This window comes from Cricetulus griseus, chromosome 10 (genome assembly GCF_003668045.3).
Source record: "Cricetulus griseus strain 17A/GY chromosome 10, alternate assembly CriGri-PICRH-1.0, whole genome shotgun sequence".
Lineage (NCBI taxonomy): Eukaryota > Metazoa > Chordata > Mammalia > Rodentia > Cricetidae > Cricetulus > Cricetulus griseus.
Window position 1 is genome coordinate 874872 of NC_048603.1, and position 144179 is coordinate 1019050.

The window sequence follows — 144179 nt, forward strand, 5'->3', positions numbered from 1 at the left end:
TAAGAGCCTAAAATGCTCAGACAATAATATGAGAAAATGTGATAACTCAGTGTAGAGGGAAATTAATAATTAAAATTCAGACATCAAAATTTTGAAAGTATAGATACCTATGATCAGTGAGAAACTGTAAGTTCTCATTTCTTCTCTACTTCATAATTCATAATAACTACTTTAACTGTCAAAAATATTTTTCTTCGCTGTATATTCTTTATGAAATTATAAAATTAAGTGCATAAAAATTCTTCCAAATATTTAACCTTGTTTAAGAGTTGAATCACTAATGAGGCTAGAGTAAGCTAGACACTTAAGAGTTTATTCTCTACAACTTTAAGTAAAATTCCCACTCACTTTTACTCAGACCTGGAGCTTCCATTTAAACTGCCACCCATTAGTAATAAGACTCTCTTGAAACTACAACTTTTAAGGTATTAAGAAAATAATTGCTTGTTAGATAGTGGATTATCATTTTAAGCTTCATATACTTTGTCATCTATAGTCACCAATTCCTTGAAAGTTCATTAGTACAAAATACATAATTTCAAAGCCATTCTGTGCAGAGAAGTGTCCATGTACCATTGCAGTCCTCTTTCAGTGTGCAATGTCTTTTATTAATTTGTAACACTTTTTCCATCTTCTTCTCTGAGTGACAACGGAGAGCATCTCTTCGTGTTGATGGCACTGCTGTTAAAATCCTGGAACTCAAAGCACAGGACTTCATATTTCCTTAAAACCATCTATAGTCTCCTTAACAGTTTACTCAGGAGATCTTAACTATTTTCCTTCCTGGAGGCCTCCATGTGTGTCCCTTTTAGGGTATCACTTTTTACCTAGCTTCTCTGGTGTTGTGGATTGGAGCCTGGTGATCCTTTGCTTTACATCTGATATCCACTTATGAGTGATTACATACCACGTTTGTGTTTATGTGTCTGGATTACCTTACTCGGGATTTTTTTTCTAGTTCCATTCATTTGCCTTCAAATTTCAAGATGCCATTTTTTTCCCCTGAGTAATACTCCATTGTATAAATGTACCACATTTTCTTTATCCAAACTTTGGTGTGTGTGGGGTATCTAAGTTGTTTGCAAAATCTGGCTACTACAAATAATGCTGCTATGAACATAATTGAATCAATGTCCTTGTGGTGTGAGTGTGCATCCTTTGGGTATATGCCAAAGGGTGATATTGTTGGGTCTTGAGGTAGACTGAGGAGGGAAAGAAGGGAGGAGATGGGGGATGGGAACATGAGGGATCAAGAAGATGAGTTGGGGGAGGGGCAGACAGGGAAAACAATGAAAGAGATATCTTGATAGAAGGAGCCATTATGGAGTTGGGGAGAAACCTGGTGCTAGAGAAATTCTCAGAAATCCACAAGGATGACCACAGCTAAGACTCCTAACAATACTGGAGAAAGTGTCTGAATGGGCTTTCCCCTTTATTCTGATTAGTGATTCCCCAAATTGTCATCATAGAACCTAAATCCGGTAACTGATGGAAGCAGATACAGTGACCCACAGCCAAGGCCTGGGCTGAGCTCGTTTGGAGTTCAGTTGAAGAGAGGGAGGAGGGGTCATATGACCAGTGTGGTCAAGATCAGGATGGGGAAAAGCACAGAGACAGCTGATCCAAGCTGGTGAGAGCTCACCGACTATGGACTGACAGCTGGGGAATGTGAATGAAATCAAACTAGGGCTTCTGAATGTGGGTAACAGTTATGTGACTTGTGGGGGCCCCTGGCAGGGGCATCAGGATCTATCCCAGGTACATGAACTGGCTTTTTGGAATAATCCCCTATGGTGGGATGCCTTGCTCAGCCTTGATATGGGGGAGTGGTCCTGCCTCAACTTGGTATGCCAGACTTTGTTGACTCCCCAAGGAAGGTTTCACCCCCTCTGAGGTGAATGGGGGGTTGGGGTAGGAGGAGAAGGGAGCTGGGGAGGAAGGGGGAACTGGGGTTGGTATGTGATATGGGAGGTCCTTCTGTATGCTGTAAATATGTGTTGTTTTTATTGGTTGATGGATAAAGCTGTTTTGGCTAATGGACAGGCAGTATGTAGCCAGGTAGGAAGTATGGGTGGGGCTATTAGACTAGGAGAATTCTGGGAAGAGTCTTGGAGAGTGAGTCATGAAGAGAGATGCCATGCAGCTGCCAAGGAAGAAAGAGACTCCATGCATCACCAGTAAGCCCACCACATGGAGATACATAGATTAATAGAAATAGGTTAATAATTAAGGGAGAACCAGCCAACATGAAGCTTGAGCGATTGGCCAAACAGTTTATAACAAATATGAGCCTCTGTGTATTTATTTGGGACTAAACTGCTGTGGGACTGGGAGGGACAGAAAATTCCATCTTCAGATATGTAAAATGAAAAATACATTTTTTGAGAGTCCGTTAACCAGTTTATTACAGGGCAGGAGAGGGATAGCGAGAGAAGGAGAGACAGAGAGGGTAAGAGTGAAGAGCAGAGAAGAAAAAGGAATTGGAAGAGGAAGATGAAGAGGAAGAGGAAGGGTATTATTTTTAATAAGAAAAAAATCTATGGTCTCTTTGATCTATTTTAATTTTTTTCTAACAAACATCAACTTGGTCAAAGATGAGTTTTCAATCTACATGTCTTTGCTTTTCACTTACAGTTTTATTTTCTTCCAACTTAAAATTAGTTTTCTCTGCTGCCATTCATGTTCACCACCCTCCTCCACTTACGTCAGCTTTCCTCCTCTATGAGATTCGCTGAAATTTCTCTGCTAGGAGGTGTTGAAAGCCAAAGGGCTAAAGTTAAATTAACTTAATAAACCTTAGGGACAGACAGACATCCAGAAGAGAAATTCAGTTGTGGTGAAGGCTTCTCTCATGTGTTAAACTTGACTATCTTTATGAGTTATTCTCACTAGCTCCTACTACAAACACCTCCAATTTTGTCAGGATAGGGCATAGTCACTGCTCCACCATCTTATTTATAAGTAATGCCAGAGGAAGAAAGATATATGGTCTCTTCCATTTGGGCAATCTGTATATTTTAACTCATGAAAATAAGGAGATTCACCTTGTATTTGGGTCATGTGACCTTTTGGAAAACCAATCACAGTGGTTGGGGAAAGTACTTGATTTTATGGTAAGACTGGAACATTAACTTGGACATAGAAGAAGAGTCAAATAATTACCAAACACCTTAAGACCACAGGGAAGCAGATATATTAAGTAACAGTATTTGTTATAGTGTACCATAGGCCATTATTTTCATATCTGCCTTGCTTATTTGTTTGTTTGTTTATTCATTAAACATCTATTTACTAGTCAAATGCTTCACCATGGATTGACAACCTGAGCCCTCTAGTTTTGTTGTAATACATAATTCTACTTTGAAAGTGCTTAATTGTGTCTAAAGCCCATTGTGTAGGCAAGAATCTTTGTACTAAGTCACTTTGTTTTCTAAATTGAGTATGACAAATTGCCACCCTGAATATAGAATTACTTTTGAAAAAAATATAAATATATATTAGTCTATTGATAGTGCCAAACAGTGACAAATAAAGACACATAAACAAGGAACATGCAAGCCAAGAGTGCCTAAGAGTGTAACCATGTTAAGAGTAGTGAAATCTATTTTAAATGCATTAGAAAGGCTTCAGTAGGTAATGGCAATGGGTTTTACAGCACCCAGGTCAGGAACACCAAACAAGCTGCTACTTCACTACACAGGATCCATTAATCACTGTGCATTAATCATCCTGCCTGCAGAACTGGTCTTTGGAAATGGACCACATCTATGATGGGGAAGGTGCTGATCAGTGGGACAAGAGTCCACACAGATGCTAACCACCAGTGACAGCTTCCATAAAATACTGAAGATTGTGATACCACCAGGAAGAAAAGATTAAGAAAAATGACCAAAAATATTTTAGCTCGACGAATGATTCTTCATTTTTGGCACCCAGCAAAAATAGTCCCATGCTCAGCATAAAACTCAATGACACACTTGCTCTCTTCCCTGCCCTCCAAATCTGATTGGCTGGTTTCACTGATGAGCTTTTTCAACTGCTGCATCACAGTGACCTGACCCTTTCCAGTGGCCTCAGAATTCTCCCTGAGGTAGGCATCTGTGTTCCACCTGGATGCTTCAGCTAGTATCCACTGATGTGTGTGTTGACTCAAATGTGTTTTGTTCTAGTGCCGTTTATGCCAGTTATCTTGTTACTGTAATAAAATAACTAAATTTAATAAATGCATCTAATACTTACCTAAAAAGATAGTGGTTTCTGAGAAACCTGAATCTATTGTAAAAATCCAGTTTCAAAAATTTGTCAACTCAGAGTTGGTCCTCTCCATTTTACCCCAAAGATTTTCTGTTGATGTTTTCCCAAGTTAACTCATCTGGTCTCATCCTCTTATGGAATCCAGGAAGCTGAACTAGGAAGACTAATTAACTCCTTAACAGCCTCCCTTCCTTTCTGTGGCTTCCACATGTTTTGACCAGGAGAAGCCTAGGAACGAATCAAGGGAGGTTTTGAGTGTTTATTATTCTTTCTGCACCTTTCTTATTAGTCACACTAGGTTATACCCACTGGGTCACCTAAAGCTCTCTCTCTGGTGACCACACCCACCCATTTCCTTGCAGGCACACAGATGCCAACAGCACTCCCTTTTTAATTTCTGTGTTTCCCCTGCTTTGCCTGTGTTTCGTCGTCCATCCCTTACTCATTTGAATGTGCCTGCTGTTTCATCCCAACACACTGACAGACACAGGACCAAGAGGGAGGGGAAAAAATCAGTCCTGAGTACAGACTGAACCAGGCCTCTGTATGTGGGAGATAACTGTGAAGCTTGGACTATCTGAGGGGCCCCTGGCAGTAAGACCATGATACAAACCTGGAACATGGGCTAGCTTGTTGGAGCCCATTCCCTATGATGGGATGCCATGCTCAGCCTTAATGCACCAGGTAGGGGCTTGGTCCTGCCCCAACTTAAAATGCTATACTTACCTGTTGGGAGGAGTGGGGGGTGGACTCGGGAGTGGAATCAAGAGGGAATGACAAGGAGGGATGAGAGGAAGAATTTTGGTTGGAACATAAAATGAAATAAAAATAAACTTAATAAAAATAAAGTCCCTAACAGTCAACCCTGGTGGCAAATTTGGCTTCACATTACCTGTGTTGATGGAAGAAAGCACAACAGGAAAGGAACTTTTCAAACTCCAGTTTCATATTCATAAGAATATGGTTAATGAGCTCTTCACAGGCACATGTTCTGTTCCTACAGCCACAAGGGGAAATACATTATTTATAACTTTGTTTCATTCAGTGTCTGACACCAAATTTAATAAGTACTCATTACTGCTACTTTTAAAAATGTGGTGAAACAATAGCTTAATTTCTGAGTACAGGCAATATTTTTCTCAGATGTATGACCTGATAAAGTCACCAGCCACTGATCAGATAACTACTCCATGAGACTTAGGAAGAATATTTGTTAGACACAACCAGATTAGGCCATATAGAAAAGTTTTGTTCACGTTTCTTCACATCAACAGAATTGAAATAGAGGAAAGCATATAAATATATATGTGTTTAAAATGACCATGAGTCCTTGAAAATGCAAGTTATTTTGGTAGTAGAGCCACATGGGCCATGTTTACATATATACATGTATGTATCTATATCTGACTTTGGTTTTGTTTTGTTTTGCAAGACAGAGTTTCTCTGTAGCATTGGAGCCTGTCCTGGAACTTGCTCTGTAGGCGAGGCTGGATTTGAACTCATAGAGATTTGCCTGTCTCTATCTCCTGAGTTCTGGGATTAAAGGCATACGCCACCACTCAACAATATATCTGACTTTGTAATCTACTACAAAACTCTGTATGTACTAATTATCTGATGCACCATGTACTGATTTTTTGACCTTTTTTATGCAACACTTAAAAATATCTTTGTGTGTATGCACATACTTGTGTCTGACTCAGGAGTCAGTCCTCACCTCCCACCTCCTTGGAGGCAGGGTCTCTTATTGCTCACCCCTGTGTGCCAGGATAGTTGGCCTGCAAGCTGCAAGGGCTCTGGGGTTCTCTTTCCTCCGAATCTCATTTTACCACAAAAGCCTTGGGATTTCACTCACCCACATATGCAGCTCCCTGAGATCTGAATTAGATACACTTACGTGGCAAGCATTTCACCCACTGAACCTACTCCTCAGATCTGAAAGGAAGTGACATTTTAAAAACCACATTAGCACTTACTTCATACCATACTTACTTTTCTCTTTATATGTATAAGACCTATGACCATCTATTGTGGCAAATTGTGATATTTTGTTTATGATCTAATAAAGCTTGCCTGAAGATCAGAGTGCGAAGCTAGCCACAGCCATACATGCCAGGCAGTGGTGTCACACACCTTTAATCACAGCACTTAGGAGATAGACACAGATGTTTCCCCGTGAGTCCAAGGCCACCGTGGGCTATATGAGAGTGAATCAGTCTAAAAGAGAAAGAGAGCTCACACCTTTAATCCCAGCACTAGAGAGGCGGAGACAGGGGTGATTTGGCTGGGCTGAGAGAGAAATATAAGGCGGGAGGAAACAGGAACTCATTGCAGTCTAGGCAATCTGACAAGCAGTGCAGTTTGGAGATGCAATCCGAGGACAGGTTTGAGCATTGGTAGAGGTGAGAATAGTGGCTCATTTGCTTTGCTTCTCTGATCTTCAGCTTTAACCCCAATATCTGTCTCTCAGTTTTTATTGATCATGCTACAGCAAATCCTTCAGTGTTTGCATTTTAAGGGAAGAAACCAGAAGCACAGAAGTTGAGTGATTTATCTATACCCATAGCCTAGAGCTTTCAGCACCATTACTTTGACATGCTTCCTGGGCCCACATAAAGGCTGCCTTTCCTATGTCATCCTACTCTGAGAACATTTACTTTTTCTCATTTAAAGCTCACATGATTAATTTTATCTTATTTAGCTATTTAGAGACAGAGACTTATTGCATAACCTTGGATGTCCCAGAAATCACTTGGGTGGCCTCAAACTCATACAGATCCAACTGCCACTATCTTCCTAGTCCTGGGATTAAAGGTGAGTGCAACTACATCTGGCCTCATGATTCATTTTAGGTTCAATTCTCTTCAGTGGGAAAAACATTAATAAAATTTCTTCCAGTTTCTAGGTATAATGGGCCATTTCAACAACAATATTTCATCTCAAAGTCTCATTAGAATGTGTGTGTGTGTGTGTGTGTGTGAGAGAGAGAGAGAGAGAGAGAGAGAGAGAGGAGAGAGAGAACAAAGAAAAAGAGGTCATGAATCTGAGAGAAATCAAGGATGGGAGGATACCTGGGAAGGCTTAGAGAAAGGAAATGGAAGAGAGAGAATAATGTAATTAGATTTTAATAAAAAATAATTGTTGCCTTGATAATCCATAGGGGCTGGATATGATTTTTACTATATATATATATATATATATATATATATATATTGTTTGAGAACTCTTCCTGTCAAAGAACTTGGTGCTTACACACAGGGCCAAAAAGCAAGCAGGCAAGAAACCTCCTAACTTCTAAAGGGTTTACACTGCTCAGGAAACCACAATCCTGGCCTTTAAAAAGAAAGGGAAACACTTCTGCACTGCTGGTGGGAGTGCCAACTTGTACAGCCACTTTGGAAATCAGTATGGCGACTCCTCAAAAAAATGGGAATCAGTCTACCACAAGATCCAGCAATTCCACTCTTAGGCATATACCCAAAAGAAGCACACTCATACAACAAGAACATATGTTCAACGATGTTCATAGCAGTACTATTTGTAATAGCCAGAAACTGGAAGCAGCCTAGATGCCCCTCAACTGAAGAATGGATAGAGAAAATGTACATTTACACAATGGAGTACTACTCATCGGAAAAAACAATGGAGTCTTGAAATTTGCAGGAAAATGGATGGATCTAGAAGAAACCATTCTGAGTGAGGTAAACCAATCGCAAAAAGACAAACATGGTATGAACTCACTCATATGCAGATTTTAGACGTAAAGTAAGGATTAGCAGCCTACAATCCACACTTCCAAAGAAGCTAATAAACAAGGAGGTCCCTAAGAGAGATATACATGGTCCCCTGGAGAAGGGGAGAGGTTCAAGATCCAATAAGCAAATTGGGAGCACGGGAAAAGGGGGGAGGGAACTAGAAGAATGAGAAGGGGAGAAGAGGAGGGTTGCCAAGGACATGAGGGAGCAGAAAGTACAAGTCAGGGGAAGAATACACAATAACAAGAATGCAGATATCATAATAGAGGGAGACATTTTTGGTTTGCAGAGAAATTAGGCACTAGGGAAATGTCTGGAGAACTACAAAGATGACACCAGCTAACTAACTCAGCAACAGAGGAAAGGCTACCCTAAATGTCCTCCCCTGATTATGAGATTGATGACTGACTTATATGCTTTCATCCAGTAGCTGGTAGAAGTAGAAGCAGACACCAATAACTAATCACCAAACTGAACTGGAACCCAGATGCAGAGAAGGCCCAGTGAAGAGCACAGAGGTCCAGTCCAGGCCGGTGAAACCCACAGAAACAGCTGATCTGAACATCCGGGAACTCTTGCTCCCCAGTCTGATAGCTGGAATACTAGCATGGGACTGATCCAGACCCCAGGAATGTGGGTTTCTGTGAGGAAACCTCAGAAATCTATGGGGCCTCCTGTAGAAGCCCAGTATTTATCCCTAACATAGGTGTGGACTTTGGGAGCCCAGTCCATATAGAGAAATACTCCCTGAGACAAGACACACGGAGGTGGGCCTAGGCCCTATCCCAAAGGATATGAGAGACTCTGATGACACCCTATGGAAGGCCTCACCATCCAGGGGGAGCAGAAAAGATATGTGACAGATAAGGTTTTAGTTGGGGGGTAGGGGAGGATGGGTGGGAGAAGGGAACTGGGATTGTCATATAAAACAATCCTGTTTCTAATTCAAATAAAAAAAGTTGGAAAAAAAAAGCCTTTGATTGTCGGAGACCTCAAAGTGCCCCCAAACTGGTGAAGAAAAAGAGTCAAACTTCAAAGAGAGTCACAGCCCAAGTATAAAGTATCATCTCCAGCACGATCTTTACATGTGCCTGGAGAGAACGATGGGCAAGGAGGATGCCCTGCCACAGAAAAATGACTAGCAGCAGAACACCATGCTGGAGGGCATTCTTTCCTCCTGGTGATGGGCTTAGCAAAGTGAAAAATGCATATGTGCACTTATTCTAGAGTTCTCAAATTACAGTATTGTCCAGTTTCCAGATACGATGGGTCATCTTAACAGCAAGATTGTTGCTTTAAGTAACAGAAACAAACACCATTTCATCTCTGAAATGTCAGCTTGAAATAAGGGCTAAACAGGCAATAAGATGATGGGCATTGTAAGAATTTAAGAACCTCACAGATTTTGCATGCTTGTTCTGTGGAAACTTGGAATTGCTAGCTCCCCACTTGGGAGACTTCCAGGAACTGTTAAAACACCCAGGGAAACTAAAATTTCAGTGAGTCTGAAAGTGATCATTGCATTATACGATTCATTTCTGGCCAGCAGCTACATCCTTATGGTCTTATTCATGTTTGAGTTCTGTGGACACAGTAAGCATATTCTTGCAGGCTGAATTGAGCTTCAAACTAGTGTGCCAAGGAAGGGCAGAGCAAAGGGAAATGTTGCCCATATTTCTTTACTACCAGCTTTATTTTAAGGCTGAGTGGACTCATTATTTTACACTAAAATAAATGCCCTGCTCTGTGGAATAATAGATCAAATCTTTCAGAAGGCGTCTTGTGATGAGACACATAACTGCAAATGAATTCATGCTTCCAGCAGTGGTATCTGACAGCCTTCCTGAGCTGAATCAGTTGGCAGGAACAAGTCAACTGAGAACTGGGAGGGGGGGTGAGAGGGAACAGAAGGAAAGAGGGAGTGTAGGAGGCACTCTACAATTTATCAAGATAGCTAGCAGTGCCTTGTGATAGTTATATATAAAGTCCCACTGGTCTTAGGACACTGAGTAGAAGAAATAGATGGTGACAGGACTTTTAAGATGGAAAGCGCTGAGTAGCTACAATGGCGAAATTGTAGTATACATATGCCCGTTAACTGGAATTCATATATTTACCTCCCTACTATTCAGCTCTTCAGTTAAATTTAAGTCAATACAGTTCAAATACTAGTACTTCATATGAGGACTAATGAATCTATTGAGAGAGAGAGAGAGAAAGAGAGAGAGAGAGAGAGAGAGAGAGAGAGAGAGAGATAGAAAGACACAGAAATACATCAACTCAACAAGCTAATAAAACCTCCATCCTATCCTTACCACCCTTACACTTGTCGGGATAATGTACTGGAATACAGTCCAAGAATGGAGTCACGTGAGGAGAATTCTGAGTGCTTGTGAGAAAACTCCAAATCAAGACGAGAGTCTTGTGACCTCGGTATCTTCAAAAACACAGAATTGTTCCTGGGATGTGTTTTCATGTAGCGGGATAGGAATGAATTTACTTCTGATCATCCATTGCAACTGGCTATTGTTATTTGTTTATGTTGGTAAAGTGAAACAGGTTTTTGCCATGGGGGCTTGTCCTCCGTGTGCAGTTTGTCTTTGTGACTGCACACTGGATCTTCTTAACCCTCAGAGTATAGATTCTGATGTTCTGAACAAAGTTGGCTATTGCATGGGACTTCAGTCTGCCTCATTACATTCTTCTAGGTACCACTGCCTCTACTGTGGTGACAATGACGGACCTAACTAAGATCCAAACCCAACATTTGGGGACAAACACAGGCCATTCTGTAATCTTGTAGCATGCACTGGATTTAACCTGAATTGATAAAGAGGAAGAAGGGCAGTCTGAATTCACAGATATAATTTCTCCTCTGACAGGATTGGAAACTGAAAAAAAGAGACAGACAGGGGAATCCAGAAGGGATGCATGAACCTCCCTGGGGAGGCAAAATATAATTAATATACAGGTGGATGGGATGCAGTCAGGGACAGGCGTGGGAAGGATCAGGTGAGTGAGGGCAGGCGAGATGGAGGAAGAGAACGAGGAGAGGGACAGTTGGAATTGAGGAGCATTGAGGGAGGGTGGAAACCTCATGCAGTGGAAATTTCCTGCATTCTATGAGGGTGGCCCTACTGAGACCCCTAGTGGAGGATGTGGAGCCTGAACTGGCCGTGTTTTGTAGCCAGGCAAGAATTTCAGGGTTACATAAAAAGAAGAAGAAAAAAAGAAAGAACAATTTTTATTTAAGCCCATGGAATAAAAATAATCTAGATGCAGCTGTGTCATAATCCAGTCATGACACTGCCTCCTGTTTCTTTCCCTGCTTCAGGCAGTTTGTATGGGTTGGGTTTCTGTCTCTTGTCACTGAAACTCTTCCATTTCAATTTGGATTCATATATTTTCTGTCACCCATTTTAGGACTGCCCATAATAATCTTAGTTGTCCACTGCTTGCTGCTCTTTGGATTTGCAAGCTCTCCCAACTTTCTGATTCTTCTAGGAATATGCTTCCTAAGCAAAGATCAACCTCTTCTGGCTGAAGAAGCAAGTTGGGAGTTTACTGTTTGGGACATTTTATTTGTCTAATTTTGTCTGCCTGGCTCTACCTTGTGTAGATAGACGCTCCAGAAGCTGGATTTTATACAAGTGGCTGAGGCATTACCCCCTGGCTTCTGGTTTGTGTTGATCAATGTGAAGCAACACTAGGGGACAGAACAGGAGCTTCAGGAGAACTGGTGAGATTTTGGCTTCCCTCCCTGACTAGATTCAGGATATTTCCTTACCTCACAGGCAGTTCCTGTCAGGTAATTCTTGTGTTAATCTCTCTCACTGTCTGTAAGTTGTCCCCACCAGTGGCTGCCCAGGTTGTGACTTCTGTATGTATTCATTATCCAGTGAAAATTCTCCTGAAGACCTTTGTAAACAAATAACCTCACTGAACTGCTTTGTGTACATGGACCACATTTCTCTAAGTTTCTGCAATAGCATTTTGCACGAAGTAGGACCCAGAGGTACCAATGATTTTATATTCTATTCCCAGCTTTACCATGTATAAAGCAGTGATTTGGCAAACATGATTACTTGTTATATCCTGGACACTTCGCTTTGACTTTTTTGTTACAAAGATGAATGAGGCACCATAAGAAGTCATCCATCTAAGAGCTCAGAATTGAATTCTCAACAGACACAAATCTGTAGCGCCTTGAATTTGGACTTCACAGACTCTAGAACTATGAGAAATTATCTGTTGTTTATGAGCCACATGATTTTTTTCTGAGACAGGGTTTCTCTGATCTGGAATTTGCTCTGTAGATCAGGCTGGCCTCAAACTCAGAGATCTACTTGCTTCTGTGCCCCAAAGGCTGGGATTAAAGTCATGTGTTATTATGTCTGACTGTAAGCGACATAACTTACAGCATTTCATTATAGCAACCTTAGCAAACTAAGAGAATAGACAATAGGCAATAGACACAACAAGTTAATAAGTATAAACCAGGGAGGTGAATATACTGTGGAAACTAAGTTTAAAAATGTGTACATAGCAAGGGAGATGGCAAATGGTGGAGGTGAAATTATAGACTGAAATTATATAACTTAATAGATGTTATTAAGAATCTATATTTATTTAGCCATTCATTCATTCATCAAAATGTAAGCTTTGCAGATATTAAGAGTTCCTAGCTTTACTTTTTAGGGCTATGCAACAGTGAGAAGATGATTGTTGTCATGGTTAAATTAAATGCTACTTCATGTATTAGAACAAATACAGCCTGGTACACACTTCACAATAGTAAGAGAGAAAGATTGCTATCATTTTAGACTGGCAAGGGGCATTTTGAACTCTAGGATACTATTTCTACAGTAAAGGACTTACATGCTTTTAGAATCCCAAACAAAGGATTGCTCTTCAGCCTTTCAGTAAGATCAAGTGTAGAATCCCAAAGAAAGGACCTAATGTCCTTACCACTGTGTACCCATAAGTCTGTGCTTCTCTCCAGTAGCACTCACAATGCCCTTTTAGAGGGCCCTTGTTCTCCATCTTTCTGTCATACTCTACTCCAGTATCCCATTGTTGTAGCCCAAGGGACCCCAATACATCATCTTCCCTCTTCTGTCTGAGCAGCCACCTCTCAAGTTCTTTTTTGGAAACTTTATCATGTCTGACTTTAACTGTTTTCAACCAAGTCCCCTCAGAACACTCTATCTCTATTAAAATCAATTCCTTTATGTGAGGCTGTATTTTTACTTGCCTTTTGAGGGACAGGGAAAAGAATAATCTTCAGAATTCTTGAAATATCTATTTGTTCCTTTTGAGGAATAGAAGAAATGTTCTGAAGTTTTCAAGCCTACCTGTGACTGATGGAAATGTTGTAAAGTAGCAATGTTTTTCTGCAGCTTTTCTTCCCCACATATCCATGAATATATGTGCTATCCATGTAAATGACAGGCTTAGAAAGAACTAGAGAAATCTCAGACAGTATGAGTTTCACAGTCATATTATAAATAAACAACTTCCCAAATGACAGTATCGTGTGAGACAGAATAGTGCAATGTTTTACTAATACTGCATGGATAAACTGGCACACTGAAATTGTAACAAGGTGACCTTAGGGTATTACTTAGTCTCTGTGACTTAATTTTTTCAATATAAAATGGAAAATAATAGTAATGAAAATTGCATATAAAATGCTTAGAATCATGCTCATGTTGTAGAAATCACTGCCGTAACCCATCCTTATTTGCTGGTTCACTTTCTATTATTTCAAATACTTGGGCTTAATATGACTCCCAAAATTTGGAGGGAAAATTCCAGAAATATGTAATTAATAATTTAAATCTGCTTACTGTTCTGAGTAGGGTGATGAAATCTTATGTGTTCTCTCCAACCCAGGACATAAATAATCTCTTTGTAAAGTGTATCCACACTATACATTGTCCATTTGTCACTTGGAATCCTTCTTGGTTATGGGACTGTCACTGCTTGCATTCAAGTAACTCCTATTGTTACCTAAGTCATTGTCTTTTATATAAAAAGGTGAAAATTATTTACCTAATAAGAAAAGAAAAACAGTGTATGCTTAGGAAGCTCGGGTAAGCATCCTTCTTCTTTCTATGAAATTATAATGCTAATACTGGGTTAGTTGTTGCACCTTAAGTAAGTGTTACAGTTAGTACAGGATAAATGCATGGTTAAGTGATGGGGGAATGCCCTTCTGTGTGCTGGGAATATATGTTTCTCTTAATGGTTAATGAATAAAACTGTTTTGGTCAATGGACAGGCAGGATGTAGCCAGGCAGGAAGTATAGGTGGGGCTACCAGACTAGGAGAATACTGGGGAGAGGAATACAGAGAGCCTCCAGACAGATGGCATGTAGCTGCCAGGAAGATAGGCCCCCTGGGCATTCTCTGGCATTCTCCATGGAGATACATATTTTAATAGAAATGGGTTAATAATTAAGACATAACTAGCCAATAAGAAGCTGAGGCATCAACCAAACAGTTTATAATTAATATAAGCATCTGTGTGTTTATTTGGGACTAAATGGCTACAGGATGGGACAGGACAGAAACTTCATCAACAGCTAAGACATTGCATTTGTGGATGTGTGTGGTCGGGGATGCATGTGGAAGGGGAAGTGTGGTGGGGCATGTGTGTGCTATAATTTCGGTTAGGTGTTATCTTTGGGTTGAAGCATCTCTTGATATCTTGGAATGTAACCTTTGGGACAGAAAGGAGACTACTGCACTGTTTTTTGACTGCCATGTTCAGGTACCATTCTTGACTTTGTTACTTCCTCTCCTCTCTCCAAGCAGGTTTGTGGAGAATATTACCCATACATTCTCCCTTGACTTCTTACCGCTCATTTCCCCTTCAGTCTTACTCTATTTAGTCTTCCACTCCATTGTGATACTGACAAAGCCAATAGCTGCTTTTAAGCATTTTAATACTTAAATTTCCAGAGACATTCAATGTGATTGACTGCTTTCTCTTTGAACATTTTTGAATCTTTTAATACATTTCTGGATGTTTTAAAGTGTCTTCCCGAGGAAATACTCCTCCTTTTTTCCTTTTTAACTTTCTTATACACCTGACAGAGGATCAATTCATCTTTCAAATCCCACCCAAGAAGCTTCTCTTTGCAGTAGGTGGTGGTTAACACAGTGACCCACAACTGGACAAGGTCAGTAGATGGTGGTTAACACAGTGACGCTGACTGGACAAGTTACATCAAATAACAGACTGCAGAATGCCCAGCCCTAAAGGGAACATGCATTCTGTATCCCTCCAGAGATACTGTCTTATGGACACAGCAGGGCAGCTGCATATATGAACTCAGAGCAGTCTTGACAGCACACACTAAACTTATGAAAGTCAGATCGAATCTCAGCCTGGGAAGGGAATTTAGACACACAGCCCCACCCTTAGTCACAGAGCTATTGCAATAGTTAGCTGCTAGGAAGGGGAGAGAAATTCTCTAAGAGTGTAGCCCCCGGGAAGTTAAACAAAGGATATCTAGATAGCACAAATTTGTCTTGAATGATTAAAAGGAAGATACAGAGTTGGGTGAGCAAGGAAGAGGGTGACTCTGGGAAGAGTTAGGGAGACAGGTGAATATGATAAAAATCCACTTTGTGCAATTCTCAAAGGTATAGTAAATGTAGTAAAATAAATTGGATCACAACCTATTTTTAAAATTCAGCATCTCTTCTTTAAGCAATCCCACTGCACCATGAAGTCCTAATCTATGTGCATGGTTTGGACAGTACTCAATAGCCAAACTTGCCCATGGAAAGTACCAGAAAGAAGGTAAGTGGAAACCATGGAGGTTTTATGACACCAGCTCAGCTAACACCAGATTGCAAAGTTGAGACTAAAAACATGTGAAGTTTTAGAATTTGGTCTTTAGTTATATGTGACATGGCTGCTGAGGAGCAAAATCAAAGTCTTATATAGTAACATAAGTTGTTTCTGACAAAGCCTTTTGAAGAAGAAATTGGTTGCCCAGGGCTTTTCCACCATAGTGTGCTGCTTGTCTTATGTGAGTTTCTGAGCACCGTTGACATGAGTGACTCCTAATGAGTAATAGATAGGAAACTTGCTTAGATGTATAATTTGGTAGATATCACTCTTGATTAATTAATCAGATGTGCATGAGTTTTATTTCTCCAGCACTTTAAGTCATCCCTTACATACTTCTTTGATCTGGCTCTAAGACATTCTTAGCACATGAGCTGGATGGTAAAAGTAATCCAATAGCTGATTGGAGATTAAAGCAGACAAGGATAACATACCCTCTGTGTCAGAGTGGCATGATGGAGAAGAGTCAAAGACCTACTGGGCACATTCCATTAATGAATAAAAAGAGACTCTGTCTTGATGTTCTGGAGAGGTGGATCAAAACTTACTGCTCTTATCTGCTATGGAATAATTGAAAGGAAGAATTTGAACCCAGAGTTAAGGCTTTCAGATTGTGAGAACAGAGGCTTGTTTACTTCAAGTCCATCAGCATTGTAAAGAACTGTTCTCTGAGCCAAATTGCCAACACCTCCATCAGGTCAACTGTGCCCTTCAGTCACCAAAACCCACCTGAAAAATCCAGGTTTTGTGGTATACCCTAATAACCTTGGCACTGGGGATGCAGAAACAGGGAGATCTCTTGGGATCACTAGCCATCCTGCTTAGCCTACTGGCCAGCTCAAAGCCATTTAGAAGACTCTTCTCAAAACTCAATGTATTTGTTCCCTGGTTTCCACATGCATACTCCCCACTCACCCCAACAGAGAAGTTTCTGAATGAGTTTGAAAATATTTCTAAATTTGCTAACTCTAAACATCCCTATATGGTGGGAATTTTTAGAAATTCAAGTTGTTAACGTACATGTATTTGTCTCTCTCTTTGAAAATACAAGCAAAAAAAGTAGTTTAGAGCCCCTCTTCCTTGAAACGACCAATGTCATTGGCCATGGGTGTGCGTTATGCCTAGGGATCTTCAAAAGGGATTTCCTTATATTTTAGGAAATTCAATACTTTCATTTGGCTGGGCAGTGATGGCACATGCCTTTAATCCCATTACTTGGGAGGCAGAGACAGGCAGTGAGTTTGAGGCCAGCCTGGTCTACAGAGTGAGTTCCAGGACAGCCAGAGATATGCAAGAAAATCCTGTCTTAAAACAACAACAACAACAACAACAACAACAAAAACCCTAAAAAGCAAACCACCACCTACCCAAAACAAACAACAACAAAATAAAGGGGAAAAAAAGAATTAGAGTTGTACTAATGCTTGGACTTTACCAATTTCTGTACCACAAATCAGCAAGATAATATTTGTACGGTGATATTCACAAAGCAGGGACTGAGTTGTCTATAAACAAGCCCTCAGTTCTGAGTGCACAGAAATCACTATGTATCTGGTTCCTGCTATTTGAAACCTCTGGGAGTCTTTGCTGTCAAATTCTTTGCATTCCGAAGTATTTTGTGAGCTTGGGGTTCTGAAGCATTCTTGCTTTGATCACAACTTTTCTGTGCCATTGATTCTTTGATACGCTCAGCCACACTGTTTAGAGTGTAATGAGCATGAGCCTATTGGGATGAAACATTTTTAGTTAGTTCCTTTACTCTTGACATAACTTCTTTTCCTTTTTACCAATTGCTAAAAAGAATACAGGGCACCTACCAAGACCAGTGGAAGTTCCTCCCCTCCCCTGATTAAGTGTATTGGACTCAATGGTTCCATATGTTAAGGGATCTTAGTATAAGCTTTAGAACTAATGAATTTCCCTCACTGCAAATTCAATAGAGTCTGCCTCAGTTCACCCCACCTGGAGAGCTGGAGTGCCTTAACAACTATATGTGTTTGGGGAGTTTGTCTGGGAAGACATCAAATCTCTCTTCCTTCTCAGACAACTTTGTCAAACTCCTGGAAGAGCACGGCTGAAGCTACCAGTTGTGAAGAAGGGTGGCAAGGAGACTTCTCCATACACTGGAAGATGAAAGATGCCCTAGGGCACCCATGGGGCATTAGAAGACTTGGAAAGATTTTGTCAAATATGATAATTTTCTGTATCATATTCCATTTGTTCTTGGAAATTTCTTCAGAAACTTCATGTTTGGCCAATTAGGCCTTCATTAAAAATATCTAGGAGGTCCATGATCCCACCACCTAGGTGAATAGAAATTTGACTTGCAGATTGGTACAAGAATTTTTAGTTCTTGGTTGTGGTAGGGGGCTGGGAAACCTCTTACCTCCTCCAGCTAATGTCCCAGACAAAACCAAAGTTCAGTTCTGTAAAGTTCAGCCTGGAGAACTAAAGTCTATCAGTGCCACTTACCGAGTCTGAGTGAGGGCTATGGGCAGAAGCTTGGGTGACCCTAAAGCAGATATACTGGAAAGTGTGTGCCTACAAGGATCCTGTTCTTTCTGCATTCCTTCCTGGCCTGATGTAAATGAAAGCAACCACTGCACACTCCTGCTAGTGAGCTGTGTAATGGACTGTATGAGCTCAAACTGTGAGCCAAACCCCGTTTTCCCTCTCATGTATTTAATTGTGAGTAAGCTGTGCATGAGCAAAGTAACGTACTTTGTTGTGTTGTGTGATACTTTGTGTTCTTACAAAGCTTTCTTGGAGTCAGAGGGTGGGGCTAGCCACTATTTAACCACAGAGATCTGGAGGACTACTCTGGAGGACTGTACAGACAGGGAGACAGGAAGTGGTAAGGCAGGTGTAGAGAGGGTCTGGGCCCCTTTTGGACTGAGGAAGGAGACAACTGGTGGCTGCTCCAGGTTCTCTGATCTTCCAAGTTTTTACCTCAATATCTGGCTCCTGGTTTTTATTGATTAAGCTTAACTAGATTAACACTTCACCCCTGTGTTTATTGACTCTTTTTTATTTTTATTTTATCGTTTTAAAGATTTATTTGCTTAAGTATACAGTGATCTGCCTGCATGTGTGCCTGCAGAAGAGAGCACCAGATCTCGTTACAGATGGGTGAAGCCACCATGCAGTTGCTGGGAATTGAACTCAGGACCTCTGGAAGAACAGCCAGTGCTCTTAACCACTGAGCCATCTCTCCAGCCCCCCATTGACTCTTTTTTTTTTTTTTTTTTTTTTTTGTGTGTGTGTGTGTGTTCTAAGCTTCTAAGGGCAATCACAGTACCTTTGTTATATGAAATGGAGAGCTATGGAGTACACAAGTGCCAGTAGAATAATCCCCCAACACCTAAGAATGTGCATCCCTGACAGGCATAGAAGAGTCAAAGGTATCCTCTCAGAAGAAATTTGAGGAAAAGGTTTCTAAACATTAACATTTTCCAGAAAGTGTGCGCTTGTAAAAGACATCCCTTCTGCCATCTTTCTCTAGGGTTCCATTATGGGAGTTGGTTCAGTAAATAACTATGCAAAATCGTGGACAGCCTGGGAAAGAGCCTTTCATCATTCCACCCAGACCATGTTTCTCAGTTTAGTATTTGCAATCACCTTATTGGGTTGAAAGTGAATATTACTTTATTTTCTCAAGATTTGGCTATGCTTCTGTGACTTCTTGGATAGTATACACAACCTGATTGAAGTTATGAGTACTTTTTCCAGGACTAGGATTCTCTCAGTAGATCGAAGGGTTGATGCTAACCAGTCCCCATCTTCAACCCAGCTCCTGGAGGCAGACTGACCAGACATGCACAAAAGCAGCAATTAACTATTGACAAATTAAGCTAAGATTCATAATGAGAACAACACACGTGCCAAAATATATATATTTGTTTATTTAAATTGTACTGGTGAGCAGGAATCTTCTTTATTCCCCACATTGAATTACTGATAATAGGTTAGATAAGTTATAATCACAATTTAGTCAATTATAAAATGAGGGTATCACTTTACCCCCCATTCATATTTCACTATAGAACAAACTGTATGGGGCAAATCATAGTTTTACTGAATGTGTGGTATAGGTCATGAAAGGAATGGCATTGGCCCAGGACCCCAAGACCAAGTTCTCAGCACAGAGGTGATGGATTTTCCAAGGAGGGAGAGAGGGCGGGGATAAGGGACAAAGTCAGGAAATAAAGGAAGATGGAGAAGGGGAGAGAACAAAGGGGGGCGAAAAGGGGCTAGGGAGAAGGGTAAGGTATATTTGTCGCAGGGGGACAAAGGACTACCTCTGGAGGGGAGACTGAAGTGGCTCATAGAAAAAATGTGATTTTTAAAGAAACAAGGGGTTTAATTGGGCATGTTAATTAGGTGAGCCAAGGGAGGATTTTTGCTGGACTTCAATACTTTGATAGCTGGACCTTGATAGTCAGCCTCAGTAGGAGGAAGTGGCCAAATAAGGGAATAGCCCTTGGTGGCTAGCTTTAGGAATGTAATTAATCATTTTTTTAAGCAAGGCAGAAGGACTCAGAGAGAAGGAAAAGGCCTGCCAGAGCCATGTTTGCCAGGCCCAGGCCAACTAGAGTCCCTTCAGGTCAGCAGAATGAACATTTGGCACCTGTCAGTGTTCATTCATGTACAACCAGAAGGATATTCTATCTTGTAAGGAACTAACGTGGGTGGATGTACACATTGACATGGGAACTTCATGTTCACATAGAAATGAGTGAGCCAAAATAGATGAATTAATATATTTGAGCAGATGTGTCAATGTTACTCTTTGAGAAATGGTGATGTAAATCCTCCTACAAAAATTCTTGAGCCAATTTATTTTAGCGTACTGTAGAAAAGATATTATGTTATAACAACACAGATGTAAAAGCAGCATGCCTTTATATAATCTTGGCAATGCCTTCAGTCTTGAACCTTATTATCATAGGCTTGATGTACAAAGAATCTGAAGTAAGTTTTGCTCATGAGACTGGAAATCCGAGCTGTCTTCTCCATGGTTTCTCTCCCCGCCCGTTACTGGGGAGAAACACTCACTGAGTTGGGAGACTTGTCAAAACAGGATCTTGTTTTATTTCAGCAAGCAGCAACTTATATAGGGTTGAGGTAGGGGACAGTAATCTTAGGTTTTCGTAAGGTGACAATAATATTCCACCAAGCTAGCAGTTAGTAGGCGGGGGTGGGGGTAGTTGGGTAGTGGGGCAGTCTTATATCAGGTCTTGCTGAGTCACTCTCATGTGGAGTTTATAGGCAAAGACAGGTCACCAAACTCTAGTCAGGCTCAGGAGGTTACACTGGGCCTCATGTCCGAGCCTTTTTAGGCCTAACACTCATGGAATCTTAATGTTTTCCAGCACATGGATTCTGAGTTTGATTTCCTCATCCCACTTCTACCAGATTCCTGTCCTTAACCCTTTCTATGGGCTTTACAAACCATCTATTTATAGAGTCTTCTCTAAGATGCTAGACTCCATGGAACATACTCACTCCAGCCTAATGAATGAATTACCTATGATTGAGATGTCCTAGTTGATTAGAACCCATACTTTTCATCTCTTCATCTAGTGACGCACGAGCACAATTCGAATTAATTGGTCATCTGCACACTATTTAGGATTTGAGAATGTTGTGGTTCTGGACATCACTTTGATGATGTTTGGAGTGTCAAGGACAGTTCTTTTGTTTGCATTTCCTTAGCTAAATAGCTTGCTGTTGATTCCCCAGCTGATCTCAGGGCTTGGCTTCTCAATTATAAGCATCAAAAGGCATGACAAGGACAACGGGTGCAAATTAGATGAAATGTACTTTAATTTGCCATAAGAGCTTATTAAATTACCCAAACATTCAAATACAGGCAAGATGAGCATCTGTTAGAGTCACAGTGAAACATAGCCTTATATGAAGGTTTATGTATTCAGGACCAATGGAAAATGGTTGTTCTTCTATCTCCATTTGAAATGATATAACAGACGTCTCCCCTCCTATATGAAATGATTCAGCTGTAGTAGGAAGGCAAAATAATCTAAAGGCAAACAGTTAACAGTTTTACTTTTAAGAAAGGCTTACTTTACTTTTAGAGGTATATCTATGTATGTGTATCTGTGTGTGGGACTATGTACATGTGAGAGTAGATACCAGTGGAGTTCAGAAAAAGGTGTCAAATTCCTTGGAGTTGGAGTTACAGTCTGTTGTTAGCCACATATTGTGGGTACTGGGAACTTTGCTAGTGTCCCCTGAAAGAGCAGCTCTTAGCCCCAGTGACTTTACTTTTATGTTTTAAAACTCATATTTTATGTAATTAAATATAGGTTCTCTCTATATAATATATTGTCATATATTAAGATATATATCAAAATTCACGTTGTTTCTCTCATGCATCTCATAGCATGCATAGCTAGTAGCAATGTCTAAGTGTGTGGCACACATAGAGTCTATCTAACTGGTACTCTTCCAGATATCTCAGTATAGTTGTCATGGTTCTCTATGAAGAGAAAATGACAAGGACACAAGAGATAAAGAACATTTAAATTATTCCTATAAAGTGGCCAGGAAGGGCCACAGTCAGCAAGGATTTTTAGGCAATCATGATGCCAGATATAGAGTTTGAACTTTAGAGCACAAGTCTGTCATGCTAAATGAATCCACACTACCACTGCCTCATCAGTGGCAACACCTGCAAAACCTCAGCCTCTCTGTAGCCAATGCTGTGAGTAGTGCTGCTCACTTAACTTCTCCCTGCCCCATACACATCTTGCTACTTTCCAAGCATGCACTCTAGGGATCTGTCAGCTTGGACCAGCAGGATAGTAGCTTTCTTTTGTCTCAAATATAGTGATTTTGCTACAATCTTTGCTTCCTTGAGCTGCACTGTTTACATTGGAAAAATGGCAATAAAAATTCCTGCCTGTTACACTTCTCATATTTTATTTTATTCTATCTATCTATCTATCTATCTATCTATCTATCTATCTATCTATCTATCTTCTCATATTTTAAGAATCAAATGAGGAAGGAGGTGCAAAGACTTTAACAAAATACAGAACACAATGTAACAGTACGTTTCAGTTGGGCATGGTGATGGACATCTGTCATCCAGCACCCAGGAATCGGAGGCAGGAAGACTGAGAGTTCAAGGACAGCCTGGGTTATATGCTGATGCTCTGCCTTGAAAGAAAAATAGAAAAAAGTATGTATATTCATGTAATTCTAATTAAATATGCAATGTCTTAAGAGGTTCTTCCAGGGAAGGCTACAGGATAGATCCTATTCTTTGAAGTGGCCATCTACTCTTAAAAGTGTCCTCCAAACTAAGATGAGTTATTGAGAAAACTGTTGGCATTATAACATTTATAATAGAAATGATAGCATTTGCCATATGTTCAAAATATTCAGACTTCAGGGACTCAGAGCAATTGTGCACATGGATCCAACAGGAGCCGCCCTAGGCTGTGTTTGCTTTTGACTGCCTCTCTCTCCTCTAAGACCTTTCTATTCTTTTTCTGGGTATTCTGGGTATTTCTGGTTGGCATTTGGCATGGTGCCTTGATTTGTAATTTTATTAAACTGATCAGCCTTCAAAATACCCTATGCGACAATCTCAAAAGAGACTCTGTAACTAGTTTAATCACCTGACAAATGTCAAAGATTTAACCAATTTCTTCAGTCAAGCTGAACTGAATAAGGCATTCATGGGAGAGCTGACACTGATGTCATCATTTCCTAATGACATCTGGCACAATTAGAACTTTCCCCAGAGATGTAAATGGAAAGTTCACAATTTGGCTAGCGGACGTTTGTAGGTCTTAAAAATCTAGGTTACATATTGATTAATTGTCAACACTTAAGAATATGGAGTTACAAAGGTGCAGCTGTCTGACTTCTGTTCAAATGTTAGGACACTGGCTTGTAGCGAGGCTGTGTCCTGCGTGGCAGCAACAGCAGTAGCTAAGGAGTAGCTGGTTCCTTCAAAGAGCAGGCTGTGCTTAGTGGATAGGGGGCCTTGCTCCTTCCAGGTCATCTATTTATACCATCTCTCTGGGCTCTGTGGGACATGGGTTCATGAGTCTTGGTGAATTCACAGAAGTAATGTCAATAAACACCATCTCTCAACCAGTTAGTCACGGGCAAGTTATGAACAGATGGCTTAAGGGGAACATATGCTGTTGATCTGTTTCTCCTAGTTCATTAACTGATTTGCCAGCATTTTAAACAATCTAATCATGTGTCACAACCTGTAAGTGGAGCATCAGTTTAGAAGGAGATGAGCTGGAGATTTGTTCAACTGTTTATTTTCAAATGCCAAATGAAAGCTGCTTTGAGGTTTGCTCAGCAACTCAAGGTAGCACTCTGCCAACCCAGTAAATGAGGATTCTGTACACATTACACATTCCAAATGCTGTGCCTGACATAGCCCTGTGATGTCAAAATAATAGAAGGGCGTCTCTGGCAACATTAATTCACAGACAGTGAAAGGCCGCCCATGAAATTTCTTCCACATATGATGGAAGGGGGAGGGGCCTTGGAGAGAGTTGCACCTTAATGTTTTTAGGGTTTTCTGAAGACTTCACCCCACCCAGCCCTATTAACTATGCTGAAGGTGAGGAATGTCTACATGAATACATTGATGAAAAAGATGGAGCCATTAATAGCAAGGAACCATTTAACAAAACGACTATATCATGAGTTGTTTAGAATCAACCCTTTCCCTTCATACTTCTATGGTCTTCCTTCCATTAACTCAGGGGGTTAAATAGAAAAATGAGAGAAAGAAGCCCAAGCAGATATTATCTACAAAATTGTCACAGTTGACGCAGACAAGAAGATAGTGGATACAGGACCCTTATGCCATTTTAGCAAGGCAGAGTAATTAGGAAGCAAAGATGGATAAAACTGCTGGGACGCCTAGGAAAAGAGTGACCTTGCAACATGAATGAAATTATCTTTTCTTCTTGACAAACTCACAGACAAAATACATGGTAAGATGACACTCCGTGTCATTCCACCTGCCCGAGCTCAGCATCTCCACACAGTCCTCATGGCCGTAGGGGTCACTAGGCTCCCCTTCCTTCCAGTTGCTGTAGTTCTGCAATGGACTGTTGTCTGTGAACACATACTGGCCCTCCCTCTCAAGGTCATTCACCCCAATGAACACTCGGAAGAAGCCACTCTTGGCGACGTAGTCAGCAATAAGAGTGTTCACGACCTCATCCTTAGGCATGGCTAGCATTCCTCCCCGAATCCTGCAGTGGGTCAGGGATTCCCTGTAGTTCTTCTCCTCCTGCACAATGTAGTAGAATTTCTCTTCAGTTTCCCGGATCCCTGCTATGACTGAAGGGAAAAGAGGGAAAATATTATAATGTGTCTCAGGAAATGTGGAGAAATGCGATGTGCCACGCCAGAAGATGGCACCGGTTTCCGCCTTCCACTATACCGAGGGTGAGCGCTCTCTGGAATAAACAACTCCTTATTTGGCTTGGTCTAAGATTCAAACTTGCATCAGCAAATGCGAGCCTATCCGCCTTAGCCACGTGGCATTCTGGGGTTGGCTGGCAAGAGTGCTTTTAAGCTGTGGGGGGTCTTTCCCTGGAGTCAGAAGATTGTTTCAGTTTCCTGAGTAAACTACTTAAGGAAGAGTCTCAGCGTTGTGTCTTCCTTGCTGGTTGAGGCGGTGGCGACAAGTGGTGGCCCGTACAGGGAATTCCTCCTCTGAAGAGACTCAGAACCTTCTGCAGCCAGGGCAGTGCACTGGTAAGTCCCAGGTAAGAGGGATAAAATTAAGGGCCCGTGAAGAGGGTGGAAAATCTACAGATCTCAACTAGAGCAGTGATAAAGTTTTCCTTTCTCTGTAGGTAAAGAGAAAGGGAGGGAAAAAGAGCAATTGGGGGGCCGGAGAGGTGGCTCAGAGGTTAAGAGCACTGACTGCTCTTCCAGAGGTCCTGAGTTCAATTCCCAGTAACCCCATGGTGGCTCACAACCATCTGTAATGAGATCTGGTGCCCTCTTCTGGCCTGTAGGCATACATGCAGGCAGAATACTGTATACCTAATAAATAAATAAAAATCTTTAAAAAAAAATCTACGGACCGCAACTAGAGTGGTGATAAAGTTTTCCTTTCTCCGTAGATAAAGAGAAAAGGGGGGAAAAATTTTGTGCTGTGCTAAATATGGGCGTGTCGATCTCGCACCCAATTTTTGTGGCCCTAAATGAGTCGCTTCGCTCGAAGGGCTTAAAACTAAAACGAAGCACCCTAGATAATTTTTTAGAGCAGGTGGACATAATAGCACCCTGGTTTACAAACACTGGACAGCTTACAGTCCCTTCATGGGAAAAATTGGGGAGGCTATTGGACCACTGAGAAAGGAATTTCCTACTTTAGGATGTCTTCATTATATGGATGACATATTATTGGCTGCTAAGGAAGAAAAAATGTTAGAGAAGGCCTATGTAAAATTAGTAAAGTTGCTTGAAAGAAAAAGGTTATTTATTGACCCTGAAAAGGTTCAGAAAGAAAAAAATTGTAAACTATTTAGGAACAAAGATTAGTGAGAACCGTTTTATTCCACAAAAGGTAGAATTGAGGAAGGACAATTTGAAGACCCTAAATGATTTTCAAAAATTATTAGGAGATATAAATTGGATTAGGTGTTATTTGAAGCTACTGAATTATGAGTTGAAACCTTTGTATAATGTGTTGAATGGGGAGTCGGCTCTAGATTCCCCTAGACAATTGACTTCCGAAGCAAGAAATGCCCTACAGAAGGTAGAGGAAAGATTACTACAAAGTGCCTTTCTACAGAGGTGTAAAGAAGGACAAGCCATCACTATGTGTATTCTTCCTACATATTATCAACCTACAGGCTTGCTTTGGCAAGAGGGGCCACTGCTATGGATATACCCTAAATATCTCCTGCTAAATCCATTGAGTATTATCCCACTGCAGTGGCAAAATTGGCCTTAAACAGGATCCAGCAATGCTTACAATATTTTGGCATAGCCCCCAATATGATTGTGGTGCCTTATTCCAGTCATCAAGTTAATATTCTTTGTGCCACAATTGATGATTGGGCCATCCTGCAGTGTGGATTTGATGGAGATATAGACAATTATTATCTTAAACATCCATTATTGGGGGTTTTTAGGGAACATCCGGTGATATTTCCAAGGATAACCTCATCTCAACCAATTGTGGAAGCCCCGAATGTGTTTACTGATGGTTCAAAGACAGGTTGTGGAGCCTATATGATTAAGGGGCATAAGCCTGTGTTACACCAATTTCAACCTGGCTCCCCTCAGATTGTGGAATTAAAAATAGTATTAGAAGTTTTTAAGGCCTGTCCTTTTGCCTTTAATTTACTCTCAGATTCAGCTTATGTTGTTAATGCTGTTAAGACATTGGAAGTGGCTGGGCCTATAAAAAGTGCCAGTCCAGTTTGCCTTTTATTTCAACAACTTGTTTCTTTGTGCAACATATAAGAGCTCATACAGGTCTGCCAGGACCATTAAGTGAAGGTAATGATAAGGTCGATCAGTGGACCAGAATGGAATGTATATTTTTGAGCTCCACCTTGGAAAAGGCAAGAGATTTTCATAGAACCTTTCATGTGAACGCTAGGTCACTACAACAGAAATTTCATCTCTCTCGAGCTGATGCTCGGCAAGTGGTTCTAGATTGCCCTCAATGTGTAATTTTTCAACATCCACCCAATGTAGGAGTGAATCCAAGAGGTCTACTCCCTTTGAGAGTGTGGCAAATGGATATGACACATATATCTGAATTTGGAAGTCAAAAATATGTACATGTGTCTGTGGACACCTGTTCAGGCGTCATGCACGCCACGCCTCTAACAGGAGAAAAGGCATGCAATGTTGTCACTCATTGCCTGGAAGCTTGGGCTGCTTGGGGTAAACCCCAACAGTTAAAAACTGACAATGGGCCAGCTTATACGGCTCAGACTTTTGCTTCATTCTGTCAGCGCATGGAGGTGCAACTTCTCCATGGATTGCCGTACAATCCTCAAGGCCAAGGCATTGTTGAACGTGCCCATCGAACATTAAAGGAATGTCTGCAAAAACAAAAAGGAGGAATAGGCCACGGCCGTAGCCTTAGGAGAGGCTATCTCTCACCCTATTTACTATTAATTTCTTAAATTTGGATGCTCAAGGTTGTTCTGCGGCTGATAGACATCAGGATCCACATGGCCCTGCTAAAGGGATGGTTAAATGGAAGGATATTCTGACAGGCCTCTGGCGAGGGCCTGATCCCGTGCTGACAAGGGCACGAGGTTCTGTTTGTGTTTTTCCACAGGACCAACAGGATCCAGTGTGGGTGCCAGAATGATTGATCAGGAAAATCCAACATGAGGAACACCATGATGAGTCAACTGGGAATGGCAGAGCAGACATGGGGGATATTGTCAGTGTTCCCAAGACCTATGCCGGTGATGTATAACACAGGGGTTTTCCCACGCCTTTTTACCACCAATCGAAGTTTAAAAGATTATCTCAGTTTCTATTACAGAATTGGTCATCCGACTTTGAGGACACCATGAGAGAACGCAGGATGGCTATCGTGCATGTGAATTCCACCCAAATAGACCTATCCCTTGCGAGCGGCCTGACTTCCTGTTTGAACTCCGCCATGGATCATTTGAAAGAGTGGGCGGGCATGGGAGCATTAGCAGGCCTCTTGCTTATGGTCACCCTGGTCTGCCTGTGGTGTATATGCAGGATTAGGGCTACGCAAAAGCACGATGCAGCTATGATTATTCAAGCCTTTACTGCCATAGAGGCAGGGCAGTCCCCCCAGGCCTGGTTGGCCACTATTAAGAACTAAAATGCTCTTTTAAGCGGGGTGCGAGGCTAAGCACTGCACGAGGGTTTGCTTGTATGCGGCTAGGCTGCCCTTGGAAGACAAGCCAGATTGCATGAAGGTTGTACCCAAGATCCTTCCCCTGGGAAAATAGGTACGGGATGGGTTTGGGTCACCTCAGGCGTAGAGTTTGTGGGTGTCGTCAATACATTATCCCATGTTTGCACACCGGGGATCGGGCCTCTATCTTCACCCACTCTGTTTTTTAATAAAGAAGGGGGAACTGTGGAGAGCTGCGATGTGCCACGCCAGAAGATGGCGCTGGTTTCCGCCTTCCACCATCCCGAGGGTGAGCGCTCTCTGGAATAAACAACTCCTTATTTGGCTTGGTCTAAGATTCAAACTTGCATCAGCAAATGCGAGCCTATCCGCCTTAGCCACGTGGCGTTCTGGGGCTGGCTGGCAAGAGTGCTTTTAAGCTGTGGGGGGTCTTTCCCTAGAGTCAGAAGATTGTATCAGTTTCCTGAGTAAACTGCTTAAGGATGAGTCTCAGCGTTGTGTCTTCCTTGCTGGTCGAGGCGGTCGTGACAAGGAAAAGAAGAAGCAAATACCTACATAATATTGTCAGATCTTAATGTACTTACTCATCATTCAAGAACTGTTTTGCAAGGTCATAATGAAGTAGTCAATCCTTTCATTTCTTCTGTGCCTTTCTGTTCATCAAATGCAAGTAAAAGTCTACCATTTGTCCTCCCTCCGTCGCCTTCCTCCTTAGCTTTCCATGCATCAGTCTAAAAACAGCCTTGGAAACAAAGCCCAATTAACATGAGCTGCTACCTGGAGCATCTCACATTTTCTCAATCTAGCTTATGTTTTGGGTATATACTTGTCCCCCTTTCTTCTACATCCATACTTTTTATGCCTAGGAAGACCCTGCTGGTCTTTTAGATCTCAGAGAAAATGAGTTATCCTGTATAAAGTTTTTCCAATGCTCTTTGCTGGACTTGGAATCTTCTACGTTCTCACTGTCCCTTCCCATCTCACCCCTTTTATACCACTCAACACTCTCTACTCTGCTTGCTTGTGTATGTTTTCCCTTGAACTTCGAATGTCTTGAGGTCAGTGCTCATGTCTGACACCCTTCAATCCAGTGCCTAGAACAGCTGAAGAAATGCCAAATGCTTATTTAAAGCAAATTCAATGGACAATCTAGGAATAACAAACAAGTTTGTCCACTTCAGGTCAAGTTTCTAGAATATGGACATGCAGAATGATTGAGATTATCCACACAGATGTAAGTGAAGCTGAGCTACTGACTGGGTTTCAAGATACAACTAGGCATTGATAATTCATCTTCAACTCATAATATGGTCTTTGTCCTCTTGGCTTCATTTTGGGGTCTTTAGATTTACCAAGAAATCCATGAGCACTGGAATGTTTTAACTTTTTGGTTCTGATGTGTTCATGACAATCTGAATCATTGAAGATATAGAATTTTATTTTTAAATTTGAATATATGTATGTAAGCATGCATGCATGCATGGCTCTCTCTGTGTAGGCTGTGCTATGTGAGCATGCCCATGGAAATGAGGAAATGGTGTCAGATTCTCTGAAAGAGGAATTACAGGCAGCTGTGAGCTGCTTGACATGAGGGCTAAGACTTAAACTGGGATCCTCTGAAAGAGCAGAACGAGCTCTTAACTGCTGAGCCATCTCTCCAGTCCCATGTATGTAGGACTTAAAACTAGAACTTCAAACCAATTTACTATTTCCTAAGCCTCTATCATTACTCTATCATTACAGAGTCATTATATGTTGACTCTGAACACAAGATGGCATTTGTGTGCTTCCGCTAATATGCAACATATGCATCTAGATTACACTAAGTAAAAGTCCAGCCAACTCAGATCAGCCATAACATCACTGCATCAGTTCCTTCAATAAAACTGTCTCAGCCAAGCCCTTTCCAAGTTGAGGACTTTACTGCTTTTTAGTGTGGGAAAATGGACTAGCGGCAAGAAAAATAACCAAGTTGAAAAATTTATAGAGACACATAAGGTCTGTACTGAATGTATTATTGGAAAAGGAGACAGAAAACCCTACTTGGCTATGTGTATCCATGGACATGGCATTCTCCAAGCTTCGGGTGATTCACAGCACTTGCAACATAATAATGAAAAACACTAAATGCTATACTGTCAGTAGTTATGTCCTCAAGGAAGTAGCCATTGCTGCTGTTCATATTTTCTGGGATGCTGTTTCTATTTGACTCTTGGCTCCCTTTATTCTTTTGGCACAGCTTGTCCAACTCTGTTCTTTTCTCCTTCCCCTTGGTGGAACAGTCTGACTTCATTTTAAGATTACAAGCCATCTTGTTACAGGGTCAAAATAAGTTTATTCCTGTTTTCTGTAAAACTTGGATTTGACCAGGTCTTGACCCATTTTCTGGAATTTGACATGTTTCATACCCTGTACCCTACCTCCACCCTGATAAGATAAAGTGTTCTGCCACATTTCTAGGTAAACAAAAACCCTACATAAGCTACATAAGCCCTAATTTTCCTGCGTTCAATACCATTTTTTCAAACCCTACTTTAGGGAGATAGCCCTGTCCAGCAGAAAATAAAACTTGCTTAATTTGACCAAAGGATTTAGCAATGGTCTTTATTCTTGTTCAGTGAGACTAATACCCTCTTTTATCAAAGATCTTTTTTCCTGCCAACATAACACACACATGATTGGTTTTGTGCAGTGAAATAAAAATATTGAATTCTGAGAGGGTAGTCAATATTTTAGGAGGCTTTTGAACTGTGATATTTTGCTTGACTCAGGGTATTTTCCCCTAAGGAATGTAGTGTTGAAAGACGAGATTAATAAGTGTGAAACAGAGCAAAGAGGTGAGCATGTTTACCATTCTTGATGAACTTCATAGATGTCTTAAGACGAGCAACACTAATATCCAGTTGTCCAACCACTTTCCGGTATCTCCCACAGTCGCAGATGGTGCCTTGAAAATGACAAAAGTACGAATTCACATTGAAGTACATGATGACCCACTGGAGAGAGCGGCTTCTCTCTTTGTATTTGCTGTGTTTTCTACCACTTTCTGGTTGGTTACATCTCTCTATGAACCTCCAAGTATTTCAGTTTTCATTCAAAACAAGGTTTCTGTTTTATTGCATCTTTAAGAATTCAAAAAGCCTCCTTTAGCAAATGTTTGGGATGAGTTACATAAAAAACAACTCTAAAGAAAGAATGAGACAAACCACTGTGCACACATGTTGGGCCATTCGGCATTTTTGTTTGGTACCGAAATGGTCTGCTCAATTTCAGAAGAAACTTTTCACAGCTTCCTTAAAACATATTTTCAGCCAGGCCTCTCTCTTGTTACTGCATTATTCACGAGCTCACACAGCACTCCCAAGATAGAAGAAACTTTTCATGATTCAATCACATGTTAGCTCTGATTATCCATGTAAAGGAAAGCTGTCAAGTTTCAAAGACTACATTTAAATACCATGAATAGATGCCGTTGAAATGGTAAAAGGCAGCTGTCCAGTTTATGGGTTAACGATTATTTTAATTTGCTGTGCAGCTTCTTTTTCTCACCCTGCTTTCTAACTGCCTTGGTTATAGTGGGGAGACGCAGAATCAAAGAAAATGGTGGTAAATTCAAAGGACTCTTTTATTTCTGTTTAAATGGCTGCTGGGTATAGTTTCCCAATTTTTTTTATTACTTTTCAGCATGAGAAGTTAAACTAATCTTATTAGCCAAATGGAGAAATACCCCGTTCTTTAATTGATCCATGTATGCAGATAATTGCAAGCAACATATACAAGGCAGTTCTTTGAATGTGTCTTCGCTAGACCACTGGGAATAGAAAACAACTGGGATTTTTCCCCAAAGAAACTGCTATATTTCCTCATATCAAACATCAAAAGCTGAATTCTCTGAGGCCCCTCCCAGCTCATGGAGGGCAGGCTCTGTAGCCATGTAGTCTTAAAGGGTCAGGTCAGGAGGCCAACGTTTGACTCAGATGCTCGGGACACAAGGCATGGCTGCTGATGCAGCTTCCGGTGTGGACTTTCCTCTGGGTTCCAGACACTGAGCTCTACTCCCTGATATGCTGGGCTTGCTTCTCACCACAAGCATGACAGGGATGGAATGTGCCCTCATTTCTTTCCCTGGGGCTTGGAAAGTCACCAGTGGGAAGGCAGGAAAGTTCTCTTCTGCCATGGCCTCTATCTCGTGGAAATAAGGTTGAATGCATGGAAAGAGGCTCTGTTTTCTCAAAAAACAATGTAGCTTTGTGAGAGACACATTTCGAGTGGCGTTGGAAATCTACAAAAAGCAAAGTGAACATGTCATTCCTACCTGCCTTGCCTTTTTCTCCAGGAATCCCGACCAGACCTTTTTCCCCTTTATCACCTAAGTAAAAACAGCAAAACAGAGAGCACAATAATAAATAGTGAGTAGTTTCAAGCTGACAAAATATTCCGTATCTCTAAAACCAGAGGAGACAGCCTGCAAAGTTTTATTTTCGTCATCTCCAACTGATATCCCTTGACTTTTTATAGCTGATTTGGGTTGTTCACCGGCACCGATAATTGGGTGAGCCAGAACGTAGATTATTCGCTGAAACACCTGCAGGATATGTAAAGAGCATTTGAATTCGATGCACTTGTCTCACAATGCTGTACCCAAATTCTGAATCCCCAAATCACCAAGAGGCCCATTTCCATGCAAAAGCAATGAGTCTTTTATTGCAGTTGTTTAACAAGCTAACCCCATGTTAGCTCCTGCCTTTCATCCATCCACCATGGCTGATGAGGGGCGGGGAAGACTCCCGAGAAACCAGGAGGCAAAGATCTTATAGAGCAGCATAAGGGGAGTGTCCAGGGGTACACAGGCTCAGGATTGGTGTGCCTCTGGGCTTGGAGGGCTTTCCCTGTGTTGATTGGTAAACTGGTTGTTTTGGCCCATAGGCCCTCCCAGGGTGATTGCTATGCTCTGCGAGTCATTGCTGTGAACTTGTCCATAAAGCACACCCAGAGCAGTAAATCATAGCACCACCAGCTAACTTCTGATTGGTTCTTGCCACAAGGCAGGCGTCTGACCTCCTAGTTACCAAGGAAAGGTCAGGCAAGCACGTGCTAGGCTGTTATGGCTGCCAAAATGGGGGAGCTGGTCCCTTCAATAATATGGCATTTTCCTTAGCAACAAGGCTAATATAATGTGCAGCATAGTTTTAATTTTAAAAATACAATTGCTTTGTAAATCTGGATCCACTGGTTACCATGTTGAGCTACCTGTAGTTACTATTTTCCAAGTCATTCTGTGTGACTTTGACCTTGAAAAAGCACAGAATTTTTTTCAGATGAACTCAACAAATATTTGCTGTTTACTTTGTGCAAGACCTGTGGCTAGATACTTGGAGAAAATTTCTAGAAGGACCAGATCAAACCTCGGACTTCAAAGCACTTACAGTTTTTAATCAAGAAGTGACACATGAAAATATCTACTCTGCAAAGTCTTATCACATTAGACTGAATGTCAACCTTGGTAATTTTTCTTTCTGTTCTTTTTTCCATGGGACCATTATCTTATTCGTTCAGAGGCTTCCAAAAAATGATTCTTAAATAAGCAGGCTTTTTGAAACAGAGAAAAAGAAACAAAAATAATGCTTAAAAAACAAAAACTTCAAAATAACTTCTGAAGCCCACATCAGACACAATAATCGAAAGGAAATGCTTTTGATTGTAAGAGAAAATGTTTGACTGAGGTTCTTGGGGATCAAAAGAGAAGACATTGAGAGGGGTGAAATAAAGTTTCATGCTTCAGTGGTGATCTGGCAGTATAAAAAATTATGAAGGATAAATACAGACTGAAGGTCACCCAGGCTGGAGGAGTAGGAGACCTACCTGGATAAGCAGTAAAGGAAAGCAGAGAGCTGGCTGTATGATCCCATAGGACAAAGTAAAGGACAATGAGATTCTGCTTGATGGCATCCTTCACAAGGCTTATAGAGACCTATGTCATATGGTCTGAAGTATCATTCATTATTCTCACCACTGTCTACCAGATGCTTCTCACTAAGAGCTTCTTGGATGTTGAAGGAAGAATGTTCACTGGGATCCTATGGATGTCCCTAGCCTTTCTAAACTGATCTGTGCAGACACTTACTTTACAGTGATGCCCGGCTCTTAGGTGTGTGCCTAATAGAAGGAAAGAGGCTCTTGACCTCCAGAGTGCTGTTTCAGTGTGGAAATAGAAGTCTGAGACCTTGTGTTTGGACAATGCTGATCTCTACGATCACATGACATGCTTAAGTCTAGGAGAGACATCTCAAACAAAGATAATCTCCTTAAGAGGGACCCAGATAGGAGAGCAGTAGGATGGCTGGAGTCCTGTGCATGTAAGCCTGGCTCCCCAAAAGCTTCATCAACAATAGGTGAAAGAGTATGGATGGCAGAGTAGGCAAGAAAAAAAGCATGAGAACATGCCAACTGCCTTGTTGAGGAAGATTGCTCAAGTCTTAGTTCATGTATGTTAGAGAAGAAAAAACAAGATTGTGAGAATACGTTAGTTAGCAGAAGAAAAGGGACATGTATTTTTTAAATACAAATAAGATGCCAACCATTCTGCATACTTCATGCACATTATCATATTAAATCCCATGAGGTGGGCCAACTGATGGCCTTTATTTTACAACGGAAGGAACTGGAGATCTCGGAGGCAAACAATATGCTCAATGGTTTGAATGGCAGTGTTGATATTCAAATCCAATCATTTCTGAGTCCCCAGCTCACAATGCCTCACAGATAAGTTGGCCCATGAATTAGTGGAGAAAACTAAAGGGAAAATGTTATCAAAAGCAAAATAAGCCAGGTACAGAAAGACCCCATGATCTTACATAGATATGGAATGGAAAAAGTCAGGCTTGCAGATGTACACAGTGGGAAAATGATTAGCAGATGCTGGAAAGGGTAGTATCAAGGAGAAGTTTGGGAAGGTTGGTCCAGCAGAATAAAGTTAGAATTAGTAGAAGCAAGCGCTGGTGTTCTTGGCTGATTATTGTTGATAGTAATGTACTATCTACTTCCAAATGGCTAGAGGAGATCTTGACTATTTCACCACAAAGAAACATTAAGTGTTTGAAGGGATAGATATGCTAATTCCATTGGATTATTTCACGTTGTACGTATGTATCAATGTTTCCTATCACACCCCTTAAGTCTGTATAATGTTAGGTAAAAATAAAAGAGGAAAATTTCTGAAAGAAATAGCAGTCTTTTCCATAAAATTTCACTTAAAAGATCACGAATATGTGTTTAAGAGATCCAAAGGCATATTCTATGAGTGTGGGTTTAATATTTTAATTTCTCATAATTAATATTTTGTTTACACTTAAATCTCTTTCAGACTGATATGGATTGAACATGGATGCTAACTCTTTTGTGGGACCTCTTCTGGAGTCTCAGAACAGACATAAAATAAATATAGAGAACATAATCCTCTTCCTGGTTATTTTGACTTCCATAGTTGCAACTCCCTGTGATCAGCCATAGTCTAAAATGATTAAATGGAAAGATCCAGAAATAATTGACGAGTTTTAAAATAAATACTATTCTGAGCAACATAAAAATCTCCTTTCATTTTCCTAGAATATGGGTCTTCCACTTGCATTCTATCCACTGTATATACTACATTAGTCATTACTCAGTTATCAGATGGACTACCATATTAAAATAGTTTTAAATAAGCCTTATGTAGCATCATGACCCTTTGTTGCAATGTCTGTGTATTTGCCTCTCTTAGCTCATGTTTGGCATCATCACCTCTCGTTCCCACAGGAAGGGTGTAAAACAGACGATGATGTGATGACCCTTTGAGAGGAAGGAAAAGAGACTACATTCATACAAACTGTCTCAGAACACATCGCTATAATGCCTCTCATTTTAATTAGTGTTGTTAAAATCCCTTATTTTATATGATTTATGAATTAAATTTCATCATAAGAATGTATGAATAGGGAACAAATTCATAGTAAATTAAGGCTCTTGGGTGACTATCTGCAGCCTCAGCATCCATTGCACATTTTGGATGTGCCTGCCAGGAATAAGAAAGGTCCGTATTTGCTTTGGAAGAATGATGGGCTTTTAAGGAAATAAAAACACAGCAGAGAACCAGAAGATTGACACCATGATGTACTAACACTTCAAAATAAGCCAAAAGCCTGGTAGGTGGTCAGAAGAGGAAAAGACCCCTGTGAATCACAGCAGGAAGGGTTGCAGTGTGGCCTGATTTTGAGGAAAGTGGCATTTTGAATCCGTGTGTGGCTTTTCTTTTAAGGAGCTATAAGCACTGTGGCTGCTTTTCAGTGTTCTGAAAAGTCCTTTTCTTTGGGGACAAATTGGAAGACAAATTAAAGTCCAAGGGTTCGAATTCTGAACCTATTGCTTGGTGTGCAGGCTGCTGAATGTCCTAAAGTCTGTATTTCTTCATCTCCTAAATGGTAATAATGGTACCTAAAATGATGAAGTCATTAGGGGAACAGATGAAGGAATCCTAACTTGCAATGGAATCCACACTGGCCTCCAGTCAGTGGATGCTCAGCCACCTAAGCTAAGTCAGCAAAACTCAGCAAGCTGTGCCCCTAGCTCACTTACAGAGGGTTTGGGCTTAGTATATCTATCTTTCCAAAGCTAATTATGATTTCAAGTCACCCACAAAACTTTATTTGGGCCTGCAAGTGGGAATATGTCTATAACAGTGTCTTAAGTAAAGAATTAGAGGTCACATTCGGAGGAACAAAAGAAATCAGAATGTTTTCAGTGTGAAAGGATTATTGGCCTTAAGTAAAAACATTTATTTTGCCATGAGATTGGATTTCCCTATACTAAATCATTCTTATTTCGTATTCCTAAAATGAAATATTGACATCTGGAAAGCTACCTTAACCATGTAGGTGACAGCATTAAGGTCAGCCTAGCGAGAAAGTTGAGATTAATCCAAGTTGATGAAAAACTTAGGAGGGCCATGGCCAAATGAGGACAATAAATTTTCAAGAGCTGATTAAAAATGAAATTAGCCCAGGTGAGCCAAAACACTGCATCTCCATTTTTCTTAAGCCTTGCTCATAAATTCTGATGATACATTTCTATAGGGGGAGGAAATCTTGGCAGCCAGTAGTGGAACTGGTAGAAAAGCGGTACTTAAAGAAATAAAAAGTAGAAAATAAGGCTACCTTGTAGAAATTGTATGTTTCATCTTAAAGTTTTTACCTATACCTGTGTCTACCTATGTATGGGTAAACATGTGTGTGTTTCAGGGAATGAAACCCAGAGCTTGTGCACTGAGCCGTGCACACACACACACACACACACACACACACACACACACACACACACACACATCCTTATTAGAAAGTTTTTATTGTGTCGTATGCATAAAGGTAAAACTATATAGTTCTTAGCTGGTTTATAGATGTGTATGCACACACACACAAGCACATACACACTCACACACACACACACACACACACACACACACACACACACACTTTGTGACTGTGTGTGTATTTATCGTCTATGCATGTCTATATATGTGTATGCTTGAAGAAGCCAGAGGAGAACGTTGAATGTCCTGTTCTGTCATTCTTCGCCTTATTCCGTTCAGACAGGGTCTTTTACTAGACAGGAAACCTTACTTGTGACGAGCAAGCCTCCTCTCCCAGTGATCTTCCTGTCTCTTCTTCCCCTTCTCCTTACCACACAGTGCTGTGATTACAGATGCCAATGGCCACACCATCTTTAAAGTTGGTCTTCAGGATTTGAACCCATGTCCTTGGCTTCTTCAGCCAAAGTTATCTTTCTTTCACCTTGTTTATATGTTTAAGTCAACAGACCCAGGAAATATTTCATTCATGTCTTACCCCCAGAAAGCAATAGTTCTACAGGGGCAAATAAGAAACCCAGGCATGACAGTGAGCACTTAGAGGTGAATTCTGAGTGCTGCATACTCAGTGGTGAAGGGGATACTGGACTGAAGGAACAAACATATCATTTCCAAACTTAGTTATTCGACATTTCTGGAAGTTGGGGCTTAGTCACACTAAAGATGGGTCACTCTTCCTTGTCTCTGTCATTCACAACCAAGTAAGTTAGTGTAGGTGTCATGAAAAACTTGGCAAGAGTAAAAGGTTTCTGAAAATGCCAAGAGCAAAAGCCAATTGAAAATGAGTCATATCAAGAATCTGAGGTTTTTGTGGCAGTGAGCAACCATGTTGTATTCCATGACTTCACTGCACCCCTGATTCTGGGCTTACAGCTTGTACACTTGGTATAGTGTATGTTGTCGTATTATACAACATAGCTGAACACTGAAATACTTTGGTTCATACTCAAGATCCCTGTATGTTACGGGTTTTCATGTTTGTATCGTATATACAAAGTTATATAAATACAATGTGTCAGGTATGGAAAGCAGAGATCACATTTTCCTATTGTCATTCCTTAGCAGGAAAAGAGCAACTTTGTATAGCTTTTGATCATTAGTGTTATAAGGTTTGATACTTAAAATTGCTGTTTGGATTGTTGACTTGAGTTTCACAAAATATCATTAAGTGAATTTTGGTTTGGGACTTGGACAGAATTCTCAACAATTTCTGAAATGACCCTAGATATACTGCCACTTGTACTGTATATTCATGCAAAACAGCAAGCACCTTTGCACACTGAGCTAACCCAGTGGCTCAATTATTATTTTTAGAGCATACATATCCAACTAAGCCAGTAGTATTTAGTGATAGGCTACCGATTTTCCAATGGAAATTGGTAACAACCTTCCATAAATTATTTGGATGATTTGGATTCTATTCATTTACATTGGTTTGTTTATTTCAATATTATCTCAACACTATAATTTTATAGTAAGTACTTTAATTTAGTAATTTGTATCTTCCAACACTTTTTTAATTGTAAGACTTTCTTGAATGTTGTTATTAGTACTTTTCACTTACATATACATTTTGCATTGGCTTATTGATTTTCTAAAGAATATTTCTGAGACTTTGATCAAAAAGATATTGAATACAAAGACCATGTCTGGAGGCACTGATATATAAATAATACAGTTTCATGATCTGTATGACTTTGCTTCCATTTCCTTAAGTACCTTTTAATTTCATTACCATTGTGTTGCATTTGCTGTGGAGAGCTTATGTAAGTTTTACTAGATTTACTCATAGGTACATGATAACTTTGATACTATGATAAATAGTGTTATTTCAATTTCATCCTTTTTATGTAAAATTCAAATTGATTCTTTGTTTATTTAGCATCCTAAAAATCTTATCTGTACAAATAGCTTATCTGCAGCTTATTAGAATTGTCTGGTTATAAACAATCTACATATAGTGAATGTCTATGTTCTACTCTTGTAAGCCCTAGCTCTTTATCTTGTATTTTTGCTCTGGCTAGAAGCTCATGAGAAATGTTGGTTAGAGTTGGGGCTAGAGGCCTATTCTAATCTTGTTTCCAATCTCAAGAGTGACATTTTCAGTGTTTTTATCATTGAATGTTTTTAAATAATTTTTTGTTGTTTATATTCTCTTTTTGATTAAGTATTTTCCTTAGTTTTCTATGTTAAAAACAAATTGGTATATGTTTCGTTAAAATATTGTCAGGTTTTCTGGAGTTAACACTAAAAATAAGGCACACTTTCTCAGGCCTCTGTTCTTTGGCAATTCTTCCGATTCAACTGAGTCTGATCAACTTGAATTCACATCTCCATCTCTGACTCTTAAAGCTTACTCCCCCTATACACAGGGGACTGTACATGAGCTGGTGAATATCCTAGGAAGAAAGTCATCAGAACGCACAACTTAAATTTCGTGTGAATTAGAAATTCTGTTCTAGAGCATAGCTGTCACACTCCCATTAATTTGGGCAGCCCTCTCAAACCTTCAAATGCAATTTTCATACTGATTAACCTGATACAGGCTGCAGCCTCTTGCCCAGGATTTGTTTCATTATTAGCCATATTAATGTGCTTCCATCATTGCAACTTGTTATTGATAAGATACACATGTTCAGATTATCAGCAAGTTTGAGAACACAGTCTGGTAAATCCATTGTCATGTATACTTGGGAAGTCTGATTTGGAGAACTCCTGACTGTCTCTGGCCCTATGTTTGTCAAACATTTTTTCCTTGTCTGTGTCTCCACATTTCTTGTGTTGGATGCTTCTGGGCACAGTCAGTACTTTTGTTTCATGACTTGCATTGGCCTGCTCAGTAGGTGGTGGGGTATTCTTGGAGGTCATTCCCACATTGTACTTGTTAGGAATAATGTAACTGATTATGGAGGTAACTTCAGACTACATAAACATACCACCCTAATTCCAGACCCAATGTTTTTCTTCACTTAAGCCTGTCTTAGCTCACTCTCTGAATACTTGTGTCCATTCCCAAACTATCCAATACAAGAATGAAAGTAGGTAGAGGGCAATTAGAGCTGGAGACAGTGGTCTTAATCCACACTTTGTCAGTGGCATTATTCTGTCAGGAGTGCAAATAGCTTAGGGGTTGAAAAGAAACATATAGTAATATATAAATATTATATATAGCTGTATGTTTGTATGTATATGTGTGCATGTTATGCTTATTGGGAGAGACAATCATTTTAAAAATAGAGTATCGCCGGGGGTTGATGGTGCATGCCTATATTCCCAGCACTTGGGAGGCAGAGGCAGGACGACCTCTGTGAGTTCAAGGCCAGCCTTGTCTCCAGAGCGAGTGCCAGGATAGGCTCCAAAGCTATCGAGAAACCCTGTCTCGAAAAACCAAAAAACAAAACAACAAAAAATAGAATATCACTATTTCAGCTGACAGAGATAAATTGTCTCAATTCACACATTTTACCAAGACATATGGTCATATAAGCCTTTGTTAGGCCTCTTCTCAGGGTCCTGGGAAGGTTGTACAAATGAAGAGTTATGAAGCCAATGCTTCTCAGCTTTTTAATAGAACCACCAACTCAGGCTACAGTAAACTGTCAAGACTGTGAAGAGCTAGTGTAGCTTTCTCCAGCTGTGAGGACTTCAACCAGAGGTGAACATACAAGAGAGATACCCATCCGTGTCTTTAATGCAGCTGATGGAAACTCCTTAAGGGATAAAGTGGCTGAGAGGGACAAGAAGAAGTACAGAGCCACCAGGTGAGACGAGAGGCTCAGCTCAGACTCCACTCCGGCAACCTGCCTTTAAGAATCCAGTGCTGAGAGCCATGAGGCTCTTGATCAATTATGCAAAGGCCTGAGCGTTTATGCATGATGGAGAGTCCATACAGGATGCATTATTATGACATTCATGGTGCTCAGCTTCTTCCAATCTGAACCTTTGTAGAACTATTTCTTCCAAATGTCTTCTCCGGGTGCATATAAACATGCTGCTATTCCTTAAGAGTTATTTCAGTTACTCCCAGTATCAATCCTGTTTTCCTTTCTAATTTGGTGCCTCTAAAACTCATGTTGCTCAGGATTATATTTCTTCTTGAGAAAATTGCGTCTTTCTGAATGATCTCCGACTTGCTGGGAATGCATGTTGATTCTCCTTCAGCTTTGTATTTTGAACCACATGAAACAATGGCTATACGTATGAATTACTGACTATGATAACATTTGGGATTTGTTACCACTGGGAGGATTTATGAGAAGGGGGTAAGGAAGACGAGATTAGGTAATAAGAAGCAACTATTTGTTTTCTAATATTGCAGCTGCACTTAAAGCAGAATATGTCTGGAAAGGTGGTCATTTTTTGATATGTATTTCAGTTTCCTAACCTGCTAATAGGTTATGGAGACAGTATTATTAATTTCTCTACTTTATGCTTGTCTACATGTGTTTTATGAGTAATCACCACAGTATATGAGTTATGGTATCACTGGATCTTAGCAAGTCTTAATAGCTATCAATAGATCTAGGGGATGAGTTCAATATAGAACCTACTAGAACTTTATGCTTCATTTGTTTTGAAACCTTGCTTAATTTTTCTTTTTTCTTTTTTTTTTTTTTTTTTTTTTTTTTTTTTTGGTTTTTCAAGACAGGGTTTCTCTGTGTAGCTTTGGAGCCTATCCTGGCACTCACTCTGGAGACCAGACTGGCCTTGAACTCACAGAGATCTGCCTGCCTCTGCCCTCGAGTGCTGGGATTACAGGTGTCTGCCACCAACGCCCGGCCTAAAGCTTGCTTAATTTTTCTCCATTTTTTTCTGGTTCTGAACTATCAGAGCTTACTTGTATAAGACTCAAGTTACAGAGACAGAACAAACACCATTTAAAAGAAAGAAAAATACATCATTTTTCATGTCATAAAATGCTTAAAATGTGCCCACCGTGTGTTCCCTTGCTTTAATTGCACTGGAAAATAACATGGCCAACTTACCCTTCTTGCCAATGGGACCAGACTTGCCAATATTGCCCTGGGCTCCCATATCTCCCAGCTCTCCTTTAACTCCTGAAAAAAACAAAGCAAGTCATTGTTATAGCTCAAGACCTTTTCTTGCCTTTAAGGATGTGACTAACAAAATCTTTAATTCAAGGAAATATATATATCCCCAGATATCTAATTGTGATGGTTCATTCACTGTGGTTGGCAACATTCTCTGGGTTTGGGTGTTAGACTATAAACGCACGTATACAAGAGAATAAGGTGCTGGGAACACACACACACACTTGCGTTCCTTGCTTTCTGTCTCTGATTATGGTTGCAATGTGTATGATCCCCAAGCTTGAGCTGCTGTGACTTCCTGCCTCTGGTAACACAGAAACAACAGCACTTTCCCTTTTAAGTTTCTGACTTCAGAGAATTTTATCACAGTACCAGGAAATGAAAGCAAGGGACTAAAATGCTATGTATGCTATGTATACTATGTTTAAACAAGGTTAGATGAAATCTACTAATTGAAATGTGAGAGATTCTGACAATTCTGAGTACGTTGGTATTAAAACATTTACTCTAGTGACAGACTTTGATGATCCCTCATGGGGGGCGTCACCCTCCCTGAGGAGTGGATGGAGGTGGGATGGGAAGACGGTGAGGGAAACGGAAGAACAGGAGGGAGGGGAAAGTGGGATTGGTATGTAAAATAAGATTGTTTTAATTTCAATAAAAATTAATTAAAATATTTCCTCCAGCAATATTCACAAATGCCCATAGCAGATAGTTTGTGAAATAAAGGGTAGATAAATGGCAGTGTGGGATGCTTGTACTTTGTTTTAGATGTGTTCACCTCTAGATACATTTCTGCCTTTGCTTTAGGATTGATTTCTCTCTCTGTTTTCAAACAAGATTTGACAGTTTTAGCTAGTTCAAAACAGGGAAGAGAACATGTAGCCATAAAATCTGGTGATGAAAGAGACACCAGAAATTGTCTTGCTGAGTTCTGTTGCTTGTTTTTGTCTTTGAGACAGCATCTCACACTGTTGTCAAGACTGGCTTGGAGTTATCTATGTATGCCAGGTTGACCTCAAATATAGCAGTTTTGCCTCAACCTCCAAGATGCTGGAATTGTAGATGGGATCTGCCACAGCTCACTTTATAGCTGAGCTTGTAATCCTGAATCTTATCATCATGGACCCCTACAATATTCTAAAGTCATTGCTTGCTTTAAAAAAAAATGAGAATAATGATAAAAATTGGGTATGGTGGCACCTTTAATTCTAGAACTCAGAAGTTAGAGGCAGACAGATCTCTGTGAGTTAGAGGATAGCCTGCTCTACAGACCAAAATTTCAAACCAGATAAGGCTACATAAAGATACCTTCTCATGGAAAATAAACAAAAAGCAAAACCCACACAACCCAATAAGTAACATAAAGGTGACAATATAAAAACATTTACTACTTACAAATTGTTTTGTGAGAATAGCTTAGCAACTGACATAGGAACTTTCACAATGAGGTTAAGTCAGTCTTTCTCAGATTGGGGATGTAAGGGTTTAGGGGTCTTTCCAACTCTTTAAATCATTCAAAAATTTACAATGAGTGATCCGTGGGAACCATTTGGTAAGTGGTAGAACAACTCAGGTGTTTAGAAGATACATGGTAGTCTACCGCCATACCACCCAGAATGTGCCTGATCTCGTCTGATCTTGGAAGCTAAGCAGGGACAGCCCTGGTTAGTACTTGGATCGAAGCTACATGGTAGCAAATCAGAAGCTTTTTCCTTGTTTAGTTTTAGTAAGGTTTACTCTTAAGTTTATTTGTGAAAACTTCCAAATAGTGTATTCTTTACTCCTGTCTGCTTTGCCTCTACTCCCTGCAGGGCCCGCCATTGCCATGTTATATCATTTTGTATTATCAAGAAAGAAGAGTTAAGAAATACAGAGATGGGGAAAGAACCAGGCAGCTCTTTCGATGAACACAGCTATGTTGCTTATAACTCACCATGGTATATTTTCTTAGAGATTGCTACTGCCTGAGCCATAGAGTGTGAGCTGCTATGACCAGCCTTAATGATACAGCTTGAGAAATTTGACAAAGTCGAGCCATCAGACAAGCTCATAGGTGCCTTGGCTGGACAGGTAGCTCGTATCTGAAGCATATTATATGTGTCTCTGGGCCAAAGAGATGTGAAATTGTGAATTCCCAAGACAAGGGACAGAAGGGAGAGAATGAACATTTGCACATTAGAGTGGCAATTTCAGATAGGTTAGCCTACCTTTTGGTCCCCTCCGTCCCACTTTGCCATCCTTGCCTCCTTCTCCTGTGTCTCCCTTCTCACCATCTTCTCCTTTTAAAACAAAGCAAGAGAGAATAGATCATCTCAAATAAGGAGGAAGCATGTTCTCCCCAAAGGAAGGAAACCAGGCTCTAAATGCCATTGCGACTTGGGTATGAGAATATTCCTAGGCACAAGGATAGCACCGCTGGAAAGAAAGAACTTCAGCTGCAATCATCACAGCAGCTGCAGTTACCTGCCCTGAGCCCTCACAATACTGACTGTCAATAATCTGCCATGGATGGGATAGGGATTCGTGGCTCCCTGTTCCTTGACTGAACTCTTGGCTATCAGTAGACTCGGAATGGGGCATGGTTCAATGTTTTCGCTATTGAATCCACCATTGAGTCCACAAGACTGATAGCTCCAAACTCATGCCCCAAAGAGTCTGTTGTTGGTTAGACTCAGTGACTCAAAACACAAGAAATAGGCATGAATGTAAGAAACAGATTTTGTGTGTGTGCAAGAAGAGGGGTCAAAAGGGTTGGAGGGAGTCAAGTGATGGTAGGGCATTAGAGCAATCATCATGTAATCTATGTATGAAATTGTTAAATAACAAATTATTACATTAAGAAAAGAGAAGAAACATGCAGTATATGTTATCCACCTACTTTCCCACTATCAGCATTAGAGGAACCACAGCATTTGAGGCATGGACTGGAACTCTAAGAATAGGAGATGAGGAGTAGCAGACAGCTGACAAGCAGTTGTATGTGGCAGTGACCATCTTAGCAACAGATGAGTGTAGTATCAGCACCTTGAACAATTCGAGTTGGCTGAATGAAAGGGTTAATGAAAGGTGTCTTGGACTATGAGTTAGAAAGTGCAGATTTTAATATGGTGTTAGTGACTAGTACTTTGAGTAATTCTTTGATAAGCTAGTGATGGAGTTTACTGATATTGGGGCAAGATGGGTCCAGAGAGTCCCAGCCCCTCCCCTCCATATCTGGAGGAATGTGAACTTAAGACCTTCTTTTCAGAGTCTCACTTTTCCTTCCTGAAAATTAAATAAAAGCATCTACTTGAATGGGTTTTAAGAAGTTTACACAGACCAATATACACAGAAGAATGGGGCACAACTGGTGTGTAATGATAGTGGCTAAAGTTATTCTCTCCTGAGCTCTGAGTTTCCTTATCCTTCTTGTGGGATAATACCAGCCCTCCCTGGCTTGCCCAGTTGTTTTAGAATCAACAAGGTAAGAATGTGAATGTGCTTTGGAAATAAAGAGCATGACACATTCCATGTTGTGACTAGATACCCACATTATCACCATGGAAATCTCAGGGCAGTGAGAACATGAAGAATGATGGGAAAATTAGATTTCAAGCTGTGAGATTATCTAAGCATCTGGCTATTTTACAAGAGAATCTACAGGATAATTCTGGAACTGGCTTTTATGAAGATACTTAAATGATTTCTGTTAAGTTTGGACTACATGGTGTTTTCCAATGCCAGAGGATGTTTATCTAGAAAGGTTAATATGTGCTGTGCACTCCAGCTAAGGATTTTGACATGGAATTGTGGCAATTTCAGGAGGTAGAAACTATTTTTGCTCTATTTCATAAATAAAAACAAAAACAAGACAAAAAACTCACCAAGATCCTGTGTAGTTAAAGTACTTGTGAATTGTCATAAAATTTAGTATTCCAACAAGAATTCTCCTGTGTCTATTTCTGCCCTCTTAACACAAACTTGGCACTTCCATCTGTGTCATCTGTGACTCCTGGAAGATGGTGGATTTTAGGAAACTTGACACTTTGTCAGAGTTTTCAGATAGAAAAGGGAAGTTATAAGGAAAATAATTTAACAATTAGTGTTACCTTCTAAACAAGAAATATAATAGGAATTATCTTAGTATTCCAATAACTTAATTCAGAATGTATCCTTAGGTAGATTTGTTGAGACCTGGGTTTACCACTCACTAACTGAGGGATTCTGCATCCTGGGAACTCTATCTATCCAAATATTGGTTAACTAAGTGATAGAATGGGCAAAATAGTGTGTGTGTGTGTGTGTGTGTGTGTGTGTGTGTGTGTGTGTGTGTGTGTGTTTTCCAGTAGTTTTTTTCATCCCTCCATCTCTTCCTTCCTTTCTTCCCTCATTCCCGATATATAGTGACACTATATAGAAAACAGTTTTATTCTTTATCATTACGAGACTGAGCTAAATTTTTATGATTACCGTTGTTGCTTCAAATACCTCTTTATACTCAATGTATCAGATCATTTCTGCTTAGAACTTACATCAGTTGTCTGTGAGTTAAGGGACAGGTTGACATTCTAAACAGTTTTTGCTTCTATAGAGAGAATTTAGTCCTGTCTGGTACTTGAAATGCAATGAAATGTGCTATACTTTGTATGAACTATATGACACTTTCCAAATACTATGATAGTGTTATTGAATGTTATGATAGTGTTATTGAATGTTATGATAGTGTTATTGAATATTATGATATTGTTATTGAATATTATGATAGTGTTATTGAATATTATGATAGTGTTATTGAATAATATGATAGTATTATTGAATACTATGATAGTGTTATTGAATACTATAATAGTGTTATTGAATACTATGATAGTGTTATTATTATAGGTGTTATTGAATACTATGGTAGTGTTGTTGAATACTATGATAGTGTTATTGAATACTATGGTAGTGTTATTGAATACTATGATAGTGTTATTGAATGTTATGATAGTGTTATTGAATACTATGATAGTGTTATTGAATACTATGTTAATATTATTGAATGCTATGATAGTGATATTGAACGTTATGAACCAAAGCGACCATACTGCTTGACATGCACTCTATCATTTGATCCCCATGACAACCTTTCAGAAAGATGCGATTCTCAACTCTGTTTTGAAGATGAGGAAATGAGGGCAAGTAGAGATAATTTAGCATCTACACGGCTGAAGCATGTGTATACGGTCAAATTGGGATTCAAATGTTGGGCATCTTTCTTCAAAGCCTGTGTTCTGCGTAAGTGGAATGATTTTGAATTAATTTTTCTTCTCACATTCTTGGTACCCAGATTGCTAATCTTTGCAAAGAGACTAGAGAGACAGGTTCTGGTCAGTAAAGGGCAAGATCACAAAGCCACATAGATGCCAATGTTGTCACCATTCCCTTCCATGCAAGCCTCTTACTGGAGAGAAAAGGTGAGCGGCTTAGTCATCTGCTGCTCCCTGGTGGCTCCTGATGGGAGATCCTGGAGGAGAGAAACTGATGAGTGTTGTGACCTGTATGGCGGTACCCAGCCTGCCTGATAGAGTTGCAGCAAACAACTTGTGTCTTTGTCTTCCACCTGGGTCCTGATTGTTTAATCACTGAGAATTACTTTAATGAAAACAGAAGGGAGACATAAAAACAAACACCAGAAAGGATCCCCGTGTTTCACTGTCATCTTTTAGACTCTTGGAAATATTTCATTGGATTATTGGGCATATTTAGACTGTTTTTTTTTTTCATTAAAAATAGCCACTTGCATTTAGAAAACCAAGGGAAAGTGAATCTACAATAAACTGATTTCATGTTTCTAAAAATCATTTGCTTGCCCTTCTAGGTGGTCAGCATACTGTAGTAATCTTTCCAGCAGAATTCCGCTAGAGCATACAGTTGGCCACATATCCTTAGGTAGGATTTATTTGAAATTAAATAGTTGGAACTCAAGTCTGTACCATGAATTCAAATGGAGTAAGTATGTAAAATCTTACATTCATTTTGGAAATGCTAAATAAAACTCACTGAAAATTGTGTCCTCTCTATGGTTAAAGTAGTCTTAGAGGCAGGAGTGAAGTTGTCAGCAATAGGATTGCCCTTAGAATTTAGGGGAACACGGCCATTAGCCCCCCTGTAATGGTGCATTCAGTCCTAAAACAATCCCCTCACTCTTCCTTGCATTCTCTTTACAAATTTGCCGATTCTGTCTCTCGTTTTGAAGCTTTCTGATTATTCCCAAGATGCCTCTTGTGCCTCTGGGAATAATGCTGTCATAACAGACCTGCTCCTTTCTTTCTCCAGCCATTTTGCTGAAATGTGTGCACCTTCTTGGGACCCACAGTTGCTTGCCTTTCTCAACTTCATCTGTTTATCATCCCCTCCGTGCCTTCATTTGCCTCCCTGTCTGCCATTGTTTCAATTCCGTCCCTTCTACACAGCTCTCCCTAAGGCAGAGGGACTGCATAGAATTGTTGAAAATTCTCATTTCACCTTTCCGAGTCTTCATTTTCTTATTTGTAAAATGGGAAAAATCCAGCCTACCCAGTACAATGGTTTCAAATTAGAGGTATCTCATTCAATTGGTAAAGAGTACTCAGCTACTCATTTGGTGTGCTACTCTGGTGGAGTTTTAATAAGAGGTTAAAATGTGGTCATCCCTGTGCATTTGCTACCACAGTCACTACCCTGTAAACTTTAGTACATTTCATTTGACTACATGGTCTTTTTCTTTTCACGATGAAACTTTTCACACACTCAAAGTTAAAAGACAGATACACTAGCACTAAGACATAGCCACTAGCTTAATGCTAATATTTTTGTTGATTAAAAATATTCAACTACAGACATGACTGTATATTATCCCCAAACACAACACATGTCTACATAAACACACTATTTTTACAACAATATTCCTTTTTTTAATTCAAGTACCTGCTAAGATCAGCTTCAAAGAATTCTATGGTTTCACTTCTCCTAAGCCTATATTATTATGCTATATTGCAGTCTAATCTAGTAAGAAGGCGAAATGAAGATTTAGAAAGAGAAGCCAAAATTCACAGGAGTGAACCTGAGTTCTTTGAAAACAAATAATGAACAATAATACCATTTTTTTCTGCTGAAAGAAATTCTAATAGACCAAAGGAGGCTTGGGAGAAGATGAATTCTCACTGGTCATTTACAGAAAGCAACAGTCCTTAGAAGGTTGGGTATAAAACTGATGTAGTCCACAGGCTCTATTCTTACACAGCACAAACTCAGTCAATTATCAGCTGCTATAATTTGTATGGAGAGTAGTCTCCGGCAGTCCATATCTTACAGACTTGGAAGGTGGTGAATCCTTCAGCAGGTGAGGCCTAGTATGAAATTATTTGGCCATTGAGGATATTCCCTTGTATGAAATTTAGAAGTCTATCCCCCTCTCCCATTCTTCTTCTTTTGCTTCTTGTCCATGGATTGAGCACTTTGCTCTTCCATGGACTTATCCATTGCCACGCATGCCACCACTCATGGCCTAAAAGTAATGGATCTGATCTAAAGCTAAACATTAAAGCAAACCTTATCTTTATGTTAGTTATCTCAAGTACTCTGTTACAGTCATGGAAAGTTGACTAATATTCATACCTTTTCAACGTATGTATACTATTTAACTTTCCAAAGTCTTTGGCTTTTTCCCATTGGCAGATACTAGAGTATCTATTCATGTTTAACTTTCTGAGGGCAATTTCTTCCATCCACAACATATAACTCTTTGAATAACTTTGAGTAACTTTGGGATGAAAATTGGCAGCAAAGGAAGAAACCAGTCAGTTTCTATTTATTGCCAAATGCAGTGGGGAGTAAAGGCTATCCTTATTGGATTGATACCACTGATTGCCACAAGGAGGGATCTTTAACTTTCTAAATAGTCATGTATTTTAGCAATAGTACCAGTCACTCAGTTAATGGGAATCAACAGGATAAAGCAACGTGTAATGTAAAGTAGACCTTAAAACCAGAAAACTGGATTTGTTGGGCTCCCAAGGGGGCAGTGGATGCACTCTGTGGGGATTATGGGGCCATGGTGTTGTTTTAATACAGTTCTCTCCATCCTGACACATGGCGCACAGGAGGCAGGTAGTTGTCCTCACATTTGTCTTCAGAAAATCATAAAAAGAAAGCAACAAGATCAGAAAAGGAAGGAAGCTTTGCAGGAGTTATAGGTCTGCTCTCAGTATCTCTATATGGTGGCTTATGTGCAAATACAGGCTTATGTGCAAGCCAAGCCTTGGCTACTTAACAATAAACAATAATGTGTTGCCCAGAAACAGAACCAGACTTTACCTGGCAGTGGGGCAGGAGCCTTCTGGGAATTTCTCCAAGATTCTCATCTAACTTTGAGTTACATCATCATGATGAGTGTACATGAATACATAGTTCTACTCGTGTGGAACCATTCTTGATGAGTTTTCCTAACACAGATAAAGTGTTCCAAAAATAATGGTTCTTCCAGGCCAGTACAAAAGAACAAGTTGCATCTTAATTAAATGGGACTTCTGTCCCTAAGTAGAAAATCTGTTCCAGGGAGAATTTTATAAGATGGATAGCAACACCTTTAAAAGATGTGAGTTTGTACTATCAATTCATGAAAAGAAATGGCCTCAGCATGGACAATAATGAATTCAAAATATTGATGAGCTCTGAAAGTTGCCAATTTATTGACTTAGGTATCAGGGAAGGTTGGAACCATGCTAACTCCACACGCTTGAACAATTTATTCTGGAATCAGTCTTCTTGCCTAGGCTTTCTTCTCTATAATTGGATTCAAGATCCATTGATGAGGCTTGGTGTTCTGTAGAATTGCATATTGAATCAATTTTGATTTTCTATGTACAAAATAAATGAGCATATTCATCTAAAATGATATAATTTGCTAAGGGCTGCAGCTTTGGGAATCCCATGTTTATTAAGTGCTTGTTTACTCATCCAAATATATACATATTAATGTACATTTATGTATACTTCGGATATACACATACTATATGTACATATACAGATAGACTCAAATCTTGAATTTCCCAAGTAATGGTAGTTAATCATATTCTAAATAATGCATACTTCCACTTCATTAAATCATTGTAGTTAATAAATAATTGAATTATAATAATGTTAATAAATAACTTGCCAAATTATTTAATCAATTATTTAAATTTAAATTAAATCTATACTAAACAGTTGACTTCCCCTCTTCATAGTTTTTTATCGAGAAGGATGATAATGCCTTTCTTATGGAACTACTTGACGATTGTATGAGATTATAGATAAAACTCACAGTGCAGTCCTTGAATCAAAAGTGTTCCCTTTACAAATATTGTGTACATAGTGAATGGACATCCATTGATTTTTACTTTCTTGTATGTTTTTCCTGGGATTCTGATAACAGCTTCATAATGTTCTATAGGAATCCACACTCATTCTGACATGGTTTGAACAGTAAGTTGGGATGTGACCCACTAAGAAACAAAGAGTCTCAACTTAAGGATTTGTAATTAGAACTTCCAAAAACTAGAGGAGAATCGATCTGTCTTTAGGGTTTGCAGAGAAGATTCTGAATATAACCTCATAGTATGAGAAAGAGCAGTCTTTACAATGACATAATTAAAGGGAAGAATAACACCAAGGCATGAAGATGGAGCTTGGAGCAAGTTGCTCAAGTGTGTGGTTCTAGCCTGGCCCCATTCTTTCCTGATACTGAAGTCCATAAATTGATGTTCTCCCCTATTTGCTGTTTTGGCTTGTGTGAGAGTGTTTCACTTGCTAATACAAGTTGCCCAATAATATAATTACTAGACAACGATTAAGACAGCAACGCCCTTCTCCGTGGCAAGGGCAGAGTGTCAGGAAGCTAATAATTACTGTAACAAATGCTAAAAGAATCGGTTATAGGAGCCAAAAAGGAGGATGCGTGCCTCCATCTGCCCACATCCCCAGCTCTTCCTTGTCTTTGTCAGGAAAAAGGAGCATTTCTGAGAGAGCTTCAACAACAGATTTACATCTAGGACAAAAATGAGCTAGCATACAAATTTGTCAGTATATTAACAAGGCAGCCATGTGCTAAAATGTTCTCACCAATAAAAACTCATGCAAATTTTTATTTCTTCTGAGTGCTATGTCCCTGACAGGCCTAGGTCAAGAGTTGTCTATGTACAGGCATGCCTAGATCAAGTGTATTCCACTTTAGCAGAGAGAATTAATGGTGTTCCCTGAAGGGTATTGCCCTAGCACTTCATAGATTCCTACCATAAGGTGTCACCCAAGATTGCATAGATCTGAAACAACATACTGTCTTCCTTGCATTCCTAGCACTTGGCACCAAGTCTGAGCTGCAATAGGTGCCTGCTCAATAAATGATCTTGAAATAAAAGGAGTAACATCCCCAAAGACAAGATGGATAAATGTGAACTTAATGACAGTACAGTCAAATGAATTTGTGATTGATTGAAATGTCATTCTCAATACTCGCTGATTAATGAATTGGCCTCAGTCTGTAGTAACAGCCTATAAAGCAATACTGCAGCCGAGGAAAACACACAAAACACCGTTCTTGCTACTGCGTGTAGTGTTTTGTTTCTTCCTCAAATGTATTTTCTCTTCCAGTATTTCTGTCATGCTCAAATTTCCCAGGCTCGACAGTCAAGCCAGTTTTTATAACTTATTGTATCTCTGTTCCATCTGGATTACTTTTTTCCTCATTATCTACTTTTCTTTTTTCTCTTGTTCTTGTTACCTCTATCTTACCTATTCCTTCTTCATGCTCCAATTCTTGTCCTTTATAGGCCATTCCTAAATGGTCTTCATGGGGCCTAACTAATTGATACATCACACACAAATAGAATAATTTCTGTTCAAAAACAGTTTATACTGGTTTATGTGAATCTGAATTTTGCTTTATCAAACCATCTTGCAAATGAACCTTAAAAATCATATTTTTCACTGTTACTGCCTCATCCAAAAGGTTTTAGCAGTTAACTGTTTGTAGGCTAAGGCCACACTTACTAGGCTTGCAGATGACATTTCATGCTGATATCAAAGGAACTTTCCCATGTTATTTACTGGTCTTGACATACTTGTGATTTGTTCCCTGGTCATCAAATGGTCTTCCATTCTTACTATCACTAAATGACACATATGCTTTCTTTCTTTTTTAAAAATTTAAATTAGAAACAAGCTTCTATTACATGTCAATCTCAGTTCCCTCTCTCTCCCCTCCTCCCCTGCCTCCCACTGACCCCCTATCCCAACCTCTTTCTGCTCCTCAGGGAGGGTGAGGCCTTCCATGGGGGATCTTCAAAGTCTGTCACATCATTTGGAGCAGGACCTAGACTCTCCCCAGTGTGTCTAGGCTGAGAGAATATCCCTCTATGTGGAGAGGGTTCCCAAATTCCATTTGTGTACTAGGGGTAAATACTGATCCACTACCAGAGGCCCCATAGATCGTCCAGACCTCCAAACTGACCTCCTTCAGGGGGTCTGGAACAGTCTTATTTTTGTTTCCCTGCTATCAGTCTGGGGTCCATGAGCAACCCCTTGTTCAGGTCAGCTGTTTCTGTAGGTTTCTCCAGCCAGGTCTTGACCCCTTTGCTCATCTCTCCTCCCTCTCTGCAACTGGATTCCAGAGTACAGCTCAGTGTTTAGCTGTGGGTGTCTGCCTCTGCTTCCATCAGCCACTGGATGAAGGCTCTAGGACAGCACATAAGATAGTCATAAATCTCATTATAGGGGAAGGGCTTTTAAGGTAGCCTCTCCACTATTGCTTAGATTCTTAGTTAGGGTCAACCTTGTAGATCTCTGGACCTTTCCCTAGTGCCAGAATTCTCTTTAAACCTATGACTCCCTCTATTATGGAATCTCTTTTCTTACTCTCCTCTATTCTTCCCCTGACTAGATATTCCCGCTCCCTCATGTCCCCCTCTCCCCTCCTCTTCTCCCTTTCTCTTTCTTCTAACTCCCTCTCTCTCCCCTCCCCCATGCTCCCAATTTGCTTAGGAAATTTCTCCACATTAAGAAGAAACCAAAAGTCATAAAAGATAGGCCAGACATGATGACCTGATGAAAGTTTAAGTAAATAGACATAAATCTACAAGGTTTATAAGCAAGTAAATGGCAAAAGGAAAAGTGAATACTAGATATAAGAAACAAATAATTGTCATAATATAAAAAGAACTTAGGAAAATTCCTTTGCAGAAAGGCAATGAATGATTTTTAAAAGATCACTCAGGGGTTTAAATAACAAATAACTGATGGGAAATGCACAGAATATCTACACTATAAATATATATACATAGTCACTATATTTAATATATAAATAAATATCTACATTATATTTCACATCAGATCCAAATATGACATGGATAAAGACAACTGAAGTCTCTCCTCCATGGCTCTGGACAATGGGAATGCAATTGGACAACATTCTGAAAGTAAGATTACAGTGCAATAAATACACAAGCCTGTAACTCTGGCTGCTCTGGAGGCCAATAGAGAAAGATTGCAAGTTTTAAACCTTCCTAGACTACACAGGGAGTTATAGATCAGCCTGAACAACTCAGTGAGACCCTGTATAAAAAACCTGCCTGTAAGATGGCTCACTGAGTGAAGGCTCCTGCTGCCCTGCTTGAGTTCCAGTCCCAGAACCCACAATGTGAAAGGAGAGAGCCAACTGCCTCCTGAAAATGTACTTTGGCCTCCACACATGGCATGCACACATATATAAATAAGCAAATAAATGTAAACTAATAATAATCCTCTAAAGTAAAACAGACAGCTGGGGGTATAGTTAAAGAGCAGAGTATTTACCTGGTATGAATGATGTACTTAGGTTCCTTCCCTATCATTGAAAGGAAAAAAATTAAAATAGAAAAATGTAATACCCTAGGTTATCTTCAGGAACTTCTTCTATAGACATAATTGAGTACACACACAAGAATGTTTAGAGTTAAAAAAAATAGAAACTGTAAACACCCAAAAATGGGTCATTATGAGATTAGTTGAAACAATGATTAACATTATATCCCAAAGATTAGAATAGTATTAATATACAACACAATTTTATGCTGATAGTAATAATGATGGATTAGAGAGAGTTACCTGCATTTCAGCCTGTGTATCATGTCTGTTAGGCAGGATAGTATGCCACTATTTAGAATAAGGAAAATAAATAGAATAAATGTATAGAAAAGCCTCAGTGAGAGAAAAGGTCCCAGAAATAGAAGATATCTGTAAAACAAACAAAAAACATTAGATTTTCTTTATACATTATCACTTTGAAATGCTGTCACATTTTGAAAAATATGCCAAAAAATAATGTGAAAAACCTACATTCTTTCTCTTCCTTTGTAAATCCTACCTATAAATTCTGTCCCAAGTTCCTACATTATCTGAGTTTGTTGATAGCGTTGTTTCCTTGGTAATTCACCATCTGGTTCCTTTTTACTACTTTCTAATTGCTGCCTTGACATTTTATTTAAGTAATACACTTGTATTTAACTTCATCTTATTGTTAACTACTTCATTTGACTAGACATTTTGTGACACACTTGGATATCAAGTGTCATCAAGGCCTCAATTTCACTTACTTATTTATTGAACAAATATCTGGTGCAATTCTGCTTAGTTGACTATGAAGCTCTGTGTTAGGCCCTAAGACATTGAATATTGCCTTAAACAAAATCTGGTCTGTGCCTAAGACCTTGGTGAAGGACCTCTGAGCAATGACTTGCAATGCTAACAAGTGAACCTTTGCAAAGATCAATTACCCTGGAGGTAGGAAGCTTCCTTTTCTCATCATAGGTGAGTTTAGTGTAGTTGGTCTCCTTTCCAAATAACATCCCCACCTTACACTCATATTTCATGTTATACTCCTAGAATATAAACAAGAGGAGATTGGAGAATATGCAATGATAGAATGAATTTGGAATGACTAAGTCCCAATTAATAAAGACATGTAGACAGATGTAGAAATGCAGGGAATGTTGGACATTAGTTGTGCATGTACGCATGTGCTTAGAATTAAAATATTAGATGATCAGAAAAAATGAGTATTAGGAAATTACATGATAGTGCAGTAGGCAAAATAATATCTGAATGGTATTTCCTCACTTGATAATGACAAGGTAAGAAAAATACCATAAAAATTATCATACTGTAAGTTCATCTTTTTTTTCCATTTTACTTTTATTGAAAAAATGATTTAGTTTATACAATGTATTCTGACTATAATTTCTCCACTTCTAACTCCTCCTGGACCCTTCTCACCTTCCTATCCATCTGAACACACAGCCTGTCTGTCTCTCCTTAGAAAACAAACTGGCCTCAATAGCCAGGGAAGCAGATATTCACCTATCCCTCCTCTCCTTCAAATCCAGTCATCAGTCTCATCTTTAGCTCTGTAGAAGACCACCTGCTGAGAGCTGCACTTCCTGTCTGCACACTTTTTCAGTGAATCACACAGATCTTTCCCCCCAAACTTTCTTCACTCCACTCATTGCTTGGAACCTTCAGGACACCAGGGTCTGCAAAGCAAGTAAGCTAACCACATGTCTTCTCCTTTCTCTCTATTCCTTCAAGTTCAAACCCACAGTCTCATTCTTAGCTCTATAGCAGAACACCAGTTGTAGATTCTCCTCTCTGTTCCCATTTCCAGGGCACTAAACAGATCCAGACAGAACGCAATGCTTTCCTCCCTTCTGTGGGCCCCCTTAGTTACTCAGAGTCCATTCCCATTCCTTAATGTCATCTCCCAATACCTAGAAACATATTTTACCTGGAAACGTCAATGTCCACACTTGCCAGTATCCCAGAAGAATTCCCTATCAGGCAACACACAGCTACCACACTCCTAAGACACAGATAAGGCAACAGAAACAAAGGAACAAAATATCAACCAAACAGGGACAAGAACAAACATCAGCTCCTGGAATTAAAATCTTCCCAAACCCAGATGCCTACATGTAAGCATAAAAATGCAATGAAAAACAACCAGGATATTATGTCTCAATTGGAGATCAGCAACCCTGCCACAGTGGTCCCTGAGCATTGCAACATATCTGAAGCAGCCTTTGAGAATATGATACAGGTCCTTAAGGACAAAATGAATAAACTTTTAAAGAAATCTGTGAAAACGCAAGCAAAATATGATAGAGGTCCTTAAAGAATAAATAAAAAAAAGTAGTTCAAGACTTGAAAGAGAAAGTTGAATCAACAAAGAAAACCCCAAATGCAGGAAATCTGGAAATGAGGAATTTAGGAACTTGAATAGGAACCTCAGAGGCATACCTCACCAACAGAACACAAGAAATGGAATAGACAATCTCAGGAATTGAGGTCACAATAGAAGAAATGCACACCTCTGTCAAAGAAAATGTTAAATTAAGAAAAAATGTAGGACATCTCAGACACTATGAAAAGACCAAATCTAAGAATAATAGGTATAGAGGAAGGAGAAGAAACCAGGTTAAAGGGACAGAAAATATTTTCAACAAAATCAGGAAAGAAAATTTCCCTAACCTAAAGAAGTTGGTGTCTATCAACCGGTAGCTTACCAAACATCAAGTAGACTGAGACAAAAAAGAAATCCATTTGACACATAATAAGAGCAATAAATGTACAGAACAAAGAAAGACTATTAAAAGCTGCAGGGAAAAAGCCCAAGTAAAATATAAAAGCAGACTTAGAATAACATCAGACTTCTCAATATAGACTCTAAAAGCCAGAGGGCCTAGAAAGATGTTCTACATACTGTAAGAAATCACAGAATCCAGCCCAGACTACCATACACAGAAAATCTTTCAATCATAATAGATGGATAAAATAAGATACTACACAATAAAACCAAATTTAAACAATATGTCTATTAAAATCCAGCCCTGCAGAAAGGAAGAGAAGAAAACACCAGCCTAAACAGGTTAACCACATTCAAGAAACACAGGCAATAAATAATCCCAGACCAGCAAATCAAAAGAGGGGAATTGCAGGCATGCATACACACACACACACACACACACACACACACACACACACACACACACACACACACAAACAAAATATACACTGCTCGATGATAGCTCTCAACATTAGTAGACTCAATTCCCCAATAAAAGGACACAGAATAACAGAATGGATACAAAATCATAATCTATTTTGCTGCTGCATCCAAGAAGCACACCTTAAAATCAAGGATAGATACCACCTCAGAGTAAAATGTTGGAAAAAGTTGCTCCAAACAAATGGACTTAAGAAGCAAGGGGGTATGATCATTTTAATGTATGACAAAATAGACTTCAAAGCAAAACTAATCAGAGACAGGATATGATACTATCAGAGAAAAAAGCCCACCAATAAGATATCTACTTTGCAGACGACACGATAGTCTGCATTAGTGACCCGAAAAACTCTACCAGGGAACTCCTACGGCTGGTAAACACCTTCAGCAAGGAAGCAGGATACAAAATTGACTCAAAAAAATCAGTAGCCCTACTATATAGAGATGATAAATCCAATGAGAAAGAAATCAGGGAAACATCACCTTTCACAATATCCACAAGCAACATAAAATATCTTGGGGTAACACTAACCAAAAAAGTGAAAGACCATGCAATAAGAACTTTGAGACTAAAGAAAGAAATTAAAGAAGATACCAGAAAATGGAAAGATCTCCCATGCTCTTGGATAGGTAGAATTAACATAGTAAAAATGGCAATCCTGCCAAAAGCAATCTACAGATTCAATGCAATCCCCATCAAAATCCCAGCACAGTTTTTCACAGATATTGAAAGAACAATACGCAACTTTATATGGAAAAATAAAAAACCCAGGATAGCCAAAACAACTCTTTACAATAAAGGATCTTCTGGAGGCATCACCATCCCTGACTTCAAGCTCTATTATAGAGCCATAGTTCTGAAAACAGCTTGGTATTGGCACAAAAATAGACAGATAGACCAATGGAATCGAATTGGAAACCCTGATATTGACCCACGCACCTACGAATACCTTATTTTTGACAAAGGTGCTAAATCTATACAATGGAAAAAAGACAGCATCTTCAACAAATGGTGCTGGTACAATTGGATTCAGACATGCAGAAAATTGCAGATAGATCGATACCTGTCACCATGCACAAAACTTAAGGGCAATTGGATCAAAGATCTTAGCATAAATCCAGCCACAATGAATCTTCTAGAAGAGAAAGTGGGAATTACCCTTGAACAAATTGGCACAGGAGACCACTTCCTGAACATTACGCCAGTATCACAGACATTGAGGTCTGCAATTAATAAATGGGACCTCCTGAAACTGAGAAGCTTCTGCAAGGCAAAGGAAACAGTCAGTAGGACAAAATGACCACCCACAGAATGGGAAAAGATCTTCACCGATCCCACATCTGACAGAGGACTGATTTCCAAAATATATAAGGAGCTCAAGAAGCTAGCCACCAAAACACCAAACAATGAAATTAAAAAGTGGGGTGCCGAACTAAATAGAGAATTCTCAACAGAAATGGCTGAAAGACACTTAAGAAAGTGCTCAAAATCATTGGCCATCAGAGAAATGCAACTCAAAACAACTCTGAGATACCACCTCACACCTGTCAGAATGGCTAAAATCAAAATTAACAATGACAATCTATGCTGGAGAGGATGTGGAGAAAAAGGAACACTCCTCCATTGCTGGTGGGAGTGTGAACTTGTATGACCACTCTGGAAATCAGTATGGCAGTTGCTCAGAAAAATGGGAATCAGTCTACCTCAAGATCCAGCCATTCCTCTCTTGGGTATATACCCAAATAGTGCATGTTCATACAACAAGGACATATGTTCAACCTGGAAGGATCCTAGATGCCCCTCAACTGAAGAATGGATTGAGAAAATGTGGTACATTTACACAATGGAGTACTACTCAGAAGAAAAAAGCAATGGAATCTTGAAATTCACAGTCAAATGGATGGAACTAGAAGAAACCATCCTGAGTAAGGTAACCCAGTCACAAAAAGACAAACATGGTATGTAATCACTCATATATGAATTTTAGACATAGAGCAAAGGATTACCAGCCTATAATCCTCTTCACTAAAGAAACTAGGAAACATGAAGGACTCTAGGGGATAAATGGTCCACAGGAATGGAAGTGGCATGAACTCCTGAACTAATTGGGAGCATGAGGGTAGAGGGAGGGAGCTGCTACAATAAGAGCAAGAGGAGAGGAGGAGAGGAGAGGAAATGGAGGGGCAGAAATATTGAGTTGGGGGAAGAATAGAGGAGAGAGAGCAGGATGAGAGATACTATATCAGAGGGAGCCGCTATAGGTCCGAGAAGAGATCTGGAACCAGGGAGATCTCCAGAGATTAGTATTTTTCTCTGGTGCAAGAAGGGACTTTGGGAGCCCATCCCACATGAAGGGGCACACTCTGGCCCTGGACACATGGGGAAGGGCCCAGGACCAGCACAGGAAGATTTGGTGGACTTTGCAGAGCCCCCGTTGAGGGCCCTACCCTGCCTGGGGAGTGGTGGGTGGATGGGGTGGGGGGTAGGCTGGGGGTGGGGGAGGAGGGATGGGGGTGAGGGGAGGGAGAGGGAGAAGGGACTTACATGTGAAACAAGCTTGTTCCCTAACTAGAACTAATAAATAAATAAAAAATAAGACATCTAAATTCTTAATACCTATATCTGAAAAACAATGAACCCAAGTTTATTAAAAAAAAAAAAACACCCCTAGAGCTTAATACATTGACCCACACACTGTTAGTGGGAGACTTCAATACCCCTATCTAGCCAATAGACAGGACAATCAGACAAAAACTAAACAGAGAAATTTTGGAGCTGACTTTATGAAGCAAATGGAACTAGTAAATATTTAATAGAACATTTCACCCAAATACAACCCAATTTACCTTCTCAGCATCTCATGGAACTTTTTCTAAAACTGACCATATACCCAAAGCAAGTTTTATTTTTCCCATTTTTATTTAAATTAGAAACAAGATTGTTTTATATGTCCATCCCAGTTCCCTCTCCCTTCCCTCCTCCCCTGCCCCCCACTAGCACCCTACCTATCCCATACTCTTTCTGCTCCTCAGGGAGGTTTGAGGCCTCCCATGGGGTCTTCAGAGTCTGTCATATCCTGTGGGATAGGGCCTAGGCCCTCCCCTGTGTGTCTAAGCTGAAAAAGTATCCCTCTATGTGGAATGGGCTCCCCAAGTCTATTCTTATGCTACGGATAAGTACTGATCTACTACCAGAGGCCCCATAGATTTCTGAGGCCTCCTCACTGACACCCACATTCAGGGGATCTGGATCACTCCTTTGCTGGTTTCCCAGCTATCAGTCTGGGGTTCATGAGCTTCCCCTTGTTCAAGTCAGCTGTTTTTGTGGGTTTCACCAGCCTGGTGTTGACCCCTTTGCTCATCACTCCTCCCTCTCTGCAACTGGACTCAAATTCAGCTCAGTGTTTAGCTGTGGGTGTCTGCCTCTGCTTCCATCAGCTGCTGGATGAAGGCTCTAGGGTGGCATATAAGTTAGTTATCAATCTCATTATCAGGGGAAGGAATTTAAGGTAGATTCCTCATTATTGCTTAGATTGTTAGTTGGTATCATCCTTGTAGATCTCTGGACATTTCCCTAGTGTCTGACTTCTCTTTAAACCTATAATGGCTCCCTCTATTATGGGATCTCTTATCTTGCTCTCTTCTGTTCTTCCCCCAACTCAACCTTCCTGCTCCCTCATGTCCTCCTCTCCTCTCCTCTTCTCCCCTTCTCATTCTCTTAGCTCCTCTCCCCCATGCTCCCAATTTGCTCAGGAGATTTGTCCCTTTCCCCTTCTCTGGGGACCATGTATGTCTCTCTTAGGGTCCTCCTTGTTTCCTAGCTTCTCTTGTGGTGTGGATTGTAGGCTGGTAATCCTTTGCAAAGCAAGATTTAACAGATATAAAAAAAATGAAATAACTCCCTGAATCCTATCAGACCAGCACAGATTAAAGCTGGATATCAACACCAACAGAAAGCTTACAAACTCATACAAACTGAACAACTCTCTGATCAATGAAAAATGGGCCAAGACAGAAATTAAGAATGAAATTAGAAAATGCTTAGAATTGAATGAAAATGAATATATACACAACATACCCAAATTTATGGGACAAAATGAAGACAGTTCTAAGAGGCTCTAAGACTTCATAAACTAAGAGCCCCCATAAAAATACTGGAGAGATCTCATAGTAGTAACTTAACAGCTATGGAAAAAATGGAAGTACGCCCAAAAGGAGTAGATGACAAGAAAAAAAAAGCCAACTTCAAACTGAACAATAAAAGAACTACTGTAGGTCTTACCCATTCCTGAGTTTTAAGCTGTGCTACAGCGTTATATTATAAAATAAAAATAGCATGGTACTGATACAAGAAGAGGCATGTTGATCAATGGAATAGAATTTAAGACCCATACATGAATCCACATACCTGTGGACATCCGATTTTTGATAAGGAGGCCAGAAATACACACAAAAAAGAATATCTTCAACAAACGAAGTTGGTCAAACTAGATGGCTGTGTGAAGAATAATCCAAATAGACCCATATTCATTACCTTACACAAAACTCAAATCCAAATAGATCAAAGACATTAACATAAATCCAGACACTTTGAACTTGATAGTCGAGAAAGTGGGAATAGCCTTGAGATCATTGGCACAAGACAAGACTTTCTGAACAGAACACCTTTACTACAGAGACTAATTTTAGTAATTAATAAAAGTGACATCATGAAACTGAAAAGCTTCTATAAGAAAAAGGACACCATCATTCAGACAAGGTAGCAGCCAAGAGAACGGTAGAAGAATTTTTACCAACTCCACATCTGATAGAAGGCAAATATCCAAAATACATAATGAACCCCAAAACTGGACACCAAGAAAAAAATAATCCAATTAAAAACAGGGAAAAGATCTTAACTGAGAATCCTCAAAAGAGGAAATTCAAAAGGCTAAGAAACACCTAAATGTTCAGCAACCTTAGTTACCAGAGAAATGCAAATCAAAACAACTTTGAGAAATTAACCTTATAGCAGCCAGAATGACCAAGATAAATAAAATAAATGACAAATCATGCTGATGAGAATGCAGAATGAGGGGAACATTCATCCATTACTGGTGGGAGTGCAAACTTGTAGAATCACTATGGAAATCAGCATGGCAATTCCTCAGAAAGATGTGAGCTGATATACCTCAAGACCCAGGCAGTCATAGCACTTTTGTGCATAAACTCAAAGGATGCTTCATCTTACTGCAGAGACACTTACTCAACAATGTTGATTGCTGCTCTTTCCATAATAACCAGAAATTGAAAATAACCTAGATGTCTTTTAACAGAACAATAGATAAAGGAATATATGGTATATTTACACAATGGAATGTTTCTTCAATGATAAAAAATTAAATCATGAAATTTGTAGGTAAATGGATGAAACTAGAAAAAAATCATCCTGAGTGAGGTAACCTAGACCCAGAACAACAAATATAATACGTGTTTGCTTATGCATGTTTGTTAGCAGTTCAGTCTTCAATAAGTAAGCTACAATGCAAGGTCATCTTCATTTGGAAAAGAAAATGTTATCTTGGGTACACTAAGAAATAGAAAAATAGATCATGCTCCCTGCATTGTGACTTTGCTAGCTTCCTGCCAGTGAGTTGGTCTGTGTGTTCTGCACTGGCTTTGCAGCACAATTCCTGCAAGTCTGTCTTGCTCCTTTTACTAAGGAATGAACTTAGTAAAAAACTAGCTCTGATGAATTAATAGTGCCAGAAGTCTCTTTGCTGAGGGGACTTTCAGTTTGGCCTCTCACATACTGCTGTGTCCACCTCAGTCCATCTCTTAACTTTCCACAGATTTAGGAGTCTCCTACCTTTCATTGCCTTGCCTTTTGGTGACCCAGCACAAGGTTCAAGGAAATAGAGATGGCATTGCTTCAGTTTTTGTCTCTGCATGGCTTTGTTTTCCTTAGATACAGGACAATCAAAAGACCACTATTGAAAATAATGTTTTACTTCATCAAATACTACTTCTTACTATGTTAGCACTGTTAGTATTCAGTATCTGTATGGGTCTGTCCTTGGGTTTCTGATAGGTTACGCCCTCAGCTGCAGCCTCTAACAGTACCATCTGTGCACATTCACTATTCACTTTTAAAAGGGCCCTGCTTACCTCCTATCCTTCTCGTTCTCTCTCTCCCTCTCTCTGTTCCCCTCTCTCCCCTCTTTCTCCTCTCTCCCCTTCTTTTCCTTCTCCTCTCTTCTGCTGCTCCTGTCTCTGAAAGCTGGTCTCCCCCCTCCTCTTTTCCCCTTTTTATGATACCTTTCCCAAAAAAAAGAAAAAAAAAAAAAAACTCCTTGAACCAAGTCGATCACTGCTTTTCTTAAATTACAGCAAGCACCATGACTTACAAAAAATGAATGAATCTGGATTTTGAGTGCAAGGCACAGTAGGAGGAACCTCTTCAAAGAAGTTGCAATCAGTGTCCATTTCCTCTTTCTTAGGAAAGCAGGGCTAGTTCTGATGTGACATGATTCAGTTAATAGATCCATGGTTTAAGTTATCAGTGATGGTTACACGAGCAAAATGGGTCACTACGTTAAGGAGAGAGAAGAAGCTGGATTTTATTTCTCTTCAGAACCCTTACCCATAGAAGTTCAGTGGAACCATAAGCAGGAGCAGTGTGCCTAAATTTTCTTCTCTTTAATACAGGGGAAGAAATCCCCATACATGTCAGCAGAGCTGACAGTGAAATAATGGATGAGCCTTTTTGTACACTCTAGAGTGATGTACATATAATTTGCTAAAAAGATACAAGTATTGTCAAGTGGCCACAAGAGACATAAAATGATGCTTACAGGGTTCTCGAATCAAGCACAATCTCAGTAAATAACACGCAAACATTAAATTATTTAGATGCCATTTCCCTTGAATACCTGGAGTCCAGAATCTTACTGCATATATTTGCAATCCATCCCTAAAAGAGCAAAGATAACTATAAAATATAATTTAAAAGACTTTTGTGCAATAGAAGGAGACTACAGATCAAATAATTGATGCATAAAAGCAGGCAGACTCATTAGGGATGAAATGGCATGAGCTGTGAGGATTGATGAGGGGTTTTAACAGAGTTACCAGGTTCTACAAGTGAGGCTTCATTGGCTAAATTGAAAAAAGTAAGAGATGGATAAGTTGTTGTTTGACCTACACCTCCCAACAATGACCAGAGACCAATAGAATGTGTTGCCTACGATAGGCAAGAGCTAATGGTATGTTTCTTAAAGAAGAAGCAAAGGGAAAAATCTATAAGAACCACCAGGCTCATTGTCCTTTAACTTTTGCTAAACTTTTTATTTGGTCACATTTAAAGTCCCTGAGGTCAAACATTATACTAAGTCTTCCATGTAACTCAAATCATTCTTCCTCACCATGTCATAGTTAGAAAATTCTCTTCCCCGTGTTACAGATGAGAAAAGCCAGGCTTTAATCAGATGTGTCCTGAGTTTCATTTAGCACTCATTACAAGCCCAGCCATGTTTATGCTGCTATTATTCCCACTTTAGTAATCAAGGAATGGCAAGTTTAGATGGAAAACCACAGGAAGAGGAGAATACAGGAGGCTGGAAAGTGGGGTTTTGTGCTTGGAAGACTGAAAGTGACTCTGAGGTAGAACCAAAAGCTAACTTGAAGTCTCACAAAAGGCCAAAGAGGTGGTCTTTTCCAAGGGGAGTTACAGGTGAAAGCCAACTTGATGGGGCAATGAATGGTTTTTTTGCTTGTTTTTTAATGAAAGTGAAGAGAAAACTAACTTATGATGACTAATAAGAACAACAGGAGACAGAAGAAATAGTTATAGCTAGACTACATGCTAGACTTGCTTTAGTTTTAAAATAAGCATTTAAGGTTTTGTGGTATCCTTGTCTCCTTTTAAATTTGAAGGCACCAAAGGCTTTACAGCAGTATAGCTAAATAAGGTGAAGAGACCAAATTTAAATTCATATCTATATTTTCCAAAGCCCAAAGGTTTTTTGGAAATCTTTATTTTATAAATTAATTTATTTCAATCCCAATCACAGCCTCCCCTCCCTCCTCTCCTCCTCCTTCCCTCCCATCTCCTCTGCCTCCCCCCAACCACCCCTCCTCCATATTCACTCAGAATGGGGCAGGCATCCCATGGGCATCAGCAAAGCATAGCATATAAAGGTGCCATAAGACCAAACACCTCTCCCTGTATTCAGGTTGGACAAGGCAATCCATCATGAGGAATAGAATCCCTAAAGCCAGTCAAAGCACCAAGGATAGCCCCTGCTCCCATTACCGGAAGACCCACAAATAGAGCAAGCTATACAACTGTCCCCAAAACACAGAGGGCCTAGGTTGGTCCCATGCAGGCTCCCTGATTGTTGGTTAAGACACCGTAAGTTCCTATGAGCCAGGCTAGCAGTTTCTGTGGGTTTCCCTATGATGGTCCCTGACCCCCCTGTAGCTCCTATAATCCCTCCTCCCTCTCTTCAGTAGGACTCCCCGAGCTGGGCCCAGTGCTTGGTTATGGGTCTCTGAACGCGTCTGCAGGAGTCACTGGATGAAGGCTTTCCCATGACAACTGGGGTAGTTGCCAATCTGATCACAGGGGATGACCAGTTCAGGCTATGCAGCCACTTCTGCCATCCTTGTAGACTCATGGAAGTTTCCCTTGAATCAGGGAGCCCCCCTTTCCAGTAATTTCTCAGTACTCCCCCTCTCCATACACCCCCTACCCCATCCCTCATGTTCCCATGCCGACCAGCCCCCAGTCCAACCAGGATATCTCTCTTTTCCCTCCCTGAGAGATCCATGTGTCCTTCCTTGGGCCTTCCTTGTTACCTAGCCTTTCTGGGTCTGTGGAGTATAGGTTGGTTGTCCATTACAGTTAATACCCACTTATGAGTGTGTGCATACCATGTTTGTCTTTCTGGGTCTGGATTACCTTACTCAGGATGATTTTTTTTCTAATTCCATCCACTTGCCTTTAAATTTCATGATGTCATTGTTTATAACAGCTGAGTAATACTCCATTGCATAATTGAATCACATTTTTTTTTTATCCATTCTTCAGTTGAGGGGCATCTAGGTTGTTTCCAGGTTTTGATTATTACACATAAAATTCTTATGAACATAGTTGAGCAAGGGTCCTTGTGTGATGACTAAACATTCTTTGCAAAGCCCACAAGTTTTATCAATATGCAAGAACCTGTTGTTATGGTCCCAAGCAGAGATTTTCACACAGCCAAAGAGTTACATAAGGGAATTGGGGAGAAGAAAAGAATAAGGGTTATGCTGTTATTAAAATGATAATTAATTTTTTAAAATCACTACCATTCACTACCTCCAATTCATCTCTACATTTAGATGGATTAGGGTTTTTTACACTTCCCCTCCAAACCTAGCTTTGAAATATTTTCTTGGCATCTACTCAAAGGAAAATGAGAAAAAAAAAAGGTTCCAAATGCCCACACAATGGAATATAAAAATTAAAGAAGCCAGGCTGTTTGCTTAACTTCTCTGTGAAAGTCATTTGCAAAGAACTGGCAGCTTAATACATAGAGGTGACCCAATCAATGTGACTATGCCATACTATCCACTGATCTCATAGATCTGTTTTTCTAATGCTAACTTGTCAAACCAAACAATCAATTCACATACAGTAAGGACAAGGATAATGAAACAGGATGGAATGAAGAAGAGAGCCTAGGATCTCAGTTCTCCTTGTAACTTGGCCACCAATGCTCATAAGACTGGCATGACATTGTGCCTCATTAGACCTCAAATTCACAGACCAAAGATCACTGAGAGTTACTTGGAAAGGGATAAACACTTAAATTGGAATGTGAGGAAGTCACAAGAAGCCTCCTTTTCAGCGGACTTTGAGAAATACTTGGAGAAATAACCAAAATTGCATCAGTTCTGCAATATCAAGCAGTGCCAAGTAATAAAGAAGACAAGCAGATATATGTCCCTTTTTCTATGGCTAATGGATTTTTCTGGGCATGAGCTTATTCCTCCCAGCAGGGGTGATCTCCACCAGTCTTCCCTCACAGCAGGAAGTCTCTTACTAAAAAGGATCAGCGGTGGCACACATCCCTGCCCCTTTGTTCTCTGATGTGTGCCCTCATCTCTCTATCAATGGGTTCTCCAGGATCAACGGAGGTTTTGAGTAAAACCCAAAGCAGCTAATTTCCTGCCCTATTCAATACTATGTCACCCTCACCAGGGCTTTGAGGGCCCTTCTGGCTAGCTAAAGCATTCAACAAGCTGACTGGAGCAGAGAATAGAAATGGAACTGCATTGAACACAAGTCCAACCTTCCCTTTCCAGTTCAGTGGCACTGGACTTCCAATTCTTCATATGGCCAATGGGAATTACATATCTTTTGCAAAGTTTATTGAGATAATAAAGTACATCATGGTGGCAAAGTACTTACATAGCTACATAAAACATGTGTTAGCCTAGAGTTAAATAGTGCTTACTTCCAAATAAATGTTAATTATTAGGAGGACATATGCATCACTTTAGCATACTTTAGTGTCCAATACAACCAATGGGCTGAGATGCCAAAAGTTCAATGTCCTGAGATAATGAACAACCAGTTATTATCACCAGAAGGCACCTGTGGCTGTATTTGTAAGTATACTATATGCCTAATGCAAACTAGTGTATGTCTTAGAATAACTGGACCTGGACACGAGGGTAAGAGGCCAATTTCAAGACTAAGTGCAGCTCCAATTGAGCTTGAGAACTTCACTTGACCTATCTAAGGTTATTTTCTCGTGCGTATGCTTTTGATATTAATAATAGATATGGATGCTGTGAAAAGTAAACAAGATGATCCATTCAAAAATTTCTTGCAGTTTGCCAAGCATCCTTCAAATACATCTGACAGATATTAAGTCTTTAATTTTTTCTCATCCGTGTTATTTTCAGCAAAAACCACCAGAGGTCAGAATTTCACATGAATTGCTGAAAGAAGCCACCATGGTAGGGCTAAAAATCAAAAAGGAACCTTTCCTGCTAAACAGTCTAAAACAAACACGTCAAGGACAGAAAGAAATATAATGGGGACTTCCAGCAAAGATCTCTTTAGTAACTAGAACGTATAACTTCAGAATTGTTACTTAGTGCAGTTGATAAGCAGGCAAAAGAAAGAGAAGCAAAATTTGTTAAACATGCATTAATGAGACCTGTACACGATTAGTTTATAGTGATCATTTCATAAAATTTCATTTAAAAATAAGAAATATTAATAAAGAATGGGATGTCTATTTTTCAAATAAAGAAGCTGAAGCACAAATAGATCAAATAGAACCTAGAGGTCTTCCTCCTTTAGGACGTGCTTTGGAAATGATGTTGAAAAGCATGTCTGTCTATTTAACAGCATATTCTATAACTGGATAGTGTTATTGGCATTTCATCTGCAAGTCTGAATAATTTATTTAGTTCCTGTCCCCCAAATGAATTTAGAGTTGAGTTCCTTCAGTTATCTGTTTCTCAGAGTATCTGGAAATTTCTGAGCAGCATAGTGCTGTTCTGGTAAACACAGAAATGAGATGATTTAACCATAAAGAGAAGTATCTGCTGGTTTGATTGTAGGAGAAAACATACTGCAGAAACAAAACTATAATTTCCCTCTGTAAAATGTCTGTTTGACCATCAACATTTTTTCCTTGTGAGGAGCCCAGTATCTGGGCCTTCCCTCGTTGGCTTTGGGGAGGGGCTGTTGCAATTCTCACAAGGAATGAGATATAGTTTATTCGAAAGAAGGACCCGTGTATTTCTTGTGCATCCACCTCTAATTATCTGCCCAGAACAGAGGAAAGGCAGCAGCAAACATGCTCACATTGCTGCACTGTGAAGGCAGTTCACAGAGATTCAGGTCAACTAGGAGCTAAGCCCCAGAGCTTGAATCCCAAGTTTGCTACTTAGAGACAATCCTAAGATGGGTTCGTTACATTAGCTTCAAACACAAGTTATTAGACGTGGTTTCTGGACTTAGGAAATATTCGGTCCCTTACAGAGTCATAGAATCTCTTTGCTGAGGAGGGAACTTAGAATGCCTTTGGTGCAAAGACTACATGCTTCAGAAGAGGAAAACCATATCTGTATCTTAAGATGAGAAGTTCTGAACCACAGTGTTCCAAAGCACCTCTCTCAGTTGCTCCTTCAAAGTGCACTGGCACCTCTATCCCTCCATATTAGCTTATGATCTGCTTACAGTTCTCCCTGGGCTCTGGAAGAGAGATAAGTTTCAATGGATTGAAACAGTACCTGGATTTCTAGTGAGAAGACTCAAGGTTCCGCACTAGGTGAAGAAATGTTGAAAAATGACGAGAAAAGACTAATGCACACTATGTATAGACTGAAGTGATAAAATGAAATAAAGTGGCCTAATTTAGTGTCTTGTTTTTCCTTATAAAGACTTGCACTTTTTTAAAAAAAGGTTAATTCAGTGTCCACGGGTAGCTGAGGGTGACCCCGATTTTGCAATTCTGCTTCAACCTCCTGAATGCTGTGGCACCTGTCTGACTCTGCAAAGATGGAATATTTGATGACATATTGCATGCAGCCTTTGCAAATCAAGAGTTGACCAATGCTTTTCTCAAGCTCCTCCTGCAGTCTTGCTCTCGTCTGTACAAACGACGTCTTCATCTGCTCTCCAGAATCAGGCCTGAGCCTCAACTCAATACCTTCTCAGAAAACCTATGCAAAACAATTTATCTCTATTGCTCATAACACTCATACATTATTTAGTGTACTGCTGTGCCTAAAACAGGGCCTGATGACAAAAAAAAGCAATGTCCATTAGTTGAGTTGCAAGAGACAAATAGTTGTTGGATGGAATATGTTATGCTTAGGGTATTAAATAAATAGTTTCTTGTGCATCTTATTCCATTGTAAAAGCTGTAGCTGTTTCTTCAAAGAAAAAAAAATAACAGTGTTATTCTCAACTACATTGTGCCAGCTGCACAATTGAGGAAGTCTTCAATATTCGGTCTTCATGATACCACAGGGAAAACACAGTCTCCTTGTACTCTGTGAATAATCCAGTAATGGATTTAAGAGATACTTCATTTCTAACCAAAACTTTCTTTTCTGTACGTTTGCCCTTACGTTATTCATTTATTCACCCAAGAAATTCTTTGGAAGCCCCAAGGTCTCGGTGTAACTCCCTGTGTTTATTTTACGGTATCAAAGGTTAGAAGTTGGATTGCAATCTTGGAGAAAATTAATTCACTGATTAAGAAAAATGCACTTTAAGCAATACAAATTTAAATATCTGACAAGAATTGAGCCATGTTTCTTTTCTTTCTTTTTTTTAATCTTTTTTTTTTGTGCTTAAGATTTTAAGTAGCTATCATTCTTCCACACAGTAGCCTGAGGGGGCATAGCATGAATTACTAATAGGAGAGAGTCGATCTGCACTTTCAGAACAAGAGGGTAGCAGCTGACACCAGGAAACAGACTTATTAAAAACAAAACAACAACAGCAAAACCCAAGCAGTGCTAGAAGCATATTCGGACCTTAAACCTTGATTCTACTTAGGAAACCGAGCAATATTCTACCATTCTCCAATTGAAGGCAGTTGACCTCAGAGATTCCACTTTCAAATAAAGAAATCCTCTTTTATGTACTACTTTTGGTCCTTAATGAAAATGCTATCTTCCTCGCTGGATCTCAGGAGCCCAATAATTACAAAAGACAGACTTCAGAGTAAGTTTTTTTTCAAATCAGTGTGGTGAGGAAAGGGAGGAAGGAGCCCTAGAATAAAGGAAGGTGGGTCAAATCAAAGTTGTTTGAATCCTCATCTCCCTCAAGGTACAATGTGGAGTTTCCCACAGTGCTCAGCGATTGCCATGATTCACATCCCAGGATTCCACCTTTCCCTACCTTCTCTTACCTACCACCAAGGGAAGCCTATAGTCAGTAATTAATAGCCCAGTGATTTCCAAAATAGGAAGACAGAGAGAAACTAGGGAGAGAAGTCACGCAGCAGCTAGGGTGGATTTGGGGGGGGAGAGAGATCATATATATTAGGTGAAATTTGAGGTGTCTTCCTCACCTTTAGGTCCTGGTGAAATTGTGTGTGTGGCACAGACTTCTGCAGCAGGTCGGCTGTCAATATCCAGTCCCAGACTCTGAAACTGCAGGAGAAGTAGCAGCAGCAGGATGAATTGGTTGCTTTGAAGCAGGACCCTGAAGCCACTCATGACTGTGGTTCTTCAGAAGAGGGTCTCCAAGACATGCTAAATGAATAGAGTTATTGTCAAGTCAAACCTGCTACAGAGAAGAAAGGAAGTCACTGCAAAGTGCATTCCAGAAATGGCTGCAAGGATGAGCAGCAGGCATGCCCCTGGTTGTTTATTTTCTCAGGATCCCAAAGGGCCATACATTGTCCAGACTGTTTCTTTTTAAGTGACAAGAGTTTATTGAAAATTATCTCTGAACTAAACAGTGGAATATGCAGGTCACTGGAACCCTCCCCATGAGCAGCGAGAATAGAGATGATTGCTGCTCAGACCTCCAGCTGGCTACTTAGTTTGCACTGAGCTTAAACGCTGCATTCCAGGGCTGTGGAGGAGGTTGTGACCTGAGATTTCTGCACAGTTTGCAAACACCCTGCATGCCTTTGAGCTTCTCACAGTGTGATGCTCCTTACTGAATGTGGCAGTTGACCACAGATGCTCTCAATATTCTCTACGACATAGCTCTTTCCCTTGAGACCAAAAATTACCTTGAGAGTAAGCCCCAAATGAATAAATAACCCGATTTTCTGAAATCGATCTGGTAATAAGTACGAAGGCTATTAAAAATGTCTGTAACTTTGGGCTTGGTAATTGCTCTTCGAGCACGCCCTCTCAAGGAAATAATGTGAAATGAAGACAGCTTTATTTGGAAAATGCGACAAAATGGGAAAGGAGATAATTTGTCTACCCACGTATTAATGGTGGACAAATTTTGGTGAAATAGAAATGTGTGAGAATGATGTTTGTTATAAGTTCTTTACTTAATTGGAGTCTCTGTATTTCTCTAGTATCCCTATTCTCATGCATCTGTCTATTTCACTATGAACAGTCAGGAATTGACTATACACTTATTAGAAAATTAGAATCAGTTATTTACATTAGACTCCTAATATTCTTTTTTTTAAAAAAAATTCCCTGTCTCTGTACCTTCTTTCTCTCTCTCTCTCTCTCTCTCTCTCTCTCTCTCTCTCTCTCTCTGTGTGTGTGTGTGTGTGTGTGTGTGTGTGTCTGTCTGTGTCTGTCTGTGTGTCTGTGTACATGTATGCTGGTATGAACACATGCAAGCATGTGTATGTGTGGAGGTCAAGGGTCAACACAGGTGTCAATTGCTCTCCACCTTATTTTTGAGATGATGTCTCTCACTATACCTGGAACTTGCCAATTTGACTAGGGCAGCTGACCAATAAGCTCGTCAGATCCTCTTATGCCACTGCCTGAGCACTGGAATTACAGGTGTATGCCTCTGTGCCTGGCTTCTTTATATGGATGTTGGGTATGAAAGATAGGTTCCCATGCTTGTATGGCAAGCATTTTATCAACTGACTTATCTCCCTAGACCTGTGCATTCTTTCTTATTGAATTATTATATTGGCAGATATGTTCTCTAGACTTGGATGAAGCTATTTCCAATCCATTGTTCTTCAGTTTGGGAAGTCCTTACAGGAATGAATAAGAGTTAGTTCTTCAGAGACATCATTACAAGTAATGGGCAAACTAAAAAAAAAAAAAAATGTATGTATGCTAATTTCTCAGTAGTGGCATAACAAAGGACCTAAAATTGAGTGCTTAAACACTTAAATCTGTACTGAAATACTTTCTGGGTGAAAGGGAAATAATTACTCTTAGTAACAACAGGTTTATAGAGTGTGTAAACTGTTCAGAAAATATAGAGAAGAGGAAGGAAGGAAACTGATATTGATGGAAGCATCATTATATACAGGGAAGATTGATCTCAATATTACCTCATCGTAGCCTCAGGTCTGCCCTGTGGAACAGATGCTAAGCCATCCATTGCACAGATCAAGCAGTTCAGGCTTAGAAAGGCTAAGCAGTTTGTCTAAAGGCAAGCATTGAAGAAGCCAAATACAGAAGATCAAATGCAAATTATTTCCCCCAATCCTTGCTTTTAAAACACAATTTGCTTTCCACAAAGGTGGATGCTCTCAAGTTTTGAGGATGCGTTGATTTTTCAGTCACTTAGGGTATCCAGGGTGGATGGGGTTATCAGGTTGACAGTGACAGGAAGCTAGTGAGGACAACCACAGTGATGCTAGAAGCCTCAAATTCCACATCTGTCAATCGTAGATACACAGCGGTGAAAAATGACTCAATTTGAGTTGCCATGCAGCACGTAAAGTGAGCTTTGACTTTAAATCTAGTGCTCTTTAGAAATTGATGCCCTTTAAATTATTTAGCCTAATCTGAATCTATTTCACTTCTTTTGTTTCTTTTCAAGGATTTCCAGGAACACAGTGAAAGTAGACTTGTTAAATTTATAGGTAGGGATGCACTGGTTAGCAATCTGAAGGAAAGTATAGTGTCCTTAGTATCTTTGCTTGACATAGTTTATTTCTTATAAATTCAGTGGATACCCTTTATTAAACAGTGTATAAAGTACCTTTCTATATCTATCAATAGAATATTACATCAAAATTTAAGTTGTGCATTATTCACAAATTTCACATATAAAATTATATCTAACAAATATGGTATTGGGGGCACTTTATGTCTTGTTGATGTTATCAACATGAATAACACTGTAATGGGCATCCTTTTCATCTTTGGAGCTAGTCTGTGTCCATTCTTCTTGACCCTTAAGGGAGGCAAATGCATGTAGCTTGTGAATTCATTTAATGTTACAAACTGTAGATAAAAAGAAACATGTAACTTCAGATGTATTATATCATACTCCTCTCTCTCTCTCTCTCTCTCTCTCTCTCTCTCTCTCTCTCTCTCTCTCTCTCATGCCATTTATTTTCAGGGCATTTTTTGGCTTGGAAACCATAGTTTTCTTTCTTTATCACTGATAAAGTGATAGCTTATAACTGTGGTATTCAAAGAGTATTTCCACATACCAGGGAGTACCAAAGATACATATTGCATGTTTCATATGTCCCATCCTTTAGCTGAAAAGGCTGCCCTCAAAATCACCCATGGCTTTAATTTGGAAGACTTGGAAATATATTATTCCTACTAAGTGAATCTGGTAAGGAATTATGTTTGAAGGAAAAACACTTAGGCCTTTTGGGATAAGGAAATACCAGAATGGAGATTATAAGAAGGAAGTTTAGAAAGCAGGTCTTAAATATGGGTGAAATTCAAGAGCTGGTATTTCTTTTGAGGAAACACATGTATAGAGATTGTAGGTCAAAGTAGAACATTGAAGGAGAAGTTCTAGAATATAAATTTTAAGAGAGTCACCACGCAGGGACTAGCATATACACAGAGAAGTAACAACCTGTAATGGAAACCAAAAATCAAGAAAGTTTAGACACATACCACCCATGCCAACCAAATCATAGTAGCATGAGATGATAGCTAAGTACAAACTATGGGATTTAGGATTCAGTAATTTACAAAAATAATTTATGAACGTAATAGACAACTAAGAGGAATGACTGAAACAAAAGGAATGACAGAGTAACACCCTGGGCCCAAAAAATACATTATTCAACACTGATGATATAACAAAACTATTAACAAGAATATTTATCATTATTGAATTTTTGTGATGTGCCTGGCAATGTGATAGCTTAATGAGCCAATGATTTCATGTTTAACATTAATTTTTAAGAAATGTGGTTCAGAACGCAATATGAACAAAGGTGGATGTTTTTGAATGGTTCCCAAGTCTCATGACCTTAAATACGTACCCTCACCACCTGGAAACCAAGGATTATTTCTTCTTAGGATTCTAAGCTGTGTTTAAATAAGAGCACAGTTAAACCTAAAGAGCATGACAAACAAGTCAATGGAATCGTCACTGATTTCTTAACAAGTTTGTTGATGAATAAAAAAATAATACTAGAAAGTATTGACAGATGTTCTCTTGTGACTCATTTAATGCAGCAGGTACACACATGAAAATTACGTGCATGGTACCAACATTATGCAAAAGGCTTATCCAAGCTCCTGGTTTGCCAATAAAAATAGGATGACAGAGCTTTTAAAATAGGAGAATTTTGAAATTGTCAAATTATGTTAAATGTGTTTCCTTTAGCATGCTAAAAATACCTCCTGCTACCCTGGGAGACTTGAACTGGCATTTATAAAACTTCACTTTCAGTTACTCTCCAAACTGAAGCAACTAAGAAATACAAGTCAACACTGGTTTTACTTCAGAACACTGTGTTGAAAAGAGACAATAAGCCCAACAAGTTTATAGCGACAATTTGATTGGAAGATTGTTTAAAGCCAGATCCCCAAAGAGAGGAATCCATGGCTGGCTTTCAAATCTGTCTTCAGAATTCTCTATCTTTTTTTCTTCTATTCCCCAGGACAATACATTTCAGCCTTGGCAGTGCCCAAATATGACATGCCACTAAAATGAATAGCACATGACTTTTCTTTCTTTTATTCTCCTACACAGTTTTAATGGGTTGAGTGTGAGTTGCAGTTTCCTACACATACACCCATATCCTGACCCTGAATCTGTGAATTGGACCTTATCAGGCAGAAGTGTTTTACAGACATAATTTAAGCAAGGCATTTTAAAATGAGATCATGGATTATCTGGATTGGCCTTAAATCCAATGGCAGGAGTTCCTTTAGGAGACACCCAAAGGGAGAGACAAAGACAAGAGTAGAAACACATGTGGAGACAGAGAAACCCTGTCTCGAAAAGCCAAAAGAAAGGAAAGAAAGAAAGAGAGAGAGAGAGAAGGAGAGAGAGAGAAAGAAAGAAAGAAAGAAAGAAAGAGAGAGAGAGAGAGAGAAGAAAGAGAGAGAAGAAAGAGAGAGAAGAAAGAAAGAAAAGAAACACAGGTGAAGACAGAAGCAGGGACCGGAATTAGGCAACCATAAGCTAAGTGATAGCCTTGCATACTCTAGAAGATGTAAAAGGCTGGGTAAGAGTCTTCCCGTGAGCTCAGAGTGATCTCAACCTTGCTGACACCTTGAGCTTAGATCATTGGCTTTAGGAAACATGAGGTAATAAGTTCCTGTTGGTTTAGCCCACCAAGTTTGCACTAATTTGCTACAGCAGTCCTAGGAATCTGAAATGCCATTCTTGTGATTTTCGTACACAGTTACTGGAAGTAACGACACAAAAAAACATTTGCTCAGTGCCTGACAGAGACCTAGAAACATCTGCTCTTGTGCATTTTAATTACCATGCATCCAGCTTAGATGGTATCTGGTGGGAAAACTAAATCCAAGGTATGAAATGAGCTTATCCTAAGGCACAGTGTTTTACCAGCAAAGACAAGAAGGGACAACCACCTCATCTCCACAAGGGGCTTCCTGACAAGATGATAGAATTTGACATTGGAGCTTTGGACTTTTGGCTTTGTTCGTTCTTGTAAACACCTCATTGGATTTGAGTTTTCCCTTGTGGGTTGACTAAATTTGACGCAGTTTGGAAGCAATGGAATTCAGTAGAATGGCTTTTATGGTGCATATTTAGATGACAGTGTGAAACTATACCCATCATTATTTTACTTTTCACATTGCAAATTAAATATGAAGTCATAATTTAGAAACTCAAATGGTGTTAGCAGACTCATAAAGTAAAAACAGAAGCTTATTGCTCCTTGCTTTCCATTCCTGATTATTGTTCTCACAAGGAAGCTGCTATAACAATGTTAGTGCTCACCCATTTATCCCCTCTGTATTTTAAATAACAAATAGATAATTATGATATTTTTAAAATGTAGATACTTATTGGCTTCTTAATATGGAATATAGAAAATTCTTTTTCTCTCTTACTCTCCATCTGCCCTGTACATATTTCTGCTGATTTTATCTTTGTAACTTAATAACAGTATAAATTTGAAACAATATTCAATGTCTATGTTATGATAGCACCACAAAAATTACTCACAGTCAAGTCACAAAATGCATTATAATTGCATTTTGTTTCTTGTACTATTTTTTCTGGAGTTTAATGATTGTGTTATTTTCTTTTGCATGGATTTCTATGTACCAGTTCTAATATACAAACAAATTCTTTGAGATTTATCACTTCCACAGAAATGTAAAATGTTCAATTAGTTTTTACTGTTCTTCTTAGATATATCTCTTCTGGTATCCTTCAGCTTATTGCTTTATTTAGGCTGGTATGCTTGTTACAGAGCAGTTATGCTGAAATTTCTCTTTGTCATTACCTAGGAATTTGTATTATAGTCTTTTTCTGATATCCTCATATTTTCTCTAGGTTTCCTATCTAATTTTTATGCAGTATGCTCTATAACAGTTTGCTGGGACAAAGTGAACTGTAGATTAGATTTGGAGACAATATATTTCTGAAAATATAATAATTCTACCATTATGTCATGTGACAGTTTTGCTGGACATAGAATCCCAGGGTGAAAATAACTTTCCCACTGATGGGTAAAGACATTGCTCTGGTTTTGCAATTCAGAAGTTTAATGTCATTCATGTTCTGGACATTTTGTGGAGAGTTTTCTTTCCTCTTTGAAGATTTTTGAGAGTTTCTTTTTATATTGGATATTCTGTAAAGTTAGCAATATGACCTTGATGTTGGCCTTTGTATTTCCTTCATAAGGTTATCTGCAGTCCATTGAGTCTTGAAATGACTGTTCATCCATGTTACAAATTTTCTTGTGTAATCTTTTGTTTTGTAATTTTCTAGCCTTCTTGTCAGTCATCTCCATATTTATTTTATCTTTATCTCTATATTTTCATAAATATATGGAGCAATTTCAACTGACTCTCTTAACATTTTCAACCTCTGCTTTTTAATTCTTCTGTTGGCAATATCTCTTATATATAATATTGAAACCCTATGAACTAATTGAACATGCACTTCCGATGGCATTTAAAGGATTTAATTCATTTAGTAAATATTTATTGAGTACATGAGCACTTATTACATGTCAGGTATGCTATTTTACTTTTATGTTCTCAATACAGCCTGCTTTTTTTTCCTGTATAAGTGACTGTACACTAAGTTTTATGAGTGCCAGGCAAGCACTCTTTCATTGAACTATACCCTCAGACTTTTTTCTGCCATTTCTTTTTGAGAAATAGTGCTGTTCAGTTTCTTAGGGTAGTCTTGAGCTTATTCTGTAGCTCACACAGACCTTGGATTTGTGATCCTCCTGTTTCAGTATCCTAAACTAATAGGAATGCAAGCTTGTGCCACTCGTGTTGGCTGTTAAGCCTTTGTTTCAGTAATTTGTCACCTTGGCTTTCTATCAACTATAGTCTTCAGAGAAACATTTTTTTTCCTAGATTGGGCCTATTTAGTACACATTTCCTAATTTCTGTTTGTTTTAATTTATGTATTTCTTTCTCCGTTAAAATATCTGATCACTCTACACCACTCCATTCACAGTCTAGAGCAATGACATGACATGAAGAAGCTCTATGTCTACGAATAGACTTAGTTGACTGGATTGTGATGATTAGTCTTAACTGTCGATGCAATCACCTGAGAACAAAGTCGTAGTGAGGGATTTTCTAGCTTAGATTGGCCTGTGGGTATGAATGTAGGGGAATGACTTCATTATGTTTATAAATGCATGGAAAACTAGTCCAACTGTGGCTGGCACCATGCCCTGGGTTTGTGTTGTGTAGAATAGTGAAAAAAAATGAACCGAGTAGTAAGCATGCATGCATTCATTCATTCTGCTTTTGACTGTGGATATGATGTGACTATCTGTTTGAAATTGTTCCTGCTTTAACTTCCATGTTATGATGAACTGTAAACTAGAAGTGTGAGCTAACCCTTTAAGACCCAAGTTTCTATTTAGCAAGCTATTGTATAAACCGACAGAATTGAAACTGGGCATTAACAGACTGAAACTACAGTATTGTAGGGTAATATGATAGTGATGCCCTAACTTATGAGCAAACCATCTATTCTCACCAGTTTTAGATCGCTTAGTATACTCTATTCGTCTCCCCAGTGTGATATACAAATCTCCATAAGTTTATTTGATTATGGGTAGGATTTAGGTCTCTCTAGGTTCATTTTAACTTTCTCTTGGTCTTCTGTGGCTCACCATGACTTCAGTTATCCCCAATGTCCCCTAACCAAACTCTGTCTAGTTCAGTCTCTCTGTATGACAGAACCTCAAGCTCAAGCATACTAAGACTATCTTTCTAGACATCAAGAATGGCCTGGGAAGCCCAGAGCAAAAATTACTTTTAGAGACTTGACTTATTTTCAAATTTAACCCCATTTTGCCAGAAAACTAAATAGCATCTTGTGACTTCAGTACCTGAGCCTTCTGGATTTCTGGTGTGTTGCTAATTTAGATCTTTCTGTTACTCTTGGTGACAGGTAATTTTCATATCTCCTTGGTCTGTTTAGACTTTATTTTCAAAATAACAGTGTCACTTCTCAGTTTCTCTCTCTCCTTTTTGCTTTCTGTCATTGAGGGATGTTTTATTCTATGATGCTATTTTGGGGACATTCTGTAGGGAGCAGGGAATAAACATGTAGATTCAATCTGCCATATGGACACAGATGTTCCAAAATTACTTGGTGATACAATTTGACAGAACTCCTGTGGGAAAGTGTTCTGAAATGAGGTTAAACAACATATTTTCCCCCATAAAAATCAGAACCAGGAAGAACATTCCAACAATGGCTATGTAAAGTGTTCAGAATATTCTTACCACAAACATCCATAACACTACATGACGTTATAAAAACAATCATTCCAGGGCCGTACACATTGGCCAGAGTAGGCACGCTTGTATATATTTATTCTTCCAAAGCTGCCACAGATTTGTGTAAAAACAGTGCTGTTTAAAGTCTTTTTTATAAAGGCAGTCTACTACTGTGAGTATCTCAGTTGGTGAGAACAGCCATCAATGAGCAGAGATGGCCAGAATATACAGCAATTTTGTTGCTGCAGAATAAACCCCATATAAAGTATGGTTTGAAAACACAACAATGGCAGAAATTGTAAAGCAAATTGTAAGGGCAGAAATAAACACACTCACGTTAAAGATCAATTGGTTGTTAATGAAATTCCTCCTGTGATTTGAATGGGAAGTGACCCTAGTCTCATGTTTTTGAGTATCTGGTCCCCAGTTGGTGATGCTATTTTGGGAGATTATGGGTTTGGTCGGATGGGAGGCATTGCTAGAGAATGGGCAACACTGGGGATAGGTCTATGAAGGTTATAGACCGAGTTTACCTCAGCCCAGGCATTTTGCTCCTTCTCTGCCAATGTCAAATGATAGGTCCCATTACCAGTGGCCAAGCTGCTCTAGCCATGACATTGCCCATCATGACAAAGTGAATCCAAAGCAAACACTCTTTCCCTGCAGGTAGTTGTGTAAGATATTTGGTCATCGTAACTTAAACGTAACTAAAGTAATAACAAATAAATTCAATCGAGTAAATAACAGTCTTGTTAACAATTGGTACTGGAAATTATCCACAGTTAAATAAATAAGTTGTTACAGTTAAATAAACTTAGAACTATATCTTACATATGCAGAAAATATACTCAAAATTATAGAATAAAACACAAGAACATCTTTATGATCTTTACTTAGGTAGAAACTTCTACTACACAAAATCCCAATTCATGAAAATCTACAAATTATACTGCATCAAAACTAGAAGCATTAGGGACTGGAGAGATGTACTTGCTGTTCTAGCAGAAGACCTGAGTTTGGTTCTAAGAACCTATACTGGGTAGTCTGAACTGCCTATAACTCCAGTTTCTGGAGATCCAATGCCCTCTTCTGGCCCCTGCACGCATCTGCATGCATGTGGTCCATATATATACATACATTAAGCAAACATACATACACATAAGATGAATATTTAGAAATCAGAAACATTATTATATAAAAATACTACTTAAACATGAACAGACAAGACACAGATTGAAAGAAAATACTTGCAAATCATATAACTATTAGAGAACTTGTATCCAACTACATAAAGAAACTATTTACAAATTATATAGTCAATAAAGGACTTGTACCCAACTAAATAGTAATTCATATGACCAACTCAAAATCAGCAAAATATCTGTACAGACATATCAACAAAAATAAATAGCCAACATATACATAAACGTGTATAACATATCCATTCATTAAATTCCAAAGAAGCATTATTATAAATAGACCAAAGTTTACAACATCAAAATTAATCTGATCTTATTCAGTGTTGGGCAGTACAGTAAGGTGACCTGAAGTAATCATTGATTGACTGTTGTATGGTGATAGAGTTCCTTTGTAAATTAATTTGTTACCTTACTGGGGAAGTTAAATATAAACTTTACACACTGATCCAAGCAATCCAACTCCTAATAATCTAATTAAGAGAAAGAAATTCTTGTAGATGAAGGTTACTGATAACATTGTTAATAATAATAGTAATAAACTTTCGAGGATTCATCAAACAGTGAGTAGATTAGAAAAAAAAACATGTAATTTCTTTCTGGTAGAATGTGAATTAACAGTTATGTAAGCCGGTTAGTAATGAATACAAACATAGATGATATCTCTCCAAACTGTGCTAAGTAAAAAATAATACCACAAGTACACATTATATAATTACTTTAAAGATGAAATTTATTTTAAAAGAAAGCATGTATGATTGCTTAGAACCTAAAAAGGGAGCAGGAGCTGACTGACTAACACAACTTTTATAAAACTGGATTACAGCAATGCATACATGACAACATAAATGTGCTAAAATCAAATTTCAGGGAGAAAATCAGTTAATTGTAAAATATATAATTCATACCACCATAAAATGTAAAATAACTGCCAAGAAAAATTGCATTTAATGCTCTTAGAATGATTATGAGCTTCAAGTAGTATTTATTAGCCCAGGATCAGTCAATTAGACAAATCTCTACTTTTATGAAATGTCCTTATAAAGTCACTAAGTCAGAAAACTTGAATTTGTTTTCAGGTCTCTAAGACCTGATTTAGTATACCCAAAACTTTTCTATAAGGAATTTTTCAGCCAAGTTAATTGATATAAAATAGATAAAAGACAAACATTAACATGGACACACATTACAAAGTTTGTGATTTATATATAATTATGACATTAATTACAAATTAATTATATTAATGATCACAAGAATCTAAACCAGATTTATTTACAAAGGGATCAATATCTTCTTCTGATGCTGATGGAGTCAGAGGTAAGTCATTGATTTTCATTATTATTGTACAGTGATTAATTACATAGCAGTATTTTGATGTATATTGGTTAAATTAGCATAGCATTATATGGACACATAATGAGAGTTTGATCTTGAATTATAGTTATTTGTAATGATAATGCCTTCATTCATCCACATAATATTATTTATTAGATACCATGATAAGTTATGTGGATTTTATTTACAACAGTGAATGAAGGAGTCTTTTCTGTTAGAGATTTATCTTCATCTTATTGAGGGCCCAGAGAAAGATGAAAGCAATTGCCATTTGTATGAAGCTTACTCTATGCCAAAATAGTATAATATACAATCTCCTGTAATGCTGAAAATAAATATTAGGCCTGAAGTTGTCATGGAGACCTAGATAGGAGGTACCTTACTTAGGTTTTGTGGCCAGGACACATTTCCTATGGGTTTGTGGAAGTCCAGTTGGAGTTTGCTGGTATGATGGAGGGAATAAAGGGAAGCTATTCCACAGAGATGAAAAGAACATGTGGTGTTTTAGTTGAGGAATAGGAAGAGATGGTGGGGGAACTGGAGATAGTCCATCAAAGCTAGAGTTGAGAATTTGATAGGGTCAATGGGGTCCAAGATCCAGGGAAGTTTACATGGAGGCCCCTGAACATGACGATAATGACTCTGAATATCTTAAGAGAAATGGGAACCTGTGCAAGGTTTTAAGAAAAGGATATCATTCAGGGAAATGCAAATCAAAACAACTCCAAGATACCATCTAAAACCAATCTGAATGGTGTCGATCAAAAACACCGATGACAGCTTATGCTGGAGAGGATGTGGAGATAGAGAAACACTCCTCCACTGCTGGTGGGAGTGCAAACTTGTGGAACAGACTCTGTGGAAATTAGTAGGGCAATATCTCAGAAGATTAGAAATCGATCTACCTCAAGAAACCGCAATACCATTTGGGGGCATATACTCAAAGGAGGCACACACACACACCACAAGGACATTTGCTCAACTATGTTCATAGCAGTGTTATTTATAATTGCCAGAACTTGGAAACAACCTAGATGCCATGCAACCGAAAAATGGATAAAGAAAATTTGGTACATTTTCACAATGGAGTACTATTGAGTGGCAAGAAACAATGACATCTTTAAATTTGCAAGCAAATGGACAGAACTAGAAAAAAAATCCTGAGTGAGGTAACCTAGATTCAGAAAGACAAATACAGTATGTACTCACTCATAAGTGGATACCAGACATAAAGCAAGAGATACACAGCCTACAATACACAACACCAGAGAAGCTAGAACCCTCTTCCAGAAACAGATGGAAGCAGATCTATAACTAACCATTGGGCTGATCTCCCATAGTACAACCAACGTGAAGAATGAATATTAATATGAACAAAGGAGTCAAGACCATGATGGGGAAACTCACAGAATCAGCTGACACAAGTTAGTGAGAGATCACTGACCCACACTGTCAACTGGGGAACAGGCATAGGACTGAACTAGGACCCCTCAACACAGGTACAGTGGTGTAGCTGGGGAAGTATATGAAGCCACTGTCAGTGAGACCCAGATCTAACTGTAATGCATAAACTGTCTTTGTGGAACCTATTCTCTATGGAGAAATACCTTTCTCAGCCTAGACATGGTGTGGGATGCACCTTGGTCCTGCCACAATGAGGTGATTGGACAGACTTAGTTGACATCCTAGGGAAGGCTTTACCCTCTCTGAGGAGCAGATGGGACAGGGAGAGGAGAAGGAGGGGAAAGTGGGAGGAGAGGAGAGAGGAGGAACTGGAATTAGAATGTAAAAAAGAAAAGAAAAGGATGCCACCATTCTCAGTGAGACAAAGACTGAAAGACGAATCAGAAAAACTTCACTGTCTTCCTGAAAAGAAACCAGAAAGAGGTGTGGAGTTGTAGCTTGTTGTAGAGCAATTGTTTCCTATATCCAAAGCCACCAGTTTTGGTCTCTAGCAACATGAAGAAAGAAAGAAAAGAAACTCACCAACTATACCTAGGCGGATTAATGGAATTAGAGATGTTTTATTTGCTTATGTTTTGGTATTGTTCACCTTTACCCCCATTTTTATTAGTTCTATGAGAATTCTGGGTAATGCATTTTGATAATACTCACCTCCAATGACAGTTCCTTCTAAATCTATCCCCATTTCTCTATCCACTCAATGTTGTGTCCTCTTTCCTTTTGTTGTTCCAAGTAGACGTGTGGTATGTGATTCCCGTATACTATGGGGTATGTGGCCTTCCACTGGAGCACAGTCAAATTACTAGGCGCCATGCCCTGAAGAAAACCAGCTCGCCCCTTTCTAGCAGCTCCCAACAGCCCCTTGCTAGGGGTGGAACTGGGACTTTATGACCACCTCACCTCTCCATTATGTCTACTTAAGCTTGTGCAGGTCACAAGAACATGCTGTCTGTCACAAATGCTTTGAATTTGCTTGTGCAGTTGCCCTACTGTGTTTGGGAAGTTTGGTTTGCTTGTCACGCTTGGCTCTTCAAATCTTTCCACCGCTTTTTACGGTTGATCGCTGAGTCTCAAGAGGAGAGGGTATGAGATAGGTGTCCCATTTAGGGTGACACATCCCACAGTCCACCATTCTCTGCACTTTTAGCAGCTGTGGGTCTGTGTATGGATCATCGTCTCCTGCAAAAGGAAGATTCTCTGATGATGGATGAGATAAGCACTGACTTATGAATTATGAATATTATGATTTATGATTTATGAATATTAGGATAGGACATTAGAAGTTGGTTTGATACCATGCCATTTATCAGAGTAATAGTAGCAGCTTCTTCCCTGGTGCCTTTGACCTCTTTAACTCCAGGTTCCTGGCATGGATAATGTGTTATGTATGGGTCCCAGCTTGTGGGATGGGGCTCAGATCCAATCAGAAAGTGGTTGATGACACCCATACTACCATTGCCCCAGCGTCCTTGTCTTGCCAGGTGGATTATTACCGGAGCTCACGGAGCTCACAGAGCTCACAGCGGAGCGAGACTCATGATGACTTTCATCCTTTTGTAGCACACATAACATGTTCTAGCATAGGAAATCAAGGAATAAAGTCCATATTTCATAACTGGGAAATTCCTTGATGCTTTGGGCAGTATGAAAAGGAAATTGATGCTTTAAAACACGTTTCCACATTTTCAAGGCATTTTTAGTCATTGTACATGGAAACTTCTAAATTGCTTTTTTTCTCTCCAGGACAAAAAGATGATTACATTGAATATGTTGAATAGAAATTATGTTTAACAGCAGATGTGAGACATTATAGGAGCCTGGGCCTAGTTTTCAATTCTGTCACAAAGTTTGCTTTCTTGAATGGTTACTTACTTGTTCAACACATTAGGTTTCCATTTTGCTTGCAAATAGAAAGGTTGAGGCCCATGTTCTCCCTACAGAGAGTAACAACAAAGGTTCATTGTGTTAGACTCAGGACCAATGGGCAAACAAAGGCTAACCGCTAATGAGAATATTTGCCTTTTTGCTAGCTGTACATGGGATCCAGGATGAGTGTCCTCCCAGACAGTAGCTGTTATGCTCTCTTACCCATTGTTTCTGCAAAGCAACAGACAGTGGGACTTCCACACATTCCAGACAGTGTGAGACTGACACACTCTGCTTGATATTCAACACAGTGGAGTAAAGAGGCCATCAGGCAGTTTGTTGAGCTGATAAACTGCAGAGTATAACTGATTCCTGGGAAAATATTTTCTGCCTTAAGGAGATAAATATTTATCTCATCACTTCTTGGAAGCATGCACTTAATAAATGATGTTTCTTTTTCTAATGGTCTGTTTATTTTTTAGAGACTCCACATCACAAATTAGAGTAAGTTCCATTACATATCACTCTCAAAATGTATTTTTATGAAATATTTTCAAGAAGATTGGAATTTACTTATCAAGAAAACATTCTTCAGTTTCTAAGTTCCCACAAATGGCTCAAATTTTGACTTCATAACATGCCAATACACCAGTAGCTTTTGCTCATGTAATTACTTTTTATTTCAAAGAACCCAAAAACTTTCAAGGACATGTTGCAATTTATTTAATACCAAGGAACATATTTTATTTTAAAAAAAATGAGCATTTTGTTACACAAGCCTTTTTTGCTTTCTTTCCAGTTTTGAAGATGGAACCCATAACAGGCAAGTGAGCCCCTCCCTTTTTACTATTTTTTTTTTAACTTTTTTGAAGATAGAATCTTGATTAGCTTCCCCAAACTTGACATAAATTCACTACTCAAGGAGGATTTATACTGGCAATCATCCTGCTTCGGCCCCCTTAGTCAGTGGGATGAGGGTTGACTCGCCAGACCTGGCTACAAAAGTATTTTTAACACATTTTATACATGCCAGTTTCCAAAGCAACAATGTATCCTAAAAAATTGATAGCTAGTGCCTACCAACTCTAACCAAAGACCCTGAGAGGTGCTAGGCAGACCTATATTTTAGGATTATAACACTGAGCTGAGTTCAGTTTGGGTGTTGTGGTCCATTCTTCAAAGGAATCAGATCCATGTTGTCTTGCTAAGCAACAACACACCCGTTGCACAAACATCTTCAGTACTCATCCTTCAAAATCTAAGCATCCCTGCCTGGCCTGTGTGTGAGATCTGTTGAGATGGAGTAGCTTCTCTGGTGACTAATTACATCCACAAGCTGCATCCATGAAATAAATCCTTTCATCTAGATTAATTAGATCTAGACAGAAAGCAAGACTAGATGTCATTTTCTAAGTTCTGCTGGGCACAAGCAATCATACTAGGGGCCTTTGTTTCCATTTTTATTGCCTGCAATTCGGAGAGGCAGGTGTTATCTGCATTTTATATGTGGGGAACTGACTTTACAAGGTGTAGTAACTTCCTGACAGAGACGGGGGAAGGGAAACCCCTGGATGTAGCACTGACGTATATGTTGCATAACACCTGTTCAGAACAATTGCCCACCACCTTCGATGAGGCTCTTCATGCTACAGAGGGTTAATGCATAGGGTGGTCTTGTGTCTTAAGATATCTTTATTGTCCGACCACCAAGCTTGCACATGCCTAAATAAAGCTGTTTTGAACCTTCCCGGTGTAAACATGACTAGTTCAGTGTCCCCTGTCCTGAGGATTGTCAGTCTGGCTGTCAGCCCAGTTGCTTGCTGCTGTCCCTTGCTTCAAACCACTAGCCCAGTGTTTCTCAACCTCCCTAATGCTTTGACCCTTTAATACAGTTCCTCAAGGTTTCGGTGACACCCAACTGTAAAATTATTTTTGTTGCTACTTCATAGCTGTAATTTTGCTACTGTTATGAATTGTAATATAAATATCTGATATGCAGATATTGTTAGGCTACCCCTGTGAAAGGATTGCAACCCTCTGGTTGAGACTTCTGCTCTACTCTCTGTCTTCCTGCTGTTCTTTTTGAATCTCCCAGCAGTTCTCAGGAAGAGCTCACTCTTTGTCTACAGTTTCTCTGGAACATCACCACTGCTAGGAACATTAATGGGACTTGTTTTCATCTTTCACCAAGATGCTGGGGACAGCAGAAAGGGAGATCTCAGAACACATCTAAGTACAAAATACTTAGGTTTTTGACCTTCTCGACTGGCAAGTTCCCAAGCCAGGTGCTCATCATCTCACAAGTTTTCTCTCCCCAGTTTGACTTCAGAATTTTGTCTCTCCTTCACTCCTCTTGATTCTCAGGTGTTTATCTCTTGTGACAAGTCAAAGCAGCTCTGACACGTTCTTTCACGTCACGAAGCTTCAAACTTCCTTCCTTTTGACTTTTATGAAATTTGACTAATAACTACAGATATGAAAACCTCTTACCTTAAGACATAGATTTCACGTTGAATATATCTTCATATTAAAATGTGATGATACCCATATTTTCTCTCCTAAAAGATAGCATGACATACACTCACCATCCAAACCTAAGTGCAGGAGGTGGCACTGTCCGGCTTTGCTGTGTATGGTTGTGCCACTGAGATCTGAGAATTCCATTTGCTCTCCAAAGCACTAGAGACTGGAGCACAATACAGGACATAACAAATTTGAATAACTAATAAAGTCCATAACCAGGGATTGAATTTGGATCATAAGAATTAGGTCAGTAAGAAGAGCTCTGACAGCTTTAAAAAATAGGTGAGTGAAAACTTGGGGTAATCAAAGAGGCTGCCATAATTTTTAATCTTAAAATACTTGTCCTACAGACTGAACTTGCAATTAACTGTTACCCAGTGACACTGTCACTAGCATTAATTGGGTCCTTGTGAGAGGTCAGTAAATACAGACATGTGGCCTGGTTACTATTCTTTAAAATGTAGGCAACATTTGTCGCCCTATAGAAGATATAAATATATAAATATTTGGCAAACAAATATATATATATATATATGTATACATATACACACACATACATGGCACATAAATAATTGGCACAGGGATGTTACAGGCCCACATTAGCTAGTGGTTTCACAATCACCACCCCAGAAAGGTTGTTTATTTTCTGGAGATACTCAGTTGTATCTTTTGATGCTTATTGAACCATATATGAAATCAAATAGTCATATATCCTTCCCACAAGTAAACTGAGGCTCAGAGTGCTTAGGTAACTTGTCGGTATCAGTCAGGGCCCAAAGTACAGATGTGCAATTCAAGTATCAGTATCAGTATCAGTATCAGTATCAGTATCAGTATCAGTCTCTACTAAGATACACTCGGAGCCTCCATTACCGTGTCCTGCCAGTAGCTTCAGAGGATTTATTTATCATTTTCCATGTTGTTCCAACGTCTAAAACAACATGAAAGCTATATAGTAAAGAAGACAGTATGTTAATATTTCCTTATTCAGTTACCCAACAGATGTTCCACACACAACACACACACACACACACACACACACACACACACACACACACACATATATATATATATATTATATATATATATATATATATATTGACATAAAGGAGCTAAGTAACAAAAATACTTTTTTTATTTAGAGAATACTTTATTAGTTTTTAAAATTAAAACCATGTAGATAAGACCTTACATATTTAATACAGTGTGTTACCCCTGTACAAATGGGAAAAAATTAAGTTCAACATTTCTAGACCAATATGGCTCTTAATTTCTGTACAATGGCAACTCAACATGGTAAACTGTGATGCTTTTTTCCAAAGTTGACAACACAGCTAAAGTTTCCAAAAATTCAAATTATATATATATATATATATATATTATATATATATATATATATAAAAGACCAATGATAGCAGTATGTTATGCATCAATAGCAGCAACAGCTTTTCCAGGTTCTGCAGTCATTTAAACAAAATTGTAGAGACATCCAGCACACTCCATTAAAAAAAAAACAAAAAACAAAAAACAAAAAGTAAAAAAACAAAATCCCAGAAAACAGCACAGTTCTGTTACTCTTGTGGTACCTGGTACCATTTTTTTTAAATTAGCTTCTCAATGCTATTATGCTTTTAAATGCTTCTCCATTTACCTGCAAATTTCAAGATTCCATTTTTTTTCTGCTGAGTAGTACTCCATTGTGTAAATGTACCACATTTTCTCTATCCATTCTTCAATTGAGGGGCATCTAGGCTGCTTCCAGTTTCTGGTTACCGCCATTCTGACAGGAGTAAGATGGTATCTCAGAGTTGTTTTGATTTGCATTTCCTTGATGGCTAAGGATGTTGAACACTTTCTTATGTGTCTTTCAGCCATTTTAGATTCCTCTATTGAGAATTGTCCATTTAGTTCTGTACCCCATTTTTTAATTGGATTGTTTGGTGTTTTGGAGAATAGCTTCTTGAGTTCTTTGTATATTTTGGAGATCAGCCCTCTGTCAGATGTGGTGTTGGTGAATATCTTTTCCCAGTCTGTGGGCTGTTGTTTTGTCTTGCTGACTGTGTCCTTTGCCTTACAGAAGCTTCTCAGTTTCAGGAGGTCCCATTTATTAATTGTTGGTCTCAGTGTTTGTGCTAGTGTTGTAATGTTCAGGAAGCTGTCTCCTGTACTGATTAATTCAAGGGTATTTCCCACTTTATCTTCTAGTAGGTTCAGTGTGGCTGGGTTTATGTTGTGGTCTTTGATCCATTTTGACTGTAGTTTTGTGCAAGGTGAAAGGCTTGGGTGTATCTGTAGTCTTCTACATGTTTGCATCCAGTTATGCCAGCACCATTTGTTGAAGATGTTCTCACAAAAAAATACTTTTTAAGTATTTGATTTATTGCCTGTCTTAGCCAGGTGTCTCTGATCTGCCTTTTGCCTTCTATTTTGAGCCTGGTCAGTTTTGTAGCTGAGTTTCTGGTTTAAAGCCATGTTGGCCCTTCTTGCAGTGGGTAATTCAGCAATAGAAATGCTGTATTTCTTGAAAAGGCAGGAAAATTGAGCTTCTAGATAGCTGAAGTCTTTCATCATGACAGAGACAGCCTGTAGTGAGAGAGGCAATAGCTCACGTATCATCAGTGCTGGGAGGACATATATTTTCTTCAGAAACAATCATCCAATCTCTCACAAATAGTGGAAGGTTTATCAAGGATTATCAGTACTTTGTTAGTCATGTTGCTTTAGGCCTACGGCAAGGTAGAAATATGATACAGAGGAAGGCAGCTTTCAGCCAGGACACAGAAACAACAAAACAGGATGGGTCCAGGGACAAGATCCTCTCTTCTAGAGCTTGTTCTCCTCCATGGCCTATTTCTTCCACTTAGGCCTCACCTTCTGAATTTCACCAGCTGACAACAAGGCCATCAAATGATGACTCCATCAACTGATTAAAACAAAGGCCCAAGGATGCAGTCGCTTTCTCGGAGCCCCACTTCTGAGCATGCACTGGGGACAAAGACTTCAACATTTATGCTTGATCCAACTTTTATCAAGTACCTCTAAGTTTTGTGAGTTTGCATAAAACTCAGAAACTGTAGGTTGGGATGTAATCTTTGAACTCTCCTGATTAAAACCCATTTAAAAAGAAATAAAACATTTAAAAATTATACTATTATTCAATTAGTAATTATTCAATTACTATGTTAAAAATAATTTCTTTCTTTGATGATTGAGCACCTAATTTTTGTGGGCAATCATGCAGAATGATGGCTCTTTTTGATGGTCGTTCACAAGGCTATGTAGAGAAAGCTGGATTACATTTGTTCAACTAGACTTTGCCTTAAAAATGAACTTTCATAATATCCATGAGAAAAGCTTATTTTATTGGTCTCTCTAAACAAAAGAAGGCAGCTCAAACTTCATTTATTTTTATTATTGCTGAGAGCTGTGGTTTTATTAATTAGGTTTTTTTTACAGTAATTGCTATGATACCCTTGCCAATAACACTCAAAAACATTTGTTTCATCCTATTACTTTTTAATTCTTTTATTACAGTAAGAAGCAGAAAACTGGGAAGCTTTGTAATAGGAAACAAACAATACTTCTGAGCTAGTGCGTAGAAGAGAATATCTCATATTTGCACATAAACATTTTCCAGAGAGAATACACATTATTTCCAGTGATGCAAAAAGCAGTTTTCGAAAACGTTACACACACACACACACACACACACACACACACACACACACACACACACAAACTCCCACACGCACACGCACACACTTTAGTTGTAAATGATCACAAAATTGAGTCGTCTACTATGAAAAGCATAAAAGTGAGACACTGAGTTGATCTTATGTCTCTCTCTGTTTCTTCTTTGTAACTACTACAATCTACCTCGAGCTCATTCTCTGGTACATCAAGAGTCCTTGGAATTGTTCTGTAAGGAGAATAGGTGGATATAGCATAGTATGAGTTGTAACTTACTATTGTTTACTGAACACATATAGAGGCTTCAGACATGGACATGGCTATGCTCTCTGCTTGGATCTTAATCTCTACAGATGAAGGGAGTATATGATTTTCTGATGTCTGATAAATTACCTCTGTGGCAAGAGGGAGAATGTAATTAACCCATTTCTACATTGGCTTCCTTACACCAAGTTTCTTCTCTTACAAATGGATACAAACATACTTTTGTGTGAAAGTGTCTCTTCCCTGCTGAATGGAGCATTATAGTTCAAAGACTGTGCCTTATATCACTTTGTCTATATTTCAACAACATTGATAATAACTTTTGACTAATGTTGAAGGTAAGAATGCTGAATTACTTAGGAGAGCTAGACCAGCATGCAAGGGCTTTCCAAAGACCTGCACTTCCCAAGGTTTCATAACCTTCTAAGCTGAGTTATCTGCATGAATATTCATTTCAGATGAATATTCAAAAACACTGATTCCTAAATAATATGCTGGTATCCATTGTTTTTGCCTTCAGTTAACAAAAGCAATACAATATTTTAAAAGAATCATAATACAGTTATTTGGATATGCAAGTCATCTTTTTTTAAACATTTCTTTGTTTATTATGTACAGTGTTCTGCCTGCATGCCTGCATGCCAGAAGAGGGCACCCAATCTCATTATAGATGGTTGTGAACCATCATGTGGTTGCTGGGAATTGAACTCAGGACCTCTGGAAGAACAACCAGTGCTCTTAACCTCTGAACCATCTCTCCAGCCCACAAATCATCTTTTTTTTTTTTTTAAACATTTTGAAGAATTCTGACATTTCCAGCTTCAGCATAGGGAGTAGATATATGGGATGGACACTCAAACTTTGTAATGTTTCTTTAAGAGACAACGCAGAAGGAGATAGCTTGGGCACAATAAAATATGGCCAACCCAAGTGTGAAGAACGCTTACTTACTTGGATGATAAATTCTTGTCCATAATTTCTAATTTACTGTTCGTCCAATGGCTTATGATCCCCAGCATTAATCACACTCTTCTTGAAAGAGCCCAGAATAACCTGCATAGTGTGACAGAAACAAGGCTCAAAGACAGGTTGCTAGGATGAAGGGTGCCCATTCCAAACAAAGATGAGTGACACATGTTGGGTAGGATAAAACTACAAATAGCCTAGAGCCAGACATCAGACATTGTTTGAGGTAACAAACTTCACAGTAACAGAAAGAGACAAAAAAAAAAAAAAGATAGAATCAGACATGGTGCTAAATACTGTATGGCTGCATGATTCATTTCAAGAGAAATCAACATAGAGATGACATTTTTTCGTCTTCAGAACCAATAACGAGCCTTCTGTAATTAAGCAAACTTTTTTCTCCTATCAAAACAAACTGCTAAGCCACAGTGAAGCCACCGACACATCTACCTCCCAACCAAAAAGCTATAGTATTTTAATTTAACTACAATGCAAAGATGCGTGAGTCAGCCTACCGTAAATTTTCAGCAAATAGTATGTGTCATTGGAAATAACTTCGGCTTTTCCAAAGACCATAGATTTATTCTGTAGGAGTTTTAGACACAAGCAACAATAATTTTAGCTAAAGCAATTCCCCATGTTCACTAAACCATAACCGTCTGAAACTGGTTATTTCTAGAATTACACAGAACTAAAATAGCAAACATGTAAACAGAGCTATGGGTTAGACTTCATCAAATGAAAGGAAAAAATGCTTAGGATTTTAAGGTATAAAATATCACATCTGTTAAGTATTTATAGATGTTCAGTTTAAGTGCATACTTCAAGCACTAATTAAAAACATTGTCTATAAATAGAAATCTAATTTGCTGTGTGTGCAGATTGAGTAATACAAGCAATTTCTCGTAGATATCAGTTTTCTTTCCATGCAAGCAGTCAAAAAGTAATTGACCTTTGGACTCCTATTAAAACTTGCAATGGAAGCTAGAGGAAAATAAACTGGGTCTATTCATGCCATCAAGCAAGGTTATAGCCAATCGAATCCCAATGTTTACAAGTTCACGGTGTCAACATGACTTGATGGGCTGGACAGAAAGCAGAGTTTAACTAAGTGCTTTATACATTGTCCAATCAGCCCCACCTGTGAAATGTTCATTGCAATGAGTCGTTGGTCTGGTCCAAGGCCTCTGGCACACCATCATCAGTAACCCTCACGGAAACCATTCTCTGATACCCTGATGCTGCCTTTAGTCATGGAGATTCTATGGTTATTGTTCTGCAGGACCAGCCCCTTCAAACACTCCTGCAGGTAGGGTAGATTTTAGGGTGGGCCAACCTGGGACTACTTCCTGGGATAGAGGCAGCTCTCTTAGACCCATGCCATCAATGCCAGCTCTTCCACACTCATGATGAGGAGTGGGCTATCTCTCACACAGTCAGACACTTAACTCCATATCTTTAGAGTTTCTAAGTTGTAAAATGGCTCTCATAGGTTCATAGGGAATGGCACTATTGGGAGATGTGGTCTTGTTGGAGGATGTTTGTCACTGGGGACAGGCTTTGAGGTCTCAGAAGCTTAAACAAGGCCCAGTGACTCACCCTCTTTTCCTGCTGCCTGCTGATCTGGATGTAGAACTCTCTAAAATGTATACCTCCCTAGTATCATGTCTGTCTATATGCCTTCATGCTTCCCAGGGATGATAACGGACTAAATCTGTGAACCTGTAAGCCAGCTCTAATTAAATGTTTTTCCTTATTAGGAGTTGCTGTGGGAACAGTATCTCTTAACACAATAGAAACCCTAAGAGAGAGGTTGTCTGCTTGTTCTTAGTTCATTCCTGTTTCACTCACCTTCAATTTCTCAGCACATTCTCTAGCTCTTTGCTATTGTTTCTGACTTTTAGACTTCTTTCAATCTTTTCTGCCTCATCTGAAAACAATGACTGAAAGACAAAAGGAAATTACAAAGCGCATGTAACTTGAGAGGTGTGAAATATTAAAACACGAAAGTGGTTGGCTAAGAAACAGGAACGAAATTCATCATACATTTCTAGATCCATATCAGCTTTAATAAAACCTTTCTTTTGAATTGAAAGTGATAAGCCTTATCTGCCTTCTGCATACATCTCAGGAAAAATTTGGGGGATGTTTTATATTTTTACATTAACTATCTGAACTTTTTTATTTCAAGACTTCATCAAATCATCTGCTTGAACATAATCAAACCTTATAAGAATAATCATCCCTACACAAAGCACAGTGGCTGGATTAATCACAAATGCTGTTGGCATCATTTAACTGGTGACTTTGTTCCCTTCCCACTCTGTCTCTACTTAACCTGGGCATTTGACAACACCCCCAAGTTAGGATAGGTATGGCAACTGAAACTTAGAGATTCCTTCTGTCTTCATACTAAATGATGATATCCATAGTCACAGGAGTTATTTTGTCTAATTATTTGCAATGAAGTAAGTACTCAGTACAGATTTGGTGAAGAAAAGCAGAATGTATTTTGCTAAGTCATCTAGTGACATTTATTAATACCTAATATTTAATACACGTTAGGCAACCTTAAATATTTGATATGTGTGAGGTCACTTAGTCCCAGTAACCATCTTTTGGGGTAAGCATTTTGTCCAGTCTTCCCAAGTGAATAAAATGGTGTAAATGACAGGGTCACGCTGTAATAAGGAGCAAGATGGATTTAGAAAACTAAGACTTAAGCTACTGCCAAGGGCCATGTCCGGGTCAATGGTCCAGCTACAGCTAGGGTCAGTGTTCATATCTGTGGCCAGTGGCACTTGTGGAGGCCGTAGGAAACTAGTTAGATGAAATCAGAGGGCTATACTGAGCCAGATCTGCCCTTCACTGCCATAAGAAAGCTAGCCCTACATCTTGCTGCCCACTACAGAAAGAGAATCGGTCCCTGCACTCGAAAGAGATGGCCCCCAGGGGCACCACAGGCAAGGAGGAACCTACCCTTAGGGCATGCATGTCTGGATCTGACTCTGCCATACTGGAGGTGGGTGGCCCTAGTGGTTTGATCTGACCTGACTGGGTAACACCCAGGCCCACAACTGAGCCTTGGGTTAACCCACCCTAGCATCTACCTCATCTAGGTTCTGCTGGAGCTTGTGAAGGGACTGGTCCTGTGGAACAAGATCAAAAGAACACCAAGACACCAGATACCGGGAAGAGCTCTGGTGGAGATACAGTGAGGGTGGTGTACCCAAAACCAGAGGCTTTGAACCAGACCAGTGACTCACTGCAATGGACAGTTGTCAGTCAAGATGATCAGACAAAGTGTTCTGCATGACACACAGAAGCCTCTAATGTAACCAGGATGAGTGAAGAGTTGATGGAGAGGTAGGAGAGGAGAAGTGGAAATTTTGCTGTTTTGTGTGTGGTTTATTGTTTCGTTTTATTGAGTTTTTTTCTTGCTTTGGTTTTCTTACTTGCTAACTTTGTTCTGTTTTCTTTCATGGAGGGAGGATGAAATAAGCATGAGGTGGGCATCTGGGGGGCTGGAAGGTGAACAGAATTGGGGTGCATGATGTGAACCCCTCAAAGATTCAATAAAGAAATTTTACAAAAAGAAAACTAAGACTTCTAGTTCTTCAGCACTCATGGGAGACAGTATTCTTTGCCTTTGGTCCATCTGGTAAATGCAAAATGCATTCTGAAAGCATTTTGATACTAGGTTTCTGGATTAAGTATTATGTGTAGTAAAGGAAAACTTGAGGTACAGTTTTACTTTTCAATCCGAAATGACAATCAATAGCTCATGGATCATTCCAGAAAAAAGTAATGTGCTGTTTAAGTGGTTTCTCCCTCAAAGGTAAGGGTTCAGCAGTCAGCAGTAAATACAGCTCTGGATTTGGGGCAAAGCAATGTGAGGGAAAGCTAGGTTTGAGAACCAGGTCCATCCCTGTTCCTGACAAGGACCCCTAGAAGTAGATAGGGTCTTGGATAGGGTTCTATGTGATCCTTCAGTATGGCATCAAGTAGATGTGACATTTCACCAGGTCCTGGGGAAACTGTGTGTCCTACATAATATCCAGCCCTCTGCATCTGGATCTTGCTCTGTGTCTTAGTTACTTTTCTATTGCCCTGACAAAGCATCATAACCAAGGTAACTTACACAAGAAAGCGTTTAATTTGGGGTTCATGATTCCAGCCGGTAGTAAAGTTTATGACCAACATGGCAGAAAACATGGCATCAGACAGGCAAGGCATGGTGCTGAGATGGTAGCCAAGAGCTCATATGTTCAGACAACCATGAGGCAGGGGTCAGGGGAGAGACAGAGACAGAGACCAAGAGAGAGACAGAGACAGACAGAGTGAGGACATACTAACTGGGAATGGTGTTGACCAGCAGTTTGCAACCTGTGGCTCATGACCCTTTCACAGGGGTCACCTGAGACCATCAAAGAAAAAAACCATAGATATTTGCATTATGATTCACAACAGTAGCAAAATTACAATTGTGAAGTAGCAACAAAAACATTGTATGGTTATAGGTCACTACAACCTGAGGAATTCTATTAAAGGGTCACAGAATTGGGAAGGAATGTTGAAAACTGCTCGTGCAGACTTTTGAAACCTGAAAGTCCACCTCCAATGACACACTTCCTCCAATGAGGCCACACCTCCTAATCCTTCCTAAACAGTTCCACCAAGTAGGGGCCAAGCATTCACATATATGAGCCTATGTGGGACATTCTCATTCAACCCACCACAGTTTGTCTTAATTCTTCTCTGTCGGTACTGTTCTCATTAAATCTCATGATGATCTTCTTACACTGTGGTTTTGCACTAAAGGCAATCATCAATACACATGATTGGTGATGTATACCATATTTTGTACAATAGCTATTTACTATCAATGGATGCAATTCAATTCGGGTATTGTTTATGTTTTACCATCAGTAGGTGGTTCTTTTTTTCTTTTTTCTTTTTTTGGTTTTTTGAGACAGGGTTCTTCTGTGGCTTTGGAGGTTGTCCTGGAACTAGCTCTTGTAGACTGGGCTGGTCTCGAACTCATAGAGATCTGCCTGCCTTGCCTCCAAAGTGCTGGGATTAAAGGCGTGTGCCACCACCACCCGGCTACTAGGTCATTCTTTTTAATCCTGCCCATTCATCTCTGTAAACTGTCCTTTCATTAAATTTCCTTAACTCAAAGTCCCTAAATGTGTATTTTTCTTCTAAAGTTCTGGCCTATGCACGGGTGGACAGATATTTCATTATTGCAATAGACAAGAAACTCATACCTACTTTACCTCCTCCTCCTTTCTGCTTTCTCCCTATCTGCCACTGAACCAAAATGAATGGGGGTTCTCCCTTTCCTCAGAGTAGACACATTCTTCATATCATATGCTGAATTTCACTCTTCATAGTTTGGAATAAAACTCAGTTCCCAAAATTTCACTTTGATGTGCCAACATGTTAATAAGGAATTGAGAATGTTCGTTGTTTCTTTGAAGAATGTCTGAACTTAAGGTCATACTCATGGTAGGACATAAAAAGTAAACACAAAATAACAACTAGCTTAGGAATCTAAGGAATCACTTTACTGTGGTTAGCAACTGCTTTCCATATTCCTATGTGTAATGCCTGATAATTTCTTTTTGTTACAGACCCATATAATTTATTTGAGAAAAAGGAGAATATATTCATGTTATTATATAATATTATTTGAAATACATATAGAAAATACTAAAGATACAATTACCTTAGCTTCCCACTTTACAAATGCAGAAGTCAGTGGTGTAACATGTTTTATTTAACTGAATGATAGGTTCATGAGATGCCCATGTCCTAATCTTGAACTCTATTATGATATGTGGCAAAGGGGCATTAGGACTATAGACCAATAAAAGTTGTAATCGTTTGAGACAGGGGTTTTCTGGTTTTCCTGGAACCAGCTCTGCAGACCAGGTTGGCCCTGAACTCAGAGATCCACCTGCCTTTGTCTCCAAAGTGCTAGGATTAAAGGCATGTGCCACCATGCTTGACAGAATGTAGCAATTTAAGTTAGGTTATCATAAAAGGGGAGATTTGTCTTAGATTTCCTAAATGCCCTCATGGCAATCACTGAATGTTTAAAGGAAGAAGAGAGAAAAGCTTAGAAGAGAGTCAGAGAAATGGCATGTAAGAGACATCTGACTGATTGTTGGCACTAAAGATGGAGAAAGGGGATATGTACCAAGGGTTCTATAAGGTAGATTGTTTCCAGAGACTCCAGAGTGAACAAAAATTACAAGCATGCTTCTTCCCTTTTTTGGTTCATGTAGGATTGTGGGGAAAATCAGAAAGTTCTAGACAGGTCAAATTGGGAGAAGCATTATTCACAGGAGGTGTGTTGTCCTGCAGTGACCTGGCAGACTTCGTGTACAAAACAAGAGGGCTTCTGAACATGATTGTCTGAAAACAATTGACTATTTCAGAGTGGGCGAAAAAAACAACCAACTCTGGAAAAATAGGTAGGGATGGAATTCAACACAGGGAATACAGCAGGAAGAATAAGCCTCAGTGCATCTCAGAAGATTTGCTTAGCTGGAGCGATGTTTCAAGAGAAACCCAAGGAAGAAATACGGATATTGAACTGAGAGGTGTGTTCTGTAGACTGTGGGTTCTGGTCCCATGGAAGCAAACTTTGTGTATTTATAAGACTGCCATGATTCTGTAATCACTTATATGGTGATTCTGTGAACCTCTACTCTTTTCCAACAGCATAAACGGCTAAGTAGTTACACAAAGTGCAGAGAACTCAAAGAAGCCAACTAAGGGAGTGATGTGTGGGCACTAGGGGCTCACCGAGACTGGACCAGACTTGATGAAGTTAGGAATCTGGCTGCACAATCCAGGAATAAGAGGTTCCTTAAATGCTGTGGGCAGGCTAGCTCATGGGCAAAATACTATCAGTCCAATAGACAGAGGTCACCAGTAAATGAGAGTGGGAAATTCTCAGGTGCCAACCTGCCATTCAACACCAACTGGTGGATCAGGTATGTTCCTACAATAAGCTCACATACCATATTATATAGAAAAAAAACAGGAGATAGGTACACATGGTTTTGTTTTAGTCCATTGAATTGTGTTTTAATTTTATTTGAGAGAAATATAGCATATTAGTAAGATTAATATTCCATATGTCATGGGTAAAAAGGGTTAAAACAATGCCAGTTCCCATTATAGCATTGTTCTTTTGTAAAATTATAACAATGTCTTAAATCTACCTTCATTCAGTGTGCTGGTCCATTCTTTTTAATGTGAGCATACTCTCTGATAATCCTCTAAAGGAAGGTACGAGGGGAAGGGAAGCTAACATTGTATAAAGTGTCAGGGAATTTACAGTGTATGTAATCATATTATACGTGTTCCCAAACCAGAGAGGAACTGAATATTGCTTCAGGTCATCAATGGCACGGCTGACATTTGAACTCATTATTTTTTTTTCTCTTTTAACACAGTCCAGGTTTCCACTACCTTAGAATGCTGGTTTCCATGCTCTATGTTCAGTGGTATAAAAGAGTGGGAATCCAATTTGTTACTCTAGATCAACATCTGGGAGATCTATGGCACAGCCTCAGAAAGGAAAAAGAATGTTGATCCCCAGGAAAACTCCAGCTTCATTTGCTTACACCTGTATTGCGTGTCTGACTATGCTTATGGATATCACCTTGGGAAAAATGGGGAACTGTTGGGATGCATTATGGTGCATCTAAACAACGGTGGAGGAAATTATAGGCACTATATGTGTAATAATATTACAATTTCCAAGATAGAAAAAAACCAAAGCTACTGTCATGTGTCATAAACCAACCATTATGTATATGAGTGGATATATATATATATATATATATATATATATATATATATATATATATATATACTTTTTCAGTTTGGGTACACAGAAAAAAGGGTTGCCTTTGTGAAGAAATACTAAAGAAAAATACTAAAGAATCAGGACCCTGGATCGTTTGGCTCTCTACAATTGCTTCTCTTTGAAAGTCATGTGCATGAATTAGTTTTATTATACAAAATAAAAATACCCAGGAATGTAACATTAACCATCAATGTAGCATTTGTTTAGCCTAGTAGAGTAATTCTGATTTCTAAAATAGAAGTTATACAGAGGGAAATACATCTTTCTAAAATAAAGTTATAAGAAATTGCATCGGTACCTTAAATAATATTATTGTGAAAGCTGAAATGGGATCATTTTATTTCACTTATATGCAAGGAAATCTGTTGAAACTCACTTCAAAGCCTGAACCACACAACCATGAGAGCCACCAGGGGCCTTTCAATATAACCTCTGCTTGTTTCCTCTTTTATTGTTTTTGCAATAAAATTATAACTACAAATCCCAAACCATATAATTGTCAACTAGCGTTTGGAAAAGGCAAATGTTTTACCCAGAATAAAAAAGAAAAGCCCCTCCAATTCTCTCTGAACTTTCTGGTGGTCTTCAGATGCAAAATGGCCTAGCTGGAGAAATGTCCTCAAAGATGAGTCAAAGAAGAAAATAATTGCCATTTCAGGAAGGGATGTTCATGACATCAAAGGTCACTGCCATGGGATCTGTATAATTCTGTTTCCTTTTCCCAGAATCTGCTGGCATCCATCCATGGTTGTTCAAAACAAATTAGCATTGCCACATATATAAATGTTTTTGATATCTGAGCTCAGCTGCTTTGGCCATTTTCAGGCAAAATATTAATATGCTGTTCATGCCTAGGATATTATCTTATTAATCCAGGAACATTTTGTAGTTTTTCCTCACATGTATGCTTCTTAGAACTAATCACAGCCACCTTAGGTTGCTGATGAAACTCCTGGAAGTACACAAAAATGTGGCTAATATCCACAAGAAACTATAAGCTCAGCTTTCCTCCCAGAAGACTCAAATCATAGGCTTTGCAAATTCTGATAGGCTATTCATGCAAACAAGCACAGTCATTAATTGTTCTCCACTCTGTTTTCTTAGGGAGGCAGAGCCTGGTGCTTTAAGGCAGCTACTTATGCAAGGTCAGGGAAAGGGTTTCACATGGTCTTCCTCAATGAGCTGGAGAGAGAAGGAAGTCTACCTTAATTCTGCTACCGCATAATAGAAATCTTTATTTTGCAAAAATATAATTAGTTTTCATTTATTGAAATTCAGTCTTCTGTTGGACTAAATACTCATTTGTTTGTTTGTTTCAGGACAGAGTTTCTCTGTGTAACAGTTATGGCTGTCCTGGAACTCACTTTGTATACCAGGCTACTCTTGAACTTACAGAGATCCCCTGCTTCTGTCTTGTGAGTGATGGGATTAAAGAAATGCTTAAATGTTAGTACTTCATATATATGACTGAATTTAAAATTGGTGCCTTGTTTATGAGGAAAATATTTTAATTTTCATGGAGACTTTTCCTCCTATTGGGTTGTTTTGTCCAATTGCAAAATGAGGGTTTTTGCTTTGTCTTATTATAGAGTGTTTTGCAGTATTTGAGTGTTGTCTCTTGGAGGTCTGAAGGTAAATGGATTAGGTAGGGGAGGTTGAAGGAGCTCAGAGGAGTAGAGAGAGGGAAACGGTGGTTGAGATGTGTTGTATGAGAGAAGAATCTCTTTTCAGCAATAATAATGAAAATGGAGAGAAATGGAAATTCAGGACTACTAGCTAGAAACACACAGTTCATAGGTGGTGCAGCCATTGTTTTAGAATCATTTTTCTTCTCTTCTAAAGCTCAAGTTTAGGACTGGCTTCATAAGGCCTTAAGTAAGCAAAGTGGCCATTTTTGTTTTTTCTAAATCTCCAAAGGACATCAAAGATATTCATTTTGCTCCGGCAAAGCTCCAGCAACTTTCTAGAGGCCAAAATAGGGCAGAAGTTCAAGACCGGTGGAAGGGTCAAGGGTAAAAGTTCTCATTGCATAAAACTCTTGTTGTCTACAGCTTGGGAAGATCATCTCTTCGAAATCTTGAGCTGGAAGGACTTTCATTGTCTTTTAATGTTTGAGGACATGATGCAAAAGAGAAGCCACAAGTTCGAGAGATTGCTACCAACAAGGTCCCTTTCCCCGATGTTTTACAATCAATCCGATGGCAGGAGAAATACTGCATATTGAAGGACAACTTTCTTCCCTGATGAAACTTTTCTTCCTCCCTTTTCTAACGGTGAGTCCTAAACCACAGGCACCAGAACTCAGAGAAGCCCTTTGGTAAACGTGCACCAAACTAGTGGCCAAACCAGCTTGGTATTTTCTACCTTCCTTTTGAAGCTTCTGGTTTTCCAGTGTCTTCTCTGAAACAGTCACCACCTATCTCCTTGCTGAATCAGTATCAGAGTGAACACACTCTATGCACACTCAAAACAATAAAACAGCAAAGCTTGAAGAGGCTACAAGTGCCTCCACTTCCAACTTCTGAATGGATTCCTGCGCTAGGATCTCACACCTCCGTTTACAGATTAAGATAAGTGATGTAGCCATTGCCTTGCCAATGAAGAGCAAAGTTGGGACTCTTAGCCAGATCTATGGACTTGCAACAGTTTGTTCTTTCCATATGTCAGAGATCAATGCCAAATCCTGGGTACTCTTTAAATACTAGGATACCAACCTCTGCCAGTTGCTATTTCAATATGTCTAAAATGGGGGAGGGGTAAGTACAGTCCTTACATTGTAAACTATGCTGAGGCTAAAATGAAAAACTGCCTGTGAGGAGCTTATCCACATGTTTGTCAGACGGTAAGTATCAAAGTAACACAAGTTGTTTCTAATAGGATCTTTCCAAAATTGTCTCTATTTTTTTATTTTCTATGTGTAAGAGTATCTTGCCTGTGTGTGTGTGTGTGTGTGTGTGTGTGTGTGTGTGTGTGTGTGTGTGTGTGTTTGTGTCTATATACGACATTCATACAGTGCCTAAGATGGCTAGAAGAGGGAATCAAATGCCTGGGCCCTGCACTGATAGATGCCTGTAAGCTGTCATGTGTGTGCTGGGAATTGAACCCAGGACCTCTGAGAGAGTAGCCAGTGCTCTTAACCACGAGCTATCTCTCTAGCCACACCCCCAGCTATTGCCTTAATATCTAACAAGCGATGATATGTATGAACTTTGAAAGTTGTATTTACCTTCTCTGAATGTTCCATTTTCATTGGAAGATAAATTATGTTTGGACAAAATAATAGAAACTGATAAAGAACTCTCGTGTTTGTCATTTTCCCCAACTGGCTTCTAATATAGTTTAAAAAAGAATGATTCTAGACAACTGGGGTGAATATTTGCAATCAGATGGGAGGAATAAGATATCACTTTGGAAAGAGTCTTATTTCCCCCACACCAGTCCCATCATATTCATTCAGCAGTCTGTCTCACACCGGGCATCAGCCTCAGGGCTCATCAGCACATTTACTTCAATCAGAAATAGAACTCTGTTTACATGATATCGTCTTGTTTGCTGATTAACTATTACTTGTCCTTTAACACACAGCCAGACTCCATCACTCTGAGGGCTACTTCCTGTGTGTCCAATGCTAAACTTATCTCACTATCTGCATCTCTGACTTTTACATACCTCTGCTATTAAATGATATTTTAACACTCACTTTCCTTATTCCTTCGCCAATTGCAGCGTTCTTTGCCAGAATATGGCTGTGCTCTTCTTTTTTATTGGGACCCTATGTCTATAATAATACTTGACAGGTAATGTGTGCTTAACCAGCCTATTTTAAGAATTAGCATCTTCCTAGGGCTTAAGAGATGGCTCAGCTGTTAAAGGCTAGGCTCACAACCAAAATATAAGAATCAGCATCTTCCATACTCTTGTGACTGATCATCATTTGTTGGTACAGGCTATTTCATTTGGCCTACATGTTTCAGAGTCAGAATCTTTGGAGGAAGTCTAACATATCAATGATGGAGCAATGTATTCTTGTAATCATAAAACAGCGTGTGTGCAACCACAGTTCCAGAGTCCTTTAATCCAGTCTGAATACTATGCAACATTGTCTCAACCCTAAGTTTTTATTTCCAAAGAATATGTTGGACCATTAGATATGGTTTGTATCCAAGTGATAATGGAGAATGTGGCACTCTCTTGGAGTTTCTATCCATCCTTCTATCCCAGAGCAACCAGTAAAATTTTAAAATCCTCCAATACAGCATAAGATTGACAATTATAATTTATCTTCCATATATTAACTCAGCATTATGGGTAAGGAGAAGGGTGGTGATTGTCTTTAGCATAAAATAGGGTTAATTCATCACTTTCCAGGTTTAGATTTTCTGAAGGATGGGACAATATTTTATTAAATTCTTACAAAAAAATAGTAGTACATACTGTTAATGTGTGCAATCTTATTTTAAATCCATTATGTATATTTACTCACACAATTCTCCCAACAACTCCAGTGAAATGACTATATGATTACGTCTATATTATCAATGAAAATTAAGGCACATGGGTAATCTATTTATGTTCACACAGTTACCCAACACTAGAACCAGGATTTCAGGTTTAAAAGAAAACACAGCAAACTTCTAACATAATTTTATATTGTAGAACACACACACACACACACACACACACACACACACACACACACACACAATTAGTTTAAAAGCATTTATGGTGTTTTTCAATAAATTTGGTCATTTCTGATACATTAAAGCTAGTAATGACAACAGACAGAAACTCAACAAAGAAACAAAGGAACTAATAGAAGTTATGACCCAATTGGGTTTAACATACATTTATAGAACATTCCATCCAAACACCAAAGAATATACCTTATTCTCAGCAACAAATGGAACCTTCTCTAAAATCAATCACATACTTGGCAACATAGCAAACCTCAACAGGTACAAAAGAATTGGAATAACACCCTGTATCTTATCAGACCACCATGCTTTAAAGTTAGAATTCAACAACAACAAAAATTGCAGAAAACCTACAAACTCATGGAAATTGAATAATGTGCAACTGCACAATTCCTGGGTCAAGGAATAAATAAAAAAAAAAGAAATTAAAGACTTCCTAGAATTCAATGAAAATGAAGACACAACATACCCAAACTTATGGGAAACTTTGGAAGCAGTACTAAGAAGAAAGTTCATAGCACTAAGTGCCCACATGAAGAAATTGGAGAATAGTCACACTAGAGAATTAACAGCACAATTGAAAGCTCTAGAACAAAAAGAAGCAAACTCACCGCAGAGGTGTAGATGCCAGGAAATAATCAAATTGAGGGCTGAAATCAACAAAGTAGAAACTACGAAAACAATACAAAGAATCAATGCAAAGAAGAGTTGGTTCTTCAAGAAAAATCAACAAGATAGACAAACCTTTATCCAAACTTACCAAATGGCAGAGAGTGAACATGCATATTAATAAAATCAGAAATGAAAGAGGGGACATAACAACAGACACTGAGGAAATCCAGAGAATCATCAGGTCATACTTTGAAAATCTGTACTCCTCAAAATTTGAAAATGTAAAGAAAATGGACAATTTTCTGCATAGATTTCACTTACCAAAATTAAATCAAGAACAGATAAGCAACTTAAATAGACCTATAACCCCTAATGAAATAGAAGAAGTCATCAAAAGTCTCCGAATCAAAAAAAAAAAAAAAAAAAAAGCCCAGGGCAAGATGGCTACAGTGCAGAATTCTACCAGAAATGCAGAGAACAGCTAATATCAATTCTGCTCAAAGTATTCCACACAATAGAAGCGGGGGTGGGGTCGTCATTGCCAAACTCTTTTTATGAGACTTTAATAACCTTGGTACCCAAGCCACATAAAGACACAACTAAGAAAGAGAACTACAGACCAATATCCCTCATGAACATTGATGCAAAAATACTCAATAAAATACTGGCAAATGGGATCCAAAAACACATCAGAGAAATCATCCACCATGATCAAGTAGGCTTCATCCCAGGGATGCAGGGATGGTTCAACATATGAAAGTCCATCAGTTTAATCCACCATATAAACAAATTGAGAAAGAAAAGTCACATAATCATCTCACTAGGTGCCGAAAAAGCCTTTGACAAAATTCAACATCCCTTCAAAATAAAGGTCTTGGAGAGATCAGGGTTAACAGGAACATACCTAAATATAATAAAAGCAATATACAGCAAACCATCAGCCAACATGAAACTAAATGGAGAGAAACTCAATGTGATTCCTCTAAAACCAGGAACAAGACAAGCCTGCCCACTCTTTCCATACCTCTTCAATATTGTCTTGAAGTTTTAGCTAGAGCAATAAAACAACAAAAGGAGATCAGGGGGATACAAATTGGAAAAGAAGAAGTCAAAATTTCACTATTTGCAGATGATATAATAGTTTACATAAGTGATCTGAAAAATTCTACCAGGGAACTTCTACAGCTGATAAACACCTTCAGCAAAGTGGCAGGATACAAGATTAACTCAAAAAAAAAAATCAGTAACCGTACTATATACAGAACATGAATGGGCTGAGAAAGAAATCAGAGAAACATCACCCTTTACAATTGCTACAAACAACATAATATACGTTGGGATAATGCTAACCAAAAAAGTGAAGGACTGGAACAGTAAGAACCTTAAGTCTTTAAAGAAAGAAATTAAAGAAGATACCAGAAAATGGAAAGATCTCCCATGCTCTTGGACTGGCAGGATCAACATAGTAAAAATGGCAATCTTGCCAAAAGCAATCTACAGATTCAATGCAATCCACATCAAAATCCCAGCACAATTCTTCACAGACCTTGAAAGAACAATGCTCAACTTTATATGGAAAAACAAAAGACCCAGGTATTGGCACAAAAATAGAAAAGTAGACCAATGGAATCCAATTGAAAACCCTGATATTAGCCCACACACCTACGACCACCTGATTTTTGACAAAGAAGCTAAAATTATACAATGGAAAAAAAGAAAGCAATTTCAACAGATGGTGTTGGCATAACTGGATGCTGGCATGTTGAAGACAGCAGATAGATCCAAATGGATCAAAGACCTTAACATAAATCCAGCCACACTGAACCTCTTAGAAGAGAAAGTAGGTGGTACCAACAAATTGGTACAGGAGATAGCTTCCTGAACATAACACCAGTAGCACAGGCACTGAGATTAACAAATAATAAATGGGACCTCCTGAAACTGAGAAGCTTCTGTAAGGCAAAGAATACAGTCAATAACACAAAATGGCAGCCCACAAAATGGGAAAAGATATTCACCAACCCCACATCAGATAGGGGGGCTGATTTCCAAAATATACAAAGAACTCAATAAGCTAGATTCCAAAACAATAGAGGAATCTAAAATGGCTGAAAGACACATAAGAAAGTGCTCAACATCCTTAGCAACCAGGGAAATGCAAATCAAAACAATTAAGACACCATCTTATTCCTGTTAGAATGGCTAAAATCAAAAACACCAATGACAATTTATTCTGGAGAGGATGTGGAGAAAGGGGAACACTCCTCCATTGCTGGTGCGAGTCCCAACTTGTACAGCCACTTTGGAAATCTGTACGGAGGTTTTCAGGAAAATGGAAATCAGTCTACCACAAGGTCCAGCAATTCCACTCTTAGGCATATACCCAAAAGATGCACATTCATACATCTGTTCAACCATGTTCATAGCATCATTATTTGTAATAGCCAGAAACTGGAAGAAACCCTCAACTAAAGGATGGATGGAGAAAATTTGGTACATTTACAGAATGGAGTAGAGAAAAACAATGGAATCTTGAAATTCGAAGGCAAATGGATGTAACTAGAAGAAACCATCCTGAGTGAAGTAATCCAGACACAAAATGACAAAAAATGGTATGTACTCACTCATATATGGATTTTAGACCAAGAGCAAAGGAGTATCAGCCTAAATCTACACCACCAGATAAGCTAGGAAACAAGGAAGGCCCTAAGAGAGTCTTACATGTTCCCCTGGAGAGGGGGAAAGGGACAAGATCTCCTGAGCTAATAGGAAGCATGGGGGAGGGGAGAGGGAGTTAGAGAAAAGAGGTGGGGAGAAGAGGAGGGGAGAGGAGGACTGGAGAGATCAATAAGATCGAGTCAGGGGAAGAATAGAGGAGATCAATAAATAGATACCATGACAGAGGGAGCCATTATAGGTTTAAAGAGAATTCTGGCACTAGGGAAATGTCCAGAGATTTACAAGGTTGACCCCAGCAACAATCTAAGCAACAATGAAGAGGCTGCCTTAAAAGCCCTTCTCCCATAATGAGATTGATGACTACCTTATATGCCATCCTAGAGCCTTCATCCAGTAGCTGTTGGAAGCAGAAGCAGACACCCACAGCTAAGCACTGCGTTGAACTCTGGAATCCAGTTGAAGAGAGGAAGGAGTGATGAGCAAAGGGGTGAGGACCAGGCTGGAGAAACCCACAAAACAGCTGACCTGAACAGAGGGTTGCTCATTGACCCCAGACTGATAGCTCAGAAACCAGCAGAGGACTGTTCTAGACCCCCTGAATGATGATGTCAGTTTGGAGGTCTGGTTAACCTATGGGGGCCTCTGGTAGTGGATCAGTAGTTATTCCTATTACCAGAATGGACTTTGGGAGCCGCCCCCACATAGAGGGATACTTTCTCAGCCTAGACACATGGGGGAGGGTCTAGGCCCTGCTCCAAATGATATGACAGACTTTGATGATCCCTCATGGTTGACCTCACCCTCCCTGGGGAACAGAAAGGGAATAGGATAGAGTTTTGGTGGGGGGCAGGAGAGGAGGGAATGGAGAGGGAACTGGGATTGACATGTAAAAAAAGATTTTTTTTGAATTTAAAAATAAATAAATAAATAAATAAAGCTAGTAATAACCCATGTTCCATAAACACATCTCTAATGAAGTAAAAAAAAAATATGCTCAATAGCCACATAGCTAATCCACTTCAAAAGCCTTATTATAAATGACTACAAGGAAGAACACACATAGTGTTCAGCTACAGGGTTCTACTCTTCCACATACTTTATCGTTTGTCATCTACACTGTAACAAGGAGGTAAATAAGTGGCTTCATGTACTAACTTTCTAAATGGAATTTGGATCCCATAAAGGTACATGCCAAAAGAATATGAATTTGGATAAATCCTTACCATATAAACTATACATATCATGATGGAAGACATTCTGGAATTTCTTTAGTGACTACATTAGTGAGATCTATAGTCAACTCATATTGCTGGCTATGTACTTAAATAGGTCTGTTTGGAACCAAAAGCATCCATAAAGTGTTCCAATCTACCAACAAGTCATGAATAATGTTTAGTTAGAGGAATGGAAATACAACAGTCTTCTAGTCAGTCTTTATTCTTCATTTTCAATCAGTCTACTTGCATGGAATTGTTTTCCTAGCTAGATTAAAAGTTCCTGAGAAATACAAAGCATTTCTATTTCTTTACTATTGCCCTCAGGACCTGTATAATCTACAGGACATGAATTGAGCTCTGATTGGAACGTAGTGAAATAATTCACATTTGTAAGTCAAAATTTTTCCACTGTGAAGGAAGAAAAAGAGAAGATGACTTTTCTAGGTTCCTTTACACACAAGAACTGCTGTTCTTAAGTCTTTGTATAGTCATTATAATGGCACTGTGGCATTTGTGATTCTCACAAATCACAATAAACAGCTTTCAAAAGATAAAGAATTAGTGAACAAAGGTACAGATTCAGAGAATGAATCCCCGATTGCCTAGATGCTGGTGGCCTTCCCATTGGGCTCCCTGGCTCTATTTTCTGTGGTGAATATATTATTGTTGTTCCTAGTTTATAAGTTCCAAGTAAAGTGCAAGAAGACTAATTCTCCAAAGGATATAGAACTGTGGTAATAGTAATGTTCCATTCTCCTTCTCCTTTAGGATAAGGAAATAGTCCTTTATAACTGGCAATACTAGCCACTGGAAACCCTCAGCTCTCAGTACCATTAAGGGAACAGCATATTTTCCAAACTCATTCCACCTTTGCAGAATAGCCTTATAACCAACCAATGGCTGACAGATGGAAATGTCCACGAAGTTCAAAAAGTTCATCTCTTCTCAGCTACAGATAACTCAGTAAGACTGATTTGGTTGAGAGTTTACACAGCTAAATTCTTTGTCCAAACTGACTTCTTTCCACAAACATCACTATGATAATCTGAAGGGGTGAGGGATCCATTGAACATGATCAAAACACATATGATCCTTTTAAATAACAAATAAAACACTTTTGAAAAAAGGCTATTCCACAATGAACTCGGACAAGTTAACCTCCATTTTAGTGACTGCTCCCTGAACATCCCTTCCTTAACCAGATAAACCCAGATAAATTGATTCTAACCATCATGGCTATAAAACTTTTCTATATCCCTTCCTCATAGAGACAAGCCTAGGTTAATGCTCAGTGCTGCCAAAGTTACTCACGAATGAACACATAATTGCTTCTATCTTTTGTAGTTGTTCATGACCATCATGCTATTGTCATTTAATACACTGTACTTGAAGGGGATTGAGATATTGAACCAGGTAATGACAAAAAAAAGAGAGGAGCGGGTTTGAAAAAGCAGGAACCAATCAATCACATTAAATTGTAAGGGAAAATTAGATGACGTAAGGTCTAAATGGTCTTCATTGACTTGAGACATTCAAGGGAATTCTGGCATGATACAATGTAGGCATAAGCAGTGTTTCCATACTCTCAGAAAGAAGAGAAGGTAATAATGTAAAGATGAGGAGTAACTGTCAACCATGCTACCCCTCACTTTGTCTTTCAAAGGAATCAGGATGGTGTCTTAATGCTAACAGTATTACCATCTGTCAAAGTTGAGTTAGGATGTTACTTGATGCATATAGACAGAGATCCTAAGTAATATGCCTTGTAATAAATCTTAACAAGTATCTGAACCTATGCATATAATGTCTTCTTCCTACTCAGTGTCTAGGGGTGACCCAGCAAAATTTCAAATCCCACACTTAGATGTGGCTAAGATTTATGCTTAGTCACTTTGTGTCCAGAGTCCACACTCTGGGTTTTATGAAAGCAAATGTTTTCCTCAAGCTTGGCCTGCCCTCACAGGAAGAACACCAGGAACTGTTTCAGGTAAGATTCTTGACCTAGGGCCACAAGGGTGGGTGGCCTCTTGGAATTGACCACAGAGAATGTTCCCCGCAAGCCTGCAGAGCACAGAATCCACACTTGAGATGTTGGTGTCCTTCTGGGCTTATTTATTCTCAGCAGAGAGTAGTAACCAGGCATTATGTAATAGAGGCTATAGCAGCTAAAAGTTAAAAGAAAATCCTCTGCGGTTAAGTCTGAAATCAAATGGTGAAGACTGGAACATTTTAGATTTTCCACTCAGTAGATTGAATTGCCAGATGCTCCAGTGTTACTTTCTCTCCATTTAACTTTGGAAAGCAAAGATGAAATGCATGACCCTGCAGTCAATTTCCACATTCTTCAAAGAATAGACTGCAGGCTTAAGCTAGAGCTGGAGCTCTGAAAAATGGCACTGCATGGACACAAATACTTATTACTGGAACTGAGTGGGCATTTTGACAGACAACAGCATCTTTTGCTAGTCATGATAATATACCTACATTCCCAGCTTGCTTTAATGGTGGGAACTTCATGTCAATTATCTTGGCCTGGTCTCTTGTGGTTTAATAAAGAACAATGAAAGGATTCTGATTCAATGAATTCTAAATCTTCCTGCAGTACTGTGAACATCTCTGCAGCTGTGGTGCTCAGAGTTTCTTTCTCTAGCAGTGATTTACTGCTTCTGCAAAACAGATAAGGGTTAAATATCCTGCATATTTCTGCCTTCCCAGTATGACAATCGTTTATCCTATAAGTCCCATGGACATCCTCCTGCCTCTTGGAGGAAAGTTGCTATGCAATGCTAACATCTCAAAATGGCCATCCATGAAGTCATTCCCATATGAAGCCACCCAAAACAGACTTTGTGATAGACTCCATTTTTAGAGAGAAAACTACTTAACACCATCACCAAGGAATCTCAGAGAACACTTTTAAATTTCTCACATTTTATTTCACGTTGATTTTTCTTCATCAAAGGCAAGACCAAAGTTCTCAAGCAAAAGGTTGGAAGGAAAGGAAGACTTAGTACTTACCAACTTTGGATTTAATGAGAAGCACACTGCCACCCCCATCCAACCATATGCATGAAGACATAAGAATAATTTTCCTAGAGCTGAAGAATGAACACTCCAAAGAACAAAGCAAATGCCCTTCCTAAATTGTATTAATATACCTCTTTCCTCTGACTCTTTTCAAATTAGTAGGTAAAAATGTTTTGGCAAGTAAAATCAACTAGAAGAGGTGTACTGCTGTAAGAGGTTTTACTTTACTTTACAGTGCCTAGCTCTGTACAAAGAAGCTTGTGGATCAAGTTGGTACATGTCCTTCTAAAGCCAAATCCTGCTGCTGGATGTTATGGGTCAATTCTTCATTTCAAATAATTGCAATTGAAGTTCTCACAAGGTATATTGACATTAAGTTGGTTGATTAAAAATTAAATATGGACTTTAATATTTTTGCTGGAAGACAATGATCAAGTTAAAAATCCAGAAAATTAATATTATTAAGCAGTTTCATTCAATGTTCTCCACTCTTTCAACAAACTACAGTTTAAAGTCAGAATGTGTTGCAACTTTCACCAAAATGCACAGAAGAATAGCAAAGATGAATTTCCGTGTGTTAATGAAACAAGCCTTTGGAATCAGTTGTAGTACTAGCAATTACATTTTCTTACACCATTCCTCCCTCTGAAGCACCCTACCTTCTCTATTTTAAAAGTATTCTGTGCCAGGATTTTTGTTTCTTTATGGGTTGCCTTGAAGGCGTGACCCTCAGAAACACAGGGATCCAGTAGAAAGGATATCATTCAGCTACTCATTGTTGATATAGAACACATGAATGAAGCAAGTTGCTATAAATCTTTGCATTCTCAGAATTTGTATGTGAGAATGGATGGAAGGTAGGTAGTACATAATAAGTACAGAAAATTACATGGAATACTACACCTAATAAAAGCTACAGAAGGAAAAGATGGCAAAACAGGGCAAGTACAACTAGTACACAGAGTTGGTAGGCAATTTATGGGTGGACTAGGGTACCAGGGTGAGCTTTAATCGGTGTTAATATTTAAGCAAATGAAGACTTGAAACTTGAAGATATAGATCATGTGTTATCTGGAAGAAAGCCCTGGAATCTCTTGTAGCAGTCAGCATCAGGGGAAGATGCCTAAAGCAGGTGGCATCTTTTCTGTAATAGGAAGAGGCAATGACCTAGAGGGTGATCTCAGAGGAGTAGGAGACATGGGGTGCTGAGGGCCATGTGAAGGTTACACACTTAATCCAAGTGGGATGCATACCACTGGAGGGGTTTAAAGAAGAATTACATTACCTGGTGCGTTTAAAAACTATCATTCTGGATACTTGGTTAAATTCCTATCACAATTTGTGTACTATATATAATTTACTTATGACAACTTCATCTCAATCCTGACAGTTCTAGATTCTATTTTTTTCTGAAATATTAAGATATTTTATTTAGATATTGCTGGGAGGTATGAGAGAAATCTTGGCATTTTGAATTCAGTGTTGCTAGGGAAAAGCTATGGAGCACGAAATGATCTCGTCGACTTCAGTCCCACAGTCAGCTTTCTAGGCAATGATGACATGAACTAATGCATACGGATACCACCTTTCAGTTGGCCAAGGTGTGTTTCTTGCATGCATTGACTTCTGTAACCTTCAGAAAATAGTCTAAATTACATGCTGGTGGCTATGTAGCAAAGCACATTGTTTCTAGGAAGCTAATTGACATTCCCACACTAGACTGCCAATAAATAGCAGAGTCAGGCTCACAACTAACTGCAGAATATCATTCTAGCCATATTGCTACTATGACAGCTAAGCATGGTTATTGCAGTAGTTGTTGCATTTGGGAAGCAATGATGGCCCACAAGTAGGCATTGTTACACTTAATAATTGTGATAAAGATTGTTCTCTCTGGATTCAGCAAAGTGGTGGTATTGTTCAGTAACGACCCTAACCCAAAGGGCATGTTCATCCAAGACTAAATTCTGCCTAGCATTCGGGAGATTGTCTCAGTCAGGAGAGTGCTTGCTGGATAAGCACCAGGACCTGAGTTCATCTTCAAAATTCACACACACACACACACACACACACAAAATTGGGTATGGTGGCACCTACTTTTAATTCCAGCTCTGGGGAGGTAGATACAGGAAACCCTGGGGTACACTGGCCTTCCAGTCTTGAGGCATTGTTTGAGGAAAAACACTTGAGTTTCTCTTCTGGCTTCAGTATCACACACACACACACACACACACACACACACACAGAGAGAGAGAGAGAGAGAGAGAGAGAGAGAGAGAGAGAGAGAGAGAGAGAGAGAGGAGAGGAGGAGGAAGGAAAGAGAGAGGGAGAGCTAAATAATCTATTTCCTCCTGAGCAAAGCCTTCAGATTCTATCAGCTCCATCAGAACTAATTCCTTCACACGCTTATTACTTTGCTTTAGAGGACATCCAGTCCCCGCCCCTAAACTACGTTAGAGCCCCTGTCTCACACATAATTGCTGGTGTAGTTCATCTTCAGGGAGGAAAGTTTCTATGATGAATGAGAAGAACTGCTTATGAAGTCTGCAGTGATTCCAGTCCTTTAAGAAGTGTTAAGTCCTATCAGTATAAATCTAAAAACAATTTGATACATGTCCTCATCATGGGCTGCAAGAAGAAAAAGTCACCACCTGCCTTTTCAGAAAATAATACAAATGGCCCGAACATTGTGACATTGTGGATTTAAACCAAGGCAGCTTCCGAAACTGGGAAGGCATAAAATTGCGTCCCTCAGAAGTTTATTGGTTTTTCAACTAACATTGAAGGTTTGCTCCTTTAAAGCTTGCTTCCCAGATCACAGCTAACGTCTGCCAGTGAATAGTAATTGACATCTATTGCCACATGCCACATACCATCCACAAAGTCAAAATGACTAGGAATGAGCAAAACCTTGCTGTTTAATCACTCATCAACTAAAGCAGCATCATTAAAATGATAGAGATGGCACAGCATGGGATTCTTAGGATTTTAATGATTCTAGCTTTAACTCAAAATGCATAAAATCCATTTTAGATAAATTCTAAATATAATAAACTGGGAATTATCTTCTTTTTCTTTTAAAAAAAAAGACTAGGTGCTTTGTGGAGGATGAAGTTTAATTTAATACAATTTAAAGAATTGCTTCAATATGGTCCAGGGCATTAACCTTTGGGACATTCATGGGTGTGCAGAGTGAGAAAGCCTTCACACAGACATCTGTGCCTATGGTAACCCTAGGTAAACAAAGAAATCATCTGCTCACTTAGCTACGATCTGTGTTTTTCTGACTGAACACACTTTTTCAGGGCACGAGGTCATCCAGTCCCTAAGGAGGAGAGCTGGACGCTAAATCACAGCCTTTGAATTCAACCCGTAGTGCTCAGCAGCATGTACTAGGCAGTTGTGTACATTTCTTAAGTAACCACAGTTACAAAACAAACCTGGAAGCCATGTCTGTAGTTCTTGGAAAAGTTAGAACTTCCAAAATGTTTGTTTGAAGGAGTAATATCTTATTGGTGAATGCTAAGCACCAAAACAGTACCTGGCAAATAGCTGAGGTTTCAATAAATATGTGTTGGACGTTGCTTGAATGAATAGCTGCTCTATTTTTTCACCACCATTTCAATCCTGTAGAAAATACAAGTGTTTCCCCTGTGTTAAGACACTGTGCCAGCCTCCTAAGCAAAGCAGAGGAGCCAGAAGATGAATAGTTCTGGCTTATGACCTTCTGTAGCTAGTAGGGCAAGTTTAAAGAGGAAATAGTGTGAACCATGCTACAATTGAGAACTCCCCAATAGGACTCAAGAAAGCCACCGCCTGGCTGGGAAGTCACACAGGATCCCCAAGTGGAGACGCGGCACGATTTGAATTTTACAAGAGACACACTTAGAAGTGAATGAAGCCTCATAAACTAAAAGCAATTCCATTTACTGTTTTTCTCTTAAAAGTGCATTTTTATTCTGAAGCTATTGTATATCAACTGAGCAGACTAATAGACTCCAGTGGTGTTTCACCATATGGACCTGGTTGGTTAGCCTTATTTATTCCTTCTCCTCCCTCTGTGGTCCCCTTCCTTGTGGAGATTCGGTATGTACATGAAAGCAAATGGTACTTCCTTATGAGTTGAGTTTATTTTTTATTTTTATAAGTATTGAGTTAGCTGATTTTGATTATGACATTGGTAACCGTAACAAAATCTTCCCAGTCTGTAAATGCAGCTAAAAAATATATGGAAGGCTTAGGCACTATTCTGAAAACTTCAGTGAGTTTGCAATCATTTCAAGTCAAAATTTTTGAAAAAAATTAGATTTCCACATTAAAATTGTACTAGAAATAATTCCCAGAGACCTTTGCCACATGGACTGTAAAATGCAAGACATCGTGGCAAACAAAGGGTATGAGTGACATATCACCTTTTGTCACTTCGTGTGGCTTGCTGTGCTTTCAGGAATCTGAAGTAAAATACTGGCCAGTTGTGACCAATTTCTACATATTATTTATCCAGGACCCATAATTTCGGGCTTGATGGGCAGGCAGTAAAGATAGTGTATTGTAGCAGTCTGTGGGGGCACTGTTGGGATGCCTCCCGGCCTGGGGCCCTCATCCCTTACCTGCTCACAAGGTGCTGAGATTAAAATATTAATCATGCATAGCCAGGACTCTTGGGGCTATCCCTGGTCTAAGCACTTGCCTCATACGGTGGTGGCACAAGACTTTAATCCCAGCACTCGGGAGGCAGAGGCAGGCAGATCTCTGTGAGTTCGAGACCAGCCTGGTGTAAAAGAGTTGAGTTTGTTCTACTGAACATGGTGCTCTCTAGTTGCATCTATTTTTCTGAAAATGACATGTTTTGTTCTTTATTGCTGAGTAACACTCTACCATGGCTAGACCACATTTTTGTTCATTGGTGAGTATGTAGGCTGCTGCAAGATTCCCCTATTTGGCTATTGTTACTACAGCTGCAATAACAATAAGTCTCTGTTGTATACCCCCTTTGATTCCTTTGGGAATGCACCAAACATGGTATGGATGGATCATACGGTAACTCTAATTTTAGTTTGTTGTGTGGCCTCATGTGATTTTCATAGATTTACACTAGTTTATGGTCTGGCCAACAGTGTTCTAGGTAACACATTTGCCTACATTTTTTTTTTCATTTTTCTTATAGCTATTGTGATTGGCACAAGAAAGAATATCAATATAGTTTGAGTTATATTTATTTCCCTTATAGCTAAATGTTCAACATTTTTCATGGATTGACAGATTATTTGTATTCCTTTGTTTGAAAAGCGCCTGTTCAATTTATTTGTTGTTGTATCAGCCTTCATACTCTGTAAGAAGCCAGATTAATCAGGCATGATATTGTAATCCCAACACACAGAAAGTGGAGGCAGAAGAATGTCTCTTCAAAGCCAAACTGGTTTAACTCTATAGAAAGACTGACTCAGTGGTGGAAGGAAAACCAGACATCTTCACCTTGAAATTTTAACTGGGCTGTTTAGCTTTATTAATTGTTTGTCTACTCAAACATTCAAATGAACAGTACACATTAAATACCAAATATTATGTCTAGTGAAATTCCTTCTTTACTGGATTCACACTGCAGGGCAGGAAAGGGACACACAGTACGTTAAAACCGTAGGGTAGGGGGAATGTTAGGAATAAGGAGCGGATAACACAGTATTTTGACAGATCCACAAAGCAGACAGCTCTCACCTGGTCTGAGGTCTGGAAGGTTTTTTTTTCCAGAAAAGACTTTGGAGCTCACGCCTGGTGAATGAGAATAGACAGAGTACAGTGGTGTGAAAGGGGGAGAAAGACATTCCAGGAAGAGGGAAGAGCATGAATGGAACCACCCACTCCAATAGCATCCGAACGCAAATTTGAGGGAGCAGATTTAAAATGATTGGCTTCAAGAAAACATGGAAAACAGGTTTTCCGGCCATCCCTCCTCCGCTTCACCTTCTCACAGGCTCCTCCAGTACGGCTGGACCGACAGACAGGGAACACTGGCTTTAGGTTTTCCAGTATTCTCCTCCCACTCACCCTGGAGTTGCAAGCCACAAGTTTCTTGGAACCGTGAATGTTGTTTGAACTAAAGCTAAAACTGGAGATGTGTTTTGAGTCACATTGTGCAGGCGTATTTATATCGTCTGTTTATGACACTTACAGGTGGACACGATGACTCACTACACAACGTTCTAAACATAGGAGCCTGGAAAATCCTGAGCCCTGGGAACTTGCTGGGTAGGGATAGCGATGCAGACCAGGAAGGCTCTCCATAAGAAATCTTTGTATGGCAAAACGAATTTTAAGAATGTGAGCGTGGGATGAAAGAGAATGACAGATCATTGATTATGAAGGTGGTTACGGAAGGCCTCATCAGTGGAGAGTGCAGCTGCGTGTGTACACACATCCGAATACCTGTGAAAGAAATGGGATGCGTCTCCTTGCCATGGGGCCAGAAATGAATCATTCCAATGTCTAGAGGAATGATGTGGTTCGAAGTCAGTGATTTCTTTCTACACAGTAGTGTTTCTATTGCAATGTTTATTTAATTTTATATACGGGTAGCTCCTAATTTTTTTTTTAAAAAAGAGTCTGACCCTTCAATCACTATACACACAGACTTATAACTCAAACTACAAGGTAGTTCCTTCTTTTGCCATTGGTATTTATTATCCTATCCAAAATTAAAAAATAACATTCCTACAAAACAAAGCTGTTATGACTCTATTCTGTATATTAGAGTCCAATGTGCAAACTTTTAATAGAAGTTGCTCTGAGCCAATATCTCAAAACTGGGCTGTCTGAGAGGGGTGTAGGGGAAACTTTCAAAAGAGTCAAGGAAGAGAAAACTCACTGCTGCATTCAATTAGTTGAGAAACCATCAAAGTAAATAAGGTAATACCTCCAAGAAAACACAAAAGGAGCCAGTGAAGTAGAACAGATTAAAAGGAAAAGAAATCTGTTTTAGCTACCAAGTGACCCCATGGGTGAAGAATAATTTCTTCTTCAGGATACTCTTCGTCAAAGTCTTCTAGCAAGATGGCTCAGTGGAAGCAATTTCTTTCTATGTCTGTGGAGAATTGAGGAAGTTTGCAGGAAATTCAGGCTGAGTTTAATTCCGAGGGATGTACAGGAGGTCAGCGATCAGGAATAACTTTTGAAATGTTTTGTCTCCTCCTAGAATACTAGTGGCTTTGAATCATCCCAATGGCCTTGAAGTAAACTATTTGCATTTTAGGAACAAGAAGCAGCTCAGAGAGAAGCCACTACCTCTGTGTTTGACATTACTTTCTTCTAAGGTAGTTTTCACAGAATTCTTAACCTCAGAAAGCTAATGACACTCATCTCATGAAGTTACTTTGGGCACATGTTTAGTCATGAGTACTCCTATGGACCAGAACTTATGTCTTCCTACAGGGATACCCAAAAATATGGGGTTTATGTGGTCAAGAATCAGAATGCCAGGGTGGTGGCACATGCCTTTAATCCCAACACTTGGGAGGCAGGTTTCTCTGAGTTCTCTCTGAGTTCAAGGTCAGCCCGATCTACATAGGGTGTTCCAGGACAGTTAGGGCTACATAAAGAGACACTGTCTCAAAACAAACAAACAAATCCGAATAAGAAATGTTATTTGATTCTTACATAATTAGTAATATAAAATATTAATGGTATGAATAAAAGCATATATATTCCAAAGAGATACTGGCCTTTGGGGGAAAGTAGTCTATAAGCTATCAAGTCTTAAACATCATCTCAGTCACAGGTTAAGAGGGTGGCTCCTGCAATCTTCCTGGACCCTCATCCACAACGTCCCAGAACCTTGTGGGGGAGACGTGTTATAAGTGTCCCATCTATGGTGAAGCACTCGACAGATTCTTACTCTCTACACTTTGACTACTTGTGAGTTTCTAGATTTACCACTGTCTACTGCACCAAGAAACTTCTCTGATTTGGTCTGAAAGCTATCCTAATACATTGTTAGACACACAAGAATTTAGAGGGTAGTTGGATACTATGTCTATGTAGAAAAATTAGAGTAGTCGATTCTTCCTTGGAATACTTGAGTTCCCTACCCAGGGGCTCTTAGCCAGATTTACTGTACCAGCACACATTTTCTCCTGTGAAGAGGGCCTTAAGTCTAATCTGAAAGTGGCCACCACTGTACCCACACATGTATTTTTCTGTGAAGGTCATAATTGTAGCTCTCAGCGTTCATAGCTGTGTAACACTATTGATGACTTTAAATATTGTTAACAGTATGAATGAGTAAAACTCAGATAAATTGAACATTGGGAAGAAACTGCCTTTTCTAATCACAGACGATAGGTGAATTCTATAAAGTGTTTTTTTAAATGAAAGTCTTTGGACAATGAGTCTAACTTTTTGTTAATTGAATTTGCTTGTTGGGGCTGGTGAACTGGCTCAGTCTGGTAAAGGCAACTGCTCCAACACTGATGATGTGAGTTCAACCCCTGAGACCCTTGAAGTAGAAAGAGAGAACCTGCGGCTTATTACCATACAGAGGTGATGATACAAGTGCTTACACCCAGACCCACAATGATGTCCTCTGTAGTTTTATGTCAACTTTGACACAAGCTAAAGTCATTAGAAAGGAGGGAACCTCAATAAAGAAATTGCCTCCATAAGATCTAACTGTAAAGCATTTTCTTAGTGATCAATGCAGGAGGACTCAGGCCGTTGTGGGTGGTGCAATCTCTGGACTGGTGGCCCTGGGGTCTATAAGAAAGCAGGCTGAGCAAGCCATGAAGAGCAGGCCAGTAAGCAAGCCCCCCTCTATGACCTCTGCATCAGCTCCTGCCTCCAGGTTCCTGCCCTGCAGAGAGTTCCTGACTTCACTGCTATTGATGATCAGCTATTATATGGAACTTTGAGCAAAATAAGCCCTTCCCTCCTCAAGTGCTTTTGGTCATGGTGTTTCATCACGGCAATAGCAACCCTAATTAAGACACATAATAAGCAGATGGATCTGTGGGATCAAGGCCAGCCTGGTCTACAAATCGAGTTCCAGGACAACCAGGACTGTTTTGCAAATAAACTTTGTCTTGAAAAATCAAAACCAAAAGAAACAAAAACACATAATAAATAAATAAGTGCAAGAAAAAGGTAAGGCAATGTTTTTTTTGATCTTCATACATGTGTGTAATGTATACTGACCACTCTCTCCTCCACCCTCTCTCATCTCCCTTCTACCCATGTCTACTGAGCTCCCTCTGCTCTATAAATCTCTTTCTCATCCCCCCTCTTGCTTACTCTCTCTTTTGGTGACACACCAAGTTTAAGCAGAGAAGCAGAGCCATCTGTGTAAACACAAATTCTGGGCTATTCATTAGAGCCTGGTGGGGTCAGCAGTGGCTACACAAACAGCAGACAATGACTTCCTCTCTCCAAAAATCTGTCAATAGCTAATAGTTAGCAGTAAAGGGTATGTCCTCATGAGCCCCTCCTCCTATTCATGTCTGTCTTAGTCTAGTCTTGTGCCAGTCTGATGGGGGATGTCCTTCTCTATATATGTTTATCTTATTGGCTGATGAATAAAACACTATTGGCCAGGAGAAGAAAAAGATAGGCAGGATTAGGAGATGAAGAGAATGGGAAAAGAGGCAGAAAGGCTCTGTGATGAGACACCATGTAGCCACAAAAAGAGTAACAGGACCGGACATTCTCTGGTAAGCCAAGATCACATGGAAATACATAGACTTATACAAATGGGTTGATAATTAAGACAGAGCTGGCCAATAAGAATCCCTAGCCATTGGCCAACAGCTTTATAATTATTATAAGTTTTTGTGTGCTTACTGGGGTTCAAAGGCAACTGTGGGACCAGGCAGGACAAAGAAACTCCAGCAACACCACTCAATACAGGTTAACTGTAGTTGTGAGTTCATGATTGCAATGATTTTGTCTAGAAGAGAAAGTCTAGAAAATAAATTTCTCAGCCTAGCTTCCAGATCCTAGATATTTCCTTCCCCCCCTTTCTCAGCAATTCCTGCACTTTAGAGATGATTTAAATATCTTGCTTAGAGTTGAGCTTCAACCAGCACTTACTTTCAGTAGCTTGTGTAGCTATGAATCTCTGAATTCATTGCAAAAAAAAAAAAAAGATTCTCTAAATAGGGCTAAGAGTAGCTTTTATCACTGAGCATAAATCCCTGCCTTTTAAAAGTCATGTTAGTCTTTAATCTACAAATGAGTCCATCAAAGGTGATTAACACAGTATACCAAATGAATGGAGCAGAAAATAACAATCAGGCCCCACTTGCACTGTCTGATGAATCTGCCCCTTGTAAAGGCTCCATTCTAAGTCCAGAAAACATCTCTTCAGGTGTGGGGTGACATCATGAGAGGGTCTGAATCCATGTCCCTTCTTGCCGCCATCATTGCCTTGCTTGTTGGATTTTATGAGAATAAACCTCAAAGAGGGAAGTCCATGGACAATTATTGAAAGGCCCTTCCTGCCCACTGATGGAAACTAAAGATATGTATGTGTTTGAGTTCAAGGATTCCAAGTAAGTACATAATAATTTCTCTAGACTGATTTGCTAATAAATTAAAGAAAGATGGACTGGAGAGGGAGAGATGGACACAATTTCCTGCTAGCAATTGTGGTAGGTTTACATACATGGTCATATATTCTCAGTCATTACAATAATTCAATGTGCATGAGAGTATCATTACCCTTAATTTACATGAAAACAAACTGAGACTCAGAAGTTTTCTCTAACTTTATCAACAGCACAAGGATATTAAAATTCATAATCAGTACTTTATATATAGGTGTGTCACAATATTGGTTGTCACCCAGTATTGCCTTAATGTACCCTTGAGTTGCTTACCAAGGTCCCGAGAAGCTCAGGGACACAAGATTCCCATAGTTTTAACCCCACTCCAGAAGTGTCTCTCCCCAAGGATTGGCAAATCTCTCACCCACCTTAGACCCCAAATTAGAGTTAATTTGAATCCTGTGGTAAAAAAATTACAATTTGTTATTAATTATGTAAAATAGAACTTCCTTGTCCCTATAGTATTGCAATTACAAAATTACTCACTTTCATGAGAACCATGAATGAAAACTGCTGCTCCAGGCATCTGTGGGAGTTGGGAACTTAAGGAGGGGAATTGTGTCTGGGACTTTCCACCCTCACTAACTGTCTGTCTATCCCATCCCTCTCTACTTACTGCTTACAGTTAACTGGAGTCACCCACATAAAAAAAAACTGCCTTTACAGAAAGTTCTCAGTTTGAAAAAAACAGGGTAGTGCCACATATTTGCAGATCTACTTAAAATTCACTTGTGTCTTCAACTGCATTTTCTCATAGAATTTATAGTCCCATTTTAACTTGTAAAAATTACTAAATGGAAGATGTAAGTAATAAGGTTGGAAAGAAAATCCTACTTCTTACTTAACTGAAATTATTAGAGTTTTAATAGTAACAACGCAAGGTATAGTGTTAACTTACATTATTTTATGTTATCTCATTAAAATACTATATTCTGTTTTATAAAATCAGAAAACCTCACTAATTTCTTGTATTCAATTAGGGAGTTAATCAAAAAGCTTATAATTTGTAAGTGATTTGAATTGAGATCCAGTACATATTTGGTGTGCTGGCTGCCCAATCTCTTAACATCTTGATGTGATAAAATTCTGGTGTTGGAGACAGAATATTTGATTTCAGTTGGAGTCCTGTTGTTAATATGCTTTGGGCAAGTCCTTTAACTCACTTGAACTTGATTACTTAATTAAACAATTTGGACAAATGGTCTTTAAATCTGAGACCAATTCAGATCTGTAGCGATAAACCATTTATCAGCTCCCAAAGTGAACCTGACATCGTTCCATGGTTAAACATTTTAGAGACTCTTTTCTCTAGTCAATCAATCCAAATACACCAAATGCAATAATTTTCAAACATTATTGTCCTAGAACCTACAGCATAAGCTGCATGCCTTTCCTGTTACATTTTCTCCTGTAAATCATTCATAGACTCTCTTTAAAATAAACTAGTAGTTTCAGAAAGTCATTTGAAGTAACCCTAATTAAGACATTAATTTTAACCTTAAAAACTAGTATGCTGTTTATGGTAAGGTAGTACCATCACTATGAGGTCAAAAGAAGTTATAATAAAAAAGATGAAAATGAAATTAAGATATTGGGATTAAATACATATCGATTTAACATAGGTTATGTCCAGAGTCTAGAAGAAACATTTAAGAATACCTTATGTTTTCTGGGACATACTAGTCATAAAAGTTAAGTCATGGCAAAGTGAAAATAAACCTTGGTATCTCAGCAGTGTAACACAAAGAGAGCTGTTTACTCAAGGGATGTCTAAAGTGGTTTGATGATATTCCTTGGAAATTGTCTTCTGAGTGATGAAATTTGCACCAGCTGTTTCCCACTCAAAAACATTCATCTTCAAATTCTCCACTCCTAGCTATGTATACAGTGATAGGTGGAGTTGCAGATACATTTATTTCTAGGCTCATACAAGTTGCCTCTGCTAGTACATGCCTGGTTGGAAGTCAGCTCTTGCCCTCACTATAGCCAATGGTAACTGGGGAATGTATTCTTCCTCTATTCACAGAAATCAAACTGTTGGGTATAGTGATGTACTATTTATTATTTACTAACTCTTGCCTGAGGATTCGGGAAGTAAAGTCGGTTTCAATCTATAGCGATCAGGCAATGGTGATATACACCTTTAGCTCCAGGACTCAGGATTAAGAGATGGACAGATCTCTGTTAATTCAAGGCCACACTGACTACACAAATTTGATCTAGTACTAAAAGAAACAGCTCACACAAAGGTGATCTCAGAACCTGGGACCAAACTCCTTTATCCTAGCATTAGGGAGGTATGGTATATAAGACAGGAACATGGTCTCAGGATTAGTTTCTAGCCAGGTTGAGGAGAGCATAGCAGTCTGAGTGAATCTGAGGACTGTGAAGTCAGGAGCAGCCTGAGGATCACCCCTTGGGTCTGAGCTGTGGTGGAGCTAAGAGCTAGTGACTGGCTGCTTTTCTTTTCTGATCTTCAGCTTGAAGCTTGATTTTTCATGCTACAGCTGGGTGTCTGAATTGCATTGTTCTCTTCAGGAACATCAGGGCGCTTACTTAGTGGAGTTAAAAATAACTGAAAAAATGAGCAGTTGGTGATGCTTGGGACAGAAGAAAATTCCTAGACAAATGTCCAGCAGAATTAGGATCCCACATAACATGATTGTACTCAAAAACAATATTTACAGCATGAATATTTGTTGGCCCACACAATGCATTAGTCATTGTGCTAATTAATGAGATCTTGTTGAAAAGGAGAAATGAAGTTTCTTAACAAAAGCTCCCACACCAGACACTTCGGAAACAAATTCTTCAGTCAGGACAGTCTATTTGAAGGACTGTATAGAGAAAAAAATGAAACAGGAAGAGGGTAAGTCAACACAAGGTGACATTATTAAATTGCTCACTGATACAGACAACTGTGGCCGGCCCTGTAGGTCACCATTGGAGGCTCCTGAAATGGTTCTCACAACTGACCTAAGAATATCTAATGCCATACAGGGGAGATAAATAATGCCTTCCAACACTTATGCTGCCCAGGCTGTCCAGGGCAATATGGAGTCCCCTTCAAAGTGGTGAAACTAGCTCCAGTCCTTCTTGCTGTACCTAGTTCTGAGGAAAATATTAAAAATGATCCTGTCATTTTTATACTACCTACATCTTTTTGCATCCCTGAAAACTCATATGTTAAAACAGCAATCTTCAAATATGATTGCATTAAAAGATAATTTTATAGGAGTTATTAAATTTAAATAAGGCAATAAGGTCAGGATCAGATAGGATTAGATTTCTTATAAGAAAAATGATGGAAATAATCTCTCTCTAGTCCTCTCCTTTTCTGTGTGTATGTCCTCCTCGTCCTCATTCACAAACTAAGATGAGCCCACATGAGCGTACAGCAAGAAGACAGCCATCTTCCTGCCAGGAAGACGTCCTCAGTGAGTGTGCAAGCACTGATTATATCCTTCAGAACTGTATGCATTATACTTCTATTGTTTAACTCACGGGGTCTATGGCATTTTGATGCAGAGGCCCCAGCAGACTAACATACTATCCACCCATGTGATCTATGTTGTTTTGCTATGTACAGTTTGGTTGCCTGCCTAGGAAGATGGTTCAAGACCTTTAATTCTGGGGGCGTTGGTCTGTGCTCTTTCTTGGCTGGTCATGATAGTTCTGTTTGTCCAGTGATCATCACTTACTGGTGATAAATGGGTAAAGAATGTACAGGTGATTCCCTGGTTGTCAAATATCCTTCTTATTCCATTGATGAACAGCTGCATCCCTACCTCCTCTTGTAGAATATAATCAATTAATTAGACCTGCATTAGGATCATTTCCTTCTTGCTGACAACCGACATCCACAATTCAGAGAAGAAATAGGATAGTGTCACCTTCAAATACCGAGCAATTCCTTCTTTTTCTTTCAGAAATAAGTGTACCCCAGGAAAACAGAACCTAAGTCCAATACAAATGAAGCCTAAGTTGCAAGTGAGCATCACTGAGTGATGAGAAAAGTGCCCCACGCTGTGCGAGCCCCTTGGTTCCTGGATCCATGTATCCCACATACTAGAAACCCAGAATCGTCTTCTGGTATTGGTTCAACATGTATGTGTTTTTCTAAAAGTAGCCTGCATCTTCAAGGACAGTGTTCACAATCTGTAATTTTTATTGATTATTTGGGAACTTCACATCATATACCCAGTCTTTCCATATCTACCCTCCACCTTGTAACCTCCACCCCAAAGGAAAAAAAAATTTAAACAAAAGAAAAGAAAGCGGAACATCTTAGGGCAATAACCCATTCTTCGGATTGCAGCCTTCTCTCAAAGCAGTCACAGCTGTTCGTCTCCAGCTCTGCTCTACTTACACCACTCTGCTCCTCCATCTTTCCTGCCTCCCCATCTCATTTGTAGTAGTGGCATTGGAAGCCACAGTGTGTCAGACAGCAGACGTTTTTTTGCCCAAACAGCTTTACTTGCAAATGTTCATTGCAATGGGTCATTGGTCTGGTTCATCTATGGCTTCTGCTGCAACATCAATACTGGCTCCTCACTGAGATGCCTCTCAAAGACCCTACTGTTGAACCGAGTCATGGAGATTAGGGGGCTGTAGTTCGGCAGGATTGGTCCCTTCACAAATTTCAGCAGGTCATGGAAAGGGTAGATGTTGAGGTAGACAAGTTCAAGGCCCTGAATCTGGTCCTGAATGGTACCTGAGTTGGTCGGCCTGGATCTCTGCTGGGCCTCCCCCAACACTCTGGCTAGGGGTGGGGCCAGCACCCCTGTGCCTACAGGACTGCAGCAGGTGAGGGGTGAGGCCAGCTCTCCCACATCTGTATCACTGCTGGTGCTGCAGGTTAGTGAAGAACAGGACCAGCTCTCCTGTGGCTGGAGAGAGGCAGGACCAGCTCGTCCCAGTGCTGAGACATCAAGATGGCTTCAGGTAGCAGTGCAGTCCACAGACTTCCACGTGGTCTTTGGTGGATACGTGGTTCCTGGATATCAACACAGACTCAGCTGCAGAAGGAGCATGGACCCAGACATGGTCCTCAGTGGCAGCCTTGGCCCATACATCACAGGCCACTCAGAACAGTTTGGACCCCATCAACAGCCCTGCCCAATGGGCATCAACATGGCCTCAGGTGGCAGCCCCAACCACAGATATCCAAGTTATTCTCAATGACAACACGGGCCACAGACATCAACACAGATCCTGGCTGTGGTAGGGTCATTTACCCAGACTTGACCTTCAGTGGCAGCCTGGGCCCGGACATCACAGGTACACAGGCTCCTCATACCAAACTGTTCCTCATTGCCATCATGTCTCCAATCCCACGTCTCTCTATAATGCACAAACTGCTCTGCTTCTCTTTATAGTCCATCTCGTCACCATGTATTCCCTCTTTCCCATCTCTCCATCGCATATTTGCTCATCAGAGTGGCACCTGCTGTCCCAGGCCATGGGGCGGGGAGGGATGCTTGGGTGTCCTCTAGCTATCTCAGGACACCACTTGTTTCTTAATGATGGAGTATGTAATAAGCCAAATAGATCCCATTATTATAGACCTTTTTGGAGCTTGAAAGCTACGAGAGCTTGTAGGGCAGAAGGAAAGACAAACTCATATCCATTTATGTATCACTGTTCTAACAAGTTCCCTATTTAGAGCCAAGGAGGTTTGATATAGTCAACCATTCCCCAAGACACGGTCTGGTCTAATTGAGGGAAGGTAGCATTACCAAGGCTCAGATTTGGTCTTTGATGCTGACAGATTGCCCCTGTGACCACAGGGTTAGTCCATGCTTTCAAGCTCATGTACACAGACTGTCTCTGCCACTACACTCCCTTTATTCACAGGCTCACTGGCTTAAAGCAGGTTAGCAGTAATCTATAAGAAAAGCCATTTTCTGCAGCTACTATTGAGTATGTCTTGTCTCTACATGGTTTTCTTTCTGGACATTGACCCACTAGTAAGCACTCTGTGCCTTCCGTGCCTTCCTCTAATTGTTCTAATTCCTACCCAACCAGGAAGCCAGGAATGCATACATATCCATACATGCCACTTATCCTTGAAAAAGTGAGTTTGCTCACAGCTGTGCCCTCTGGAAGGATTCTCCTCATCGTTTTTTCCCTTTTTTTTTCTTGATGTGATAACTGTCCTTTGAAAGTTATCACCAGTATAATGTGTCAAAACTAAAATAGTCATTGCTATGACTACAGATTTGTACAATTTATTACTAACTCTTTGGGTCTGGCTTACACACCTCTTATTATGGTATTTTTATTTCTGGTAACTTTATGTTTGTTATGTTCAAAGACACAGGAGTATCCAGTCTAGTGTGATATGGAAAAAAATCTTTATGATTAAGAAAATCTCATGTTGATCAAATATTTGTGATACGGAAAAACCCAGCTTACCTTCTACCAGCAACTCATTATAATCCATATCATGCAAGAGTCTTAATAACGGCACACTGAAGATTATCAACACCCATTCAATAAGTAATGGAGTTTTATTTCTTTCTGATTGACCAGCAATTCAGCCCTCAATTCCAATCATAAAGATTTGTTATATATATAAATATTTTTAATAACTAGAGATCTTTACATTATATAAAATCAGAGCCCAAGTAAAGGCTTACATCAAGGTAATTCATTCAGGGAGCAATCACAAGGATAAAAAATAATGGAAAGAGGATATGAATGTGTTTCTATCTTTCAACCCCAGCAATTGGGAAGCAAAGGCAGGAAGATTATGAGTTCAAGGCCAGCCTGCCTATATATTGAGATTCTGTCTCAGAATAGAACTGAAGAAAAACACGCCTCTGAATAATGAAGGGATGGGTTTTTAAAAGGAAATGGGAAAGGACATAAATATGAAGTATTGAGCTGGCCACTTGGATAGGTGGCAGGTGAGCAAGAAAGTACGACTTGCAGTTGAGATTTGTAAACTATCTTTAAACTGTTGCCATAAGATGTTGTCTCGCAAATAGAAAGGAAGCTGTCTGCATATGAATGTTCCACCCTTTCAGACTGATCATTCATGAAGGTAAGAGGTTTCTTCATACAGCCTTGTGCTTTCATGGCAGAGAAGCCCAAGGGAAGGGAAGACTGGTATGAGAACAAGCTGAGGCATATTTAGAAGGCATCCGATGATGCCAGCCCATTTCCAGACAGACTAGTTTAATAGCAAAAGGAACATGAGTGAAGTAAGCATCAGAGTTGACATTTGACCTCATCCAGAAGAAATATCAGATCCAGTACAGTGTGGAAAGGAATTGAACAAAATTATGTTTGGCACCTAGACATAGATTTTAGTTTATAGGAACAGTACAAAAAAAGTCATAAATCAGTACACTTTAAGAATACATTGGTAGGTACAGCAGATGACAGGCAGATTATGGCAAAGGCATAATCTCTGCCACACATTTAAATGGTGTCTTTGGCTTTGAACTTGGCAGTAAATAGTGATCTGTACACACATTCCAATAATGATCTTGTAGCACAGAGATGTTAGATAAGACATGGAGTTGGGCAATAAGTGCCTATTAAGAAGGTTAAAGACTAAGAAAATTTGTAATTAGGCCCCGGACCTTCAACATTCCAACCTCTTTACTATAACTGATGTTCTAATCAGTTCATCAGCCTTAGTTATTTTTTTCCTTTCTTTATTTATTAGTTCTAGTTAGGGAACAAGCTTGTTTCACATGTAAGTCCCTTCTCCCTCTCCCTCCCCTCACCCCCATCCCTCCCCCACCCCAACCTACTCCCCACCCCATCTGCCCACCGCTCCCCAGGCAGGGTAGGGCCCTCTAGAATTTTCTGTGTAAAGTGTGACATCTTCCCAGGGAGCTCCCTTCACAGTGTCCACGTTTCAGGATTATATCAAAAACAGAAAACTTTTGCATTTTCTCTAAATAGTCACACCATGTGGAGACCAAGCTAAGTATTTCAAAAGAACAATGATTAGTGAGCAAGTATCTGGTATAAAGTTCAAGCTACCTTGAAGACCATTTTGGTTTACCTGCCTCTAACACTGACTCTTCAAGTTAGACTGAAATGCAGGTTTCTTATCACACTTCCAAGGCTACCTGATACAGAAGATTTGCACAGAGGAGTTGAAAAATGTAACCAGACTCACATTTCTACTCTGTTGTAATGGATACAATTTTTATCTTTGTGATTCATCATACAAGAATTTTTCCCTATTTATTCATGCATTTCAGTCTGTAAAGCTGCATGATCTTCAGCCAGGATACTTCACTTTGCAAGGTGTAGATTCTATTGGGGCTTGGTAAATGAAGAGAAGAATAAATCGAATATGGCAATGTGAAGAATTTTCCCATATTAACTTGTGGAAGTTTGCTCAGTCAGTAAGTGTCAGATGGGGAATGGAGAGTGATTTACATGATTTCAAAAGACTAGGGCATTGGAAGGATTGCTATCTGCAATGATTCATGCCACTCATCTGAATTTTAACACAGGAAATTCTATTCTTGAGAATTGGTACAGTTCCTATTAATGGAATCCCTTCCTCACCACAAATTCCTGTTGTTTGTTTACCTAATTCTAGTTAATGTTTGCAACATCATTAAAATTGATAACTTCCTATTTCCCCCAGTTTTGCTAATCTTAACACTATTAACCTATTTCTGGTTTTACTTTTCTACTAGGTAGGTAACTTACAGGCAACGATTTCCATAAACTTCCCCCAGTGCTATGCAACCCACCCTCTGTTTCCTTGATAGTTTGGGCAAACATATCTTTTAACTGGTATCCTCTGTGTAAATCAACATAATTGACCAAAGAAAATTTGGCAAAGATGTGAAGGCTTTTTATCACTGGAATGAAATATTCAAGTATCACAGAGGTACTTCCATCATGCAGAAAACATGAACTACATGGTCTTACTTATTCCAGTCCACTAAGTAATTGGTGAGGTATGCTTTCACAGAAATACCTTGTCCCTTAACCTATGGTTATTCAATTTCTTTCATATAAAAATATTGTTCACCAATCACAAAAAGACAAACATGGTGTGTACTCACTCATATGTGGATTTTAGACATATAGTAAAGGGTTACCAGCCTACAATCCACACTGCCAGAAATGATAGTAAACAAGGAGGAACCGAAGAGAGACATACATGGCCCCCTGGAGAAGGGGAAAGGGTCATGATCCCCTGAGCAAATTGAGAGCATGGGAAGTCGGGGGAGGGAGCTAGGAGAATGAGAAGGAAGAAGAGGAAGGATGCAGAGGTCATGAGGGAGCAGAAAGGTTGAGTCAGAGGAAGAATAGAAGAAAGGGTATGTGATAGGGAGGGTTTTAGTTGGAGGGGTGGTAGGGGAGGATGGGAGGGAGAAGAGAACTAGGATTGTCATGTAAATCAATCTTGTTTCTAATTCAAATAAAAAATGATTAAAAATATAAAAAAATATTGTTCAATATCTTCATGGGAAAAATAACTCATAAAGTTAAAAAGTTGCGTATCACAAAATGAAGACTATTTTTTAATGGGTTTTCAAATGTTTCATTAGGAGATGTTTTTTTCAGTTGTGTAGTTATTGTTTGATACAAAAACTTAAAGAAATATACTTGTAAATGGAGTTCTTAATTAGTCCAGATAATAAAAACCCAGAGTCAGACATAGAGGAAAATGCTGCAAGATTAGAGAGAAGAAGGCGCAGGCCATCTCCACACCTTAATTCCTAAGCATTTCAGCAGACAAGAGAGCAAGTTCCTGTTTCTCCCTGTTTATATCCTGTTTCCACCCAGCTGTCTCACTTCCTGTCTGTCTGTACAGACCTCCAGGCCTCTATGGTTACCTAGTGGAAAGCTCCATTCTCTGACATTCAGACAGGCTATATTTGTACAAGCAAGATATCACCACATATACTAGCACACTCATTATACTTTATTAATAATAGTACTCTTCTAAATTATTGATGTTTAATTCAGAATGTAATTAATGATTTGGATATGATTTTTATTTTTGCCTCTGCCAAAATCCATCTAGTTCAATTTTGGAAACATGAATTGTAAAACTATGAAGGTCTGGTAGGCTTTTATGTGTATTGATTTTCGAAAGCTGAAGGCTATTCTCACTTTCTACTCCCAATTTTAAACAGATAACTAAAATGCAAGGCTAAATATTAATTTTTACTTTAAAATTTTGCTTTTTCCACTTTAACGGCACCAGCTGGTGCTTGGAGGACCAGCATTATTCCTTGTGTATTCTGCGCAATTTACCCCTCTGTCAGATCACTCTTGTTTGTGTAAGGAAGCTTCGGTACCACCCATCACTTTAAAAGACCTTCTAACCAGCTGTCATGTGGGTGTGCTGTAGGAAGCAACAGAACACAGTGAAGAACAGTATTCCCTGCTCCCAGAGCCTCATATTCTGGTCTCAGTTAACCTCAGTTTAACTGAACGTTTGTCATGCAGGGTTACTTTCATCAGGTAACCAACATCTTCTATCTTTCCAAAGTTAAGGATCAATTTTGTCCAATATGTTATTAGGATTCAACAAATCAGATCACACTCCTCTGTCCAGTAATTTTATCTTCTAGGCTTCTGAGACCATGTGTACATGCTGTTTCTTCCCTCTTGAGGGCTACTTCCTTTATCCTACCTGCTGAACCTTCCACCATATCAGCCCTCTAATTCAAGAATTTGGACTCTGGCTTCACCCTTTTCTGTACTTTCTGAAGTCTTTTCACCCCTTATACTGGCTTTAGACACCAATCTTCCAAGTAAAGACTATTTCTGTCAGTCATGATGAATGAATGAATGAATGAATGAATGAATGAATGAATGGCCAATTTCCAAGGACTTTGGTAGTCTTGAATACATTTTGTATATATTTCCCATGTGAACTTGGGCAAATTACTTTGTGTGTTAGTTGGTAACATTGCTTCTCAGTGGGATTTTTGTGTAACTTAAAGGACGGTGTTCACAAAAGCACTTGGAACTGTACCTAGCAAATAGATAGCCCACAATAAATTCCAAGATAATAAATATTAGTCATGATAGAGATCATATTTAAGTTAGCTCCATGATCACATGGATACAATTAGGTCACTCACTTGGCCCTTTAAGAACTTTGCTCATGAGTTCTCTCAGAACAGTGCCTAAGTGGTTAACCTTTATTTGGACAAGGTGTGGTTTCCTGGCTCCAACACACATGTTCCAAAGGCACCCCTTTTTCTCAGTGACTCTCAGAATAGAGACACAGTTGATGAGAGTCTCAAACTAGTTTTTGGTTTTTGAATATATGCATAGACTTTAAATTTATCCATACTAAAATAATTGTAATTATTCCCTGTGGGGAAGTCACATATATATATAAGACAAATGTATCACATTCCTTCCAAATTTACATAACCTTACAGAAACAAATGCTTTTATAAATCATCTCATTTTATCAAGTCAGCTATGTAATGTGACCAAGGCAATGTGATTTTTATTTTATAGATGAAAATACTGTGTTACGATAAATCTTTCCACCAAAACCGCCTGAGCCCTACTGCCATGTGGGCGGTCTCCACCTGCAGCCTGAGTTCTGCCCTGCCGCATGGATGGACAAAATAATATAGACACATATTAGGTACAAAGCTGCTTGGCCAATGACTAGGATTTCTTATCTGCTAGCTCAGTCTTGATTATCATAAATCTATATATTTTATAAGACTTATAGAGGATGCCCTGGTGCCCTCTCTTGCCAGTGGCTCACATCCGGCCGTTGGAGGAGACGAAGGGGAGAAGGGGAACTTCCTGTTTCTCCTTGCTTAAACATGAGTCTCATTGCTATGTCACTTCCTGCCTGGATCACCACTTCTCTACTACATTTTCCAGAATCCTCTTTGACTTCTAGTCCTGTCTAACTTGCTGTCTCATTGGCCAAACAAGTACTTTATTCAATAATCATTAAGATGAACATACACAGTACATTCCCCATCAATACTGAACTTAATTTATTTGTTTATGGTCATATGATTTATATTTTTCTCAAATCATACCTGTGATACAGGTTTTGGTCAATAGTCTGTTAAACATGCATTTAAGTATATAAGTATTATTTCTTTACTTTTATGTTCTTTTTATTACTACTACTTTTTGTGTGTATGTGCTTGTTTTCACATGTATGTGCATATGTATTAGTGTGGGTTCCACATATGAAGGCCAGTGGTTGACATCTAAAACCTCCCTCAAATATATTCTGATATCCCTGGAGTTAATTGACTTAGGCACACCGGCCAGTGAGCAAACCCCAGGGATGCTGCTGCTTCTCTGGTACTATAAACAAGTGAGCACTGCCATACTCAGCTGTTTTACATGGGTACTAAGGGACCAAACTTCGTTCTCCATGGGTGTATGGCAAGTGCTCTCCTGACTGAGCCAATTCTCTAGCCCACTGCTGGCATCATTTCACAATGTTACTGTCAAAGTAGAATTCAAAATGAGTTGTTTCCAATACATAAAGTAAGATGATTTTTTAACCTCTGTTGACACACAACCACTTTTACGTTGCTGCCATCTAAAAGGTCCCTTAGTGTCCCTCTGACTGAGAAGCTGCACCTACCAACAATTCCATGCACATAACTTTGCATGCTATGAAGCATGGGCCATTAATGCTTGAGAATTTCCTAAAAGGCAAAAGACACCCAAACATTCACCTGATGTAAAGCAAGAGCAATAAAGGAAGGAGAGCCATAGCAAAAGCTCAGCCTATCAAGGGAATTTGTCTTAAGACATATGTTTCAAACAGCCTTCATTTTAACTGCATCTGACTGGGTCCATCACTGCCCTGTCAGGCATGGATGTTAGTACCTTGGATCCCTTTTCTCCTCTGAAGAATGAGGACACTAAAGTCCAATTCTCAGGATTAAAGTATCTCATATATTATTGATAGCTCATAAGGATTTTCTCCCAATCTGTCTACTGCATGTCCCTCCATCACTTTAAGTTCTTTTTGACTAAAAATTCCACCTTGCTGTAAAAAATAAAATAGGTATTTCACTGTAAGCTACAATTTGGTGATTAAAATATGTTTTCTTGTTTTGTTCTCTAATTGTTTCAAATTCCAACAAATGAAATATCCCATTTGGAAATAGTAATCTCAAATATAAAAAAGCATCATAAAGAGTGTCAGAAATTTTGAACTCATTCATTGACACACACATTGTTGGTAGGTGCAGCTTCTCAGTCAGAGGGACACTAAGGGACCTTTTAGATGGCAGCAACATAAAAGTGGTTGTGTGTCAATGTGTGTCATTTTTGGACAGTGAATAAATGTACTTATTTGTGGCACAAAATTCATCAATGACAAACATGTCCATATTGTATAGTTTACATTTCATGTATAGCATGTTTGATATTAACAGTTGAACAGTTAATTTAAGACTTAATAATGTATCATGGTTTAAAAAAGACTTTTCTTGAGAACTTTATGCATGAGAAGTGGACAGATATAACTCCTACTACTTCTTCAAACTCCTTTCATGTTTTCATGGTCTCCATCTTTGTCACTGTTTTATTTCTGTGAAGAGACAATGTGACTAAGACAACATTTATCTAATCACAGGCACCTCTGCAAAAATGACAAGAATAGCAAGGCCTCTCCCCAAGGGTGTATAAGCAGTAGGGTACTGGGGAAGAGGGGATGATATGTCACAGTCCAGTAAGCTGCAAAGGAAAGTCCAGGGATACAGCTTTCTGAGTCATCACCCATACTGAGTTGACCTTTTCAGTAATGCAGCTGCCTGTGAGTAAGCCATGCCCATGTATGCTAAGAATCCAACCATCCATCCTTGTTCATTAAGCTAAGAATTATTTCTTGGTATTTCATTAGTTTACTGTCTTACATAAGGTTTCTATTGCTGTGAAGAGACATTATGACCACAGAAACTCTTATAAAGCAAAACAGTTTCTGAGGTTTAACCCATTATCATCATGATGGGAAGCTTGGAGGCTCAGAGCCAGACATGGTTCTGGAGGAGTAGCCAAGAGTTCTACACCTAGATCCATAGGCAGCGGGAAGAGAGAGTGGCACTGGGCCTGGCTTGAGCATTTGAAACCACAAAGCCCACTCCCAGTGACACCCTTCCTCCAACAATGCCACACCTACTCCAAAAAGGCCAAATCTAATAGTGTCTATGGGGGGCATTTTCATTCAAACCCCCATAGACCCCTCCCTGTAGCCATATTATAGTACAGAAATGCATTTAGTCCATCTTCAGAAGTCTCTGACAGTCTCAACTCTGTTTAAAATTCCAAAAGTCCAAAGACTCTCCTGAGACTCACGGCAATAACTCCCAAGAAAATCAAAATCAGAGAACAGATCACATGCTTCCAACATATAATGGCACAGAATATGCTCTTCCATTCCAAAAGGGAAGGAAGGGAGCATAGTGAGGAAGTGCTGGACGGAAGTGAGATGAACACCAGTTGGGCAAACTCTAAACTCTTCATCTCCACGCATGATTTCAAAATGTTCTTCAGAACTCCAAATCCTTTCAGCTTTGGTGACGGCGGCTTACTTCTTTCTCTCGGGGGTGATTCCACTCCCTGTCAGCAGCTTTCCTTGTCAGCTATCCCGGGGCTGTGGCTTCTCCGTTTTGGGATATTCAAGGTCACACAGACTTCACCTCCACACGCATCCAGTATTGTTAGGAGTCTTAGCTGGGGTCGTCCTTGTAGATTCATGGGACTTTCCCACGTTCCAGGTTTCTACCTGACCCCCAAATACCTCCTCTCATCAAGAAGTCTCTTTCATTACTCTTCCCTTCTATCCAACCCCCAAACCCAGTCTCGCATGTTCCCAATCCTGCATAGCAATTCTTATAAAGGAAAATAGTTAATCGGGGCTAGTTTACGGGTTCAGAGGTTTAGTTCATTATCGTCATGCAGGAAGCATGGTGGTATACAGGCAGACATGGGGCTGAAGAAGGAACCAAGAGTTTGACGTCAGGATTGGCATGCAGCAGGAAGAGATGGTGACTCTGGGCCTGGTTTGTGTGTTTGAAATCCCGAAGCCCACCCCCGGTGACACAGCTCCTCAATAAGGCCGCATCTATTCCAACAGGGCTACACCTCCCAATCTTTCTCAAGTAGTGTCAATCCTATATAGGCTTTTCTTATTCAAATCACCAAATTGCACTCCTTGGCCCCCATAGGCTTGTATCTACATCATAATGCAAAAATGCATTCTGTCCAGGTTCAAGTGTCTCCACAGTCTATCACAATCGCAAGCCCAAAGTTCGAGTCTCTTCTGAGACTCATGGCAATCTCTTAACTATAAACCCTGCAATATCAAAATCAAGAAGAAGCAGATCATATATTTCCAATACAAAATAGCACAGAATATACATTCCCATTCCAAAAGAGAGGAAGGGGGGCATAGTGAGGAAACAGTGGACCAAAGCAAGACCAAAACCCAAAAAGACAACTTCAAATTCTGCATCTCTATGTCTGATGTCAAAGTGCTCTTCAGAACGCCAACTCCTTCCAGTTATGTTGGCTGCAACACACTTTTCTCCCTTGGGTTTGTATCACGCCCTGTTAACTGATCTCCTGGGCAGGTATCCCACTACTCTGGCATCCTAGGGTCTCCAATATAGTTAATGTCACATCACCTTCATTGGTTCATGAAAAGGTCTGTCTGGCCTTCCACACAGTGGACACCCCTGACACATGCTTGGCATCAGTATCTTCCCTTAGCCACAGAGGCAGAATCCACAACCCTTTTCTTGTGTCTTTGACTCTACAGCTGAATTGAACCACATGGCCAGCGCTGTTAAGTTCTGCTGCTTGATGGGATTGGAATTTGGCTCCCTTTTTCAGTTACATTTTCATCAGCTTTCTGTTGTTGAAGATTTCCTTTTATTCTTTTGCACAGGTTTCGGGGTCAGCTAGGTGTGATCTTTCCATGAGATTACCATTCCCTTTGTTCCCTTTAGCATCAGACTTTTCTTTAGGATTTTCTTCTCCTTGAGCAGAGGTCTTGGCTCCAACATCACCTTTCCCTGGTGCTCCTTTTCTCTGTTCATTTTGAATTACTCCTTGATTCACTTACCCCTTGCCATTGTAGATCTGCATAAGAGTAATTACTAATAATCACATAGCGTAGTTGGTATTAAGATGTCTTGAAATGTCCCTTAGTAATGTCACTAATACAGAACTCTTTTATTTAGCCTCAGGCAGAATTTTAAGACAAAAGAAAAAAAGCACAGACATTCTTTCCCTGTCCACAGTCCACATTCTATCAACAAGCAGCATAGTCAGGCCTGTCACAAAATACCCCAGTCCTTGGTATCACTTTCTGCCTTAGACACTGTTCTGTTGCTGTGAAGAGACACTATGACCATGGAAACTCTGATAAATAAAAATGTTTAATTGGGGCTTTATTATAATTTCAGAGGCTTCATTCATTATTATCATGGCAAGGAGCACTGTGGGAGCAAGGCAGCATTGTGGGAGCATGGCAACATGGATGCCACTGGTGCAGTAGCTGAGAACTACATCCTGAAATGCAGGTTGAGATAGGTAGATAGATAGATAGATAGATAGATAGATAGATAGATAGATAGATACAGAGAGAGAGAGAGAGAGAGAGAGAGAGAGAGAGAGAGAGAGAGAGAGATGAGACTAGCATGGGCTTTGGAAACCTGAAAGCTCACTCCCAGTGACACACTTTTTCTAATAAGTCCATCCCCACTCCAAAAGGCTGTATCTTCCAATCCTTCTCATATAATGCCATTCCCAGATGAATAAGCATTCAAATAAATGAGCCTATGGGGCCATTCTCATCCAAATCACCACAGTTTTCTTTAATTATTATTGTTACATTTACAAGTGTGTGTATACAAGTGTATACACACAAATATATGCATATATGATCTCTATATGCATATATGATCTCCTGAGTCCATTAGCATTGTCTCTATGTAAATGTGTGCAGAACTGACAAGTTGGGATAGGACATATTATATTGGAGTATTGGAGTTCCTACCTAGAAGAAAATAATTTTCCTTTTCTTAGCAGCCATTGATCACCTTTAGCTCTTCATCTAGGGCAGGGACCATGTTCACATGTCAACTGATATTGTCATTATTGTTCATTATTGTCATTATGTTGGTCTTGTTCAGGTGCTCTCAACTATTAATTTGTCCACTATTTATTCCCATAATTATATACAGGTCTTCTAAAATCAATAGAGTATCATTCTTATGAATACCATCAAATCCAAAATAAAAAACTCCTGCCAGTTTATGAGAATAAATAACAATAATTAAAATATTCATTAGCAAAGGGAGATTAACACCTTCAAATCAAAAGTCTCAGTCAACTAAAAAATCAAGTTATAACTTACATTTATTTTACTTATGAAATCTTTTATTTATCAAAAACATTTTCTAGTCTTCCATGACATTTAAACACATTGTTTTATTTAGTGAATTATTCAGCAAAGCAGTTTTGTGATTATGAGGATCAGATAAATAATTAGAAACTATATCAGAGATGATATTAAAACCTTATCTAAGATACATTTCAAATAATAGACCCAATAACTAGCCCTTAAATCTGCTCTCTTTTCTTTATATAAAGTTTTTCACCTAATGAGAGAGAGGGAAAGAAGAAAAAAGGAGGAGGAGGAGGAGGAGGGGGAAGGGAGAAGGGAGAAAGAGAAGGGAGAAGGAGGAGGAGGAGGAGGAAGAGGAGGAGGAGGAGAAGGAGAAGGAGAAGGAGAAGGAGAAGGAAGAAGAAGAAGAAGAAGAAGAAGAAGAAGAAGAAGAAGAAGAAGAAGAAGAAGAAGAAGAAGAAGAAGAAGAAGAAGAAGTCAGAGGACTACTTTGTGGAATTGGTTGTCTCCTTCCAACTTTATACGGATTCTAGGGATAGAACTTAGGGACCAGTTTCCAGTTTCATGGTCATCAGACCTGGGAGGCAAGTGATTTTTCCATTGATCCATCTTACCTGCCATACTTGAGTAGAATTTTAAGACTAAGACTTTTATGACTGTGACTGTAATCTTACATCAGCCGTTCCTGAATAAGC

General features: G+C 39.3%; 1 protein-coding gene across 1 annotated transcript; it reads right to left on the minus strand.

The window, feature by feature from the left end:
* Positions 1-24826: 24826 nt before the first annotated feature.
* Colec10 (collectin subfamily member 10) lies at positions 24827-73499 on the minus strand. The gene is made up of 6 exons (XM_027431410.2): positions 73352-73499; positions 45418-45489; positions 43142-43213; positions 33075-33128; positions 31611-31706; positions 24827-25218 (listed from the first exon to the last, which is right to left on the minus strand). Exons 1-6 carry the CDS (start codon positions 73497-73499, stop codon positions 24827-24829), a joined length of 834 nt encoding a protein of 277 aa, XP_027287211.1.
* Positions 73500-144179: the final 70680 nt, after the last annotated feature.

Bases quoted from the DNA above. Each gene is read 5' to 3' on its own strand.
- Colec10 (XM_027431410.2), bottom strand. From the start codon at position 73,499: ATGAGTGGCTTCAGGGTCCTGCTTCAAAGCAACCAATTCATCCTGCTG. The intron at 45,490-73,351 runs GTGAGGAAGACA...TTGTTTTAAAAG, and splicing joins AATTTCACCAGGACCTAAAG to GAGAAGATGGTGAGAAGGGA. The intron at 25,219-31,610 runs GTAAACATGCTC...TTTTCCCTTCAG, and splicing joins TATGAAGTTCATCAAGAATG to TCATAGCAGGGATCCGGGAA.